The sequence below is a fragment of the Caloenas nicobarica genome, chromosome 6 (genome assembly GCF_036013445.1).
Source record: "Caloenas nicobarica isolate bCalNic1 chromosome 6, bCalNic1.hap1, whole genome shotgun sequence".
Lineage (NCBI taxonomy): Eukaryota > Metazoa > Chordata > Aves > Columbiformes > Columbidae > Caloenas > Caloenas nicobarica.
Window position 1 is genome coordinate 7427714 of NC_088250.1, and position 135536 is coordinate 7563249.

General features: G+C 43.2%; 2 protein-coding genes across 7 annotated transcripts; both read right to left on the reverse strand.

Annotated features, from left to right (window-relative positions):
- Positions 1 to 49180: 49180 nt before the first annotated feature.
- SPP2 (secreted phosphoprotein 2) lies at positions 49181 to 61241 on the reverse strand. Of its 4 annotated transcripts, none has more exons than XM_065638108.1 (7): positions 61167 to 61241; positions 60938 to 61062; positions 59457 to 59579; positions 57710 to 57820; positions 55989 to 56043; positions 55483 to 55593; positions 49181 to 49492 (listed from the first exon to the last, which is right to left on the reverse strand). In XM_065638108.1, exons 1-6 carry the CDS (start codon positions 61213 to 61215, stop codon positions 55493 to 55495), a joined length of 564 nt encoding a protein of 187 aa, XP_065494180.1. In that variant the 5' UTR covers positions 61216 to 61241; the 3' UTR covers positions 49181 to 49492; positions 55483 to 55492. The 4 variants fall into 4 exon arrangements, with proteins under 4 accessions (XP_065494180.1, XP_065494182.1, XP_065494181.1 ...); XM_065638109.1 differs by having other exon boundaries at positions 49473 to 49495; XM_065638110.1 differs by lacking the exon at positions 55989 to 56043.
- A 16442-nt stretch (positions 61242 to 77683) lies between these two features.
- Positions 77684 to 119871, reverse strand: TRPM8 (transient receptor potential cation channel subfamily M member 8). Of its 3 annotated transcripts, XM_065637647.1 has the most exons (25): positions 119830 to 119871; positions 115350 to 115454; positions 113649 to 113722; positions 111728 to 111884; positions 107198 to 107375; positions 106691 to 106863; positions 105276 to 105450; positions 104175 to 104242; positions 102806 to 103003; positions 100516 to 100618; positions 99582 to 99700; positions 98961 to 99251; positions 97745 to 97840; positions 96758 to 96887; positions 94872 to 95017; positions 94050 to 94162; positions 93372 to 93579; positions 89741 to 89832; positions 88640 to 88781; positions 86954 to 87125; positions 86539 to 86716; positions 83538 to 83728; positions 81171 to 81270; positions 79587 to 79620; positions 77684 to 77734 (listed from the first exon to the last, which is right to left on the reverse strand). In XM_065637647.1, exons 1-25 carry the CDS (start codon positions 119869 to 119871, stop codon positions 77684 to 77686), a joined length of 3336 nt encoding a protein of 1111 aa, XP_065493719.1. The 3 variants fall into 3 exon arrangements, with proteins under 3 accessions (XP_065493719.1, XP_065493720.1, XP_065493718.1); XM_065637648.1 differs by lacking the exon at positions 119830 to 119871 and having other exon boundaries at positions 93363 to 93579; positions 115350 to 115466; XM_065637646.1 differs by lacking the exon at positions 119830 to 119871 and having other exon boundaries at positions 93363 to 93579; positions 99582 to 99721; positions 115350 to 115466.
- Between the last annotated feature and the right edge of the window lie 15665 nt (positions 119872 to 135536).

Here is a 135536-nt window from a genome sequence, read left to right on the forward strand (position 1 = left end):
TCCCCCTACCTAGGAGGGATGTATGACCTACACACACTGAAGCACCAGCCCTGGAAATGGCTGTTCCTGCTTAATTCCTGCCCCTGAGGGTTACTGCTATAATACCTCTAAACGTCGCCACAGAAAAAAATTCTAAACAAGAGAAAAAGAGGAAAAAAAAAACCCAAAAGGATGCTTGAACAACACATGACTTTCTGCAAATCCACGGAGTTATTTTTAGTCTCTCCTTCAGGATGGTGTCACAACAGCCATTTTCAGTGCCCTGAGTTCTCTGTCTCTGTTGGGAACAGACCTGCACCACAGGCAAGGTAGGGGCATGTAAAAGTTTTGTGAGCTAAGACCTAATGAAACTTGGGCTCTGGTAGATGGTTTTTCATGGCTGCTTACAGCTGACAGCTTCTTGTGGATGGGGTGCTTCTGGTCTCTTCCCTGTATGGATTTTCAGGCGTGGAAAAGGTGTGAAGTCAGTAGGAAGTCAGGGAAGGATTTTTTTCAAGCATGGCTAAGACAAGCAGCATGTTTATGCTGCGCATGTTCATTCAGACTCCTTTAGCTATGAAGCGCTCTGTGGATGGTACTGGTTTTCGGCGGTCAGGATAGACACAGGTGGGATGAGACCCACAGCCTTGTCAGTCCTGCAGCCTGGTGCTGTTCCTGGATAGGATCTTCTCCATCCTCCCCTGTAGCCAAGCACCAGGGTGGGCACGAACAAGGTGGTATTCAACAGCTACCTGGCCCAGAGGGATGCTGCTCTTCCCATCTCCCCACACTCCTGGAACAGATCTGGAGCCAGCTGGAGATGACCTGCTCTGCTCCCCGCACTGCACAAGGGACTGCTCATACACCAAACACAAACGCACAACAGCGATAATGAGAGTAGAACGAGCAAAAGTAGCTACCGCAAATCTAAAACACAGCTCGGCAAATATTTGCCAGGCTTGAAAAAAGGTGACTTTCTCCAAGCAGCGAACCAGAATTAAAGCAGGGAGAAGAGAGGTACTGCAGTTGATTTTGTTAGCCTCTGCAGGCTGATCATTCTCCCAGGACTTCCAAACAGCACAAGCTGCTGCTGTCATCACAGGGAAGGAGCCTTGTTTTCCCAGGGACTGCACGGGAGAAAGGCAGGAGTGCTGTAGAATCAATGCTGAGCACGTCTCTTCCCAAAGCTATAAATGTGAATCATTTCTCTATTATCATGGTCTGAGGGAAGTAATTGCACCCGCTTGGAATTTACGTCCCCAGATCTCTGCACCAGAAAGGATCTGAGCGATTGCCAGAGCGCAAGCTGGGAAAAATAGTTTTTAAGGATACAGAAGGGGTTGCACTTGACTGGTTGCTTCTTCTCCAATTCCATCCTGTTCAGGCTGTGACAGCACTGGCACTAAGATTTGGAAAGGATCAGGGAGATCTCTATGGAAGCAGCAATGCAGCAGGATGTTGACTCCAGCCATGCGATGGACATTGAACCATAAAAGAAGGGCTCTGGGATGGGAACTGCAGACTTTTACTCTTTCCCACTGGTGAGACAGGTGATTGTGGAACATTTGGAGAAGGAAGTCTTAAAATTTGTGGTTCTGGTTCAAAAGAAATCAGTTCAGGAGGTATCTATATTTATTCACTGGAAATATGTGTCTGAAATTTACACCCAGATGTTGAGATCCCAGGGCAGCTGACAAGCCTTGTATTAGCTCAGGACTAATATGCACCATCTGTCAAAGTCAGAGAGGAAAAGAGCAAATTTTCTGCTTTGGGGTTGGATTGCCTCGCCACTGGTCTGGCTGAATTGGTTTGCAGAAGTAAAAATTATGCTTTCTTGAGGAAAGCCATGGTCTTGAATCAATAAGTACTTTTGACACCCACAATGAAAAAGCCAATCCATTCTTTGAGAGGTCTTCAAAGGCCTCATATCTCTTACATACGGCTGCTTTGAAAGGAAGGAACAGATGAGTGATTTGGCTGAGCAGACACCCAGACACAGAGCAGCGCTTACAGACACCTGACTTCAAGTTCTTGGAAGGAACAGGAGCAGATGTACCAGGCTTTTCCATGGTGTAGATGAACAGCCCTCTCTCTAGTGAAGTGAAGGACTGAAATTAGACACAGGACTGAACTCAAGACACAGTCTAAGAGACCTTGCATCCTTAGGGAGAAAGAGGGATGTCTGGAAGGCTTTCAGACCATAGGACATACATAACCAGCCCCATGTCCCTCCCCAATCAGTTTTCTACCAGAGATAACTAAATCCTAGACATCTTCCAGCACAGATAGCTCTAGGCAACGTGGGCCCAGAGAGAAAAGCAAGTGGAAGAAAAGGTCAGGTAGCAGCAAAAATGGTCTTTCTCTCCTGGCAAACATTACCACCACAAGAAAAACAGCAAAACCGAGCTGTCCCATATGGATTTTGAGATATTTCTCCCACTTCTGAGGGCTCTGGATCCATGACCTCCATAATGAGGTGTTGCTGTCAGTGTTTCCCTTCTTTCCCAGGCAGTGTTCAGACAAATCTACTCATTAAAAACAGCTATTTTTGGGCTCTTTCACCTTGGATTCACAAATGCTTCCACCTCCTTCTCTCACAAGTCTGTCCTTCCCTGAACTGCTCTGTCCGTGCTTCAGGATGTCATCCCGAAATGGAAACCAGCTATCTGCATCTCCCTGCCCATCACTGAGCTGTAACCACAGCGGGAGGCTGAAGACGTCCTTCAAGTATCAGTCAGCGGGTTACTCATCCCTGCGCTCAGACCTGCCCAGCATTCAAAGCAAGGCAGCCTCCGCCTGGGTTCTGCATCCCCTGGCTGAAGCAAGAGCTCCTATTTCTATGCTTGCCCTAGTTTCTGGTCATAATTCAGTGGTGCATTAAGATCAAGGCTGCTCTGACTACCTGTATGAATTTAGAAAGAGAGGATTTCTCCAGAGGAAGCTTTTAAAAGCAGCAGTTCACTTGGGTTAGAAAACAGCCCAGGTATTAAAAAGACCAAAAAAAAAAAAAAAAAAAAAAAAAAAAAAAATCTCAACCACTAAGTTACAAACAGCAAAATTAAAAAAGGAGAAAGTTGTGAAGAGTGACAGAAACACTTCTAGTATTGGCCAAGTTGAAGTTGTCCCAGAACCTAGTTGAAGATGTCCCTGTTCATTGCAGGGGGTTGGACTAAACGACCTTTAAAGGTCTCTTCCAACACAAGCCATCCTACAATTCTCTGATAAGTGCATACCAAAACCTAGTTGGAATTCTCAAAACAGCTTAAAATGCCAAAATCGGCATGGGGTACTGCGTCCCATGTGACAGCACCCTGCAAAATAATTTTAACAGGAGAAAAAAGAAGGAAGGTTCAAGGCAATCTGCTGGTAGCTTCTGCACAAAGGCATGAGGGTGTGGGGTTGTGGAGGATATGGGCTCCTCTAGGAGACTGTCAAGCTGCGTGAGGAAGGAAGATTTTTAAATAGCAAGAAGCAAGAAATAAAAGGAAAAAATGGGGAGGGTAAGAAAGAAGAGACAACAAATGACCATTTAGCACAAAGAAACTAAGATGTCAAGAACAACATTAATCAAATCACCAAAGGATGAGACAAAATTCTGTAATTGCCTCTACACCAATGCAAGAAGCCTGGGTAATAAACAAGAGAAATGGGAATTGCTCATTTACAGAGCATAAATTTTACCTAGTTGGTATCACTGAAACCTTCTGGGAGGCATTTGCATGATTGGAATATATAGAAGAAGCCACTACTCATAACCTGTTTGGGAAGAGGAGGAGTGCTGTGTGATGGCATTATCTGTGCAAGTCTCGGGTGGTTGGAGGGACGTTATCTCCAGCCCATTCTCCACCAGCACACACGGAGCACTGGCTGCTCCTGCACTGATGGAAGGATCATTAAGCTCCTTCTCTGCAAATCGCAAAGTAAACTCTTACAAGGACAGCAGTCGGAGTGATTCATCCTGACATTTCCAAAGCCTCCCCAGGACTTATCTAAAATTTTTTCAGAATTTACTAAAAGTGCCTCTGAAGCTGGCCCCCCTGCAGAGCCGTGCCGACACGGACCTTTGTCTGGGCAGAGAAATGCGGAAAGACAGCTGAACTGAAAGTCAGCCTTTGCTTCGGCGCAAGCAATCACACTAATCTCTTAATGCACAGACAAAGCAAATGCCAAACTAATGAAATACCGGCTTATGTGTTCAAAGGAGAAAATTTCAGACCGAACATAGTTGTTAAGGGAACATAGTTGCGAGAAGTTAACAAAAGTCAGAGTGAGGATATTTTTCCTCAAAAAAAAAAAGTGCTAGACAGCCACAAATATCATGATTCAAGGGAAACTGCTGTTTTAAAAAGCCTGAGGATGGAAGACCAGTATAAGTGATGTGAGACATGTAATCTTCATGAAGGGAAGGAAGACTAAGGAGGGATTTGATGCAAATCAGTTATTTAATTCCTAGTTTATATTCATTGGGAAAGGAGGGGCAGTCAAATAATTCAACGTCCAGACAACTTCACAAGAACTTAAAGAATCCTGGCAATAGCAACACTATTTCTGGTATGCCAAGAATAATGCAGAGATTAATTATTCGTTCTGCATTTGGGAACAGGCACAGGCATTGCCTTCTACCTTATCCTCTCGTGACTGACATCCCTGGGAACAGCCACTGTGCTCTATTTCTTTTGCTCCCTCCAAAGAACAGCCACGGGTTTTCCACTTTTCCTCCTCCTCCCAACACTGGCAGGTCTGGGGCATGTCTCAAGCCTTCACTAATCCTTTGCGTCCGAACCACATCTCCCAGCAGTTCCCTGCTATCTCCATCAGAAACTCCTAAAGGTCTTATCCACAAAGGTGTCTTCTCTGGCCACAGCAGCTCCCAGTTAAGAACCTCTGAATTTCTTTGGATTTCTTTAGTCTATTTCATGGTGAAAAAAAAAAGCTGGTAGCTTCTCCCAATCTCCTACCTTAGCCTTCGTTGTGTCTTACTAATCGGCAAGCCATCTCTTCTTCCCCTGCACTGTCTCAGGTCAACAGGCAAATCTGCTCCAGCTCCACGTTCCCCTGGAACTCTTGCAGCTCTTTGGTGATCTCTTATCTGCTGATAGAAATCTCCTTCTGCTCTCTCTCCTTGGCTTATTAAGAAACTAGTAGTGATGGATTTCATCCTCATGGTTGAACTCTCCAGAGGATTAAAGAAGGTCTCTGCCTAATGTCTCTCATGCTTGGAACATACCCAAAGCCAGCTCCTTTCTGCACAGGGAAGTGCACGTCAATGGTGAGCCCCACACCACAGTTCCCTCTGTGGATTATTTGATAAGGTTTTTCTCCTAACACAGAAGCCTATATTCACAAGACTGGAAGGCCATTCATGTCTTAGAGAAAAAGAGATTTCTAGCTCATTTTTACTCTACTTGATAATGGTTTTGAAAGCTATTGGCGTATAGGAAAAGAGTCAGCTTAACCATATATCTGATTTCCTTAGAAAAACAAGCTAAAGAAAGCATTCAGGTCACGTTGAAAACCTTTCTATACCAAGCAGTAATGCTGAATAGAGACTACTAATATCAGATAACTTCAGAATATTTTCAAAAAGAATCCTCTGGACTGTTCAAATTAGATCATGAAAAGCCTTTGAACAAAGGTAGTCCCAAGATAACTGAGAGACACTTTACACTTTTCATCCAGCCTTCAGTTCAATGTTTTATAGATGCTCCAAATCAATCCTGGACACACTGCGGTAGTCAGGATGAAACCAAGTAAAAATATTTAAAGTATTGTAATTTTTATTGACATTAATTAAGTTGGTTTTATTAGAATAACAGGATTTTTATAAGTTCATTAATAAATTTGATTGAGAGATGTCATGTTCTGAGCACCAAAGGTCTGGGAAGCATAACACAGAATCATGCATCACCATTTTGGTTACTATGATGTGACAATACTAATGCTAACGCAAGCCATAGAACAAACTTAAATTGGTTAATCAACAGGTCTCAAAGTTTAATTATCAATAGGGAATCATTATTTGGAGGTGATATGTCCAGGAATCTCACATGATCAACCTGTGTTATAACTGAAGCCAAGTTATGATTAAGTCTGCAGATAACGGCAACCATTGGAGAAGGCTAAATAGTGAAAAGAGTTTCAAAGAGATCAGACTGCTAGACAGAGGCATGTTCAAATAAAGCCAAACAAGGTCATATCTAGGGACTAGAAAAGCAGACCTTTCTCACAAAATGAGACTGTCTGAGCCACCATAACAAAAGAACAAGTAGGTGTAAAATTGCCAGCCAAAATCAAGTCCTGCATGAAACTCCCTAGCTTAAAAAGTCTTCAGTCATTTCACGCATAACCTCAGGACAATGAAGAGACAGTCTTCTTTTTTTTTATTGCTCAGGCATAACTGTTCCAAAGAAGCCATGCATAAGACCAGTGAGATTTGAAGAACTCTACAAGTTATTGAGATACCTGGAAAATGGGCTGGAGAGTAACGATGTTGAAGTGCATCATTGGCAATCAGAGCATGCATTGCTGGGCAGACAAGAAGAGTAGACAAAGGATTCTTTCATTACAAAGCAGAAGCAAAAGCCATCAGGGGGAAGCCTGACAGAGGAAAATGCAAAACTAGGAAAAATATGTATTGATGACATCTCAATAGAGATAAGAAAATCCAAATCAGAGCAAGTAATCTCAAAGCGATGCTTAATTTTCTATTGCTTGGTGTCTACAATATACTCTTAGCATAACTTCAAGACACAAGTTTGACAACAGCCAGTCAGGCTGAGCTGTCCAGGCTACGTAAAAGAGGCACCTGTGCTGGAAAATGGTAATTACAGATACTCCCAGAATACAGGGTGTGAATTATAAAAAAGAACTTGGACAGAAACCCTGAGCTAGACTCCATGCTCCAACAGCTGATTCCCTGCTGTGTGCAGCTAGCCTTCGCCAGAGCGAAAACAATTTTACATTTCAGCTACCCTTTAGGGAGGAAAAAAGCCACCAAGAAAAACAATTCATTGAAGAAAGGACTTGTATATTGATCACAAACTACCCGGAGTGTAATCTATCTGGCTTAAAATGTGTCTACACAGGGACAAGCTCTGCACAGTAAAGCACTTCCTACAAAGCCCAAATAAGCTGCACTCAGGTGGCTGCACCTGCCTCCTCTCCTGCTTTCCAGCCTTTCATTCAGAGCCAGGGTGACAGACCAGGGAAACCCATCACGTTCATGAGACTTCAGCTTGTGAGCTGAAGTCATGTGCAATAACATCTTCTTAACTATCAAACCGATCTCACTGTGACTCTGGTTTGCTTCCTCTGAAGTTTAAGACCAAGCCAAGCAAGATAACACTGTGTTGTAGTCAAATAATCCCACAGCGATCAGAAATCCTTTGATGCTTACATTAAACCAAGAATATTCTCAGAAAAATGCTGGCTTTAGCTAAAAAAAGAGCCCACACGATATACTCATAGTCAACGGATAGATCTTATCTCTAAATAACGCTGATCTGAAGAGAGACTACAACTTTATAAAAAGACTCTCACCAGTTGATTTAAAGATATAGAAGAGAACACAAGCAGAAATAGCTGCAGGAATGAAAGACTACTACATCAGCTCAAAGCACCAACATTTTAAGAAGAAAGCAAAAGCCCTGGATGTCAGAGAAAAAAAAAATTATCTAAGCGCCATAAATGAATCAAGCTCACATACTGCATCAGAGACGTGTGGGTTAAGGTTTTAGAGTGGTGTCCAAGTCTGGATCTTCCAGGATGCATAGTTCCTGTCTTGCAGATCACTTTTGAAGACCAAGTTGCCACAGGTTCTCAAAAAAATCAGCTGTAAAAGAGCATCCCCATGAAAACTGAGCCCAGGTCTTGGTAGCTGGACCACCAGGGTCCTCCAGCTGTAAAGGAGTAATTGAAAACATGCTCTGGAGAAGCGCCAGGGATGACAAGGGAACACTTGAAAACATATTCAGCCCCACATGCTGGACTTAGCACAACTGACATGACGCACGCAGCAACTAGAATGAAATGTCCAACTGATAACCAGGGTAACATCTGCAAGTAATTTAGGCATATCTACTGTGTCTCTGGAAGGCATTGGTTTCCAAAGCTTGCCCACATACTTGTGAGCTATGCAGCATGTTCACGGAGAGCATACCTTAAACCTACCTGAATTTTAGGGACGCACTGAGCTGGTCACTCCGGTCTCTTTATTTTGGAAGAGAACTGAAATGCTGCCCAGTCATAGGCTTATTGCAAAAACACGAACTCAAAGCCTTCCACATATCAGACGGTGACATTAAACATTCATCCCAAAATATCCTGTCTCACATTTAAGCATTTCCAGCAGGCATGACCATATTGTCCACATCATCCTACGACAGAGCTTGTCACAAGCAGAAGAAAATTAATTTGCCCAGCTCCCAAGAAGAGCAGATGCTAGAGCCTACTTTAAATCACTCACAGCCTCTGTACTCATGAGAAACCCTCGCTTCAATCATGCCCTGTCTTGCTGAAAAAGTTATTTGGTGAAAGGAGCTCTGCACCTTATATGTCCACATAGATTCCTTAAGACCTTCAGAACTGCAACTTAAACATCCTCCTGGCCTGAAAATCTTCACTGTAGAGTCAAGAAAGAGAGTGAAGAGAATGCGGCAAATACACTTTTTATTCCAGTTTTTTCTCATTACCCTGTTAAGGTGGCTATATGTTTGGTGCTTCATCGTTCATCTCCAGAAAGACTACCTAGTGTCTCTTCACATAAAGAGCCGACAAAATGAAGGAGGTCTATTACTTTAACAACTCGCAGAAAAAGGTTACTGCACATGCCCTTGACTACCCAATTTGTGTTATGCAAGCTGTCCATGAGCTTGATCATTTCTTTCATCTATAAGTTTGTTCAAAATGTTCTTATCTCTTCCACTCAAGCTTTTGTCTTTTTGGGTTTTTTGTTAAATTCTATTTCGGTATCATTGCCAAAGACGTCTACCCATAGAAAGCTTAGCAAGTGTTATTTCTACAAAGCCACAGAGTCTTCAGCCTCTTAATTATGTTCATTCATTTGAAGAAGAAACAGGGATGTGGTTACTCCTGGACATTATCTGTAATCTTGTTACGTACAAAGACAGAGCTTCTCTATTAACAGAGGACAGCACATCTTAAAATATTTGTCCCAAGTAATTATATGTCTGATTACCATAAATTTGTTACAAAGCAAAAGAAATGGAATTCACTTAAACACCTCAGCAAAATGCAGCTTTTTCTTTGCATGCAAACAAGGACAGTCACACTTTGGACACTGCCTGTCAGAGAGGAGCACTGACTCCGGGGTGAGGGGAGTAACTTCTCTTTTGGCTTCAGGAGACTCACTTGCCATCACCTGTTACTCTCAGACTGCACTCACACCCTCTGCTACTGCAAAAATGTCTTTCCTTGCAGGCTGGACTTCTCCCAGATGCGAAAGGCAGCCTTGCATCGCACTGAGGCTAGAGACTGTGCTAGAAGAATTAAACAGCAGAGCCACGTGTTGTGCATCCTTTCAGCAACACAGTACCCATCATCCCTGGGCAGAAGGCTGCAGGACAGTGAGATGACAACATGCTATTTCAAGTGGAAACACAGTCACTAGTAGCTGACTTGTGGCATACAAACCCAAAAGCCCAAGGCAGCTTATTTGGTGCACAGAGCTTTTCAAGTACATAATAACTATAATTAAAGATGTCAGCAATGCAACACTAAGCACTGTATCATAAGCACAAACAGCAGGGCAGCCAGGAGCAAAAGATAAACATGTACTTGTCATGATCTCTAAATTCAGGATATCTGCTTACTAACAAGTATGCATGCAGATTTTTTTTTTGTTTGCTTTTAAAGAAAAAAAAAAAAAAAAAGGCAGGCCAGGAAAAGGGTGGAAAGGAATAGGAAAACCAGAAATACGCAAGACACAGGGTGGCTTCAGGTAGATGACAGAGAGCTAACCCTACCTGGGTGCTGCTCTGCCAGGCTGGCTGTTAAGGAAACTGAGTATTGCCAGTCTGCCAGACGCAAAATGAAGACCATGGAAGTGCACAGCTGTACCCACTTCCGTTCCCTCCATAGAAAGGCCTGTCGCCTTCCCTAAAAAAAATATTTTCAATAGCATTTTGCAAAGAAAAAAGTCAGGGAAGAAGCAAGCACCTGGAACAGGAGGAACATAAACATGTGCTCTCAAGCTCAATTTTTATTTTGGACCTGTGAGTTCAGATGCAAAAATAAAAGCAGAGAACAGGCTTTTCTTTGACCATTATGCAGAGCCAGCAGTCTCATCTCATACCTGGAGGCAGGTTACAGATGTCCTGAAACCGAGGGGCACATCCGACACACCTCGGATGAGGCACCTGTCAGGAAGGATTCTGTTGATGAGTTTGAGATACTTGGTCTAATTATCTCATCATAATGACATTCACCATGTGATGCAATCGGCTTCTAGCTAATTGTAAAATATCCCAAATGACTCAGTAACAACATGGAAGCCACGTCAGAGAGAGTGTTTCCATTAAAGACCCTCAGGCAGTACAAGCCCACCCATCTTTGACCAGCCAGGGGGTGGCGAGGCAGGTCCTTGGGGAATGGGCAGAGGTTGGAAAGGTCCCTGGGAAGGGTAGAGCCTTGGCCAAGCCCAGTGGGTGCTGCAACACAGAGAAAAGGATGCAAGAGGGAGCCTTCCCAGGCACACACGCCTCCTCAGCATTTTGTTGGGGAGCTGGCGGGCTCTCCATTCACTGCACAACTCTTACAGTTCCTGCGCACAGACACTCAGCTCCATCCATGGTGGTGGCAGTTCCCCAAGACAGAGAAGAACAGCAGTTCAGAGGCAGCAGCAGCTTCGTGTGGAGATCTTATCAAAAAGACAGCAAAGAGAATGAAACCTGAATTACTGTCCCTGTTACCCTGCTTGTCCTGAGAATACAATCCTTACAGACTGCTAAGCCTTGCAGTTTATCAAAAGCATCATGGCTTCTTGGATCCTGACAAGTAAATACACAGTTACTCTGATGCTTTTGCCATTAATGCAGAAAGGACACAAGGACAAGGGGAGTTCTTTTATTACAGTCTTTATACAGTAAGTCAAATTCATCCGTGTGTCAGCACCTTTGCCTCCCCCCAGGATGGTTTTTGGCTGCATATTCATTTCTCCATCGAGGCATCTTAAAACCTCACTATTTCATTTGATATGTAATGCATGTTCAAGTTTCCCACTGAAATTCACTGCTCTCTATCCTCACCACCGTAGTGTTTTATGGAGCAATTGCTTTGAGATACAGCAGCACAGAAGAAATAAGTTCAGTAAGCACAGCAAGACACCAAAGTTTAGAAAGAATTAAGAAAAAAAACTCTCAACAAGAAAGCTCCTTAGAGCAATGGAATTGATTTTCCAGTCCTTCTACAAGTCTATCAGACTAAGTATTTTAATTAATATTTATCCTACCTACTTACAGGCAATGATCTGTGCAATGTTAAAAATGCAATATTCAATAACTGATGCTGTTAATTCTACCCACCATGGCATCTCCCTATTCCAGATGCAAAGTAAAGCATACAACAGAGAATAGATATATTTTGCAACCTTCCGCAAGTGCTGAAAAAGCAACAACAGCTGTAATAATGCGCTCAAGCAGATAAACAGTACAGCACAGGAAACCTTCTCAAGTACAACATTTCTTTAAAGCATCAGTTTTGTCTTCCCTTCATTTGCAAGTGCCTGCTGTCAGCCTAACAACAACTATTTAAGTCAATGCTTTGCAGAATGAACAGCTAATAGGCCACTGAAAAGAGCTCTTAGTAGATTCAGCTTGTGACTCTCCACAGCTTAAACGAAGCTGTATGGTTTCCCTGGAAATAAGGAGCTGGCATGATACGTCAAGCCAGCTGTCCTCAAAGAGCACTGGCAACTGTCTGGCCATGGTGTTCTGACCGCAAAAGACAGGAAAAAAAGTAGTTGCATTGCCACAGGAGAAGTTTCAGTGAAGAACCAGGTCGTTTGGGAGCTGTTAAGAACCAGAAACCATTGGCTCAGCTTCCACTGGCTGTGGCTGCAGGTCAAAACCGGGGAAGGAGACGGCTTTCCACATAGACCGAGCAGAACAGACACAGGACCATAATCACATTTTGCACGTCCTGGGAGACCAGACCCCCCTGGGCTCCCGCGACTGCTCACAGAGGACACCAAGACAGCCATTTGTGGCAGCAGCCCTCATCCCTGACAGCGTCTGCAAAGAAAAACGGTCAGCCCAGAGCACCAAGGGCCAACCCTCACATTTGATATACAATAGGAATCAGCCAGAAGTGGCCCTTCAGCTGTTCCTCTGAACTCCGTGGGGCAGCAGAAGAGAAACTAAAGAAGGAAGAGCCCTTTCAACACTGTGCTGTGGGGCTGCAGGCTCTCAGGCACAGGACCACTGCTCTGCCCTCCAAGATCCTATCCCTCACATAGAGCAAGCTCCAAGGGCCAGCAGCCCACAGCTCCAGGATGCATGGCCTCACGGGCTGCTGGTTAAGGAGAGGAGCTTCATCCCATGAGGAGGAAATCTGTTCTTCCATAACACGTCACAAAATACCAGCTTTCCATCTCAGCCAAGTCAGCAATCTGAGCAGTGCTCGTGCTCATGGCAACGAGCCATCTCCGCCACTGAGAAATAACATGGTTTCTGCCTCATAAAGACTTGGGGAGAACAAAGAGTTAAAACTCCCCCATTGCTGCACTGCTTTCAGTGGCACCTATATTTTTGCAGCAAGCCTATCTTCAGGAATGTCCTGTCTGACTCAAATTCGATTACCCTGCACCAAGAGGTGATCATCACTTGAGCGAAGAAAGAAAGAAAAAAAAAAAGAAAACACAAACAACAAATCTTTTTCAAGCTTCAAACTGCAGAGCACGAGAAATCGAAGAATCCTGGTATGTATCAGGGGGCCCTATTAAGATCATCATTTGCTGTCAGAAAGTCTTCAGGCAGCACGCAGCCTGTTCTAAATATAGAACCATTTAAAGCTTTTCTAGGAAAGAAAAAAAAAGGGGGTGGGGAGAAGGGGAGAACAACCCAAAGAAGTAACTTAGAATGAGGAACGGCATGAAAACAGACCCACAGCAGCAGAGAGAGACTCTAACAAAGTGATTTTTAAAAGCAAACCTTGGGCCCCACATGCACAAGACCTGCAGGGACACACTCCTTGAGGAAAAGATTTTCAGTAGAGAGCTATATCTCCAAAGCTCTGCTGCTTTTGGTGACTTACACCTCAAACAAAAGAGTTTCCTGGCTTTCGGCACCCCCTACCAAGGTCTCCGCAACACAGGAGTTCCCAAGGGCTGGCTGCCCACCTGTTGGAATTGAAGTCCACGGGACCATAAATCTCGTGAACTGCCCTTGCAAACGGTTGTTATAGGGAAAGGACAGCAAAGTGCTGGCAGGAAAGTTAGGAAGGGTATCAGCAAACATTGCCAGAAAGCCTCAGTCCCTGCTCTGAACTACTGTGCTTTTTCAGAGCTGTGGCATGGCCAAGGGCATTGCTGCACGTGCAGCAGATGCGCAGAAGGACTGAAGATGTGCAACACAGAGCAGCACCTTCCACTCACCGCAAACACCTTTCTCTCCTTGGGTAGCTGCAAGACCAACAAGTTTGGATCTCCAGAGCCCTGCCCTCCATTTTCTGGGGCAGAACCAGCCTAGTCCATCCAGCAAAACTCAGTGTCGCTGCTGAAAAGCATCAAGCCAGCTCTGACATGCTGAAGAACAAGCCTCACATTTCAGACAAAGAAGAGAGACTAGCCCATGGCTGATACACTGCAAAGCTGGGATGCCCCTGATTCCCTTCTGACCACAGTGCTCAGTCCTACCAGCAGCCACAGTCTGTCCCAGCCTTTCTCATTCAAAGAAGCTGGTGTCTGTGGGTGGAGATTTCCCATCGGTCGGCTTAAGCACGAGTAGTTAAAGGTGACAGAGCCCCAGATGTGAAGGTTTATATCCTTTTCAAAACCCCAGTTCACTTTAATATTTACTCTAAGGGATATTGTCGTTTGTGCGTATAATCCCCTTGGGAATTCTGAAGCCCTAGCTTGTCAGAGACTCTTAAGCAATAAATTCCTGCGGCTGGTTCTAAAATGCAGAACCACTTTTGATCATGGGGCAAACGCCAGCGTGCAATGGTGTGTTTTGCCTCTTTGTACTCCTGGTAGAAGGGAATACCAACAAGGGATTCTATTTTCCTTCTCTCTATGCTCTTGACAGTGCTGTAGCCCTTTTCCCCCACTCATTAAACTGAAGGTGTAGAGGAGATGACCCCTCAGTGTTGGGGTGCTGAGAACAACTCCTGCACTTCCATCACCTGCTGCAGAGGAAGGCGTCACTGCAGCATTAGCCTCTTACAGCACCCCAGGTGAAACCAAACCTGGAGGGCAGTTGTCTCTACTTCCATGGTATAATGTTGTCAACATAACTACTCTGTTCACAGGCAAGTCCAGGGGACAGATAGAGAAGGGTTTGTTCAGAGCGCATGCTTCCACAGACAGCATGGGTATGAACAACCTTTTGAAAACAGCCACTTAACTCTAAGCCAATTAAACTAAATTGAATAAAAAGCTACTCTGATTCTAAAGGAGTGACATTAATCATGTTTAGTTTCTCAAATTAATCCAGATTAATTTCCACTGCATACATAAGATACAGTATCCTTACGTCAATATATTGCCCCAGCTAGCAAAAATATCTTCATTAACATGTTCGTGGTAAAGCTCTTTCTTTTCTCTCATCTGCATAACTGTTTAAGCCTTTCCCGGGTGTCAGGAACTTGCAGACAGGCTGTAACTGGACTCCGACCTCCTCCATACCAAACGTCCGCCCAGGTCACAGAGACACTGGCTCCTTCCTCTGCATAACCACTTGCTGTTTATTTTCAGATCATATAAGCTCACCCAGTGCTCCAGAAACCACCCGTCTCTTGCAGGGGACTGCTTGTTTTGCCTTTAAAAACACATACATACTCTGAAATGAGCGGGAGTGCCCGCTGTCAGGCTAGCTGACCACCTTGTGTGAAGTTCACCTCGAGCTCTATCCCAAGTAGACATGCAAGAAAAAAAACCACACAACACACAACAACAACAACAACAACAACAAAAATCAATTTAACAATTTAACCCAATATGTAACAGAAGCTTAGCAGCAGAACAAGCCACCTTGCAGCCACCTATAAGGCTGGCTCCAGGGCAGGACAGACTTGTGGCAGGATTAGCGATGCTCCGGAGGGCTGCAGGAAAACAGGCCAAGTCAGCTCCTGATCCTTCTCAAAGGGACAAACAATTCTAATTTGGAAGCTGCTTTTTATTACAGTTGGTTTTTCTCCTGCTTTTCAGAAGTCTGTTTTGAGCCTAAATGAAAGCTTTGAAGTAGCACTGAATCTTAATGGGCCTCGCACGTGCACAGGCAGCTGCTCGCTGCCAGACTATAGCTGCTTTTGGGAGCTGCTCAGAAGCGTGTGTATACCCCTTTCCTACAAAAGATAGTAAAAACAGCCTTAAATGCCTTTGTTTTTTCTTTTTTTTCATTTGAAACAACCGACTCCACCAAAGAACATCCTCTCCATTGCAATCTATCTCCCTAAAGAAGAATAAAGCCACTGGATCAAAAATAAGGACAGACTAAAGCACTGGCAGCTTTGTGGCAGAGGCAAAACCGAAGTATGAATAATACAAAGCTCGGTCCTTGTTCTCTCCCTCCAGGAGACTTATAACCAACGGGATACCTTTGCCAGTCTTAGAAAAAACATGTTATAGCCATGTGTCCTGTACTCAATCCAAGGGACAGTGATGCTGCATCTCCCAGGTGAGAGTCAGTGTGAAAAAAATGCAGTTATTGAAGACCCTGGTTTTGGTCTGCCAGCAGCGGCAGAGGAGAGGTAGTACAAAGCTGCCGGGAGAGTAATCAAAGCTGCCTAGCACAGGATGAAACCTGTTCCCTCTTTAATGAGCTGCTCCATTTCCAAGAGCTGTCACACTTTATTTTTTTTTTTCCCCTGCATTAGCTTCACTAAGTAAAAACCAACTCCCAGAGGAAGCCAAGGTCTTTACAGAGCACAGGCATTGCAGAGGAGCTTGGACAGGCCACCAGCCTGCATTGTACCCTGCGAGAATCATCTTCAACCCATCCCCTGCCCTGTGCAAGTTCAGCCTTCACACTCCAGGCTTCCTAGGACAGCAGGGGCTACTTGTACCCCAGCAGCAATTTACAGGAGCACCACAAGAGCGGAAATTCAAAGAGACTCGAGCAACTTCCAAAGGCTTTTTCTGCTCTGTAATTCATGCAAGGGTATCCATGCTTTCCCCAGCACGCAGTGGGGCAGAAGGCAATTTGTTGATGCAGAGGCTGCGATGCTGTATGGGCACTTCCATGCACCAGCCATTTAAGGGCAGCGTTTGGGATGTAAAAATCACCCCAGAGTTTCAAAAAGGATGAAAGCACTGAAGGAGTGACCTCAAGCAGCCCTGTCCTGGTTTTGTTAAAAACAAGACCAGTTCTCTTTTAGTGAATTTTACTGCCAGCTAAGTTCTTCTAAGTAACTGCACTTGTCTGAATTTAGCTACATGTTTTTTTCAGACACTGTTTGCTCTGGGACTGATAAAATGACCAATGGAATGCAGAAGAAGCTCATGTTTAGATTTATTGCTATAACAACCAAGACGACTGATAAGATTTCACACGTTCCATCATGAGAAGGATGTATTTGCAAGGATAGGCGGACAGAACAGGTGACTAAAACTGACCAACTGAGTATTCCATCCCATACACATCACACACCCTGTAAAAGAGGGAGCTCACGAGGGTCTCGCTGTCTTTGACCATGGCCAGCACCTGAAGAGGACCCTGCCACCCGTGCCTGTGATCCAAGGCCTGAGACTCTGCATCCCTGAACCCAGTTTCTGGTTTGCTGTGAAGTCCCGCCCAGGACTTCTGGGTGCCTGCCCTGCAGCTGCTGGAGCCACGCCAGCTCCCAGCTCTGTCACTGTCACTTGCCACCGCTGGAGGCACGCCAACTCCACACGGGAGAGCTTAAACGCTGCTCTACCCCGGGACATTCAACATTAGTTTTGTATATTTGGTATAATTTTCTCTATTTATTAGTAGCATTACTAAAGCCTTTAAAACCTTTCCAACTTGAAGTCTCTCTTCCTTCCTCCTTATCGCTTTTTCCCTATCTAAGGGGAGGGTGAGTGACGGGGTAACAGAGAGCATCTGCTATGGTTTATTGTCCCCTCGCAATTAAACCTTGACAAGGCCCGAGAAGTATGAGACTCATATCAGCAGAGAGATTTATAGCAGAGCAGGAACACTTCATGCTACTCTACACCTGTCAGAAACCACTGACTTCTTTCACTTTTCAAAAGAAATAGAAACTTCAAAGTCTCAGGCAAAAATATTTGATTGCAAAGCAGATATTAGCTGAACTGAAGGGAGGAAGTCAAGTCAGGGCTCTGAGCCCAAGCAGCCCTTCTACAACGTATTGCAGAGTGAAGAGAAACTGCTCTGACAGACAAAGCAGAACAAAGAGGATTTCTCTTCAGATAACAGCTATGAGGAAGGCTGGGCTGCAGTCCACTGTTTTTCTGTCTCCATTTACTAAGCACATCACACTGTTCATCTAGCCAAAGCATTTCCAGTAACACTCTGGAGAGTCAGCATTCCTGGTAAGTGAGCATCCATCGCCGAGGCACCGCAGGCTGGAGACTCTGCAGTAAAGAGCAGAGCAATGAGAGCACTGCTCGGGACAGACAGCAACCAAGGGACTCGGCTGCTCCCCGAGATGGGTGCAAGAAACAAAACAAATGAGGAATATGTCCTGGGCTAATACTGGAAGGCTGGCTGTGTGGTTTGTGCTCAAACCAGAAGCAAGACTCAGTCTGTCACCTGGAAGTGGACAGTAGCAGCAAAGGGACCCTCGTCCAGCTGCATCATCCACAGCAGATAGGGCACTCAGCACTACAGCTTAGCAGGTGTTTCCCCATTTTGCAAAAGCAACCCTATGTCTCCATAGGTCTCCTGAAGGATCCTGGCACACAATTGCTCAAAGGAGCTGCTGGGAAGCCTTTTTTTTTAGCCCCAGCCCTCAGGAAACAGCTGTCAGCAAGTAAGACATCCAAGCGACACCATTTCTGTTAGGCTGAGGGTAAGCGTTCTTTCAGGCAGAAAGGTGCTGCTGGCTAAGCATCAGTTTTCTCTTGCCCATCTCTCAACATCCACAAAGCCAATCCATACACATGCCAAACTTTCCAGCAAACACAGTAGTTGTTTAAAGGAGCAACTAGGACAGATTTTTCTCCCAAAGAGCTCATACACCACCATAATTTCAGAACAGAAGTGCATCCAGCAGCTGCTGCTCAGTAACTGTTTGCAAAGTAACACACTCAGGGCCATCATACAAATACATATGATACACAGTGACCGACTCTTTTTCACGGTACAATCTCAATTGAAAAAGCCAATAGAGACACAGAGCAGTATAAGGTGCCTCTCCTTGTAAAGCAAAATGCTACCTGATTAGCTAGATGTAGGGAAGAGATCAGGTGATCTGAGAAAATGTAAGTACACTCTTCATGCTGAACACAAGCAGCAAGCTTTGAGAAGCAAGTGGCAGCCCAAGTTCGAAGCCCCCTGCATGTCATTTGTGACTTGAGCGTAAATGATACTAAGCTCTATTTCTGAGCCAAGTCCCAGAGCTAGTACTGATGACATTCAATTCATCCTCAGAGTAAGAGTCTAATGTCACATTTCAAAACCCCTAAAACACGAGATGACTGAATATTTTCTAATACTTGTACACAATAAAATTTATGAAACAGATAACAAAAGCCATCCATCTTCATTTATAAGTCACGGCTTTTGCCTTTTGTTAAATTTAATTGCTTCCCCTGTGGCTTTAAATCAAGGGCAGATTCTATTAAAAGTAATTACTTTACCATGCAGCTGGCATAGCAAAGTTGCTTGATAAAGGTTAATCTTCTAAGTGACAGCAGCTACTAAATGAGGGTGATGATTTCCATTAATAACTTCATGGTAAAGTTGATGCTAGAATTAACACATGCATTGATATGATAGCCACAGCTCCAGAGAATCTGGTTAGCTCTTGGATCCAGAAGTCACTACCCAAGCTAACCAGTGTGCCAGGACACACAAGATGCTGTTACCAGGGGGTCTTGCTGCAGATGCCAAGCTATGGGATGAGGACAGCCATGGACCAAGTACTGGCAGCTTGCTTGCTCCTTGCCCTCATGGTTGCCACTCACACTCAGCCTCAATGATGCGCAAACTGGTCTGCAGTCTGCTGGACTAAGGGCTAGCACCGTGCTGCTGGTCCAGCGCAGGAGCAGCATCCCCCACATGATGAGTTCAGTCTGAGGCATTTGCTTTTGGGGGGTTAATTTTTTCTTCAAGGGAATAAGGCAAGTTTCTGCTGAAAGGAAAGCTGGGGCAGGAGGCTTCTAACAGCCATGAGATCAAGTGGGACAAAATGCAAGAGAAAGGGGAGTTATGTTGCTTCAAAAAAACCATAAAAAAGCAGCTCATTTTTCTCTCAGTTCTTCCTCCCACCTCATCTCTTCTCCCCACAGAGCAGCAGCCCAGAAACGCAGCACATCCAAATGCTGTAGAATTCTGGGCAGAAAGCCACTTGTGTCACAAAAAATACTGGGAGAAAGACTAAAAGATAAAAAAACCCCACCACTACACTTCTTTTCCTCTAATGCCAACTTTCAGCAGTTTGACAGTCTGCTGGAGGATTTTGCCACTTCTACCTCTCATGACCTGAGTGTCCAATAATGCAGCAACAGCACTGCCATTTGCTCCAGACTAACTCTGTGCTCTTATATCCAGGGTTGAATGCTGGTACCTAGGTGTCCAGTGTCCACTCTGGCAGTTTTTGAATAAGCCAAGTCTTTCCATGTTTTTAACAATCTGCTTCTGAAAACACAGAGCCTGGCTTTAGAAGAAAGCTGCAGACATTTCATAGAAAGCTACACTAGCTCTCTAACTACAGAGAAGTTTTACGCTGTAAATCACAAATGATCCTGAAATCAGTAGCACAAGCAAAAAGGTGAGAATTAGAAGCTTAACACAGTAGCTATTTTTAATATAATACTGAGAGTAACACCCTGCAAGCGACACGTACACATGTTCTACGAATAAAGTAAAAATACAAGACTTCTGCAAACACCTGCCCCTCCGCAAACAGAGCTGCCATCTGCACATTGGAAGGATTGTTTTCCATGTGGGAGGCCAGAGAAAGAAAAAAAAAAAAAAATCTCAGAAACTTTCTAGCAAACGCAGTCAAAAGGGCAGGTTGTCTCCTGTTTCAACAAGCAGAGGTGGTCGGCACAGAATGGGTCTGGCAGAGGGAAGCGCTGACTTTCCAGCCTTTTACCATTAATTCCTCGTTCGACGGGCTGCGAGGGGCCAAGTGGGAGCAAGGCTTTTTAAGGACGTTTTAGGCAGGGGCAGGAGGAATCCAAGCGCAGGTTGCCACGCAGCTCCCACGGGCAGAGAAAACAAGCACATCTAAACTAGTAAACAGCTATTTCAGGATTAAGCACCTTCAGGATTAAGTACCTTCAGGACAAGGGTTGGGGCTGTGCAAACTGAAAGGTCTGGCTGCAGCTTTTTGAAGCCACTGGCCTCCTTGTGCCCATCGAGGTTTCCTTCGTCCTTGGTTTCTCTGCAGAAGCAAACCTCCCTGCCTTGCCCTTGTGCCCAAGATAAGAGATCAAATGGCACTTAGACACTGGGGGTTCCAGTTGCTCTTTGTAAGTTACTACTCCAGAGCAATAAAAAAAAAATATCCTCGGGTCAGATGTAAACAACACGTGGCTACAACTACTTCAAATTCTACTGAAAAGTCACGGGAAGCTGAAATATTCCTGGGATCAGAAAGAGAAAGCAGTTATTTATTCCTGCAGTTACACCAAGCAAGAGCTGAAAAGGTGTTACATTGCTGCCAGCTTAGCTACACATTCAAAAATAAATCTGTTTTCTTGGTGGTGGTGGGAGTGCGCAAGTCACCAGGGAAAGAAAATCAGAATGGAAAGCTGGTGAGGAAGAGATGTTTATTCAGACTATGGCTGTCAGAAGAGCAGCACTTGCCCACAGCCTCAGCAAAGGGCAAGGGCTGCGTCCAGGCTCCCGATGAGCACTTCGCTGTGTAATTACATGAGGGAACGAGCAGCAACTTCACCGGAGTCCTCTCGAGTTTAATCAAGACTTCAGTAGATAAATGAAGCGGTCGCAACCGCCCTGCCACATTGCTGCTCTTGAGGGAAACATCACGGAGGAGACAATTAATCACTCAGGGACATGACAGGAGGATGTTTCAAAGCGGGTGGGGGGGATCAGGTCTCAGCGCACTGGGCAGCAGCTGAAGCAATCCCTGGCGCAGAGTTGAAGTTTAAGACAAGGCAGAATAGGCAGGATGAATTTATAGGCTGACTCACTCAAATTGCAATCTCTGGAAATGGTGAAGAGGTATTTTAAACAAGTGTTTTATTGGACCAGTTGTATGGTAACAGTCGTATCATTAGAGTTAGGATATGAGTATATCCCACTTGCCTGCCCAAGGTTTGGTTTTGGATTTTTTTTTCCCTTTTTAAAAAAAAAATTTTATTTTACCAAAATGGAGAGAAAAGAGTGACCCATAAGAAACAGAAGGAAAGCAGGAGCTTAATTGTTCCTGGCAAATGCGAAGAGCAGGATTGAAGGCACAGAACAGTCTATCCTGTGCTTTTCAACTCACTGCAGCAACGTGCAGGAGATGAATATGTGGCCAGTGGAGGCCAATGGAGCAGAAGTGTTTATTTTCTGCAAGGCTGTAGCAGCCATATGAAGGAAATTAAAAAAAAAAAATAAAAAAAAATCAATGTCATCTTTTCAAGCTCAGCTGCACATTCGAGTCAAAAGGCAGATCTCAGGACAACAGGGGAGGAGGAGGAGGATCAGTCAATCCGCTGCTGGTGACTCCTGCAACATTGATGAAAGCTTCTCAGAGGATGGTGGGGGTTGCGCTTCGGTCTCTCCTCCTGCCCAGCTGGAAGCAGTAGTTTGAAAGATGCAGGCTGGGACCAAACTAAAAACAGCTGCAGAAGTAGCTGGGGTTCGGCAGAACCAAGGCAACCCTGCCATGAGCTCTCATACATTGCCTGTCTGATCTGGAATAGCCTTGGAAATAAGATGCCCACTCTGAGAGCCAGCCCAGCTGTACAACCACAAATACATTTGCTTGGCACGTGGCAGAAATTCACGATGCAGCACTAGGCTTTGTGTATGGTTCAGTAAAAAAAGCTGCCGCAAACAGGCTTCAGCCTCGGAGTGCGTGCCCTTCCACAATTTTGGGGTTAGCAATATGCAAGCTGCGTTGCAACTCGCTCTGCTGTAGTGCTGCCAAAACCAAGGCACCCTGGTCTTCTCCTCACAGTAATGGATATACAAAGAAGTGGTGTGTGCTGAGTCCTGCCCCAGCTTCATGAGTCAGAGAATTCACTGCCCTGGCGCATCCCAGACACCATTTGCCAAGAGAACGCCTTAAAATATTCTCACATTCCCTCAAACTCCAGTTTTCTGTCTGCATGTCCTCTAAAAGGTAAAAGATTTATGGAAACTATTGTATTCCTAGTGCCTCAAACCTAAAGAGATGTTACATTTTCGAAGGAATCTGATGTTAAGAGCTTTAACATAAAAAGGAAGAAGAGGAGCTAAAACTGGATGTTTTGTTTCTTATTTTTATGGCCACTTTAAAGCTCTTTGAAGGGCTATTAACAAGAGCAATCGTTAGTATATGAGTGGAATATGATTTCTTTGTACCAGTTCTGTGCCTTCAATCCTGCCCTTTGCATTTGTACCTTTGTGCTCTGCTCCCTGGTGCAGACGGGCTTGGAGAATTGCTGTGCCTGCACTGTAGCTGGTGAAGGGAAGGTAGGAACTAAAATGCGTTTACAGAACCCCAGTCACCAAGGGCTGTCTAGAAACCGGCTGCAGATGTCAGAGAAAGAGGAAAGGAGTTCAGAGAGGAAACAAGTGCAAATACTCAAAACAAAACAAACTACATAATTTCATGCAAAGAACAGGTTTTTTTGCTGACACAGGAATCCAGTTTAAAAAAGAAACACAAACAATCTCTCTGGAGAAAATGTAAGACTAATTGTAGCCCAGTATTTCAGTCTCTGGAACAGAGCCCTGAGGCTGGTCCTCATCAGGGAAGCATCAGGAAAAGATGATGCCTTAGCAGTGTCTACCATAGGAAGACAAAAAAAAGGCAAAAACACAGCTAAAAAAACCCCACGACACACAAAAAACACACAAAAGAAACCAAAAACACAACCACCCTTTAGATTTCAGATCTTCAGCTAGAAACAGAATATGAGATGGCAACAGAGCTCCCTCTTCTTCAGCCTCTCTAAAAATCAATATAAGAGTACATCCAACCTCATGGTAACCTGCAAAGTAGGATGCTCACAAACGTGAAGCCAAGATTTAGAGCTAACCCAAAAGCAGAACCTCTAATTTGTCAGAGTTTTAATTGGTTTCAGTCCCAAAAGAAATACTCAGTAAACGTGAACTGGACCTGGCAGCCGCACAGGGATACAAAAGATGCACACAGCAGTTCTAGAGAGAGATCTTTAAAGCACAAGACTAAGCCTTGGACACTTGAATTGGTTTCTGTGGAAAAGCAGTAATGAAATTTTATGGCTTCTTTACAGCCACAATAGGACTGGTTGAATTTGAGCAACCTTCAGTGAAAAACACACACATAAAACAAACCCTTTTTTCCCCCCCTTTTTAAAGGAAAAAGCTTTCTACTTTAAAAATGAGGCAGGGAGGAGAAGTTAAAGGGAAACTGGGGGGGGGGGGGGGGGGGGGGAAGAAAGCCCTCTTTTTTTTCTCTTTTTTTTAAATCAAAAGGTTTTTCCTCCCTTGAGGCACCAGAAATTAAAGATAATCATGAAAAAGCTGAATGAAGCAAAAGTTTTGTGGATGTTCACGTGTGGATTTGACCTAGATACTTTCTTGTGATTAATTCATAGGTTACCATTTTCTACTAGAGAGCTCAAACTTGAGCTTTAAAACAAATGGGACAGTGTCATATTATTCTCTCATACCCCTCGATAGATCACTAAATATCTGCGTATTTTAATTATTTGAAACAGACCAGGATTCATTATTTTCCCTTTGAGTCCTGCTATGGAGCTAGGTTTTCTTTCATGCCCTGCAAACTGCATTAGACTATAAAGGGACTGGGATACTAAAGAAATATTAAACCCTTAGCCAACATGTGAAAATCTGTGGGAGGCACCAGGTGCTCATACCCACACTGCGCACTCCACCTAAAAGATTGTTTAAAGCTAAAAAAGCAGGTGAATAGGGATTTTAAAAAAATATATATAATAATAAAGCAGTTGAATAGGAATAACGCTTCTTGAGAGCTTCAGACCCATGGGTTTTGTTGCCCTAAACAGGATGGGAAAGTCTCAAAAAAACAACCCCTCCGCCTCCACATGCACACCCCACACCTCTACATAATCTCACTGAATCCTGAATCAGTGTTGGTTTTCCACTTCTGTTCCCATCCAGAGCCGGATTTCTCATTTTCAATGGGCAGCTTCTGGTCTGTCACCCCTTTCCTGTGCCACCTCAGAAGCCCCCAGGACCCCCCATAACCCATGAGAAGGCAGCTCCTGGGGGTCTCTGTCCTGACCCCATCTCAGCCCACCGATGAATTGAAGTTATAGCATTTAAGTGACCACATATGTCTTATGACGTAGGTTGGCACGTGCACCCACACAGGACACGTCCCAGCACCTCAGTTTGTCTCCTAACACAGTTCCACAACATTGCATAGGAAGCTTCTCTTACCAACAGGATCAGCAGCAGACCACAGATAAACACTTGCAGCAGGTACAGTAGGGAAGAAGTGAAATAGTTTTTAGTGGAAAAAATTGAGCCACCTTAGACATGTATTAATTTCCTACCAGACGCAGTCTCTAAGATCTGAACACAGGGAAAATGCTCTTGCCTTCCCTGATAGGTCCCTGGGTGATATGTTCTTGCCACACTTAAGGCAACCATCTCACTCAATTAGATGAAAAATAATAAATGATAGCACCTCTGCCAGAGCAAAGCTAATCTGAAGGCTGGTTTGAAGATTAAAAATCCTGCTCTGGCTTGACAGATGTGAGCATCTGAACGCACTGTGATTCTTAACCCTACTTGAGCTGGCTGCAGAGGTTTCCTTCATTTTCACCAATCAAACATTCCCAGCTCACATTTCCTCAGCTTTGGTTGTTTCATGGAAATTCTCCTGGTTACCTGAGCAGCCAGGGCTAATTTATAACGTTCTGTAGATTTCTGCGAATAATCCATTGATGCCAGCCTGAACAATCCAGAGAGCCAAAGCCTGGACAGCCCTTTTTGTTATAGACTCAGAGAGTTCCCAGCAGCAAATAATCAGCTCAGCTGCTCATCCTCCAAATGCACTCAGATCACTGAGCACGCCTGCAAGGAAACCACCTCTACCAAAGCACTGTCTGCAAGAGGGGTTCACTTGTCACATCAGTTCTTCTAGCAGCCTTAAGTTCGATAAAGCTCAAGGTTTTCCTTGCTAGCCCTGTCATTTCAGCAAGCTGCACCACTTGCACTAGTACTAGCAGAAGAAAAAATAAACCCAACGAAACACCCCAAAACAACAGACTCTAGACTCAAAAGCATCTTTTGGTTTTTCCTCCCAGTGTCCTGCGAACACAGCCTCCAATTCTCCCACCGGTCAGAACAATACTCCTTCTGTACCATGAGAAATCGGGCAGGTGACTTCAACTTGCAGATACCTCTTGGTTCGTGAAGAGCAAGCAGCTGTAGACAGAGCTCATCCTTAATCTTTGAGTGAAGACAGGAGGGAGAAAGTCCTATAAATATTAATTTCACATTAATTACCTTAATGGCTCCAGTTACTATTAGTCTCACCCTCCAAGTTTGCACAGAACTGCCTGATCTCTGTGCAACCTCATATGGTCCTATTTGCTTTGCCAACATATACCCCAAGCCTTCCTCGTTGTCATTTCAAAGCCCAGGCATTTTTTTAATTTGCTCTACAAAGTATGAGCCAGACAAGGGAAAGCCAAAATTTACACGGTGAATCAGTAACACAGAGCTCTCCATGGACTCGTGAGCTTCACAGCAGTGTCCAAGTTTGCCTTTTGCAAGATGCTGAAGGGGTATCTGCTCAGAAAACACAGCACAAGGAGTTTAACAAAGTTTCTGGCAAAGGACTGCTAGCTGAGAGAATGCCATTCCAGCATGTCAGTCTGCCTGTAAAGAGACTCGAACAGCAGAGCATTCACAGATTCAATTTAAAATCCCTCTTTCCCAGTCCAACAGTTTTCTCATGGCTGTTGGTGTGGACAAAGTAAGGTTGCTTTGCAGAAGAAGCGGCAACACAGCATCATGGCAACAGGGAACGTACATGAACACACATATTTATATAATCTCCCAGGTACTTTGCAGGACCAGCTACTACTGCTTAAAAGCAAGACAACCACCACCTCCAGCCACTTCTTCAACTGTTGTCACTGACAAAACAAGACAGGGCTCATCGCTACCACTGTCTGAAACTTGTCAGTTTTTCTGTATTATGGCCTGATTATTTGGTCAACCTCAAACAGGAGTAGTTCCTGAGCTAGAAATGCCAAAGAAAGCCCATAAAACCAGGGAAGATTCTGTCCTTCGGTTATCAGCTTCAATTACCAAGGCACCCATTGCAAGACACAGCTGAAGGAGGACGAGCAATGTCCTCTGCTACTGACTCCACATTAAATAAGTGTTTCCTTCTCCGTGCTGTTTGTTGCACCGCTTGGCTTTCCCTCTTCACGTCAAGAGCCTGATATTTCTGTGGGTATCTCCCCAAGGCTCTTATGGTGAAGGTTTTTCAGAACTACACTCACCCTTTTCCGTGGGGAGCTCAAAACCTTTCTAACCCTCCCAGCCCACCACTTGCACTGCTGTCAGACTGGGGAGGAGATGCCTCCAGGCAAGCTACAGCAAAGGTCTGTAGATATTTCCTCCAGGAGAGAGGAAAACAACGGGAAGGAGATGCTGATATTGAAAAAGACAGCCAGCTCAGGTAGGCATCTCTGTCCATTTCATGCTTTAGGTATTCATCTGACATAAATTTGTTTTGCTCTACAGATAGCATTTTAAACAGCAGAGAAAGTTTTTCTTCTTACTACTTTATGCCCAGAAGGCCAAAAATCAACATATCCCTGAAAACAGACTGCTATAGGTACTAAACAGCTGAAGAATATGCTTTTCCCCTAGGCTATATACATCTAAATGACATTTGATTCTACTAATGGCAGATTCATTAGTATTTAGAAAAGAAAGTGTGGAACACAAGCTTATTTTGAACAGAATCAGCATTGTGGTAGCCAAAGTTCATTAATTATGAATTTTATCAGCTGCTCACTGAAAATTTGTTCTGCTAGCACAGTATAATTGCCTGCAAAAGTGATGCTTTTGAATGAAAAAATATCATGCTACAAAATAACCTTAGTTTTCCAGTAGATGCCACCTATTTGAACAACCACAATACGGGGGGAATCCTTGAGATTCCTCAACCATCCTATTGGAGTAATCATTGCAGCGACAAGTACTGAAGGGCGTAATTTGGTAAAAAGTGCATGTCTTCCCAGACTGGAAGCAGGAGGAATAGTTTCTGTTATTCTGCCGCAACTCAGCTTTGATATAAGGATTATATGCAATAGCACCCCATGCCTGGTGCTGGGCTATGGATAGTGAGTTAGCCACCATTCAAACACAATGTTATTCTCACTCTTAAGACTCCTGTTTAAGTGCTGACCTAAGAGAAAACATCAACCAGTAACTCTGCTAGGCACAAGCAGTATTTAACATTAGAGTTATTCATAGTCACTGATTTTAATCAGCAAACCCCCTCTGCTTAATTACATTTTACATGCATACACGCAGATTTACCTTTACAGAAGATCAGCATTTTGATAGTGAAGAAAAGGATCATCCTCAACAAAATAGGATCTTTACATCATGTACTTCGTGAACATGCAAGCACTGAGCTTACAAACACCCATAGTCCTCAGGTAATTGTATTTGAACAAGCTGCCATCTAGTTTAACCAGCACTTTTAAATCCTCCACTAAAACTATCTCACTAACAGCTAGTTCCTTATACAGACAGTGCTGTTAATAATACCAGCCTTTCAGACCAATAACTCTTCACTTTTTGTTCCTCACTCCTTACTGCTTTCTGGTGTGTTTGCCCTTGCTTAAATAGCATTTTCCCAGATGTGCCTCACCTGTGGCTGATGGGCTCAGCTGTGCCCCTGGTGGGTCCATTGGAGACAGCTGGGACCTTCACAGAGCCCCTGTTGCAGCCCCCACCAGCTCCTGGGCACCTGCACCCAGTACAAATCACTTATCACAGAGGAATCAATAAATTATTTATCCCTTTTCAAAGAGCAGCTGTTGGACTAAAACAAACTAGTTCCAACTCGGAAGTAATAAAGGGTATTGTTATGCCAACTATTGCTGGTGAATTAGAACTGGCCAGGATTACAATGATGTGGGAGTCCTGGAGGAGCTGGCTGAGATCTTCATTGTCCACTGAGAGTTCTAACATCGGCAGAGCTCTTGCTGATGTGATAGCACCATCTGGATTAGGCGACTGAGATGATGACCTTCACGGTTACATTTCTGTTCCACAGAGACGCTGAAAATGTGCTGCGAGATTTGACTTCCTTCCTTCGTTAACCTGATGAAAGCACTAACACAGCTGATTATTAGCAAGGCCTCAGTCAGGTATGTTAATGACTACGTAAAGAGTTTCTGTTAATCAATTGTCAATGAACAATGGTATTTATAGGATAATTTCCAGATGCAAAGCTGTTAAAGAATATTTTCGTCAACAATCTGCATTATATTTCCTCACAGTGATATTTTGATTGGGATGAAAGGAGATAAAGTAGTATTACTCAACCTGAGAGAGATCTATTTCTCTTCTTAAGCGGCGCCCTTTCAAATAAGACATTTAAATGGCATGAGATGCCAGACACAAGGACATACATCCTGCGCCAATATAGGAGAGAAGTGCAGTGGGGAATCAAATTTGAGCTGCCAGCTCAGTGTCACTGTAGAGGAGAACTACAGCATCCCTACCTGGCAAGAGGACAAGACATAAAATGTGCTAAAATGAGATAAATTCACAAAATACCACCAAGCTACAAATAATGGCAAGTTTGTTCTTGAAGGGAGCGGCTGCAAAATGGGCAGCCATCTGTGCTTGGCTTCAAATACCCAGCCTGCCAAAGCCTGTGATTAATGCTGTCCGGACAGATCTTCTCCTGTCTGCTGTCAGCAGCACTGTCTATTCCTGAGCCTGCCCATGGCACTAACAACAGATGTCCCTCACACTTCAGAAGCTTGCAACGAAGCTCCACGTTTGCATTTCGATTTCCACGGTGTAACCTGCATCACTAGAAGATACAGGAAAGGTGCCTTAAAAAAAAAAAAATCCTCTTCCTAGTGTTTTAATAAATAAGCTAAATATGTCCTTTTGGCAGCTTCTCTACACGGGAGGAAAGAAACCTCAGCAGAGTTACCGCCAGGTGGGACACTGAAGAAAGCAGCACAGAAAGGGGGACATTGATGGAGCTGAGCTGTCAACTTGCAGCAAAGAGCTGACATGCATTGGATCCTCTCTCACAGGCAGCTCTCAGCAATGCTCCCTATTGCTATTTTGGTAACATTACAAAGGTCACGCCTCTAACTTCCCATCTAGGATTTGTTGCAGTTATTTCTACAAGGTACCATACATCCCGTTGGCATCGCTGTTAAAATATAGGAAGCATCCTGAAAATCTCCCAGGATATACTTTTTTAATTACAGTGCTTGCAATTAGGGTTTCTCAATTTGTTGACGCAGCTTCAAATCCAGACAGGTTAGATGACTTGTTCAAGCCCATATATCAAGACAGCGAAGGGCAGAATTAAGATTTAGCTATGCTCTCCACTTGCACTTGTCCAGTGAGAATTTCATAACTCCCCAAATAAATAAAAAAGAGAACAAATGAAAAAAACCACCACCACAAAACAGACAGTTGAGTGGGAGATAAATAGTCCAGGAGTACAGCAATAGCTTATGTATATTTGAAATAGCCATGGGGTCTAAGCTGCATGAACCGTCTGGGTACGACCTTCGGGGAACACTCTCAGTTGTATTAGCTCAGAGAAGCAATCACCACAGAAGCGTGAAACAAACATTCATGAGAAAAAGCCTCTACAAAGCCACTGATAGCTGTCAAGTTTGAAAGAAAGCAGCAGGAAAGCCAGGGGCAAGCTAGAGCTGATTTAAAAGTTAAGGGTTCCTGGAAAGTATTTTGTTATTGGGTAAAATAATCATCTCACAATGCAATTGACTACTGCTGTTAATTAATACTTAAAAGGTAGTGTACTTAATATAAAGCTATAACTTGAGTAGCAAGTCAGAACATTAAACAATCATTTGGCAAGTGGAAAAACATCTCCAGCTACCTGCATTACAGAGGGGTCATTCTCGAGGTACACAGGTAGGTGGCCAGCTTAGTCTCATCCTACCTAGGTCCTCAGGAAACAATATCATTTTGGTGCTAAATTAATTTGAAAGGACACAAAGAGTGCCAGGGATGCTGAGTTGTGCTCCTCCCTTAGTGATGTCCCTCAGGAACCTGCTGCAAACTGTATAAAAACCCTGTTCGCCATCCGCCAAAACATCAAGACACACAAAACATCTTCCAACCATTTGCAAGATACCACACTAGATGACAACTGCAGGAGACAAAGGTCTCAATATTGAATGAAATGAAGGAAAGAATAAGGTTGTCCAAAAACCTTGCTGAAAACTGTGGTGAAGACTGAAGTTAGGCATGTAGTCCAGAGGTTTTTACTCAGTGAGTGCTTTTCCTAGATAAGAAAGGATCGTGGACCATGAGTTGACTTTGTATAATGCTCTTCAGGGATCTGTGCCTTAAGCACGAGACTTCCACTGACATTTGTTACCGCCTACATGAGGTGACAAGAGCATACAGCATCCTGCCTGCTTGCCAAGTTCTTCCTGCAAAAACTCCGCTGCCTTGAAGAAAGGCAAAGCAGCTTCGCAAACAGGCTTAATCTTAAAAAAAAAAAAAAAGAAGAGCTGATGTCTCTGGCAGATTTTACCACCTTTCATGTAGAAGGAGCCCTAGCATATCAAAGATGATTTCAAAATTCCTTGTAGGTTGCTTGGCATTTCGGTGCCACACAATCCAAGTTCCCATAATTACTGCTGAAAAGAAAGCTTTCGAAATCCCTGTCCAAGTGCATTTCATCACCTTGGCTGAAAAGTGACAGGCAGTAAAGCTGACCCTGATTTTGGAACTACCCGTCAAGCTTGAAGTGTAAAACTTTAGGGCAGCTTTTTATCTACTTTTCTGTGACTTACTGGAAAATCAGCCTGCAGTGACATAACCCAAAATAGAGAGTTTACATGGGACACGAAGTAGTTTGCTTTCAGAAAACTGAAGCGGACTGGGACTGCAAGCGTAACAGGATATTCAACAGTCACTCCTCAACAACATTTCCAGATAACAGTAATGATAGGTATTATAGCCTGCTGGAGCTTGGCTTGACTCATTTTTCACAGTCAGACACGAACCAACAATGTCAGCATGGGATGGTGTTGGGTTTGTTTGTCCATGGGAACCAGCATCTCTGCCGTCACAATGGCATTACTGACTTGCATGCAAAAGTCCTAGCATTTCTTGGTTGATATACAGGGAAACAAGTTTCGTTTTGCATAGGTAAATTTTAACTTGTACGTAACTAACTGGTGAAAACGCTTCTGGAAACTGAGCTAATTAAAGGGTGAAACAGGAATTACCAGAAACTTATGTATGCATGGTCACTCTCCATATGATCTCAACACTTTACAGAAACGCTCCTGCCCGGAGCATACGGAGCCCCGGCTGAGTAATTTCCCCTACCACCCAACGTAACTAATCTGAATAGGGCGGCTGGTAGATGCAAGAGATGTTTTGCCCCATTAGACAGCCACTCGTATTGGCCTCACCGAGAGATGACTGAAGTCAAAGAACAATGACTCAGATTTTGTGGGTTTGCTTGCTTTTTTAAAGACACAATTGATTCATACTACAAGATAAATTTTTATCTTGGGGCAGGAAAATCCTGAAGGTTGCTGAAGACAGACAACTTGTATACTTGACAGCTCTAGCAGTATTTCTGCAATGAGTCCAACTCTGTCCCAGCTATTTACTGAAGTCACACCATTTACAGCAGCCTCTATCATCTACTCCCAAAAATCTGAGATGTAACGACTGTTTAAATAGACTGTTAATGCTATGAAGGTTTTAGAGAAAATTAACTACCGCAAGAAACTTCTGGGGGGCTGTACTAGGTCAGACGCAAGATCATCCATCGCTGCACACATTTGGTGTGAAAAGGCTAGAAATAAGAGAAGCTATCACTGTGCAGTTGGAGACCAGCAACTGATGCTTACCGCTCTCTGCCACCGACTCTCACCAAGATGGTGAGTGGCAGTTTTCCACACACACGGCTTCCACAGCATCCCCAAAGCCACATCCCACACCCACATGCAACCAAGGTCAGCCAGTCCTGCTGAGGGGTAGAGACACCCTACTCATGGCCCAGCTCCTGTGAGCACAGCAAACCCTTTCTCGTGCCACAGCCTGGAAAGAACTAAATATCAGAGAAAGTGACTCCTAGCAGCTCTGGTTGGCAATGCAGTAGCAGACACTGATGTTCACACTGTCACAATTACAGCCTGTCATTGATAGTTAAGGAAGCATGAGGGGAAGAGAGGGTCTTTTTCTCCACTTCTGACTCAAGTAATCAACAAAACTTCTGCTTTGATGCGGAGAATGTTCAGCTTTTAACACTGAGGAATACAGAGAAAGTGAAAAATACACATTCAGGCTTGTCTACTTCTCAAGTTTCTGAGCCATGGGTTAAATTTTAACATCTACACAAGTCATTCTCAGGGTAATGAAACAGGAATCATCCTTGGATAGGCAGGAGTGACAGCACTGCAGCAGCGGTTGTTCCTGCTGTGGAACACTGATTGCTGCAGGGGACAGAATGGGGAAAGACGGAGGCAAGGATGTGGACAGCCTTGGACCTTCACATTTCCACCCCATGTCTTTGTATCAACATTCAGATCGAAGCGGTTTTAAGGAGCCACCACAGCTCTACCAGTCCTGTCCCTCTGCCTCCTTCCAAGCACGGGTCTTGCTCTCTAACAGGCTCCTTGCTTAACAAGCTGCTACTCCATTCAGCCTGAATAATTTAAAATCAGAGAACACAAACAGCAGCAAACACACACATGCAAGACAGGATACAGACTTCAAGCCTCTCTAATTCGGCAAAGGCTTAGCAAGCATGCTCAAAAGATAAGGTGGGAGCTGTTTCTGAAACTGTCACCTCACTTCACCTTTCACCTGCTTCCCACCCCTGCTCAGTGCCATTCTTGCATGCCACATTAATTTCAGCATCTCATTAGCTCATTCATTTCTTCTTTTCAGTTGGATGCCAGTGATACAGAGCATTCATTTACATCTGGCAAGACTGAAGGGTATCCTTCATTTGTTTTAATTCTCCACATTCCTCCAGCTGCTGCCTTCACCTTCTCTTGTCTCGCTCTGCCCTTGCTGTCTGAACCCCAGGAGCTGCCAAGGGCACTGCCAGTTCACAGCAGCTGTTACCACCCTCCTAACACATTAATAAGGGAGCATTTTCCTACAGAAATCCTAAGAAATCTCCTTCATCACAGTTGGTACAAAGTGGAAGTGTCAAGTTTCTATATGGGGGAAAAAAAAAAAAAAAAAGAAACTTGAAGAATATCGAAACTGATACTGGCTCAGTCAGATATTTTGAGGTCAAGATTAAGCTAAAGTGTCTCCAAAAATAGAACTGGTTTTAAAAGAGCTCTCCAAAAGATTTTTCAAAGGTGGGAAAATTGTCAAGAAAACAAGATTGCAAATGGGTTCTAGTGGTGGTGTTTTTCTGACTGGACACCTGCTGTACAAGAAAAGTACCTAGACATTCACACTGAGAGACCAAATTAAAATGCTTGCTGTGGATTTTAGAACAACCTAGATAACGCCAGATATATCAATAGCAATGCAGCATAACAGGGACAGGGTTATTTCAGCAGTACCACTGTCACACTGAGCACTCTACTGTCTCATCCAGACACCATCAAAAAGTAACTACAAACAATTTTTTTCTGCTACCTAATATGCCTTTGAAGCCTTTGTGCAATATGAGATGCTTGGAGTGTGCATCTTGTATTGCACACATTTGGTTTCTACTCTGTGCATTTTCTGATTTTAAATCAGGGCACTGTGGTTACTCTAGATGTTTACAAATCTTTTGGAAAAGGAATCTCGGTCAGTTCTGACTGGCATATCCAAAAAGTCCTTCCAAACAAAAAGCTAGGTACATATCCAAGATATTGCAGACTGTGTTCTTAAAACACATTTTCCTGAGAAAATATGGCTGATGGCTCATCAAGGAAAACAAAACCAGGAGGCGAGTAAAAAGGTTCTTTACACCAGATACCCAACTGAAGTACTGGCAAGTTCCAGAGGCTTAGAGTTTTTGTTCAATGAGCCATCCATACTTGGTATGATGTGATATGGGGGTTTTTAACACAGATGATTAATTTGGCCCAGATTTTTCTGTTCTGGAAAAAGACCTCAGCTCCCCAGACTGAAGCAGCAGCTCATACAGCTAGGGCCCGTAAGCATCTGTTACTCCTATAGTAGCTGCCAGGAAAGAAGAGAAGTAGGAGGACCGCAGACTTGAGTTTGCTTCAGCTGCACTAGCCTGGCTGAACTAAAAGCAGCCTATTTTTACCAGCATGGAGAACATTCCTGCCCACCCCACAGGCAAATCAACCCTTGCAATCTACCCCCAACCCTGCTTTCTGTTGCTGGGTGAGCCAAGAAGCTACGACTTCTGCTGCGGCTTCGGGTTAAGTGCCAAAATCATGAATGCAGTTATGCAAATGCTAAAACAACATAAACCTGAAGTGACAACCTATTAAACTGTCTTTAATTCTCAGTGTTGTAAAGGATTTGTTGAACACTACATTACAAGGCCTGAACGAGCAGAGAAGCAGGAATTTTAAATAACTTGGCAGTCTGACTACACTTTCAATTAGGACAGCTATCAACTGAACCCCAAATATTTTACAAGAGAAGGTCAACATTGTTGCCTGCATTAGATTTAGAAATGAAAGTCCCAAGGGCAAATTCATTTGCCCACAGTCTAGATTTCTCATGTCTCACACCTTTATTCTCTACCACCGTAGGTGCTCTACGGCCCCTGCCCACTACCCAGCAAGCGCTGGGTGCAGAGAATGAAATTATAGAAGCACATTGCCTGGATCAACAAAGCAACAGAGACTGATGTGCAAAAACATTGCAGTAAGGCCACCACTGATGCAGGTGCAAGGGGGAATCTTGCATCAAAGCTATTGTTGCAGATATGGTGCACTGGGTGCAAGCTGCAAGGCACTTCACCCACGGCGAGACACAGCTGAGCCCATTGGCAAAGCTGGTGGTGCTTCTGGGATAATATATTTAAGAATGGGCAAAAAGCATCAGAAAGGAGTGAGGGGAAAAAAAAAAAAAGTATGCGAACACCAGGGCCATAGAATAAGGAGGCGGAAGAGGTGCAGCCCATGGAGAAACCACAGAGAAGCTGGTATTTCTCTGCAGACCATGGTGGATAATATATCCACTGCAGCCCATGGAGGACCCCATGCTGGAGCAGTTGGATATTTCCTGGAAGAATTGAAGCCCATAGAAAGCCCATAGAGACAAGCTTATCGTGAAGGATGGCAGCCTGCGGGAAGGACTGACACTGGAGCAGTAAAAGAGTGTGAGGAGGAAGGAGTGGCAGAGAGCAGCTGTTATGGGTTGACCACAACCATCCCCAATCCCTTAGGGAACAGGGGAGGTAAAGAAGTCAGGAATGAAGGAGCAAAGTTGAGCTTGAGGAAAGGCGGGTGGGGAGAAGGTGGTGTTTTAATTTTTGCCTTAGTTTCTCACTATCCAAATCTATTTTAATTGGCAATAAATTAAATTCATTTCCCCCAAGGCAAGTCTATTTTGCTCATGACAGTAACTGGCAAATGATCTGCCTGTCTTTATCTTGACCCATGAGCTTTTCTGTCTTATTTTCTTCCTCTGTTCTGACGAGGACAAGTAGTGCAAGAGCATCTGGGAGGGTGTCTGGCAGTTGGCCAAGGTCAACCCATCACATGTGGAGAGAAAGTGACCTCTTTATCAGAACAATGCTTTCAGAGGTGGCCCTACTTTTGGCTTGGAATTCAGTTTTCGTCTGTCCTATCCTCTCCCTACCACCTGCATATTATTTCACTTCAAGGTGAAAGCAACAACAGCTGATTTTTCAAGTCTTAAGATACTCCCCTGACATTTGCACAATGTCTTTTACCTGGGAATCTGCAGGCAGCAGAACTGGCTTGTTCACTGCCACTTTCAGGGGAGCAGTCGTCACTGCCTTTCACTTAAACCAAGAGAAGACAAGGTGCGGCATGCTGCTCTGAAGATGCCTTTCGCTTGGAAAAGCTTTTATTTTTTTTGGATAAAAAAAGTATATGGTTATTGTGAGAACAAGCAGCTGATGAAACCACCCTGTTAGTCTCTTTCAACATGCCATTTTATTCTGTTCTGCGCCATTTTCTTCTTATATCCTAGCTTTTAAAAAAATATTTTTTCTTACATCCTTCACTTTACTCAAAGAAACCTCAAATTGCAAATACAGTCTGGCTTCTGAAACTGAATTCTGCAACTGTCAGGATTCCCATTGCTCCAAGATGTGCATGTCATATCCAGCAGAAGAAAAGGAGGACAGGACAGGGAAGGGCACAAAGAGCAGCTGAGCGTTGCCCTCTGTATTCCCAACATCCCCACTGGGTCTGCAAGATGTGACCTTGCAAAAGCCAGGGAATGGTTGCAGAAGAAACTGGGCTATGATATTTTTCCTAAGGCTTCTCAGCTCCCAAGACCTTACAGGAAAGCAGTCCTGTAGGAAGACAAGATGGCTTCCTTGTGTCACAAAATCTCTACCAGTACCATGCAGGAAGACACCAGTGCACTTGGCATCTGTACAGCTCTTTTTTCTCTTTCTCTCATGACAATAACACATCTTAGAGATCTTTGGTCTCAAGCGTTTTCCTGCCTACTCAGCAGCAATCCAAAATTAGATGGTTGGTCTTGATGACATGTCACTTGGTTGCTTTCCATGCCCTGGAGGTTTCAGTTGAAGGCAATTACCTGGTTAATTCAGCAAGGGACACCATTGCAGCAGAGGAAAGGCTGCAAGGTCTGTCTTTCCTGAGGACCACGGGAAGCCACGCAACTCCTGTGTGTCATCCAGCATCAAGGACAGCACAGAGTACATGGAGTGATCACATGGAGGTCTCATTTCTGCTTCCTTGTTTTAATCCCTTCATTTAAAAAAGATTTAGATTGTGTACATGGAAAAAAACTTGAAATTTGGATGCGTGCCTCTTGATGTTCTTGCCAAAAAGAGGCATAGCCACAGTGCCCCACTGGCATTTAACCATAACACAAACCAAGCTTGTGGCAGGAGTGAGAGAAAGTTTCCTCAGAGACAAACCATTACGGGTAATTGTTCACGAAAGTCCCACAAAGTTTTGTAAAGGTGCCACCCAAACAGCCTTGTTATCAGCAGGAGAAGAGAAGGCGACGGCTCCTGTGTAACCCCTCAACGGTTTCAGAAGAGGTCCTTACCTCCTGACATCAACGCCTTGCAGAAGGTCAGCCAAATTCACTGGCTCATGACTTCATGCTCACCAAACGAACAAGTACACGAAATCCACCTCAGCACTTAAACGGTGATGTCGCCCAGCCCAAAAGTCCTGTCCAAGCCTTTTTCAAAAAAGCGTGCACTCCCCAAAACACATTCTTGCTGTTAAGAAGAAGAAAAGAATGAGCAAAGGACAGACACACAGAAATACAGGGATTTTTCCTTAACCTTTCTCCAAGTTGGACCAGAGCTTACATCCAGCCTAGCAAGCAACCAAAACTATGAGCTCTTGACCCACACAGTTATCAAAGACTGAGCATATCCCACTTCTACAGCACAGCTACGCAGGACTACATTTGGGACTTCTTAAAAATCTAAGTTTCAGTCCTTTGACAATCCAGCCCATGTAATTTTATTGCCCTTGGGGAAATAAATGACCTTCATACAGAGCTGTTTTTTACTGTGAAGCTCTCGGAGACAATAGAGGGCTGCAAAGGCAGCTGCCTTTTTATTTAGCAGCAAAAGCAGGAATATAGCCCAGACCCATGCTGCTCAGAACACCACCTCAGGTACCAGGTCGTGCTGAAAAGTCACTCATATCAGAAAAGTTGAAGAAATCTGGCATTTCTCTACTGTATGGTTTCCAGCTCCTAATCAACAGCAGCTGAAGAACTACAGAGCAAAGGGGGCAAAGAAAATCTTCTAGATATTAGAGCCACATTTATATCTATGTACACATATATGTATGTATGTCCATGCACATGCATGTTTAGTCTCCAGCCATCCCAGCCAGTCAGCATTAAATAGCCAGAAGGTGCTGCAATTTCTGGGAGAAATGGCATCTTCCTGGTGCTGCTTTTCCTATAAGCTTGTACAGCAGGAGGTAGCCGCTTGTTAGGACTCGCTAGCCATGCATGTGTCTGCAGTTCTGGAAATAAAGAAGTCACCTGATGGGCCCAAAGAAACTGGTTCTTCAAGCTATCTCCCAGTGAACAAGAGTTTGACTGGCAGTATTTGCACTGTAAACATTTGGACCTGAGCAACAGTGATGTAATTCTTGTTTTTAACTGGAAATAAACAAATAACAACAACGCAACCACCCTGAAACAACAACAACCCAAACCAACAAAACCCCAACAAAACAAACAAAAAACCCTAACGAAACCAAAAACACCCTTGAGGGCATAGTTATGTCATTCCAAAGTCTGAATCTCTTAATCTAATGGCAGATGCAACGGGTTCCCATAAGCCAGTCTCCAAGCTCTAAAATCTTCCCTCTCCAAGAAGTCGGCAGGGGGTGTAAACACAGATCAATCTCTTGTTTAGACTACACTGACACTATTATCAGCATGACAGATTAGCTGTTATTTGAACAACTCACACCAGCATTCTGCTTTCCTGTAATAAGTATCTGCCAGGAAAGAACAGAACAAGATCTGAACCCCCAAGGTTACTATTGCCCCTATCCAGAAAGGGTTTGGAAGCTCAGGAGACCAAATATACACCAAAACACCTGCTCTGCTCAGGTGTTCAGTGGGTGGCAGCAAAGGGAAAAGCAAACACCAATGCATAAAATGGAAACACCTTCTTTCCGAACTACCTGAACAGAGAAAGAATAGCTGTGATGGTAAATCCTGACACCAAATGATGAGTACTACCTGAACAGGGTAGTAGCAGGGTGCATATTTTAGATCCTATGGGGTGGAACAAAGCAAACGTGAGGTTACTTTGAGGGATCTGCTTGCCTTCTGGAAGAAGCTACTCTTGCACTCTTTCCTCTACATCATTCACATCCACATGGCTCCTCTCAGTTTCTGTCTTTGGGATCCAAACAGTAATGCAATCCCGAGATAGGCTAATCACACCATTTCATTAATCATTTATTTCATCAATCATTTCGAACCATTTCCCTGGGGCCACCCAGCCTTGCCTACAGCTGTCAAATTTCAGGCTTGTTTCATTTCTAACCTAGTTTCAGAGCTGCCTTGTCTCCCCTCCTTTCATGTTTTCGACTCACATTTTTCTTGCACAGTTGAACTGTCCCTGATCAGTGAAGAGCAGGATGAGGGGGGAGGAAAGGGGGGAGTCAAACTTTTATTATTAGTTTTGCTAAACTCAGTGTCTTGGAACCAGATGGTGGTTGACTTGTTTAATTCTACTCTAAAAGCAGACTCAAAAGAGAAGTAAACTCAAACCGGGCAGTACTCCATGCTAGCAAGTATCTACAGGTCTCTAACAATCGCAAAGCATTTGTTCACTATATCTTCATGCACCAGCATGTCCTCTTGGTTACGTTATACGGGATGAGTGCAAAGGAAACTGGCAACGAGTATTGCCCCACACCGGGCTCAGCCATTCTCAACATCATTTACCAGCTCTATGAGTAGCTGCAATACTTTAACATGTTAGGAGCTGGAGAGGTGTATTTTCAGGACACCAGCAGCACAGCAGTCACATCATGCACTCACAGGGACAGCAGGTAAGAGAGAAGACATTAGGAGAAGGAGAAGAGAAAGTGCTTACAAGACTTCCAGCTTTGCATTTACTGAGCTCTGTCATATGCCATGGGCTGCTAAAGAGTAAATTTCCCACTCTAGGCAAACCGCACATTTGGACAAAGAAAGCCTTCATGCCTCCCTTTAGTTGTGAACAGAAAAGCAGCTCTTCCATGCAAACATGGATCTCTTCTGTTTCTCGTTCTCTCTGGAAGGAGAGAGGAGGTACAAGTAGAAGGAACCTGCTCCTGTGCCAAATAGGCTCTTGGCTCTGACAGCTCCTGGATGGAACAAGCCCATTTCCCTCCACCGCTGCACATACCAGAGCTGCATAAATGGTCACAGATCCGAGAATGCTCAAGGTTGGAAGAAAAACACTAACACCAGGTCTCACAGATGCCTTATCCTTAAATTAATAGCAGAACTTGACCCACTGGTATCAAATACCCTAGACAAAGAGTCTAGGCCTGAGTCTTGCAATTTCTAGGCTAGACTCTAGTCTACCCTAGACTTGAGTCCTGCAGTGTCTTTTGCTGCTCAGGTCACACTCCAATCCTACAAGCCACGCTCTTGGGCACATTGGCCTATGAAGCCCCTGCAAGGCCAAAGCATCATCAGAGCATGGGTACAAATACAAAACAGATGGAGTGTCCTGCATCACCAGCAGCATTCGCATTCAAACCCTGGCAGACTCCAGCCTACCAGCATGTCCCTGTGGAACTACAACCCTCTGCTCCAAGTTGCTCTTCTCCAGCAGAGCCAACACCACAGATGTCAATGACAGGCACGAGCACCACACTGAGTATCTGTGCTTTTGTTCACAGTGGGACCATGCAACATTTTCAATAAAGAGTAAGTTTTCCTAAAAATAGGATTTTCAGCAAAACTACATTATTGGCAACTTTTCACAGAGTTGTTTCAGCCAGAGATGGACAACAAATTCAGAAGCATTGGAACGTAGCCTGTTGTGCAACAGCAGATAGCAATGAAATAGTCATTTAATTATGAAATAGTTGTGATGAATACTCATTTTAAAGAAGATGCAGTCATGTACTTGGGGCAGAAAGCCAAGGCTTAATATTTCACCTTCAGACTTTTGTTCCGTCCACTTTCAGTGAAAGAACTAAATCTGTGACATTCTTTAAACCAAGGAAGACCAGCAACAGCACCTAACCATTCACTTCTGGTCTTTCTCCAGACATCCTCACTTCAATAGGTATATGTGCGGGCTTCAGCACATAAGTTTTCCAGAGAAAAAGCTGTGTTCTGGTTCACTGAACACACTGCAGATGCACAGATCTGCTGCTCCAACACTTTGAAAGAGGCAGGTTTTGATTGCTGCTTCTGTTTTTGTGATAGTTGTTCTTGATGCAATAACCTCATCTATATGGAACATTTTATTTCTGCTAGGAAAGATGGTGTGGGGCCTGGGTTATCTTTTGATACTGCCTGTCCCAGAAAATTGTCCCAGAAAATTCACCACCAGGACCCGCAAATCCTTCAAAACCATTTAGGAGCTCAAGAAGCTGAAATGATTCCATGGACAAGTATTTACTCCAGTTTCTTCCAATATGATAAAATGTTTGCATAAAATTTTAAGAAAAACACCCAGTTTTTAACTAGCTTAGAAAACCAAACAAGTCAAAGGCTCTTGCAATCATTTTTAGCATTGCCTATAGTCAGTGCTTTGTCCCCTCAAAATACTCTGCAAGACCATTCTACTAAGCAGAAAAAGTATAAAAAAAATATTCCTTAGTAGCCCCAACATCAGAGACTGTCCCAGGGTTTTCTGTGGTTTGGTTTTGTTTGGTGTGGGTTTGTTTGTTTTAGTTTTCCTCCCCTCTAGATTGCACAAAGTACCTGGCAAACCTGCCTCATGGAGATTTCTCACTGTTGAACAAGACTGCCTTCAGTACTTAAATATTATATGAAAGAGAATTATATATCTTTAAAACACACACAGAAAGAAATAGTTGGGCTTTTGCTGTCCCATCCCAGTAACCCACAGGTGTCACGTAGCCGTTTTCTAGAAGCACAATGCTTGTAAGGGCATCGACAAAACTATTCACCGCAGTCTCAGGGGTTGCCTGCTACAACCAGCCCTGCTCCAGCTGCACTTGCCAAGTGTCACCCACTTACACCGTAATTTTGTTTTTGAGTTGTGACACTTCTTCGCCTTCTATCATACCTATTTCATTACTTCAGTATTCTCTTTAAGAAGACCTGTCGAAAGACATTTGGTAAGTCTAGATCAGGCCTTACCTTCCTCATGCATCCCAAACACTTCTGAGCTTTGCTCTGCAGAAACAGCACTGGCAGGACTCCACCACACCGCTATACTCCAGGGATGCTTTCAAGATCATTTCAATTTACATGCTTGGTATGGACACAAGGCTTACTGCTTTAATTTCCAGGTTTAAATGTTTCTGGCCCCCAATCCTCTACATAGTACCTATTTTTGATGAGATTATGGGGTGGTTTTTTTCCCCCATTTAAATCAACAGTCTTCAATTTCAGAAGCTGTTATTTTTTAGTTCATTATTCATTCCAGATCAGGAGGCTCAGCCAGCACCAGCATATCCCCACTGCTCAGAAAAAGATTCAGCCTCCAAAAGCACATAAGATTCTTTTTAAGTTCTCATTAATCATGGCCTGTAATCCCTGGGATCCTGCCAGGCCCTGTGGTTTTCCTGGTGGTCTCCATCTTCAAATCCAAGTCTCGCAGATAGCTAAAGCCCTAAACCAATTTAGTCTCTGGAGGCCAATGAGAAATCCCAGTTTCCTTCTTACTCCCTGTTTGTTCCAGCTTCACCTTCCTCCAACTTAACCTGCAATGAACATCTAGATCACTTCTAGTAGCCTGACTTCCTTGAAAGAGTTAAGACCCGTGTTTGAATCTTCCCTTTCTAGCACCGGTCTAACACCGGTTTTCTAGCACAGACAACAAGCAGTCCGCATAGACACGTCACCGCCACCTTGTCAGAAGCACGTGCCATGCGGAGGATTGCCAAGTGCACTACCAGCCATCTAATGCTACCTGGATTGAAGCTGCAGAAGAAATCTCCTGCTGGTCTTTGCCACAGGTACCACATATGCTGACAATCAAGGCAGATATGCACAGACGGATCTGACTTCAGTACCAAACTCTAAAAAACAAGCAGTATTTGGAAGATGGAGAGAGGCATATGTCTAGGTACTCCATGATCAATGAATCTGATAGGCCCCCAAGCATTTTAGTGCTTGAGGAATCAAAGAGGACTAGATCAACAACCTGAGAAAAAAAAATTATATAAAAGTGTTCTCCTAACACTGTTAGCATCACAGCCTCTCAGTAAAGGATTGACTCCTGTTTTGCTTCATCCTCATGCTAGGAAAAGCATTTCATTTGGCTGCAGCTGCTAAAGATTCCAACTTATAGCTCAGTCAGAAGTAGTAACAAAGTCAGGACTAGATTCTTAAGTACAGCATAAGTTGTTGTTTCACCAAGAAAGGAAGACAGCGACAGTATGAAGAAAATCTAAAAGTAAGTGGAAAAGAAATATATTCTGGGAAGAGAAGAACCAGCTAAGGCAGGGACAAGCACATTCAACAAGTCACTCAACGTAGTGCTTCCTTCCCTGGCAGATGTTTTGAGCCACCCTTGACTAAGCAAGGCATGCGAGAACATCATAAAGGAGAATGAGCTTTCCTCACCAATGTCACAGGAAGAAAACTACAAGAACATGTCTCCTTGGCCAAGAGCCAGTTGGGAAACCTTCTTGGGTCTTCACAGGAACCACCAAATCCCACCAGGAGTACGCACGGACACTCACTCAAGAAAACTGGTCTGAGGCTCCAGCAACCTGCTGGTGCTGTTTCCTGCATAGTCCCCACTGCACCCTGAGACTGAGGCAACAATTTGCCCTGGGAAAAGGAAAAGAAGAGAATTTTAAAGCCACCAGAAGATCCGAAAGAAAATGCAGTGGCAGCTGCGAAGTGTCAGAGCAGCAAATTTCTTGCTGGTTGCGCAGGCATTAATTAGTGCACTTAATCTTTAGAGCCATTATAATACCCTTCCTAACATTGATCAGCTGCAGTGAATAAGCTGAGCTCTTGAATAAGAGGCAAGACAGAAGCTAGAAGCAGGGGTGAGAGGAACAGGTAGAAAACTTCAACTACAAAAATCAAACCCTCTCTGCAACCAGTATTTCTCCAGCTTTCCTTTTACCAAAGGCACGTTGCAGCCTGTATTCCAAGGCAAAGGATGGCTAGGAAATTTGATTAAAAGCCATTTTATCAAAAAGGATAAGTTTGTCATGCAGGACAGAAAAAAATCTACTGTCCTCAGACTTAAAAAGCAAAATTTTTGTGCCCAGAGCAGAATTTAGGCTCTGGGCTCCCACATGCAAAACAAGCACTCTAACCGTGTCAGGACTTTTTGTCTCAGTCATTTCTCCTCAACCTCCCCTGTTCTCTTCACCATTTAAACAGATCCTCCTTCCCCAAAAGTCATTTTATCACACAGCAAGCCAGATATCAGCCAGGAAAAAACAAAACAAAACACACAAACCACCAACCCAGAATTATTTGAAAACTGGGATCCTGTCTCCCCAGTGGCAGCCTTTGCATTTATTCAATTCTGACACCTAGTGGGCATCACCACCAGTGGGAAGCAGGAGCAGAAGCAGGCAGACATGCTCACACACTTAGCAGAAATGCTGATGCTCAGCATTAGCTACAGGCCAATTTCTGCCATGAGGGATGTGCTCCATCCGTAGCACAGCTGCATCTCCTTAAACCATACCAAGCCTCCATGCCAAACTTGCACTTGCAGATAAACTGACGACTGCACTTTCTACAGTAAAATCAAGACTGGAAAATGCTCAGGTCCTGATCCCAGCATCTCACTGCTCTGAATCAGGACATAGGTTTGGCAATTAAGGTCTATCCTTCATTTCAGAGAGATCATCCAGGGGTCAGTCCAGTTAGTCACCCACCTGAGATTAGGTTGCTGACAGTACAGTGTACGCCAAGAAATCTCAACATTCCTTCAGGATGAGCAATAACCTTCTTTCTAACATGGGTGAGGCTCCATCCTGCTTTCACTCGAGATGATCTCTGCCCTTCGAGAAATTTCTTAGACAAGTTTCATGTATCACTGAACCTCTCTTAGTATCTAGTAATTCTACCCATTCCTAGCTAGCCCTTATGAGCTCTGGGGCTACCAACACACTTCCAATAGAAGCACAAACCATACCAGTGTCATGCACCATACACAGCAATTATCTCTGAGCAGAGAGGGTCTGGGAAATGAAATGCTCCTACTCATTCCCCAAATTATTGTGTGATTCTCAGACCAAAAGATAAGACTTCTCATGACTTCAAGTTTAGCATTCCAAGCAAATTAAGCAAAACTACTTTGAATGTATTTGGGAGGATAAAAAAAGTCCAAGTCAATGTAAGTCCTCACTTCTTTCCCCATCCTACAACTACTGCAGATGGTCTGTGCTGAAGGAGTGACTATGTTTTTACTTTCTGGTGAGGCAAGGCTCAAACAAACTGCCACAAATTCCCATTGTGAAGTGAACCCCAGTCTAATATCTCATGGTTTTGCTGCCTCCCGTCAGACCCTTTTCTGCTATCTCAGAGATTCTGAACAACCTCAAAGTCTACAAGAAGAGAATTTCTGCTCTGCATATCACTTCTACTGCAAGTAGTGTCTTTAGGCAGTGCACGGAAAGCTCCCCCCAACCCAGTTGCTGCATAAAACCTCACTCTCCAAGCAAAATCCAACAAAAAAAACTAGTGGTCCACTTACACAGAGCCTGCCTCCTTGGTGTACTTTGCATCTTGCTATTTGCAACATTCCTCCTTTCTGTGCTAAACGCAGAATGCCAACATCCCTTCTACAACAAAGAAGAAAGGTGGTATCTCACCTTACTTAACCTGTGGTTCTCACTTTGCAAAGCTACTGTAACTCATGGCTTGGGGAGGGTGGCCATGGAGAACAGAACACGCAAACAGACGAGTCAAAATATTTCTTGTTGCAGGAGCACAAAAAGGGGTTGATATTCCCCACTTGAGCTTGCTCCCTCCAAGCAAGGCAGTTCTGGAGCCTACCACTGTCCTTGGGGGCTGGGAGTCCACAAGTGTGAGGACGTGGCTGAATACAAACAGACTTAGGACTCTGGTAGGATTTCAGGCTTCAGTTCCAGCGAGGAGAGCTTTGCTGTTGGATGTGGTTGTGGAATTTCAAGCCAAACTTTCAGACATGGGAGTTGGAAGGGAACATCCATAACAACTATCATTGGTATGCTGGAGCAACAAGTGCTTGAGTCAGCAGTTTGAGACTATGAAAGACTTGAGTAACATGGACAAAGAAAATACTACTCCCCAGTGCCAGATAAACATCTGCACAGCAGATGCCACATCAGCTTCTAGGTGTGAAGGCATTTCCATACACGCAGCAAGGAGCTTAAAGGACCTGTAATCCATTTTGCTGGGAAGAAAGTGGGAAGGGAAGCATTTGCTTGGTTTTCTTGTAGAGAAATGTAGATATGATTAGCATATAGGTGTCCCACCTATGCTGGAAAGGGCTGGCCTTTCATTCCTTTTATTACGCCTATCAAAAGGAGATGTTGCAGCCCATACACGTTACAATGGTGCTTGCCTGCAGACAACAAGCTCCTGCCCTCTTTCCCAAGGGACATCACTGCAAAGTCCAGCCTTCTGAGAAGTTCTTGCTCTTCAGACATCCGTGTTAGCAATGCTAAGATAAAAGATGACATTTTCTACACAAGGGTCATATCCAGAGATCAAAGGCAACCCCAGCTTTCATTCTTTAACAGTAGTAAGACTTTTTTTTTTTAGCTCAGACAATAACAGTGAATATATAACAATCTAAATGTCCACATGTTGCCAGTATTGACAGCGTATCCCATAAGTGATGGAAATCACTGCAGGGACAGATCCTTGTCACTGAACTTGTGTCCACAGAGGGCAGATAAAGTAATCATGCTGAAAGTAGCTTCCTGAAGTAGTGTTCTGCTCTTGTTTGCTTACAGATGGTTATTTCCCCAAACACATGGCACCTGGCAGAGCAAGAGACAGGCTTTGTTCATCATTCCAGCAGCAGCTGGCAAGCCCTTAGCTCAAAGACAAGTTTTCTAACTCCAGGTCTTGAAAGATCCACTGTCAAACTCAATGGATTCTTCTGTCTCTTTTGCTGGACATACAGAGCCACAATACAAAGGTTTTGTAGCAAACATGCTCCCTTCCTGTTCCACCAGTGCAGAGGCCTGCCACTGTTCTCAACCAGCAAAATACAGTTGTGGGCCAACAGAACCGTCTGTTGGGAACTGGGAAAAGCGAGAGTGTCATAGTAAGACTACAAGCACAACTGGAGCTGGCTCAAGTGTCAATCCACCTCATCCCTTCCAGTCCAGGAGACAAAGTATAATCTTAGAGGAGCAGCCCAGGAAGCTCTTCTGCTCACCCATGCCTTTATCTAGGACAGGAAAACATAAGTATCTACACAAGAAGACAAAATCCACAATCAGTCGAGCTCAGGAGTTTCAGGAAGCAGCTAAACTGTTTCTTTCCACCAGAGTCACGGCTCAGGCTAAAATAAGCACAAAGGTGTGAGGTCACCCCTTTTACAAAGAAGATGCTCAGTAAAAATGGCTCTACTGCAGCAGAGAAACATTCTGCAAGTACACTGGGTTCCAAGAGCTGTACATACGCAATTAAGGAAGGTGCGATGTTCCCAATCCTGTTGGCACAGGCAGAGGAAAATGATCATGAGAAAGGAAAGCAGCTCTTCCTCTGCTGGACCTCTACTCTATACCTTACCAGCACCTTCTGCTCCTTTCTACTCCCTGCTGCTCCTAAGGGTAGTCATCGAGGGGACTGGGGAGTTGCTTTAGAGAGAAAAATCAGTTGATTTGGAAAGGAGGGACAGTAGCATAACTGACAGAGCACCAACAATTCTGCAGCTCCCATGACTGCCACTTACTGAGAAAGACAGTTGAGTACTATGGAGGGCAGCGGCAGAACTGCAAACCAAGCCAGTGCACTGTGCGATGAGGGTGAACAGGGATGGAAGTAGATCTTAAAACCCAGCTGATGCTTTTTCCTAAAGGAGACAAGTCTGCAAGTTTTAAAGATTTCTTCAGCACCAAATAGCATTATTGTGTTCCACCAGATATCTAACTAATGTGACTGTTTCTATCTCAGAAAACTAGCCTGTTATTTTGATCCAGTTTGACACAAATCCATCCTGAGCACGATGGAAAGCACCCATCTGGATCGCAACTGCTCAGGCAACAGGCACCTCCCCTACAGGCCTCTTCCCTCCCATCCCAGAGAAATGGAGCTTGAAACAGGGAAGGAAATACATAAAGATGGGGAGAAAATACATTTTGTCCCAGAAGTGTGAACTCCTCACTTGCTTTCTTCCCTTGCAGTCACGAGTCATGGAAAGACTTCTTTCCCAGGAGAAGAACACAAAGGTCTTTTCTAACGTGGGACTTATTCCATAAGCTGTCAGTACCTGACAACCACTGTCATTAGCTTCCCTCAGCCCCCCACATTAGTGGTCAAGCACCCATTAAATCCAGATTGCCCGTGGGCTAAAACTCACACCCTTGGGTTTGTAGCAAGACACCTTGCCCACAGCCGCTGCACCCCAGAGAAAAAGGAATTAAGTGCCTTTATTACTTTGAATGAATCGATAATTAGCTACAAGCATTACAGAAAATTACAAGCAACCAGAGAGCAACTGCAGAACAAACAGATGGAATAATGATCCTTTAATAGCATCATGATGCGATGGTACAACACATACTGGACACAGTTAAGGCTGGATGTCTGAGCCCTCCCAGTGAGCTCTAACCCATCAGAAGGCAGCTATCGACTGCCAAGTGCATGCAGTTGGCATCTCATGAGCTCATCCAATGACCATTTGATGTTACAGGAGAAAGTTTAGGGAAAGACTGTCACTTCAATACAGAATAGTTTTTCCATGGAAAAGAAAAGAAAAGGAAATGGCATCAGGTTCGTTCTTCGCCTGCTGGATCTTTGAATCTTGATTCTTCTCATTCTCCAATCTACTTCAAAAAAAAAGGGAGGGGGGAGAAATGTCATAGCTCAAAATTTGTCTCATGCTTCACAGAACTAACCAAACATCCATGGCCTCAGAAAAAATGTATTCATCTTCACTGAGCTGCTTATTAATTTATTTAGCGTCAGAATTGCACCATGAATCTGTGAAAAGAAACCTGCCTATGCAAAACACTTCACATGTGCACAAATGTCATGTCAATTACTAATTAGTGTAAAACAACAAAAAAAAGAATCAGACTGCTAGAAAAACTAACGGTGAAATAAGTAACACTGGCCACAAATCAACGCATACTATAAAGTTTGAAAAGCAGAGATGGTTGACACTATTAGCTGGTGTATGGTCTTCAGAGAAATGTATCTGAATTAAGAGCTAAAATATGCAGAAGAAATTTGAGATATGTTTTTTCTAAAAGAACATGTGACTGCTTCTACAGCAGTCTATAGCCTACACTGTATCCTCAGCAAGTTTGTCACCATGGCAACCTGAAATTTTTCTGTAAGACAATTTTATTAGTAAAATTTCAGGGATAGATTCGTGCCAAAAAGAAGTGTCCACACACGTGGTAGTGATAGACACAGCGACCCTCTGAGAGGGGCTTTCCCAGGACCACTTGGGTCCTTGCCCAGCCCTGGAGATGGGGGATGCAGACCAAAGAACCAGGAGCAGCTGCTACACTCATCTCTGGGGACCAAGTGACAAAAGAAACAGGAGCAAGTGGGAACGTGGGAAATTCCAGTTCAGTTTAAGGAAAAACCTTCCTCCAAGGGCGCTCCAGCACTGAACCTGGAGCCTGTAGAGGATGAGGGTTTTATGTCCCGGGATATTCAAACCTCAGCTATAGAGCCTCATGAACGAGGTCCCATTCTGAACAGGGGTTGGGCTTCCAGAGGTCTCTCCCAATCTGCGTGCTCTGACAAGCTGATTTCCAGTGTTTGCAAAATGCAACATGGAGTAGTAAGCTGGAAGAGACAGTTGAGAGACCTTTCTGTTTCTCCAGCCAAGTCCTGTGATTTTTCTCCAGCAATTATATTAAGGGGTTTGCAATCAGGCCTTGAAGACATAGTTAAGCCTAAGGAATCATCCAAGCTCCGCATCCTTCAGAAGCAGGAACAATTTCCTCAGTGCAGCAGTCAGTCTAATCCTTCAGAACAGAACTAGAATAGGTAGACAAAGGGTAAGGCAAAAATCACTGCCATCCAGAATAGCAACAAGAGATTGTCACAGTGATTCCCCTCTCTGCTGTAACACCTTTGCTTCATCCCTGCACCCCGATCTGACCTGAGCATCAAGAATGGTTCTGCCTGGGTCTGTCTCAGTTTCAGTCCTTCACCTCTGAACAGATGAAAGCATGCTGCTGTCTTTCCTGCTACAGCATATCACAGGTGCCAGGTGACACCAAGGACTTAGCCATCACAGACAGACTCCAAGGCGAGAGGAATACAAGTGTAGCCTGTCATTTCCCCCACACTGCCTAAGTGATAAATTGCTCTCGCTCTCAAAGCTGATCCAATACAGAGCTCATGCACTATGCAACAGATTCCATTCTGCAGGGATTTTCCTTCCCTCTGATGCTTCACTTTTTTTCTTTTCCCCCAGGAAGCAATAAGCTGCTTTCTGAGAACCAGAGAAAGCAGAGTGGGTGAATGGAGAGGAATAAAAAAACCCCACAAAGACAGAATACATGAAGCCATAAGAATACAAAACTGGAACTAAAATCAAGCAGCTTCTTAATGAGGTCACTGGGGATTAAAAGCTCTTCTCTCCATGCCCCAGGAGGGTTATGCACCCAGCTCCATTATTATTTTTCTAGAAGACAGACAAACAAGCATCCATTTCTCTCTGAAGGTTGGATCCTGGATTTCTTGGGCATGAGGGGTATGAGAAGAGACCCTACGTAGACAGTTATTCCCTCGTTAAAAAAAAAAATAAATAAAAACCACACCAAACCTCAATATTCAAGGATGCTAGTCTATTAATTTCTATTAATTTCTGCTTCTGCAAGGCTGTTAATCAGCTGTTAACACCACATTCCTGTCAGCAGTGAGCTATGCCAGGCGAGAGCTCTGCCAGAGAGTCAATTTAATAAAATGCAGAAAACTAAGGGAGGAAATTATAGCCCTATTGGCTTGAGGCAGAAGGAATCAGATTTTCTGTTAAAAAAAGACTTTCCTCATGTGATTAACGACAGTAAGAGAAAAATCAGTATTCACAATCTACACGTATATTGCAAGCAAAGACAGGAACTTTCTTCCTAATTTTCCTGTTCAAGGAAATGAAGCACTGCTGGTGAGACTCCAGACATAAGTCATAGGTCAGACTCCACCCTGCACAAAAGACAGCTGCCCTAGGCAGTTGATTTGGGAAGAACAGAGTGCTGGGGCCCTTTTCTTTTGCTTTCTGGGATTCAGGGCGTTAGGTGAGTTAGGGCCAATTTTAGGCTTCTCTTTGCAATTCAGAGCCACGAACACCATTAAGCAGATTCCAGCCTAAGGGAACCCATAATTCTACATACCTGTGCACACTCAAAAAGCCTTTCCTATTGTGTGTGTATGCCAAACTGCATCCATTCACAGCAGGAGTCTCTCCTCCCCAAGACTTTCAACAGGGGACTGACTGCATCACTGTTATGCCCTTTGCCAACACTGTGGCAAACCGATGCAGCTCCAACAAGATTTGCACATCCCTGGGAGGTCAAGCTAACTGGTGACCTTAACACTTGTTGCATAGTAAGGTTGTTAACGGGTGAGTAGCTGTTGTACAGCAGCTGGCTGTCCTGCTGTCACTCCCTCCTGTGCATGAGCTATTTGTTGGAAAAGCTGGTCCACAGCATGCCACGGCAATTTTACAGCCTCTCCAGTCCCAGAGATGCACTAGGAAATATATCCAGTAGATCTGATTAGGACTTGTCACTGAAGCAAGCTCATTAATCATTGATGTGGTTCTTTCATATGCAGTTTGCCAGCTCCTGCAGGCATCAAGCAGACGGGTAAGTCTGAAGACTGCAGCGTTGAAAAAGTTCTTCCTTATATAACAATTACACTTTTTTTCTTCTTGAATATTAGGTTGTTTAACAAATAAGAACAGCCAGAAAGCACCGGTGAGATAATTTGACCTAGCTTCTTACACAGAGTCAGGCACAGAATTCTCCTAAAATAATTCCTCTAGCCCAAAAGATAAGGTCTAGTTCAGAAAACACAAAATCCAGCATGAAAAACCCATCAGCCATGTTAGTAATTTTTGCAGCCAGTTACCCATACTGTTGCGTAAAAACAACACCAAAAAAAAACCCAACCAAACAAAAAAAACCCCTAACCACAACAGCACGTTTCATTTCTCACTTGAACTTGTCTAGCTTTGTCTGTCAACAGCAGGATCTTTGAGTAAGAGATGAAAATCTTCTGTTATTAAATCGCTGTTTCCCCAGACTCCCCCAACATATTCTCAGCTAAACTAAGCCATCTGAGCTACTGCCATCTCAAAACACAGCAGATATTTCTAATGCATCACAGTATGGCTTGTAATAGTGCCAGCCATGATCACATAGGTCCCAAAACACCAGGATAAAGAGTCATGAATAACCTTCCCTGGCCTCAAACATATGAAATAATTTGGATACATGTGGCTCCAAATTAAACCAACAGATGAAACCCTCTAATTCTAGATATAAGTGAAATTAAGAAGACTTCTCTCCAGACTTTGCAGCTAATAATAAGTCAAATCAATAAAATCAGGAAAAACAAGGAGTTTTGAAAAATCTACCTTAATCTCCTGATGTATCTGCCTCTGAGATATCTAAAACCTAGGACGCTGGTTTGAAACACACCTCTGCAAATGACACTTGCAATCTAACTTCCGTAGCAAGCACAAAGTATTAAAATTCAAACTGCACAGAATTTCCATAACCATAAATTTATTCCCATTTGTTTCATATTAGCTTTCAGAAGATTTTACAGCTTGCAGATTGAGATGTGTTAGGCATTAGATCCAGGAACGCAAAACGTTTGATTACTGCTTAATGGGGACAGCTCCTTTTGAGAAACAAATTATTAATTTCATATACTTGGTATTCTCCAAATGCAAAGAAAAGGATGTCTGCTCATTTCAAACTCATAGACCTCCTTCCCCACAACTTTTCTGGAAGACAGGCTGAAGAAGGTTCAGCTCATATCCACCCAGCCAAAAACAGTCTGGTTTTCAGAAGCCAACCAAAGTTACAAAATTTGTCCCTCTGTTCTGTAGAACAGAAAGTCAACCTTATGCTACTCTTCTGTAAGCCTCAGCCTTTCCACACTATCTCCTTGGATGAAAGCTACCCAGAAGGACACAGAGCGTACATGAGAATGCCACTGCAACATGCACAAGGAAGTTCAAAGACATGTAGAAAATTTAGAGAGTCCTATAATAGGAAAGGCTGGCTCATGGATAAACTAAAATAGCATATGAATTTAATGAAATAATTTTTCCAATGACAGACCTGACCTAGCAGAACAACTGGCTTTTCCTTTCATATCTAGTTTCTAGGCGAGTAGGGGACATGACTCCTTCAGCACAGGCAGATTTACCACAGATCCGCTTATGAGTAACATGTGTTAGTTTCTGGTGAGTCATCGGTGCTAAATGACATCTAAAACTGTCCTGTTTCCAATGCAGCAGGCCTCCTCTGAGCTCCACACATGGAGCATTCAGTTCTGGCACTTACGGGGACTGAGACCTGCTAACAATACGCACCCAAGTGATTGCACGAAGCCTTTTCAATCACATAGTGCTAAGTCATTTCCTCTTCCTTTCCCAACTACTTTAAAAATGTTAAGCATGCCAAAGACTGATCACTGTTCTGCATTGCTACAACTCTTTCAAAAATACTTCCCTTTAGATTAACTCCATAAGATAGCAGGTAAAACAGCAGCAGCAGTTACAGCTGCTGCCACATGGAGCCTCAGAAGCAAGTGAGCAAAGTTGGAGTCTGTAGGACAGGCCTTATCAGCTCCAATGAATCTTGAGCACCTTTCGTGATCGTTCCCATTAACTGAGCTCCAAACTTCTCTTTCACAGCTTCTCTGCAAAAAACACTTGCCCTGAGTACTGCATCTTGGTTTTCCCAGATACATCTCTACCACATTCATTTTTTTTTTTTGTTTGATGAACCGTGCAGCCTTAGTTGCATTAGATTCAGCACAAAGACATGACAATTCCTCCAAGAGTTTGCAGTATAAATAGACACAACAAGCTGTAGGTGCAAGGAGAGCACCGGTGCAAAAATGGCAGGTGAGTTGCTGTAGGACTGGGGCAGAATTGGGTACCCAACAACTCATCTGTGTCTTCACCAATACACAGCCAGGGCATGTTCCAGATGCCACAGCCAAGTGAGACACCCCTGCTAAGGGCAACCAGTTTGGGTAAGGCCTGAAGTACCCATGAAACCTTAGAAACATGGGTCCCCTTGCCAAGAACAATTGAGGCAAAAAGGCAGAACTGTAGCTAAAGGCTTGAGCTGTTTGCCAAACTCAGCACAGCAAATTCATTTTCTTGCACACTATTCATACTACCTGCACACCAAGACACTGGTGTTTGCATGAGCACATGGGACAGACTACCCAAGAGCGAGTGAAAGCTGTGAGCTCTGTAGTTGGGGTGTCTTTCGAGGAGTGAAGCAACAAGAGGAAAATCAAAAATGTCTTCTGCTGCCCTGACAACTGGTCAGACCCTTGTTCTGTGAGCCCTCCTGTAGGCATCAGAGATTGCCACCCCATCGACATTTGTTGAGGGCGCTGATAGTGCTGTTTGTATTCTGTGTCACTGAAACTCACCGTAAGCAAGTCCTACAAATGTCTGGAGTAAAATGGCTTTTAACATGCTCACAGCCAAGAAGCACATTCCCAAAGAGGCTCTTCATCCTGATTAGTCACTTTCTCACTCTGCCACAAAACCTGCAGACCTAGGATGCATAAAAGCCACACTTTGAATTGTACTCACCCAAACTGTATTATTCTATCTTGTCAGACCTGAAATAGCTGGGTTTATGCCAGCCTCCACGGCTGCTGCCTCTTCTACTTGAAGGGAAGGCTTCAGGAGGGAATACATCTTCTAAAAAAAAAAAAAAAAAAGAACACTGAGATACACATGAATGTTATAGGCTTTCAAGCACGTGTTCATTCGGCATCCTGCACAACATCAGGACAAACTCAAGGATGCACGTAAGTACTGGTTATGAAAGCAAAAATCTCTCAATCCAGAAGGTGCATACACAGAGTATTCAAACCTCAGCACTGCCCTAACTTTGCAGCCCAATGCCCTCAGTGCTTCCTCAATGGGACATCCCCTCTGCACAGGAAAAAGCAGCCGGCTGTGACCTGAGCAAACTGCTGGTCTGCCATATTTTGTTCTCCCTCAGACAGGTGATCTTCAGATGGCCCAAACAGATGATCCAAAAGGCAAACCAACATGTGACAGGACAGTCCAGCATGGCAGAAATTTCTTACCTTCTCTGTGACCACTGCCTCGCCTGTTGGGGTTCATTATCGGCATACGCATCATCTGCAAATTAAACGTGTTTCTTTAAGAAGCTCATCTGTCAAGAAGCTGGCTGCTCCTTCATTTCCTCAGGTACTATGTGATCATTGAAGTAATTCCAAGCTTCATTTTTAATTTATCTGAAAACAAGATTGCTGATACCATTGCAAAGCAGTGACATTGCTAAGGAAATTCTGCAGTTGCAGGTAGGCTCTTAAGTGAACATCCTTCGTACTTCCTACCTTACCTGACCTCCCTGTAGTGCAGATACAGTCAGGAAAACAGAGCCTGTTGCTGTCATACAGGGTACCTCTTAGACTCATTTATCCCAAATTACTATTTTAAAAGCTCTCTATACTCTTTTGTTGGTGTCTATCCCAGTAAGATGATCCTAGCCTTATCCAATCACAATTCCTTCTCCTATCTAAATGCCACCAGCATGACAGGAGCTACACCAACACCATCCATCACAGGTCCACCACACCATCTCAGCCAGGCTGATGTGCCTCAAACTGAGTTACAGCTCTAGAGCAAGAGCTACAGTGCACTTGCTGCAGCCCTCTGCAGAAAGAAATACTTTCCTTTCCATGTGCAATTATGGCACATAAAATTCCCTTTGGCATTTATTCCTTCTTACCATTGCAGGAAATACATTCCCCAGCAGGAATATTGGCACCAATACTGAATTTTAAGTGATGGTTAAAGACAACTTGCAGGAAGATCGCTGCTTGTAAAAGCAAGTGTTTATACTGAGTACCCTATTAAACAAGAGTTATGCTTCACCCACAGAGGACAGACTGAATGTCCAAGACTACCTTACATATTTCAGTACTTCACATGGAGACTTTCTGCTCTGCAAATCAAGAATTCCTGTGGTGCATTCACTAGCTAGCTCTGAATAGAGATTCTGAACAGCAAAATAATACTAATTACAAGCTAATTTGGCAATTCAAATCAAGAGAAGGTGACACAATCCTATTTGTTTCAAGCTATTCATTTATTCCATTGCATCTTCCAAAAATAAAAGCTGTCCATATCCTCCGGCACCTTGCTTGTGAAATTACCTTTGTTCCCTGCGTACAATCCTCAAGCACAACATCCACCACAGATCTGTGCTCTAAGTGCAGGCACCCAGGTTCAAGTGTCAGTTCATGGAAAAAGCAGACACTGGCATGATTTGAAAACAGCAGGAATTCACAGGTTGGGTCAGTATTTAATCACACCTTAATAACCAAGTAAGAGCTCAAAAAAGGGAACACAAATCTCAGTAGAGCAAATGTTCTTCAGCTATCCTGTGATGATGTGCTCAGCTGAGGGCTGGGTTTGGCAACAGAGAGAAAAGCCATCGGTATTTGTTTCTGTCTATAGATCTGCCAAGTCACTGTTCTCCAAGCACATAGTCTATACATTAACAAAGAAAGACTGTTGGAGTTGGTGGATGTGCCAGACTGCTGCAGAGATTCACACTCTCCCCAGGAATCCATCGAGCAAAGTCAAACCTCTCAGCTGATGGAAAGCTAAGGCATTACAGGAGATAGCTGGATTTTAAACCACATACAGTTTTTTGATCAAAACCTCCAACTGCAACAGGAGTTGTAGTTTACACATATACACCTGACTTCTCCTTACAAGAGGATGAGCAGAATTTTCACTCCTCCAGGCAGCAGCAATCAGTTTTCCTCTTCCTTACCTCCTCACTGCTCATTGATTCGGAGCTAGACGTGCCACGATGGCACTGCACGATAACGTTCGAGATCAGTTCACCGGAAACATCCACAATACTTCTGCAGAAAGCAGTTGTCTGTAACAGATCAAAATAGAGCAAATCTTATAGGACAAAGCTACGGCACAAACCATCTCATGCGAGTTTCACCAGGGGAAGGAAACCTGTACAGGGATTTTAAAAATCAATTCCAAAAGGAAGAAACTCAATCAAGACTATCATCCAACAAATTATTGGAGCAGGATACAGCCAGACCAATATATTCTGGCAGCATACAACTACACACAAGTTATTGCTCCGCAATTTCATATGAGCTGTATGAAGTCTCAAGCTTGCTTTGCTTGAGGCAGAAGAAAATCTCCAAATCCTTCTCATGGCTCTGGCATCAACAATCACAAACAGAAGAGCTGTGTGAGGCTGTGCTGATGGCATCTCCAGCTCTAAAGGTTAAACTACCTTTAAAGAAGTTGTCTCCAAAATTCAACAGAAGCTCCAGCAAAACCTGCCACCCAAGTTTGGAAAACAGAGATCCCCACACTATCTTTCATACTGTATCGCCCCAAGAAGAAAAGAGGAGGAATGGTGTCTGGTTAGGACCCAGTGATAACTTCACAGTAGCCAAGACTTGTGTCTTCAAAGAAAAAAGAGCAACCACCATCAATTCTATGTTGCCCCATCTACACACTCACACATGCTGCTTAGCTCAAGAGTAGTGATACTCAAAGATACATTTAACCCCCCTCTTCATGGGATAAACTACCTCCTGAGGCATTCGCATCACTCACAAGCTATGAGGAAAGCCTTTGCCCGACCTGTTCAGCACCTTCCCAGAATCACTCCTTTTCCCTAAAGACTGTGTCTGGGAAGGACAGACAAGTTTGGCAGCCATTCACATAGGAAAAAAGATGTGAGAAGAGCTCAGCTTGGAGCAGCATAAAGACGCAGCAATAATCTCTGCAGAAGTATGACACACAGTATGGCGTCATTGCACACAGGGACTCAAAGAGTTCTTCCGTACACTTTGTAAGATTCGTGCAAACAGGACACAACCACTCAGAAGCTTGCAATAGGAGCCAGGTTTTGGCAAAAATAACTGTGAACAGAAAAGTCCAGATTCAAAGGTGATGTATTTTCATGAAGGCTGGTCATCAGAGTGCAGCAAGAGCTGTATCAAGAGCCCAATCTGTGTTATCTCAGGCTGAAGAGAGACCTGAGAAACCTGAAGATCAGCACTGTCAGCACAGAGTGGGAATCTGCACTACATATAGCCTCTATATAGTGTCTAGATGCACAATGAGCAAAAGCATGTAAAAGGTCCATTTTTCTACCCTTTTATCTTAGAAATAGCCTCTATATAGTGTCTAGATTCATAATAAGCAAAAGCATGTAAAAGGTCCATTTTTCTACCCTTTTATCTTAGAAAAGAAGGTATACTTTCCTCCCAAGATTTGGTCCTAAAGCACATAGACGTTTTCACTACATGCTGCTCCAAGACACGTGTCTCCTTTCCAGCTCAGAGCAGCTCCTGTGTCCCTCAGTGACCAGGGAGAAGAGTTTCCCAGCACTGAACCTTCCCACCCAACAACCACTCCATGCTGCAGCTTATATTTGTTTGGGTTTGGTTTTGTTTTTTTAGAAAGCTAGTCATTCTCCAGTACCAGTAGTGTTTCAACACATCCTGCAAGGAGCAGGGGGTTCACATTCACACACTTACCACAAAAGGCCCAATTTTAAAGTCACATGTGAATGGGTCTCTCCCTGAAGCTTTCGTGCATACAGTTTCGCGAATGCTGAATTGCAGCTCTAGTTTATAGACATCGCTGTTCCACATGTCAACCTGGTAGAAGGAAGGTCGACACAACAGGTAATTAGTCTCTATCACTTCTACACCTGCTACATAACAACCTTGCTTCTTTGTCAAGCAGAAGGAAGACATAAGGGCATTATGGGTCAGTGCCCAATTTTGAGCAGATTACTTCATGTGAGAAAGACTATTTTATTGTGCTCAGGAGTCACTCTTAGGCCAATTTGGTAACAGCAGCACAGTTTTCCACAGGGGTTTCACTTGACACCCCACAGCCATTGTGGGATCCTGCTACTGCTCAGAGTCAGCTGGGGGCACGACAGCTGTCAAAGGTAGATAAGCATGGCATTACCCTTGCATGCTACCCCCCCTTCTGTGGGAACCGTGGTGCTAACAGCTCAGCTTTGCATATCTAGACTGCTGGGAAGTCTATTGCAAATACATGACTTGGCAAGTAAATCACACGACTGCAAGCAATTAATGTGGTTTATAGAGTTGCTCCTTGTCAGCTCAGGTGCTTCAATGGGCAGCATGCATGCAACGCTGCAAGCTTCAGAGAGTTCGGTGGCTTTTGTTGACACATTAGGATTTTCTTTTCTCATTCTAACAGCTTAATCAATGTTTTAGCTTGAGATGGGAGACTCAAAAAAACCCCAAAACAAATAAAATAAAAAACAACAAAAATACCCAAACAAAACCCCCAGTGCTTTTGACCTTTTTTTTTTTTTCCTAAACTAGATGAATCCAAAAGTCATATTGTCATTCCTTCTTGCAGAAGATTCAATACATGCTATCTATAGAAACAGAATGGCTCTGAGGATGTTCAGGAACATGCTAACCTTAAATTAGGAAGCTTCAACTCCTTAAATGGGGTATCCAATTTAATACTTAGCAACACTAATTATAGCAGGTAAGGCTTTCCTGCCTGTATTTAGACACTAGTAGATTTATAATCAGAATTGCTGTGTAGAGACAGATGATGTAAAAAGAGGTTTGAGAAATGTGTGTGTGTGGTGGCATTTAATTACCAGTGCAAATGTTCAGCTGAGACCTTCAAAAGAACCAGGTTACTTTATGCCCAAAGCAAAGCAGTTAGCTGGAAGTATTTAAAACCACTAGTTTTGACCAAAAGCTTACAAGACATCCCTCAAAGCTTTCTGTTCTAAGGGTGGAAAATTTAAACTCCTAAAGTATTTTCAGGTACAAAACAACATACAAAGAATATTTAGGTTCCTAAAGCCATAGCTTCAGATCATACCTCAAAGCCACCCTCTTCCAAGCAGTATCGGAAAACTCCAACTAAACCTGGGTGTCCAGGGCTGGGAGGAAAGAGATTCCCACCACAGCAAAGCACATATCAGGCAAAGGATCTCCGTTATCTGCGCACTTACTCTTGTGACATGGCTCCTGACAACACCGTACAGGTTTGTCCCCCAGGACTGAGAATTGATCCTTGCAATGGAAGCATTGAGCGCCTCTTCTGTGACAGGGAGTTCATAGTCATACACTGGAAACCCTGAGACAGACACATAGTTCCATTAGAAGTTCATTGCCGTGTTGGACTTTTCCTCCCTCAACCACCGTAAGGAAGAGGACGTGGTTCCATTCTGAGCAACTTACCCGAACACGAGAAAACGCTCAGTGTGAGGACAAAAATTAAGATCCTCATAGCGTGACTTAAAAATTCCTCTGGTCTTTTCCTTTTCTAAGCAAGGGTTTCCAGTGCATATTCCTCTGTCTTTATATAAATGCAGCCTTGATCCTACAACTGACCTTTCTGTGCCCAAGCTCTGCTACAGACACCGCACTTTAAACAGAATTGATCTGAGAGTAAATATTTGCTGTCAGCTCTTCTCCATTTAGCAGTAGTGTTCTGATAAGAGATGGAACACAGTGCCTTTTTCCCAGGACTGCATCTACGAGTAAGCACCGAATTCCTGATATCTCCATAGCCAAAGGCAGAATCTAGTTACTTCGTTCGCTTTTAGCCATTAGTTACCCACTTAAGGCTGCTGAGACAACTCTTTCCAAAGCACCAGACCCAATGCCTTTGTGTCTCGGCGGCAAGTGGAAGCATTTACAAGCTGGTGTTCTCTGACAAGTAGAGAATTCCCCAGCACAAAATGGGAAGCCGACCCACACAGAACTGTGTGACACCACCACCCTGCAAGCCAAAGCACCCAGCAGAAGCCTCCCAGGTAGAAGACACACAGCAGACCCTTGGGACACCCCAGGTCTGTTGGTTTTGCACGCTCCTGGGAGCTCCCGCATTGCTTTGACTCTTGCCAAGCCTGAGCCCAGTTAACCAAGCAAGAAAGCAGCGTGGACATTTGATTTCCCCATCAGATCCCCTTGATGCTCAGGCTCCAGTGTCAGCACAGAAATTACTGGGCTTCTTGAAAAATTACGGCCTGACTTCAGCATGGAAAACACCATAAGGAATTACAGGGATGAGTTAGACCCGACACCTCAGCACTCAACTAACTGGAGCCAGGCTGCAACAGGGCTAGGTGTCCTCCATGCCCCCTCCAACACACAGCACTTGGCACTTGCTACTCTTGGTTTCCAGGTAGAGGCAACGTATCTTATCACTCTACCACAACTACCCCACAACAGAACCACTAAAACACTTCTAGTAACATGGGTTCTAGCACCTGGCTTTTAAGTGCATAAAGGATGTTCATGGGAGTTGGGAGATAAACTGCTGCCTTCAAACAAGTTCACCCATTGCTGACTGCTCACAAGGCAGAGGTGTGTCTGACCACGTTCATTTTTAAGATTCCATGTGTAAAATTCCTCCATTAACCTTCAAATCGCAGCTCCACTTGAATTATGTGGCACAGGGTCATTTTTAAAACTTCCCAAGTGACAAGCACTCAAAGACAGACAGGGAAGCATGTAAAATACCAGGGCTAAGATTTGATAAGGAAGAGAATAAAGTTGCTTTTGGTTGTTAGGTTGTCAGAGTGCAGAACAGCAGCTGATCACACATCAGGAGTATCTGAGCCCTTGGGTGACAGATGGAGCTGGATAAGTATCACTCACACTGAAAGGACTTTAAGGCAAAACCCCATCAAGGCAATGCAGTTCTAAGACACAACAGAAACAATGGCCCAAGTACGGACCTTAATGGTCAGTGGATGAATTCCCTGTTGTTACTGCAAGATCCTAGAACAGGAACCTGTTGAGCCATGGTACTCCTCAGGAAAGAGTTTGTATGCAAGTCGGTAGAACTGCACATGAGCAGAGAGGCTGTGCCAGGAACAACCCACGCTGGTGGGGACAAGCGGACACAGCACCAAGGAGGAGTGTCGCCAGGGCCACGTTACTGGCTAGCGCGACACCATGTGTGCGCTATCCCGCCCAACAGCTGCTCAGAGAGGTGGATGTGGGTGCATATTCCAAAAAGGGGTGGGCATGTTTTTACCAGCCAACTTGGATTTCAGCATTGGGAACACGATCAAAAACTCCAGTTGAAGCTTTGCCCAGCCAAAAGCCAGAGCTTCTTCTGTACATCCATTCTGCTTGTTCACTGCAGCTGAAGACACTCTCTCCTGGCTCTTGGACACACTCATCCGCAGCAGGGTCTGCCATTCTTTCTTCCCAGTTCTCCTTAACTGCTGTCTGCACCAAGGGAAGGCGGGTAATATTCTTCTGTGCCTACAACCACAGCAGAGCACCACAATGCAGAGGATTTAAACTGAGCTAGAGATTCTCAAGAACAGCATCTGTTGTGCTGCGACCAACTTTTCTGCAACCAGAGATGGGACCATGCTGCCTCAGACGAAGGATGAAATCTCCAGACACACTGTTTGACCTGCTCCTACAGTGGTTTCTCTGCAATCAATCGTGCCGCTGCTGCGGTAATGAAACACAAGAAACAAGACCGCTGAAGACACATGAATAGGAAGAACTTGGCATTCGGAGCTCCAAGGTCCTTACTGTTTGCCAGCACACTTCACCACCAACTTGCTGCAGTAGTTCAGACAACATTTAGCTTTCGACTTCATTCTTAGAAAAGGAACCATCTGCTTCCTGTATGCCGGGACCTGTTAATATTCCACTGGAACCTAAACTTGTAAAAGTGCTTCCTAATTGCCGAGCCACATCATTGTGGCCAGTACAACACTAACTTTAACTATTGAACCAATTGCAGCATTTAAAGACTTCCCTCTTAGAGTAGCTACTAGGAAAGTCTGACAGCAGGATTGTATTAATAGTAATGCCGAGAGGGGCTCAAAAATAAATTTATTAAACGAATGAAATAAATTAATGATATGAATATTCCTCTCTGGAGCTCTGGTTTTGTTTTGCAGCATCCAGAGAATGGTAATGTTTGCTATTTCACCTCTCTGAATCCTGGCTCATTAAGTCTGTAATTAACTTGGTAAATATTTCTTCTGTCTCTCCACAGATAAATTATACACACCAGTAGACCCATGTTACAGCAAAATTGGTTTCATTCACTGTCCGTGTCAAAGGCGTGTTTGGGTTGAGGATGCTCAATCCAAACAAATACAGGAGCTGAGGAAGAAGTGGAAACTGGGGATGGACAGGATGGGAAAAGAGAGAGTTTGTGGAGAAAACAGCCTCGGGCATGTGCTGGTGGGAGAAAATGCAGGTCCAAGCACGGCGCGGCATTGTCCCCACTCACAGGTGATGCACCTCCACAGGTACCACCTGCCTAGTGCTAACAGGCCAGGTGTAACCAACAAGAGAAGGACAGTTTACTTCTTTTTGGGGCAGGGGGTTGAAAAAAGCATTCTTGGGAAATCTCTGCTTTCAGTAGATTTAAGCAAGTGGAACCAATACTACATTTTCAGACTCAAAGTGTCCTGAATTCTGGGTTTCTACAGATTTTTGAGGTTTTCAGCAGTGTCAGGTTAGGAAACACCACTAGATTTGTAAAGAGCAACTGGAATTCAACCTGAAATTCAATAGTTTGCAAAAGACCTCTGAGGCCAAATTTTTGAACCCAAGAGACTGCTCAGTCATTGAAACATTCAGAATGGAAAGTTGTTTCATCTATGCTGAGGGAACAACAGGCACGGCCACACAAACCAAGGACAACACGCTCTTGAATGAGCAAAGCCTCCTTCCCCTCCTCTAGAGACCAGCTCCTGGCATTTACCAATAAGGACCCTGCCATGAATTACTTGGTGCTACAAGCCCTTTTGGTGAACAGTGCCATGGCACCTGGAGAAGTGACAAAAGGTGAAACCTTTGCCTCAAACAAAAAACTGGGCAGAACAAAATGGAGAAAGTGTGAAAAATGAGACAATAAGTGTTTCTGACCCATTGCCGGCTGCCCTAGCGTTGCTGCCTTCCACATCCCAGGGAATAATATGGGCTTTCAGGGGAATACAACCGAGACACCAGGCAGCACTGGGGAGAAGCCACAAATTTCATCTGCAGCTTTATGAAGGCTTCTGGCTGCAGTGGCAGCAATGAAGCTCACAGTGTCTCTGATCAGGATAACACTGATGAACCAGACTGAAGAAGCCGAGAAAGCTTTTAGAGTGGGCTTGCAGAGCAGACAGGAAAAGCATAAGAACACACACATGCATCACTTTAAAATGGACAAATGTTATAGTTAAATCCCCCAAAACACAAAACTTCTTGAAACTCGAGAGGCAGTGAGATGGAGAAAGACTCTCTTGATTTAAGGAATTTAAGGGCTAAACTTTGACTCTACTATAATCAAGTTCCAGCTGCCAAGCACCTTGGAGCAGAGGGAATCCAATTCAACCTACACAGCAAACAGATATGTGCTATTTAAGAAAGGGGGAAATTAAGGAGCTTCTGTTAGATGACTATTTTCAGACCACTTTCACTCCCCGCAATCAAGTCAGCTCTGTTCCCAGACAACTGAGAGAACAATAATCTCTCTTTGTGAGTGAAATTTTGATAATTACAAGATGTGTTTTCATTGCAAATGTAAATCATCCAGCATCATCACATGTCTGCACTCTGTAAAACAGTCTGAACAGCATCCCAGGCACTGAGGAGCTACTCCTGATCCCCTGTTTCCTGGACATTCAGATGACAGATGAAAGTTAATGATGTCCCTTCAGATAAAAGAAAACCCAACTCAATTCAAAACAACATGGGCATTTTTGGTGGGGTTTGTGTGTGTGTGTGTGTAGTTTATGTTTTTTCCTCCTTGGTCTCACAGCATGGCATTGGCAAAGCCAAAATGCTCCCTAGAAGTTCTTCTCCATGGGTAACTTATTCACACAGGCAGAAAACTAACTCTTGTCTTGACATCAGCTGAGAGAGGCAGGAGAACAACTTCTAGATTTTGCTTAGACTAACAGAGGCTTTGAGACCTGATCTACAGTTCATAGGCATCACTCAGCATTGATGCCTTCAGATCTTGTCTGAATATCCCTTGAAAAAACAGAGGACAATCGTACAGCCAGTACAGACACTGCCCATGGGCTGCTGAACATTCTCCAGTCCTTGACCACCTTGGATGCAAAATAAGTCTTTGTTTTTCCCACTTATCTGCTCTCACAAGACGGTACCCTGCACAGAGTCTTCTGCTGTAAAGCACTTGAAGATCTGGTGGTCAAAAGGAGAGTAAAGCAAAGACAAGTGAATATAGTGACAACTCTGCTTCCCACACGTCCAGTAGTAAGGTTGAAACCAGATGCATCTCTTAGGCCTGGAGTTCACACCACGGAAGTTCCATGCTCTGCAAGGTTTGCCGTCAACTCACCAAGTTGTTCTATGTCAAGACTAAAAGCCATTTGAACTGATGTCTTAAGTCATTTTACAAGGATTAAAGGAACTGTTTCGGGAAGCACAGAGGCAATGCCTGACCCCTTTTGCACCCCACCCTTAAGGTGCACCAGACACACCGCTCTACTGAACGCAGCCTAAACCTACCGAGTTCCTGCTGCTGGAAGTGGACTTTGGGAGTGACGCAACAAAAAGCACACATTACAGCAAACAAAACTTCAATAACACAGACTGTTCTCAAACATCACAGGCTGCAGTAGAATCTCAGAGGTCTCACTTCATTACTTTGAGCCTTTGAATCTTTAAATATTTATATTTCCTGTACCTGCCAGGTCAGCAGTAATAGCTCTTACGGGGTCACTGGCACAACTTTGTAGCTGATGCAAGGCAAGCATTACCTCCAGACCAAAATATTGTTACCTGAAAAACAAAAGGGCTATGTGTGTGTATATATTTTTTTTTTTTTTTTTTTTTTTTTTAAGTTTGCTGACCATACTGATAACTTTCAAGATTTTCTCCCTGGCTCTAGGGCACGTTCTCAGTTTTGCTGTTATACCCTTTTGCATTCTTACAGAAAGTTACTTGCAACTACCGGTCAAACCAAACCCTGGTAGAACTTGAAATCTTAAGCGAAACCAGGCAAAATATTCATCTCCCACTTCTAAATCCATCGCCTGCCAAGAACAGCCACCAGTGTCACACTCTGTCCCTTGTGAGCTTCATGCTGCCATTTATTGGAAGCAGCTTGCACTGCTAAAATAGGCTCAGACTTTCTGGCATTCAGTCACAATACCAGCATTTCCTTTTAATGCTATTTCTACCTCAGCCCTCAGCATCCCTGTAATTCAACACACAAAGGGTTGTTCTGGCTCAAGTCATGAGAAGGTGCGCATTCAGAAGAATGTGAGTAATGAATTTTTAGCATTAATTTTTTAAAAAGTTATTCCTTGAAGCTACAATCTTTTAATAAAAAAAAATTATAACATTTTTTAATTTCCCAGAGGCATTAAGATCCATAACCAGAAAAATGAGAAGTCCAACTGAATTTCAAGGATTCTTAAATACTAAAGCTGTCATTTTCATCTGTCTCTGAGCAGTTACACAAGGTTTTAGACATTAGATACAAAGCCACTGGTGATGAGCTCAAGCTTTAAATCAGCCTATATTTTAGATAATTACTTTAGCTGGGAGCAGCAAAACCAAGAATTAGCAAAACAGGCAATTCCAGGCACTGTTTTGTCTCATGTCAGAGCCTTATCATAATCACCCCTTTCTCCAGCACTGAGAACAACACAGACTCTGCTCTCCCATATTAGACATGGCATGAGCACCTGTGTCCTCTCTGTTGAAAAGATGCAGCAAAGTGGTATGTCTTTATTAAGTAAGACTCAATTACTTGGAGCAATTAGTTTTATCAGTTCATTCAAGGGCTGTGCTTGGGCATCTGAGAAACGCTTAAATGAAACAGCCCAAAACAGACTTGTCTTGCACATCTGCTGACAGTTTTCACTGGGAATTGCTGATGGTCATGCAGGTGAATCAACTCTGACTCCAAGCACACTGCTCTCAGAAGAGCGCAATCTTACCATTAAATCCAGTCTACCTAAACTCACACTTCACAACCAACTGAATTGAAGCCCAAAGCTAGGATAAAGCCTCTCCTCTCTGACACACCCCAAACCCAGACTCTTCAGGGGACCATCCACAGCTCGTCATGTTCTCCTTACAAAAGTGAACACCAAGCAGCCTAAAACTTACTGTTCATTTTTACATTAAGTTTTCCCCACCGGGAGCACGCCTCAGCTCTGGGAAGTCTTGTTCAATAAGCAATACCATATTGGCATGAATATACTCCGGTCCCAGCTGCCATTTTCTACCTGTGCTGCCACCTCCTCCTGCCCACCCATTACTGACATAGTTATCCCCAGCAAGAAGCAAGTGTCCTGGCTGCCAGCTGAAACACAGAGCACTAATCCTGTGCAAAAGTGACAAGATACAGAGCATGGTGTGATGCAGACAGACCACAAGACTGGCCAGCTGCTCCCCACAGCTCACATCCTCCTTTTTGATAGACGCCCTGGACCACCTGGCCCCAGCGGGTGTTGGTCCTTCCTGCAACAAGGATAACTCTGCTTCTCAGTCCAGCAGTGATTACCTGCACACACGTAAAAGAAAGAACCGGTATGAAGAATCGCTGCTGAAACTCTTATGTGCATGGCATTGTAGGTTCGTAGAACAAGTCAGCTCCAGGATTGAACCACAGCAGAAAAGACCTGATCAGTGAAGCCACCGAGCACCTGCCACAGCCCTCTACATTATCTGTCAGTATAACACAAGCAAAAACCATCCAAGCCAGACATAGGCTCATGTCCTGCGGAGGGCCACAGAACAGGCTCACCGTAAACCCAGACAGCAAGTTTACAGCAAGCGGGATGACTGCTGATAAACACCTGTACCCCATGGCCCACCTGGGGACCCAGAGGAGGTCCTGGTTGATCATTGTCAGCAGGCACTTTGCTCAATCACCTCTCTTCTGAGACAGAGACTGCAGCACTACCTTAACTTCTTGCAGTTCTACTTTTTTCATCAACCCCTCTCGTACATGCACGTACATAAAGCTTAAAACCCCACCTCCTGGCACAGCACCACAAGAACAGGGATTGAATCTGGGTTCCCTATCATGCACCACAGCTTTTGCAGCCAGTCTGCAAAGCAAGGCTAACTGATCCTGACTGATTCACAGAGCTACTGCAATACCACTTCCTTCATTTACACTTGCAGCAAACCCGTGAAATCCTTGATTTGATTTCACAATAACCTCGCGAAAGTTAACCTGCAAGCATCTGTCAGCATCTTCAAGCATCATTCACCACCCTCTTCAACTCTGCTTCCAGACAAACTGAGCAACCATTTCCAAATTAATTCTTTTTCACCACCTACAGCCTCTTCCTAGGTATTTAACTATTTTGCCAAGTTTATTTAAATGCGCAGCTTGCTGTTCCAAATCATAACTTGCTGTACTGGGTCTGACTGGGATGGAGTTGGTGTTCTTCACAGCAGCCGGCACAGTACTGTGTTTCAGATTAGCAGCTAACAGAGTGTTGGGAACACATGGATGTTTCAGCTATTGCTGAGCAGCGGTTGCACAGCATCAAGGACTTCTCTGCTTTTCATCCTGACCCCCCGCAGCAAGTGGGCTGGGGGTGCAAAAGAGACTGGGGACACAGCCAGGACAGCTGACGCAAAGTGACCAAAGGGATGTCCCACGCCATCTGATACCACGCTCCACAATAAAAATGGAAGAGTTTTTCCAAAGTAGCCATTGCTCAGGGACTGACTGGGCTGGTTGTGACTGCTTCTGCATCACTCTTTCTCTTTCTTGAGGATATTTTTCTGGCTTTTGCCCTTTCCCATTCCCTCCCTCCTCCCACTGGGGACAGGGTGATCAAGTAACTGGATAAGAGCTTAGCTGCCAGCTGGGGTCATTTGGCCACACTGGCATTCATTGTAATCTACCACCACCTGCGTGATATCACCTCTGTTTCCTGAGTGGCTACATTTAGCAGAAAAAACTGATTGCAATGGCCAGCTCTAAGAAAAAACACAATTACTTTCCTGTACTGAGCACAAGAACAAATATCCTGAGGGCATTCACGCTAACAAAATGCAATCACATAGCACTGGCAGAAAGTGCAAGAATATACATTAACATGGATAAACCAACTCTAAAAGTGACATGAGCAGTGGTCCTGAAGCATTAAGTACTCCCTGATTCAACAGTCTAGTAGCGTTGGAGTTCCTCCACCTCTTGAGGGTTCAGTGCCTGGAATGGCAAAGTCATCACCAACACCAGCAGTTCTTGGCATTCAAGTATCTGTGCATCAAACCCCAGAAAGCCAAAAGACTGTAGAAAATTATAGAATGGGTAAAGATCATTGTCTTTAGATTTGTGGATTTTATACTTGATGTCTCGCTGACTATTTTAAGGGCTTGAAGCAAGCTTTTGGGATTTTTCTTGCTTTTAGGTGGAGATTCCTAAACAGCAAGGCGGCCTTTCAGGTAATATGCTGCCACGGGTCTCAAAGCAAAAGTTATCCTAAGCAGCTACTTCTATACAAGTACAGTTCCAGCAAGGCAGGAACACTTCATTTCCTCAAAGACAACGTTTGTGGGAATCACCTATCAAGTGTTCCCAATCTAAGCCCACCAGCAAATATTTAGAGACGAAGTTCTACAGTTATGCTCCAGCACAAGCACTAGGACCCCACTGGCACACAAATACAAGCCAAGTACAAACACTGAACAAACACCCTGAATGCTTAGTAGTTCAAATTCTACACTGATACCAGCCACAAAGGAAAAAATATTTCTAATATCCAAACAAAAGCTCTTAGAAACAGCAACTATTTGCTCACTATTTTGTGAGCAAAAAAGGAAAGATTCATGAAGTTTATGAATAAATTATTCATTATAAATCAGCCCTTTATTTTAGCAACTCGGTGCACTCCAGACAAATGAGGCACGCTGTAGAAACCAAGAAACACTTCACCTCTAGCAGTTCTGCTGCAGTCAATACTGTGCTTACAAAAATGTATAAGCTGTCAAATGTGTAAATGTCAAACATGCTTACAACCTCTTCCTGCATTTTTGCTCCTGCTGAAATCATCCTGTATTTATGAATCCACGATTTCACAGCAAGCAAGTTTATTGCAATCAAGGTTTAATTATGGTCCATGATTTATTTCTAAATGACATAAATCCTTTTTCACAATACCTGCATACCAGGCACCAGCCTAGGCAAGCAGAATGCTTTCAACCTCCACTTACTCATATATCCTTGCTTGAGCCAATTATTTTTTACTGTATGTCATTTTAGTGTCTCCCAGACCAAGCCCACATTGTAGATAACACACAATGTTTTTCAGCTATTTACCATCAAGAGCAAATCTACATCTTTTCAATAAAGTAAATTCTTCTTAAAAAAAAGGCATTTTATATGATCTCATTAATATTCCTTTTCACAAGAAAGATTTCCTGATAGCAGAAAGCTCATAAATCAACAGGGAGATTATTAGATTTGCATGTTTCTTAGATGACAGTTTTACAATGTTGTTATTGGAAATACATTAATACCCTACATAAAACAAATAACAGGAATGGCATAAAGCAAGAACTACTACCCACTTATATTGGGGATGCAGGAAAATAACTCAACATAAAGTTGCCTTGAGACAGTATCATACCAATGTTTAAAAGCAAATTCATAATGGAAACGGAGACAGCCAGGGGCAAAAACACATTAGCCACCTCCTTCGTAAGAAAATGCAGACGGGCTTATTTACAACAGCCAGGCACTGCTTTCGTGCCAGGATTCCTGCAGCAGAGTCCAGCAGTGCACGTGTCCCTCCTGACCACAAGGTGCAATCTGATCCATCGCCCGCTCCTCCAGAAGGCTTGAATATCACCAGTGGGCCACGATGCATCCTCCTGGCCCTGCGGTTCTCCATCCCATGCCAGGGTCCCCACCTCTGGAGACAGATGTAGGATGTTTCCACAAGAAAACAACTTGTACCACAAGATATGTAAGGCATCCCTCAGGCTGGGGAGACCTGGCAGGACAGGTATATCCTGAAAGGTATCTGAAGGAACATCTTTGTACCTAACATGTAGGCACCCATACAAGTTCAAAATCAGCTGCCACAGTTTCCAGGACAGCCCAGGCTTGACCAGTATCCCCATGTGCATAAGGAACTGCTAGGAGGGTTTGCTGGGACCCAGAGTGACAGGACTGGCTGTCTAAAGGCCAACTTGTGTACATGTAGTACCCCCTCTCCCATACCCACAACAGTATCATGTCATTCTGAAACCAGACAAACCCTCACAGCTCAACAGAGAAGAGCAAACAGCTCCTTTCAGGATGTCCAAGATGTGCTTGTTCAAGAAGATGCCCCGATTTTAAAGTCTGCTAATGCCCAGCAGCAACAGCTGCCTAAAATCATAGAATGCCCTCAGTTGGAAAGGAACCACAAGGATCATCAAGTCCAACTCCTGTCCCTGCATATGACAGCCCTCCAGTTCACACCATGTGTCTGAGAGTGTTGGCCAATTGCTCCTTGAACCCTGTTCAGGCTTGGGGCTGTGACACCTCCCTGGGGAGCCCGTTCCAGTGCTCCAGCACCCTCTGGTTGAGGAACCTTCTCTTAATGTCCAATCTAAACCTGTAGACCACTATGACGTCTCCTCTCAGTCTCCTCTTCTCCAAGTTGAACAAACCAATGCCTACCTCATTCTCACCAAGATGCACAGAAAGGGCCAGTTAGCAAGAAGCTTTGGGAGCCAAACCTTTCAACCCTTCCCTGCGGCCAGGGACACATCAAGATCAGATGGTGCCATACAGAGAAGGACTTTCCAAAGTGCATGGCCCGTTAGCTCAGTTCTGTGCCAGCTCTGGGCCAGAGCAGCTTCCACCAAGACACTGCAACTAACTCCATCTGTCTGCAACCATCTCCATCTGCACAGAAGCACCATCACAGGCCTAGAGAGATGAGGCACTAGACTATCATGACACGAAATACATGCATCCCAAGCTTATATTAGTGTATAAAGGAAATAAAAGGCAGGATAGATCCATCTCCTCCTGGGACACAGCAACAAAAATCAGGTAAATGCATATTGCCGTGGATTAAAAAAGCCTAAACTCACAAGATGTGTGTGTGGGCAGGTGGGCAAAGGCCATTTAATTCACAGCTCTCACTGCTGCACTGAACTGACCACGTCCCAGGAGCTGGCCAGCCACCACGACAGTGTATTTTGTGTTGAATAATTCACTGAGAGCAAAGAAGTCATTTCACCCAGCAAGATTTCTTCTGTGGTGACAGGGATTGTGTGCTCCCCTTGGTCTGGGGCTCTCAGCTGGAGAGAGACCTCAGCTGAAAGGTGGGTGTCAGACCCTGCTGGCAGGTGCTTGGGATGGACCGTGTTCAGAGTTGGGCTGTGCAGCTGCAGGGAAAACCCCACCTGCTTTTCACAGCAACAACTGCAAAAAGCCTTCTCCCTTCCCCTGCCCCTATTGAAAGCCAATGGGCCAGGAGGAGTGGAAGAACCATCATGAGATCCAAGAGATACATCTATACCTAACCCACTGGAAACTTTTCGGGAAGCACTTCCCTTGGGAAAACAGCCCCTTTCCTCCAAAGGCATTTACCCAAAAGTAGTTTGCTTGGGGAAAACAAACACACACTTAAACCCTGGCAAGAGTGAATTACTCATGGTCCTTTCAGAACAGGCATTTGAGCTCTTCTCCAAGTGTGTTTCCAGGTGTAGGTCCAGACTTAAAGCCCCAGGCCCTCTGCAAATACAAGCTGCTGTTTTCTTCACAGCTCTGAACTCCTACCTTCAGTCAAGAGAGAAAAAACAGTCCCAGGTCACTCTCAGCAAGGCTGCTCCCCAGCCACACAGACCCCAGCCTGTACTGGGCTCTTTGGTTATGTCATTCCAGGTACAGGATTTTGCACTTGTCTTTGTTGAAGTTCGTACTGTTCTTGCTAGCCCTGCTCTTCCAGCCTGCCCAGGCTCTCTCTTCTGACATGTTCACTTCACCATCCAGTTTGGTGGCATCAGCAGATACATCATCAATGACATAGGAAGAAATAACTTCTAGAACAGAAATTTGTCTCAATAAGTTATGATTCAAGCTGCCACAGAAGTCAATGAAAGTCTGAGTCCTTTATAAACTTTTTAATGGGAAAACACATATTTCCACACGCTGTATCCCCCAGGATTCTGTAAAAGCATGGCATACAGCTAAGTTATGTCATGTGAAGCAGCAAAAAAAGAGCAGTGACCCTTCTGATAAGCCCTCACAGTTTTCCTTGTAAAACTATTCAATTTTCAGCTACAAAAACAAGAGCAGCAGCACCTCTAGTAAATGATGCATGCATGTGCTGGCCTCCTCAGTCAGTAAGCTACACCTCAATCAGCTGCACCCTAAAGTACAAACATTCCCCACGAACAACAGCACTTCATATCCCTGTACTGCAGCAAACACCAAAACGCACAGAATGGTCTTGTTGTCTTCATCTCGGACCAAAAACTTTTTCACAGCAGACATGGATTGGAACATGCTCTTGTGCACACAGGCAGGCCCACACACCAGCTTTGGTTTGTAGCCAGGCAGCAGATGGCGGTATTTGCACTGGGCAAGGTGATTCACCTGGGGAGTGTTGTGCTTCAGCAGAAATTCCCTCTCCACCTACCTAACTACTCACCTGGGGACCTCATGTGGCACCCCATTTATTCTGCCTGGCAGCTCTCAGACTGGCTGCAAGTCATAATAAAGTGTATGGATTTGACAGCCATTGCCAGCAAAAGGAAACAATACCTAGACCTTCAAAAATCAAACATCTTGGAAACTTTTTCCTAGACACTGGGGATGAAGATGTATACAATGCTTTGCAAGATAAATAAATGCCATTTGTAGTGCTTTCTCTTCAGCTGGTAATGCATCCAGTTATATCACACAAATTGCCACAAAATTCAGCTGCTATTTGGGACAGAAAGCAGAAAAGAGCAACAACCTCACCGTAGCAAGCATCACAATATTGAAAGCTGACCAACAATCTCTTCATTTCAAAATGCAAACATCTGCAAACAGATGTTTGAGAAAGTTAAACAAATTGCAGTGTTCCAAGTATACAAATTACCACTAAAGAAACAAGCAAGGACTGCACACAAGGCCTTTGGAAACACTTTCTGGATGAATTAAGTCTCTCCCATGTGGGGCTGTAACAGCTGAAGCATCTGCATTGCTGCACAGTTCCAGGTAGGGTGGGAAGAAGTCCGCACTGTCCATGTAGAGCCCGAGATGTGGGTGCATGGTAGGACCAAAGGCTATCCTTCTTCCTGGGGATGATGCTGCAATACATCGCATTCTGGCACACCAACATTACAGACCTCAGCAGGCCTGACAGACAGACCATGCAAGTAATAAGCTAGATCTGGCTACTACACGAAGGAGAGGGAAGAGAGATTGATTTATTAAGACAAGCAATTAGTGGCTAAAGGAAACTCATGAACAGGTCCCTTTGAGTGAAATTGAAAAGCAAAGTGATTTTGGCAGCAGCAGCAGAACTCCTGGAATTAAGAGTGCTATTTAACAGCAAATGACAAGTACTAATCGCTGCCATTGAACATCAGGGGAGATGAGGAAAAAGGAGAGCGTGGGTAATGTGGGAGTCCTGCCAGGAGATAAACAGTCATCTTAATGCTTTACCATCATCTTGCAACAAGGAAAAAGAGCTGTTTTATTTAAAAAAAAAAAATCCTGGAAATTCCTGCTGAGACACTGAGACTCTTGTGGATCAGTTATCATGTGCTTGGTGGTTACTGCCAGCTCAGAGAAATTATTCTTGATGAATCAGTACCTGTGTGAGCAAAAGAAAAAAATTTAGAGTAGAGATCCCAGCCCACCTCAACATTTTGCTTTCATCCTCATGACATCAGCTCAGCAAACTGGATGTCTCGTGCAACACTTGGGACCAAGGAACTCTTTGCAGCACCCGTGCAGAACACAGTGTCTTAGCAGAGTAGCAGAGATACTCATCAGGAAGCAAAAGCAAAAGAAACACCTGCATGCAAAGTACCTGGAATGGCCAGTCGAGCATCTCCTATTGAAGAAGGTCAGCAGAAATACAAGTACTCCCTTTCAGATGAAGCAGCACAATATACACATCTGCTTCCTGTGAGACACTAACCTCTCTATTCACACCAGGACGTTAGTAGCGTGGACTGCCAAGGCTCAGCTTCAGAATCAGGACAGCTCACATGCAAACCAGTTTGATCACAACTGAGATGCCATCTAGATAGTTTACCAGGCGTAAACTGGAAAGGGACTCCATCCTTTCAAGACACTGATTATATATACAAGAGGTCGTTTCCATGAGCTCCATCATATACATGTATCTTCCTTCCCAGGTTAGCTAACTAATTCATTCACTCCTTTTTTTTTTTGTTAAGACTTTCAGTTCCTCTTGTCACAGTTCCAAACACTCTCCAGCCACTCCATCTTCCTCGAAGGTTAATACTAACACTGGATGTTGTACCCTACAGAGGATTCACTGTACTACAAGCAGCAGGAAGACTCACAAATCTCAGAGACAACAAAACACCAGCTATTTAAATATTTCATTTCAGACACTTTTCTGCAGAGCTGCTGCCTCATCAGATTTTCCAGTATTTCGTGCCTGTGTAGCCAGTAATTCCCAGGTAACTGTAAAATTTGCATCTGTTCTTATTGAACTGCAACCTATTTTTCAGCCAAACGGCAGCTACCTTTGATCTGAGCCAGCACTGTTTTGAGCAAGGTTGGACTAGATGGCCTGCAGAGTTCCATTATTCTCCAGCACTAGGTGACCTGGAGTTTACTGCATCCAAGAAAAAACCCCAGTAACTGGCGAGCCCTGTAGATTTTACTAGGTGGCTGCGAGTCATTCGTAACTACACTAAACTTCAGGTCAAGTGAATATGAAGCTATCTGTGCAAAATCGTGAGAAAGTTGATTCAGGAATGTTTGATACACAAATGAGTTGTCTCGCAGAGAATTTCTCTATGGGAGAAGGAGCCAGGCTGTAACATTCAGGCTGATCAACTCATTCCAGATTATCCTTGTCAACAGCTGCACTTCTTAACCTGCTGTTTTTAATGAAGACAGGAGTTCTGTGTCCACCAATATTATGCCTGGCTTTCACATCCCACCTGAACCTGTGGCTCCAATCCAGTTTTTCCACAGAACTTGATGAAGAAGGAAAATGAAGCTCATGACTAAACACTGAGCTGCAGTTCTGGAGCCTTCAGGTAAACGCTTCACTCTGCGCATTATCATACAGGACACAGGAAGGCCATAGCAATCCACCATAATGCCCTATTTTGACAACAGAAAAATAAATCTTATTCCTACCCACAATTCTTTCTTTTCTATTTGGTTTTTACGTTATTCAGAGTTAAAATGAACCAACTGTAAAGGATCCAGCACAGCAGCTCCTAATTTTCTAGGGGGCCTCCAGCACAAAGACAACAAAAATAACCTTGGGTTATTCGCAGTTTTTCAAAGGCAAAGGAGCAAACCAAGATATTTTAAGCCATGCCTAAAATTGTTAGAAACATCAGATGGAAAATTCTACATTTCAGAAAACAAAAGAAATGAGGAATGTAATTTAGCTCTTCTTTCTTTTCCAATATAAGACAACACCAAAAGAAGCATCAATAGTTAATACTAACTTTGCTTCCAGAGGTATATCGAGTTAAGATCACAAATTCTGATAACTTATTCAAGTCAGAAAATGGATTTAAATAGAGCTTACCCTGCTCAGCTAGCTGCTCTTGGATTTCAGCTGCATTCATTTGATTTTGCTGGAAATCTCTTTCAGAAGGCCTTTCAAATCAGAGAGCTTAAAAATAAAAAATAAATTAAAAAAAACCCAGCTTTGTTTATGCAAAGTCAATCTAATTTCAACAGATGATCATAGCTTAGAATGAAGGGAAAAGAATAAAACAAGCAAGCAGTAGTAAATACTTTAAAATACCCTATAAAATACTATACAACATCAGCAACAACAGGCATTAAATCCCTTATCTGAACTCCTGCCTCCCTGGTTACCCTGTGGACACCAGCCACTACTTTGAAAGCAATAACTGACTGGTTTTTGTATCCAGTAGTCACACTGCAGTGGCAAATGAAGCAGCGTTAACATTGCTTTTCACAGGAAAGAAATGCTATTATGAGTAACAAGTAATTGCCTCTCCAAATACTATATCAAATGCAATAGTGCTTGAAAGGACACTCCCGATTACAGTTCGTTAATGCAATTAATGCATTGAGCCCTACTGCATGTGTATTTCACCTAGTTAACAAGCAGATATCACGGCAGCTACAAGTTCCCATCTATACTCCATCTCCTCATGCTCCTTCAAAGCAAAGACTGCAGATCAGTCGAGTTTTGTGGAGTGTTCATCCTGACACACCGCTGCCTTCAAACCCTCCCTGTGCCCTAACTGAAGTCCACTATTCCTTGGGACATCCTTATTAAGTTTAAAGAAAAGTTTACTCCATGATCAGGGCTCACACCTAGGACTTGGGTACATCCTTAGACTTGTTTTTAGGACAAGTGAAAGCCCACGAGATACCCCTGGGGCATTGCTCTTCTAAGCACTGGCCTCAGTACATTTCTGCCACCAAAGCTGACGGTATAAATACACAAAACAGCCTGCTGTAAGGTATTCCCTCACAGAACAAGAGGTACAATTTGGGTCTTAGTTTTCAGTAGAGAATTAAAGCTACCGTATTTACTTTCAGTTTCAAAAGAAGCATCACTAGACACATACTTGGGCACTCACCATTTCCATTTCGGTATTGAAAACAAGCTATTATTTTGCAATCTAAACTATAAATACTACTTTTGATTGCTGTCAAATAGGTATATATGGGCCTTTTCACCCTTGGACTTCCGAAAAGTCTGTTCTTCATACCAAAGCAACTTCCTACTTCAAAGCAAAATACATAATTCAATCAAGCCTCAAAAAATAGCCATCGCAAAGGTCTTTTCGGTATCAGTCATAAAAAGTATACTTGTATGACTATTCTGATAACCATATGCTCTCTAGTAGCTTGCTAGCTTTATATTGCTTTGACACAGGATGTTTCTGTGACTCAGATGAGAACCGGTGATTTCAATCATAATTAAAGGTCTTCCCACCCTGCACTATGCACGGAGCACCCTTTGTTAACCCAGCAGGTGTTGCCTGGGCTATATGAAGCACCATCAGGCTTGTCACAATATAGCTGAACTGCCACTTAATTTTATATGCAGAGGTTAAACAACAAAAAAAAAAGTAGGATTAACTACCTCATGCCTTCAGCACTAGAAGCTAAACTCAGAGCATACCCTTCTCAAGCATGTTCTAAGTGTGCAATGCCCCTTCTTCCCATCAGTGTTTCATTGGCCTGTTACACATAATATTGCAGTTTTATATGACAAGTTATTTTTGCTTTTATTCCATCCAGTAAAAAATACTGAGAAACACTTCAATGCTAAGCAACTTTCTACTTCATTTTCCAGCACAATATAAAGCTACATATAGAATTAAAGGTGCAAAAGAGCACATTAAAAAAGCCCAATTAAAATGGGATCTTGGTGACAGCAACAAAGACTGCACATGACCCCGTGATGCTTTTTTTCCTGTGGACCTCTACCTGCTTTACCAGATAGCAGCACATCCCCCAGAGCGGTCAAACACAAGTACCTTTGCATCCAGTTGTCTAAATCGATGCACCATCCTGAAAACAGAAAGAGGACACAGAAGAACGAGCTGAGTGCAGGTATTAGAAAAAGCATTGGCTAACTTCCCTCCCTTCTTTGCAAAACTGCTTTGCAGAAGTTTATCCGGAGCTAAGAGATCTGGTCCTCATCTTTGGCCAAACACTAGGGCTAATGCAGTTAGAGTGTGAAGTTGCCAGAGGACTGGCCCTCTGCGTGTAGCCAGATCGTCTGCAGACACCCCTGCTTGGGAACACCAACGTTTCATCCTCCCAAGAAGGCAGGGCTGCATGTCGTTTGGCACTTTTATTATTACTATTATATGAACTAACATACGAATTACCAGTAGTGCTGTGCTATTCTATTTTCCTTGTCAAGGCACTTCTGCTTTCAGGATAAAAGCTTTTTTTTAAAATGTTTTGTTTGTTTGGCTTCTTGTCCAACACTGAGTCCCTCCAGGTAGTCTTAACATAACCACTAACTTGTGGACAGCAATGTGCACAGTGGGAGCAGAGGGGCATGGAAGTCTGGTCTTTCCTGCCCATTCTTATCAGCTCTTCCTTTTGATTTAGGGAAATACTCAAGCTGCGGAAAGCTAGCTACAGAATTAAGCCATCACACAGCAGGTTACCGTTGCTGCTTTTAAGCTTTCTTTATATTTCTCTTCTTATGCTATTACTATGTAAACACTGAGACAGATCCCTAAGACAAATTATCTTGAGCTGGCAGTCAAAGAAGAGCAGTATAAGTCAAACTCCAAATACCATCATTCCAAATAGCATCTTACCCTCCCCCAAAGGTCTTTCCTACTTGGACTAGTAAGTACAGACCTCCATACAGACCGATGCTGAGGGAATACTTGATAATCCAGGTTTAACACCAAATATTCTCTACTAACTATACAATCATAGAATCATTTAGGAGGGGAAAAGCCTTTAAGATCACAGAGTCCAACCATGAATCTAGCACTGCCAAGTCCACCACTAAGCCACATCCCTAAGCATGTCTGCATGTCTTAAATACCTCCACCAAACACCACCAGGGATGGTGACTCAATCACTTTGCTGGGCAGCCTGTTCCAATGCCTGACAACTTTTCCTGGGAAGAATTTTTTCCTAATATCCAATCTAAACCTCTAATGTTGCAAAACTAGTCAGCTATAGCATCGCTTTCACGACGAGATCTCAAAACAAGATAGGAAGACAACGTTTTCTCCTCTGGTGGAAAAATAGAAAGATTCAAGTATGGCAAAGTACAATCATTTGAGAAATACTGTGACAGGCATTTGGAACAAGTGTGTTTAATATATCTACCCAGCTGTGTGCATAATATACCATTACAACATTGCAATATTGTCATCAGCATTTTATTAGCCCAATCAACTACTTCTGAAGACAGTCTGCAACTGCTGACAAAGAAGCCACCTTTTTACTCAAAAAATAAAAGGCATGTTTATGCTGAGTTTGTTTATCTACTCACTAGTTTGTAAACACTTAAGAGCTGCTGAAAACTTGGCTAAAAATATCCAACAAAAAGTTACTAGAGCAAAGACAAAGAAGGGCAGACGTACTCTTCTGATGAATCGTTTGCTTTGGTATTGACTTTAACAAGGTAATTTTCCTTCATGACAGCTTCCCATGCCAGAATTTCATTGTCCTCATTTTTTGAGCCTGGAAAATATGTGTGAAGACAACCAACAACACTAGATTCAGTGAATGTGTCTTTCCAATGCTAAGATACAGAAAGAGTAGATTAGTGCTTGCATTCAGAGGTTAATGATTCCCTTTGCTGCAACCAGAGCACTTGCAGTCCCACTTTTCACCTGTGGCACTACTCTGACAAACATGGCATTAATGCATTTTACTGTGTGCTCCTGGCAACCAGAGTTGGTTAAAAAAACCAAAATATTAACAAAAAAACCCCCAACAAGCTCCAAAAGTCTTTCTGGAATGTTTTGAGTCTTGGTTAATGTGCTTTGTGAAATGGCAGCCACTTTGACAGGTTAGGACATTGCAGAGAGCTCCTACCTGGGTTTGAGCTTTCCTTTTATTTCTACATCATCCCATTTTGGATCATTAAGAGTAACATGTGTTAAGAACCACGTTGTACGACTCATCACTAAAAGATTTCAAAACGACGAAGCATTGTTTTCTCTAAACAGCATCTCCTGTTGATGCTGTAAATTCAAGAGTGACACAGAGCAAATGACTCGGAGGCAAAGTCCTCCAAGACAACACTTCTGCATTTTTTCCTATTCCAACAGGACATCATAAACCACATGGATTTTAATTTTAAAAGAGAGTTAGCCAAGACAAAAGCAGCCCACAGCTGGCAAATGACTGAAGTCCCATTTCGTCCACCCAGTGCTCCTCTGACCTCCCAGAGCCTCAGTTGTTCTCCCAGATACCATCAGGCATTTAAGCACCCACATCCCAACCATTTCTATGAGTTAAGTGGGGAAGCCAGGATTTTGCAAAGGTCAACACATTAGTGTGCTTTCCCCGTGCAGTTCTCAGTTCCTGTCACCAGCTCAACCACGATGATATTCCGGCTCTAATGAATTCTTTCATTTGCTTTTAGAACTGCAACATCAACTGTGCATCGCTTGGGCAGAAATATCTGCAGTTAAACAACCTCCCCAGCAAGGAAATCAAACAGCCATTTGGACAGCTAGGATGATTTAGTCAGCGGTAGGGAATTTTATACCCCAAAGCAGGCATCTTTTTCCTGAACTAATAACAACTCCAACCTGTGCTGCAGGGCAACAGTCAGGTTGCTGATGGATGGGAATAAATCTGTCAATTAACTCAATTTATCCTCTCTCATCTGCTTCTGGATGGCACTTAAAAAAAAAAAGAAAAGAAAAGAAAAAACACGCCCCACTTCTTTGGTGGAAAAAGCTTGTTAAAACAATTCACACCTGTGCCCTCTGACAGAGTAAATAAGGTGGAAATAGGTAGAGGACTGACTGAGCCACTCCTGCATTTTTGAGGCAGGTTGCCTACCTGACCATGCCCAGAGGGCCTGGAGACTGTGCTGTCTTTCAGTCACTCACCAGAACAACCTCTGAAGACAACTGTGCTCTGCTGGGTTGCCCTAGCATCTACTAGCTGTATTAGCTGGGAGACTGTAATGGAAGGACAAAAAGAAATGCAATTCCAGAAGGTAAAGCAGCAAGCAGAGACTAAGGCAACCTCTTGTATGCTTTACCAAACCATTCAGAGCAGGCAAGATGAGGGATCTCTGCCACCTGGGGGTAGTGCAGAAGAAAAGCACTGTCAGATGCTAATGACAAATGGGATGGTTAACATTTTTTATGCAGATCATCAAGATGACTTTCAGTTGCTGCAGGCTCTGGATGTGTTTATTCAGTACTCCAACACAAAAATCCCCTTTCAAAGCTAGAAAGCAGCACAGAAAGCCCTAAACCAAGAAGATTAATTTGAAGGCTTAACTGATGTACATACATGAGGTAATTCTGCCTCAAAATGGCTTGGACAAGAAAACACTGGATAACCACACAATACTCAAGCAGAGCAGGTCTCATGGTAGAACACAAAAGCTCTCTAGCTAGACTAAAACTGAAGCTGTTCAAGGGTGGGGATCACCACAATGCTCAACAGGACTTTTAGCACAAGGAGTTAGGAATACAATTCCCCATATCTCAGAGAACATGCTCCTTGAGTACTGAAGGAAGATGACGGCTGAGAGGCAGCCAGTGGCTGTGATTTGAATCTTATCGAAGAGACTTCCAGCAACAGAGTGGGTTTCCATTTGATGGAGAACACGAATGAGCTGCTCCTTATTTCCAGTACAGCCACCTCCTTCCAAGGTCTACGCTGCCCTTGAAAATTTCCCAAAACACAAACTGCCTGAGACTTAAGCACACCACATGACATGGAAGATTTGCAATGCCACAGAGAATAATCCTACTCACAACAAATAGATGGCTCTCTACTTTCTTTCTTACAGCAGCATTTCAAACATTTCCTCATCACCATGAAGATGTAGGCAAAGATGACGAAAGGGAAGGGAATAGTCAAACGACTGCAGTATTCTTGGACCAAGAAGTAACGCTGGAACTTCCACACCTGGTCATTGTTCTCTTGTACTGATCCAACCGTGTAACTAACAGGCAAAGAGAAAGAAAATACATACAGCATTAGTTATTCACCAAAGAACTTCATCAGAGCCAAGTAGTACAGAGTTTCTCTGTATTGTACCAGGATATGTTTTCACAAAGTCATTCTGAAGCTGGTAATTTTTACTGGTTTTACTCTCTATTTTATAAAGACCTTTGAAAACAGTAGGAACTAAGACCAGAGGAAAAAAAAAAAAAAACAAACCACAAACACAAAACAAAACCAAAACCACACACACAAAAAAACCACCAACACACCCCCGCACACACACACCCTGAAGTTACAAGTAACTGGAAAAAATAGGAACAGGGAGAAAATATTCCACATACTTTCACTACCTTACCTCTAGGCAACGTTCTTCCAGCTTAGACACATGAGAACAGGATGCTGCTTTGCCAGATACTGTCTCTCATTAATTCACCAGCTAACTTCTAAGCAAAAAAAACCAAAACACCCAAAACCAAACCAAACCCCACAACCCTAAAAATAGAAAATTTACAAAAAAATGAAAAGCCCCTGAGATTTCAAACCTACTGTACTAAGCACTATGCAAACCCAGCAAAGTAACAACCACAAGAGCAAACAGCTCATAGTCTGCCTGACTTTTCGTTGCTATGTTAAATGGCAGATGGATGTTTCCAAAATGTCTGTATTGAGATCCTAACAGATCCTCGCATGAGATAAGCCAAAACCTTCACCTGGTAGAAATTATCTTTTGTTTTAGAACAAATATAGTCCTGAATTTCAGAAGTATCTAAAATACAATATTCATCCTTCTCAGCTACTGCATACTGGATACAAAGAAAAAGTTGGATTCTCCCTTTTAAAAATTTATATATAACTGTAATTACAACAAAGAGAGACTGATTGGACTAGTGTCTAACAGACATAGTATATGTCAATGTTTCATAATGCCTATGTATACACTGGCTTTAGGAGAAGCCATCACAGGTTCACACATTTCTACCTGCACCAAGAAAAAAACATCTGGGATTGCTGTTTGCCCACTGGGCTTCCCGAGTGCAGTACAGTATAGTGCTCCTGCTTGATCAAATAATTCAGTCTGTTGTTAAAATGACCAATGCAAAGCTCCAAGGGTGTCAATAGAGAATTCATGCCAGGTCCTTCTACAAAATAAGCTGAACTGGCACTAAACAGGTTTTTACTGGCATAGCAGTATAAAGCAGGGCATTAACTATTAAGTGCTTTTAAAATAAGTGTTCTAACAAATATAAAATGCTTCTGGGGTAGAACTGGCTTGCTGCTATATTTTGCTTTACTAATGTGAATTGTTTTCACCCTTTCTAGGGAATGTCAGCATTGTCTTCTGTCCCCAGGTCCCACGCAAGTTAGGAAAACTCAGGTACAATAGATGCTTTGCCAAAAAAAAAAAAAAAAAAAAACCACAAAAACACAAACCCCAACCAAAACCACCCAAAAACCCGCCACATTTCTGACTGTCCAGCACTGCATAGGAAGAAAGGTTCAGAGCAGATACCAAAGCTGAGGCATTTCCAACTCATCACACTAACACACTTCAGGCCAGTAAAAATTGGCACTAGCATTTGGAAGAGAGATCCTCTTGATGCAAACCAAGAGTCCTCAGCAGTCCCTGTAAATATTCTTGTTGCCAAAGCAAATTCCTGCCAAGTTTGTCAGTGCCAAAGTACCATCTAAACACACAAAAGCAAATGTAGTGGACCTCAAGAATTATGCCCAGGGCTTGTAAGTATTTTTATTAGGCTGCCAGGGAGTATAAAGCAGAAAAGCAGCAGGATTGGGAAGGAGAACAGAGCCACAGCACCAATCCAACTCTGTTCACAAGTTGGATGTGAGACAGAACAGCAATACACTCCAGAAATCTGATTTAAGGACTTCCCATTGTTAACTCAACTCTGTGTCAGAGCTTGCAGTGTAAACACCAGGCATGTCTGGAAGAAACGGAGGAAACTTACCCCTGAGGACCAGTTATGGTTTGCTCTGGTTGGTCCCAATGCAGTGAATATATCTTTGGTAATGTGCACAACAGCAACTATTGTTATTTTGCAAATGAGTGCTGGCTATGCGATACAGTCAGCAGTTACTAGCACCATGTTGCAGATGTCTGATCCATCTGCATGGTGTAACACCTTACAAGATGCCAGAATAGACCTCTTGACTGGTAGACCCACCAACAGATAAATTACCATATAAAACCAGAGGTGATGGCATTTTTCAAGTCAAAGTCCTTTTGTATGTCCCAAGGAGATGCAGCCCATTGCCTGTGGTATAACTCAAAACAATAAACAGCAGGTCCACCAGAGCAGTAACACACCCATCATCACCACATGGCAGTTCTGGTTAATAAAAGCCAGTGTGTTGTGAGAAGACTGTGATAACAACTCTTTTATTCAGTCTAGCTAAGTGTGTTGTGCAGCAACTCACACTTGTAAAGCACTGACCCAGCTCCCGCCCCGTGTGAGCCACAGGCATTCATACTGAGCCCAGTGTGCAAAGGATGATCAGAAAAACAGTAAAAGGACAGGCAGCAATCCATCGCCAGGACATCGTACTAGTTTTGAGCAGTCTGCTGTGAGAAATGCTGAATAATCTGGCCTTTGTTCACCTTTGCCCACCACTTGAGAGGTCTTTTTCAAGCTGGGGACCCTGTTTGGACTACTCCCAGCAAATCCTCTGCAAAACACACAGGCAGAATCCAAGGGCTGGCTTCCCATTGTTTTCCAGGACTTCATTCCCTTTCGCAGAGGGAAATCGATACGGAGATCACAAGCAAGTGATCGCTCCTCAATTACGTACCCAAACATAGCCACGAGTAGGTTCACAAGAAGGATGTTAGTTGAGAGCATGTAAATGCAGACAAGGGGAATGGTAATCCACTCAGGAAAGCGCGGTTGGTTGTTGGCATCCAGCTCCACGCACAAGGGCTTGGACTCATTCCCAGAAAAGGTGCAGCGGTCAAAGTTGTAGGTGGTACCTCAGAAAGCAGGAGAGGAGAGCAAACAGTGAGCCCTCTCCCCCTCTTTTTGTTGTGTCCAGCCCCAGGTGCTACCACTGACCACAATACATGTGGTCCCCTCCTTCCCCACCTCCCCATCAGACAAAAATTGGCCTCATCACTGCTTGGAGGAAAGAGTTCAATACGGGACTGGACAACCACGGACAAGATAGAGCCTTCACCCACCCAGGAGAGCTTCCCACAGAAAATAGATACCGTCAACATCATCAGGGTACTGGCCAAACATAGCCAGGTATGGCTCATAGATAACAGATCGAAATATCCACTCCCAGCGGTGCTCGTTCTTCCTCAGGATGCCTTGCCTGGCCACACCAAAAGCCACCATCCACACAGCAAAGAGGAAGAGGAAGAAGAAGACATCTATCATCTGAAACAGGACAACAACCAAACGTGTCAGTGCTCCCTCTACACACCTTTTTTTTTTCTCTCTGATTTGATATTTGAGTAAGAACAAAGATTAGAAAAGCCTACACAGTTCATATCATTTCAATGCATGTTTTCAGATCATTGCTTCATAACTTTACAGTCACCAACACACCTAAACAAGTAACTGACCATTCTCACTCAGGGAACTTCAAAGATATTTACGCAACCAGAAAACCAAGGCATATTTCAGAATACAGGATTTCCCCTGGCACCAGACAGGGTCCACCCGCAAAGCCAGATCCACATGTAAAGACTATTCATGCAACGACTGTAGCTGCAGACCTTACAGTCAAATGTCAGATGAAAGCAGCCACCGCTTCGGAAAAATACCACCCTTGGTGGCTTCAAACCAGTGTTTATAAGTCCAGACACTCTGGCCAACAGTTTCATTAATTTCTGGCTCTAAACAGTATACAGATAACTGAAGACTGGCATACTCATAAGTTCATCCCTTTTGAAATAGGCTAAACAAGAGAAAGATGTGCAGGAAACAATCCTGTGTTGTTGCTTCCATATCATAAGGCACTCTAGGACCAGGTAATCTCTAGACTTCAGCTTTGCAGCAGTGGTACAAAACAAAATAAAGGTTTTCTGGATAAGCTGCAGACCACACTGTTACTCCTATTGCCACCACACAGCTGGTTTTTAAATTCCACATATGCCATTCCTTTGCAAAGGCACAATACAAGCCAACTCCTGCAGAAATGCAGGGAAAACTTCTAAGAGCACCTAGCATATTCACTTCACATATACTTTGAGTGCCATTCCCCAAATGCTCCCTGTGTCGAGTGCACTTCAAATCTCTTTTCTTCGGAGTATATATGTGCATGGATGTGCACAGAGTTATCACTGGAAGGAAGATTGAAGCAGACATACTCCAGCTCTCCAATGCTCCTCATTCCCATATCTACAGCAAGCCACACCTGTATTATCCATATATGTATTATATGGAATCCCAGTCTCCTCCAGTTACATTTCCCAGTCTGCCAGCAAAAAACCCTTCCAGCTACAAAGGACAGAACCAGCCAGGCCACTCCACAAGAGGCTCCTCGCCACCCACTTCTCCAGTTACTCGTGTGATGGATGCAGTAGAAGACAGAAATCCTCCTCCTATAGCATTTATCATCACTGTCTTGTTTGGGGAATGTTCATGTGAGCAACAGAAGCAATGGACTATACCACTGAAATATTTGAGACATGCAAGATAAAAGCTACCAGGAAACAAATTTCCTCTTCTGTTCTTCAGCCTGATCTTCATTCTCTCCCTGTGTAGATGGAGAGAAAGAAGCCTTGCTCTTACTTAGGTCCTATTTAAATCTTAATTAATCCTGTTTAGCAGATTTAAGGAGAGAACTTGCTGCCATCATCAGAGTCGTGGCGATTTTCACTCTTGAGGAAAAAGCAAAGCATCACATCATTTATTTAGACTCTCTTGAATAGCTACCAGAATCTTACCATCCTCTGCAGCATAATAATTTTGGGTCCTAGATTCCTGCTAACTGTGAAAATATGGATCAGCCTCAGAGTAAAAACTATGTAGTCCAAACAGAAAATGACTCTCCCAGAATACCAAGAGCTTTCATCAGATGAGTTAAGCCTGATGGAGACAGTAAAAGAAAATAAAGACAAGTGTTGGGTAAAGCACGCAGAAATCATGTAAAAATACACTGAAACACTGAAATGAGGAGTGGAAAGTGAGTAACTGGAAAATAGATCACAGCTACCCAGAGCCCCATGCCCTCTCCCACCTGATGACAGGTGGTAAAAATGGTTAATGCACACCTGTTTACACTCTTCCCATCTTAGCCACACCATCACTGTGTCTCCTCTCCTCCACAAAACTATTAACAGCAAGGAAATCTTGTCCCTTTGGGTATCACCACAGCCCTCCAAAAACATCAGTGCAATGACCGCTCTGCTGCACCGAGGCAACAAGGACTAAGTTACAGTTGACTGAACAATTACACTGTAAAACGTGTTTCCATCATTTCTTTGTCACGCCTGTTGACTCACTCATTCACATAAAACAGCTTATGTGAGCTAATGACATTCTGTTAGACTGTTGTAGGTACAATTATGGTCCTCTTAAGTACAACACACTGAACCTTCAAGACTCCAGATGACCATTCTAAATAGTCAATAATAGGAACCAGGGAAAATCCCAAATAATTTCTGACTCTAAGATATTAGCTATCTTGCAGCTTTGGCTGATATGCTCTATACAGTCAATCTTGAAGGCACTGTCATGAAACCTAAGGCTATTTCAACCATATTCTTGTAAACATGCTCATGCAAACATAAGTATTAAGAAGGGCTGTCCTGCCAGTCCAGAACTATCTGAGTTTAGTAAAGCCACCTCTGATTCTAGGGATAGGCTCAACTTCTTTATTTGCTTATAAAGATTTAGAGTCAAGACTTGGCAGTATCTGGGGCCTTCATAAATAACAGGGAATATCACAAACATGTAATTTCCCAAAAATCCAGTTACATGTTGTAGTCAAAACCCAGAAAGGAAGCAAAGCCATAACATGGCCAGAAGAAAAAAATATGACTCACCTGAACACAATCCCTGCTACGAAGTAGAAGATTGCTAGTGTATCCATAACATTCCATAGATCTGAGAAATACTTACTGCCATTCATGTACCACTGGAAAGGAGAAAGAGCAGAAAGTAACCACCTCACAGCACTGGCCAGTGACACAGGAGCTCATCCATCCTCCCCTCATCTCTTCCCACTGGATGTCCTCACAGGTAAATATTCCACCCAATGCAACAGTAAGGATTGTTTCCTTACCCAATTAAATTTTTTGTCACACATAATAAGTACACCAGAGTTCAGATTTATTTTAATTTCCCCCAAAAAAGCAGGTTTAATATATCCAGCAATACCAGAAATCACTGACGACATATTTTTACTGCTAACTTCTAATAGCACTATGGGTCAAGATTTTCTGTGTTTAGAGCTCCTTAACACATTTTCTCCTGCAGTCCAGATGTTCTACACTAATGCTCTTGCACTGGGACCAGTTAAGCACACTGGTGACACAAACATGGCACCACAGCGTGGGTTACTGTGCTCAAAGGACATAACCCAACCGTACAGGGGCTTGTGCATGGGGAGAGGAAGAAACATCCCTGACAAGAGCCAAGGGGACCTCAGGGTAGATCATGGTAAGCTCCAGCAGAACTGTTGCCAAATGGGTCAAAGTAGTCTTGATTTGATCTACTAAGAGCACATGAAACACTAGAAGGAGGCAGGAGGGTCACTGTTCTGGGGCAGCTGAAGAATTCTGGCTCCTCTTTCTTTACAGAGCTCATTTGGTAATCTGTCCCTGGCTACACACACGTGGTTTTGATCAAAGATGCAGATTTGATTTATTCTTTTAATTATCTGTCTACTTCTGAATTGCAAGTCTAGTCAGAATCTTTCCTTTCCCCAAACTGTATGACTGGTAACATGCTTGGATCCAAACTTTGTGCAAGAACCAACTTCTGGATCCAAGTCAGAGGTGACTCATTAGGACAAGTAGCTTAACCAGGAGAAACCTCTGCCAGGCCTGAAGAAATAGATTGCGTCCCCGATCATAGTTCTTTTTAATTATGATTGAAATAATCAAAACTTCATACAGTAATCAGTGAATCTCTCTATAACTGACGTATCCAAGGAAGGCAATTCTGCTTTCATATTTTAAAGGGAAACAGAGGTTGAGAGGAATTTTGGCCTAAATGCAGAAGGACCTGTGAACAGAGAGTCTCACTTTGCTATTCTAAATACGCAATTGTTGTACTTGCTTCACATGATGAGATACATTGCTAAAGATGGACAGGTGAGTATGCAGCAGCTACAAGGGTGTCAGGCTCAAGACATTACCAGACACTATTGCAGGATCTTGGGACCCACACATTCTTATTATTTAAGGTACCAAAGGCTGAGCACTGAGTGAGGACAGGATGTCCTGACACCCATGACATTGGGTTGCTTCTGCCTAATAACTCCCTACATCAGATATAAGTTGTCTACATGACAGTGAATTAGCATTTTACGAGAACAACTGGATGCATACGGTCCAAATGCCTTTCACAAAGCAATAAGCATATCACTGCACTACAGCTGTATTAAATGCAGCAAGTTTAAGCCTGGTGCCTCTTCTATTAAGGGCACATTTGCAAATGGAGGGAAGGAAACAGATTTTGGTCTAAAGCAGAAAGGGAGAAAACAGGCAGATGCATGTAAACAGGTGGGAACAACTGAAATTGCAGTGCAGTTCAGTCCTTGAAATATCAAATAGGTCCCATGGCTAAGACAATGTGCATGGAAGTTAAGTCCAGATTACTTCTCTGAGAAAAGGGGGCTTTCCTGTACACCCCACAAGTCCACCCACTCACCTGGCTAGAGGCTACATCCATGCGGCTAAGAAGATAGCAGGAAAAAGACATGTCCAATTTCACTATTGCCATGACAGCTCTAAACGGGATATCAGAAAGTAGCTCCGGATAGTTAAAAATCCCTAGGACCATCAGAAGTTAGAAGATGCTTAAGCCAGTGCCTTATGGCTCAGATACAGTTCAGTTCTCCTGTGCAGAGAAACATTCTGCTTTAAATTTGGAACAAGTTTTTGTAGCTGTCATCTCCACAAACACACCACGCTAATCAGAGGGCTGATTTATCCCCAAAACTAGTTATCATCTGACTGCAGCAGTTACAGTGGGACCTCAGGCAATGTTATTCTTTCTTTTCCTTTGAAATAAAAACAACCTGAGACATCCCCCTTTTTTTAATATTAAGGACACAGATACTATTCTGACTGCAGAGTTAGACCAATGCACACCCAGTTTCTCTTAGAGGAAGCCAAGGAAAAAGTTTCTTGAGAAGCTTAGAAGACTGGGACACTGCTCTGTGTTCTCCTTAGCAAAAGAGGTTTGAAGCCAGGACAGTGGCTTAAGATAACTTTAAATCTTATAATAAAGTCTCAGTTTTAGCTGCCTCCACTCCCACAGTCAAACTGGTACAGTCTGACCACCAGCTGTTAATGGGATTACTGGGATCTGATGCTGTTCCACCTGCTCAGGGTAGTGAAAAATAGAGACATCGGTAGGAAAAAAGGTTTCAATCCCTACGGCTTTTACCAGGACTTTTGCTGGGTAGACACAGAAAGTGCAACAACAGGTCCAGAGACAACAGAACCTAAATCAGCAGAAACAAACACTCCATTAGTGTTTTTATTGCAATGGAGTCTTTTACAATTCCCCCATTTTGCTTAGCAAGTAAAGTTGCCTTAAAGAGGGTAACCAGCTCGACTATTAGAAAGGAAAAAGACGACACAGCAAGTTAAGCACAGTAACAGCAACACTTGGCCATGTCATTTGAGCTCATTTAAGACATGTCGTTGCAGGGTGGTCTGATCCAGCACATCACCCACACACACCATGTGGAGACCAACGCCTGACAGGACACTCAGGATCCAACACCGTGCTGAAACCACATGCTCATTTCTCTTAAAATTTCCTCAGCATCTTCCCACTGCTCTGAACACTGACTGGTAGAAACCAGCTTGCCTGAAAGCCAACATATTTCGTATGTCCCCAACATACAAAGTGAGAAGAATATCGACTATGCGGCTGGCTGTAAAGACAGTCCCACACCAGCACAAGCAATGCAGGCAGTCCAAAGCTGCTCTTTGAGACTATGTGAAACTAGCAAAACCTGTATTTATGATGGAAAAATAAACAGAAATGCATAACGGTATGTTGCTCATTGGTAAAGGAAATAAGGGTGGGATGCGGAGAATAGAGGCAGGAATCACTTGATCTAGAGATATGTGTCCAGATAAATGTGTTTAATCTAACCCATTCTCAACTGCTTGGGCAACCCCAAGGCAACCGTTCCTGAGAAATATCTCCACTGGCATCATCTTATCTACACAGCCTCAAAGTCAATACACATTCCTGTTAGTGCATGGACACTGCAGGTATCGGGGTATAAGTAGGAATGAAACACCAGGGAAAAAAACCACCACCAAATATCCATTGTGCCTTGATTTGCCTGAACATATCTACCGAGATGGCGTTTTGCTGTAACACAGAAGCAGCCTGCATTGCCTTGCACTACTAGGAGGGGAAAAACCACAAGGCTTTTAACCTAGCACTAAACGTTTTTGGCTTGCAAGCGCTGCCTACTTGTCTCACTTCATCACAAAGTAGAATGAAGACCAGCACGTAAAGGATTATCTCCAGGACCGTAGGTTCCTTCTGGAAATCCATAAGCAACACGTAGGCGAAGAGCAACAGGAAAGCGATGTAGAAGATGACATTCCAGGAGAAGACCACAAAGGGTGAGGTGAAGAAAGACACATAATACAAGAAGAGTTTCTTAGTTTTCTCCACAGGCTTTTTCCTGAGGAATTAAGAGAAGGATAAGGTCTCAAAGCACAGTTGTTATACCTGGAAATGTTCGTGCTATTTGTCAAAGTGAAAATTTGAGAGGTACAAAGTCTAGCACAGGACATTACTTCAAAGGTAATGCCCTCCTGCATCCACTGACTTCAGGCACACATGTTAATCAGCACGTTAACTCCAGATCAGTGAGGACAGGATCTATCAAAAGCTCATTTAGCCACTAAATATCTGTATTAGAAAGTGATTGAACACTGGAACATGTTTCCAGAGTGGCTGTGGAGCTTCTGTCCTTGGAAACACTCAAACACCACTGGGACAGTCCTTGGCAATCTGCTCCAGCTGACCCAGCTTTAAGAGCAGGGGGTTGGACTGGATGATCTCCAGAGGTCCCTTCCAGCCTGAATTGCCCTATGATTCTATGAGTAATTGACTTGCTATACTTCTACTAATGAGAAACTAGTTGATTACCTGAATGAGATGAAACCACAGCCAATTAAAGGGAAAAAGAATAGACACAGTATAATCTTCCAGTTCTTAGTATCTCTTGAAATCTCTCCATACCACTGCTTGGAAAGGAAATTCTGCAGGGAAGAACAACATAACCTCATTTGTTCTAGCAGCAGCAAAATAACCTAGGAATGCTATTAGAGAACATTTGATTTAGGGGGAGAAAAAAAAAAAAAAGACAACACAACAACAAACACTTTGATATTTCAATCCAAATAACTGAGATAGCCATTTCAACAATACAGAACACTTTCTGCATCAGTAACAGTGTGCTGGTTCCTTAGACCAGTCATCCTCCAATCTACATGACAAGGAGTTAGAAGTGAGGCTGAGCAGGACTTGACCAGATCTATAAGGCACTTTAGGCTGGGCCATACATCCATACGTACACAGGAGTCGTGCCAAGGGAGAAGTCACTTCAGGCAGTCTTTATCATCTCGTTCATTTACAATTTACAGCTCTAAATCTAGTCCGCCCCTCCTGCCTTAGGAGGTGGCTGATTTGCTGTTTTGTCCCCCACCAGCCACAGCCAGTGCTCTCTGGGATGCATTTCCCAGCGCTGCAGACGCTGGTTCTGTGAGTGAGCTGCAGGACGCAGCCACGCTGCTGCCGTGCAAAGCTCAGTGCTCACAGAGCTGGGAAACCTTGCCCGAGGACAGCGTCTGAGGCTGTTCACGTGGATGTAGCATTTCCACAGCAAGAATATTCACTCTTTTTTTTCTTTTAAAGCTGCCCAGATCACGAGAGTTACAGTAATCTTTGCACCGTCTTCACCGACATTACCTGCACCCCTGGCTGTGCAATGAACTGCTGGTCTTTGGCTTCCACTGCCAGCTCCAGACAGTTGCTCCCTCCCCAGGCTTCACAAGAATAAGTCAGCAGCTGCTCAGCCAGATCTTCATCATTGCTGTAGCACTCGGTGAACAGCTCTGGAGGAAAGAGGCAGCCCCACACTGAGCTCCAACCTCAAACTCCATTTCCCACCAACTTGGATGCCATTGTCTTCAGTGATTTCCAAAGTATAACATTTACAATATCAAAGCATGCAGATCCAAGGACTCTTTCCACATTTTCAGCACGGTAAAGCAACATGTGCATTGCTTTACAACACCACTTGCATGTATTACAAACCCACTTGGGTGTATTAAATTTTCGTACAGAATTCATGTCTAGATGGAAAACTAATATTGAATCAGCTCACACAGACACAGCAGTGAGTTCTGCACTAAAAAACTGGGTAAAAAAGAATACTAACTCCTCCTACTCAAATGACTCAGTATATCTGCTTGTTTTAACTTTTCTCACTCATGTAGCACTAATCTAATGACTTAATGACAGTAGTCCTAACACTAGAGTTGAACAACAAGGGCAGAACCTCATGCTTTTTCACTGGGACATGCATAGTGAACATAGCTGTTTTAGAAGAGCTACAAGCATCTTATTCTGCCCACAGTTTTTTGCCAATACCAATGCACATAGAGTGAAAAATTATTTCTATTTCCGGCTCTGGATGTTTCCCATTTGAAGGCAGTTCTGTTGGTGTATCTGTGATACCAAGTCCTGCTCCACAGAGTGCACCATGGATAAACTCAACTTTGTAAGTTGTGGATGCTGCAAATGAATGCCTGTTCTGCTATCTGTCAACCATGCTGGCTTTCATTTGCATGTTTCTCTGAATAATTTGCAGGATAACTAGACACTGAGGAAACGCCATCATTATTGCTCCAGAAAATGGAAGTCCCAAAAAAAACCAACCACGCACCACACACACACCACCTCAACATCCCTTTGCTCTCCTGGCACCAATTACCTTGATGAAATAAGAAACTATTGGTTACTCTAGCCCATGAGATGCAGAGCTCAAATCTGAATTACTGACAATCCTTGCAGTAGAAGAAACTGAAGGTCATACAAAGGAAGAAGAAAAACTTGAGCTATATCTGCATTCTCAATGAGCAACAGTATTGCTTGCCATCTTACTATAAGGAAGGTATATGATTTTGCAGTTCAGAATTTACTAATTCAATCCATTTTTTTACCTGCAATTTATCCTCGGTCCCCAAAAGCACACCTGCAAATTTGAAGGATGGCTCTTTTCAACCTGAATATTACCAGCACTCATGTAGAAAGCTTCTCTTATTCTCTATTCTTATTATTTCTGGGCACCCTTCTCCAGCCTTGCTATTAAAGCTGGGTAGCTTTTCTTCCCAATGGAAGAAATTCTCTACCAATCTCCACCCCCATTTTTTGAGGCAAACTGTTCAGACAGGACACACAGTTTCTACCAGGAACAGATGGTGTGGAAGAGATTTCCAAGTAGTAAAACCACATTTTGACATTAAAGGGAAGCATTCAATGTTGGATATCCAGTTTTCTAAATAAAGCTTGCTTTCTACTTCCTTTAGAGATGCCATTTCTCTTTCTTTATAAATCATACTGAATTTCTGAACAGCAATTCAGGCGAACTGAATGAATTATCTGGCCTTGCATTTTGCTGAACAAAAACAGGGTTATCAGTTTGTTTTTGTGCACAAAATAAAAACATCCCTATTGCAATCATTGCTACATATCGGACCTGGAGATCATTAAAACAATTAACGTTCCAAGAAAGGAAACAATTTCCTGACCCCTTCTATTAGATTTCTGAAGGACTTAAAGAAGGCACTTACCTACCGCTCTTGTCTCATACTCATTAGCGAGTTCCTCAGACTCACCAGCAGCATTTATATCATTCTTCACCTTTGCCATGCTTTTCAGGAGCTTACTGGCCCCGAGAGCTGCCAAAGTGCAACCTCTGGTCTATGGAGAGAGAGTTAAGTCACGCGAAAACCTCTGCAAAGGGAATGTGACATATTCTTCAAAAGTTATTCCTTTTTTTTTTTTTTGCAACTGCTCAGTTCCCAGTCAAGACTTGCAAATTAAGATGCAATTCCACAAAAAAGGAGAGAAAAAAAAAAAAAAAAAAGAGAGAAGCATCAGTGTACTGGTGTGATAACTTTGAGATCAATCTGAAAAGTTCTTGTGTTTAATAGTTGTATCTCAGCTTTTATTCTCTGGCTGAAGATTCATAAAAGGGCCTGCTCTGCCACAGGCTACACTATCATTTTCTATGTCCACCAGTCTGGACCAGTTGGGTATATCCAGAACTGCCGAGATTGTTAGTCCCTTCCATTCAAAACATTTACATGCGCAGGGAATAAACACTCAGTTTTGGACACCAAGACAAATGTGGCCAGGAGCATCCATTAGCTTTGCCTGCATTAGCCTCACACAGCCCGTGGTTTATCTATTTGATACAATTATCACTAAATGTCCATTTCTAATTTTGATTAGACAGGATTTCAATCAAGGACCTTGGATCGGGACACATCCATATTGCGGAATGGGTGGGAACTCAGCATCCAAGCTTGAGGACAGATGAACGTAGTGCTACAGGCAAATGCCAGCTGGACTGCTGACTCACATGACATTAGGAAAGTATGAAATCCACACCCAAACATAACATGGGTAATACCAAACCTACTTACAGAGCCATCTAAGCAATTATCTCTTGCAGTTTTGAGTTTGTAAATGGCTCCAGAGCCTTCAAAAGCCTACAAACCAAAGGAACATCAGTCCGCTGTTTGCAAAGAGGAATAAAGGAGAATTCAACTTACTTGCTCCCAAATGACTTTAGACAACTCTTTCTTGTTCTGAAGGACTGACCAAATAAACAGAGCTTGCAACGGGTGCCTCGTGATGGGACACTCGTCCTGAAAGAAAGAGCAACAACTCCTCAGACCTAAGTTCAAACTCTTTCCAACTGGAAATCCTAGCCTGCGACTCCTGTTTTTATCTTTTCTGTCTTTTACAGCCATCTCAGCCATCCTACCTTCTCAGCCATCTGCCACTTGTAATACACTAATGTGAGTTTAAATTTTATATTTATATTAAAGCCTTCTATTTTTCTCTTGTGTGGAAGAATCAGCCTCTGTGTTTTTCCTGAAGTGGGCATTAAAGGATATTTGTTTCAAAGTCACTTTCTGCTTTAACATATGCAGTTCACATAGCCTCATTCACAGTTTGACTTTGTGTTCAGGTAACACAGATTAACATCCTCTAAAAGGAATATTAACTTTATATCAATATGCCTTTTGTGTTTAAGCAAGACCCTGAACTTCACGAAAACTTAAATGGAGAGGAATTTCTATACCACTATCTTCTTTGCATTAGAGCAGTTAGCACCCAGGGATGGCAAAGTCATCGCAAAATCACTCCGGAGCAACAAAAATTTTAAGAACCAGAAGACTTAGGTGAAACTCTCAAAGCTAACCAGCATTTTTAAACCAAGCTTCCCCTGAAAGTCACATGTGTTGCATTGCATCTCTGAAGTCCAAAAATGATTTCCAAAGTTTCTTATGTGATGGCCTGAGCTCCCGTTTTTGAAACTCAGATCTGGATCTGATGTTTGGACCTACTCTGCTGTGATAACTAAGAATTCTGGTTGCACCTGGCAAAGAAATGAAGTCCAGAAGGTGCCTGACACCCTTGCAGCAAACAAGGTTTAAGATACAAGAGCCTGTACCAAAATATGAGTCAAAATTCCTCACATTCAGCTGGGAACTTTGTACCAGACTCTCGATTTATATTTGTAGAAGTTACAAGCATAACTAAAGCATTGATTGCTCTAATAGAAAATACTTTAACTCAACACTCAAACTCACCCATTTTTCTTGTAGTTAGATGACCCTTACATGCATTTGTAAAATGGAGCGATATGTTAAATGTGAAATACAAACCAGACTAGTTAAGTAAATCCTGTTATACCAGAAGCAATATTTTTTTTTTTCCTTTCAGTGGACACACAGTGGAATCAAACTGTCCATCACTTACTGAAAGACGTATCTCCGTCTCATCCTTGCTATTTTTGTCATCTCTTTTGAGACCTCTTCGGAAGTCTTCAACCATATTCCAAACAAACGTGAGGGGCGCATCATTATAGGAGTTCTTTGCTATCTGCAGGTTCTTGAACACCAGGCTGCTGAAGTTGTTGGTGTACAGCTGTCTGAGGACCTCTGTGGTAAGGAATTTCCTCAAATTCAAGCCATTTTCCAGGAAGAGACGGACAAATTTGGGCCTGTCTTTCACTAGGGCTGTGAACATGACGTCCTGCAGGTCAGCAGACTGGGAAGAAATGGAAATGCAAGTATTAGGGAGTACATGAGACACATAAAGCTTACCTAGGGGCCTGACACATGTGGCTAACAGCCACATTTTCCTTCATGCTGCCACATTTTCATCAGAATAAGATTCTTCTGTGTGCAATTGACTTTGTTGGATAGCCTAGAGTACTTCTGGCATGGGCAGATAACCTTTGCAATCAGCACAAGGAGAAAAAGACATTCTTATTTATCACAGAGGTTGGGGTGCTGAGACAGTGGCTGCTGTTATGATGTCTCTCTAGCCACTGCTCCCCATCCCATGTCACTATACTCAGAGAGAAGTGGTCTGTACCTCCCAGTTTCGGTCATTGGTGAAGATCTCATCACTGGCCAGGTCCAACTGGTTCCACTCCAGCAGCAGCTTCAGCTGCCCATTCCAGTTATCTCTGTCATGTTCATTGGTGCTGAAAGCTGCAGAGAAGGAACAATCCTCTAGGTAAAAGACCAGGAACAGAAGAGTTTCCTGGCATACTTATTCATCTTTGCTTTTCACACTACCTGACAAGACCTCTATCAAGTGTCTTTCCCCAGACTCATGTATATCTTCCTGCTTGGATCTTAGAGGATGCTAGAGGCTTAGAGACACGTTTATGGTCCAAATACAGGCCACAAATGAACTGCTAGGAGCACTCCATCAACCAAAATCTGCAGAACATTTCTTTCAAGCTCCTCAATGTCCTGCATCCTCTACGCAAAAGAAATTCTGCAGAATTCACAGTGGGGTCCCACACAAATCCATGCCATGAGAAGCTGTAATGTTCAGGAGCTTTCTCCATGCACAGACAGGAAGATGAGGTCTGTCCAACCACCTCCACTGAGTACCAGTTCTGCTACGCTGGAGTAATAGAGCGCCCAGAACCCGAATTATTCACGTTCGTAAGTAACTGGGATTGCTTGGCTTCCTGACTGACTCCCAGTTGTGTTGCATACTTGCATGCTTCTCTCAGAGATGCCCAAAGCTCTGCTGAACAGTTTACCTTCCCAATTATCTGGACCGAGTTTTGATCTCACCCACACTAACAGACCCCGTAATGCTGCTGTGGGCTGTCCACACCACTGCAGATGAAGATAAGCTCCACACTGTGGCAGGAGCTTAACTCTGGAGAGATGGCACTGCTCTAGGGAAGGCTGTTCTAGAATACAGACATATTTTCCACCTCTTAAAAAAAAAAAAACCACACCACACCCACACACAAAAAAAACCAAACAGGAAAACAATTACTTGCCTTTGTACAGAGCAAAAGAAATGGCATTGCTCACAATTTCATCTCCAGCTTCTTCTATTTTGATAACTGTCAGTAAATGAGGGTTCTCAAGGACTTCTTTGATCTATGAAAAGAAAAAGTTCAATTTCAAAGCAATCTAGGCTATTTAGTAGTTGATCTCCTCCTAGAGCACCTTTAAAAGAAATTTCCCATAAAATTGTAGCAAAGCTGCTTCTCAGTCCTATTTCCATGTACAGCTAAAATTTAATCAAGCCCACATAGAAGCAGATAATGAGATTTGTTTTAAAGTCCAAGTACAAGATTAATTATCTTCTGAACATCCAGCAAATAACTGTGATTCCCTCTATGCAGAACATCATAACCAAAAAGACAATCTCAATAATTAGAAACTACTCTTGAAATAAAAACAGATTGTGACAGCGCAAGTTTCGAACGCCTAGAGAACTGTTTCCAGCTCCTCATGCTTCGTCAAAACTAGATAATTTCTCACATAACCAAACCTTATAAAGTTACTTCTATTCTAGCACACTGAAAACAATCTCAGGGTCTGCTCAGAAGACAGTTCTTCCTCTCCAGGTTTGGATGCTGCAGCCCCCAAGCTCAGAGTGCAAGTTCAGACTAGGTTTCTGCAGGACTGTTTCCGCAGAAGGCCATGTCCTATTCCCTGTGAGCTTAATACAGAAGCAGAAAATTGTTGAGATGGTAAGATTGCTCTGGATAGCCTGCTGCTCAAAACAGGGTCAAGCGGAGCAGGTTGCCCAGGAGAACTCGTAAGTTGCCCCATGGACTCACTCTGCCAAGCTCTGACTAAAAGTTTGGACTCAGGCCTTATCAGTAAACAACTCCTTCAAATTCAATAGCAGCAGCTTTGTTTGGTTCACGTCAAAGAAAATACGCACAGAAGTTGAAGTGTCTGAATGCCTCTCCAGGGCCTGCAAACAACTTGCACTGATACATTCATTTAAAAAAATTGAAGAGTGAGGGGGCAGAAAGCTGAGAGAAGAAGCCTTAAGTGTACATAAAGCAATATAACATTTTCCATCCCCCGTTATGTACTTCAACTGAGGTTTGAATATGCAGCCACCACCCACTCCTCACTGTGAGCGTGGATAGGAGATAATTAACCAAGAGAGGAAAAACAGAATCGGACCCCAGGATAAAGCACTGGGCAGTTACTTGAGAAAATCAATTAGCTCAAGGTAATGGATTGTCCAAGTGAGCTGAAGTGTTGTTGGAACTAAGACTGCTTAAAAAAATAACAGAACGTTAAGACTTTTCTGGAGCGCCATTTTCTTCTGTCACTGTTAATAACAAAAGTATATCTAAAAACAGGTCCATCCAAAGGTCAGGTAACCAGAGAGTTACAAGAGTTTCCTGAGGCTGGCCCATGCAACTTGAGATAGCAGATGCTCTCCTTACTCCCTCAGTTCTCCCACTCTCCAAAAACGCACACTACTCCTGTAACAAACAGTTACATATGGGATCACAACGGTGACTACATCCTGAAGGCTCTACTTCTGGTCAAAGCAGCAAAGAAAAGCAAAAGCAGCATTTCCTAGTATATGTAATGTTGTACCTTCAGCTGTATCCCATGTATACAATACTCGTAAGTCAATGCTAACAGAGTCCCAATGGAGATGGGGCAGGGATGATGCTGTGGCAAAATGTTGACTAAGTAAGCCTCTAGTCCTAAACATACCCCTCCTAGTCCATAAGAGAAATCTGTCCTGCCCAATACTTAAGGGATGCAGGAAGAAATACAAGAACTTTCGGAAGAAGTGGGAGAATCCTGAAGTAGAATCGCTACAATTCCAAAATCTGTGGGGTAACAACAATAACCCTTTGCCCCGAGTGATTCAACAGGATTTGGCAGTGTGAGGCCCGATTCAGCAAATATCCAGTTTATCCACCTTCACAGAGCACGCAAAGGAATTGCAACAGCGACCAGCACATCAGCCACAAGACACATCCACCAGCCAGTGCTTCAGAGGAATCACAAAGCATCCAGGGAACAGACAGCAACAAAACCTTAGCTCTCCTGTGCCTAGACATGTGCTGCCTTTCCAAAAGGCTGCAGCCCCCTCGCTCCTTTTTTCCAATCCCTGTAAGTCAAAAGAGTTTGGAATTTCTTTCAAATACCCATAGACATGTCATGGCAAGGATCCCTGCACATCCTCATAGGTCTCACTAGGCAGCAGCATCCCTCATTTGGAAGACACCAGACCTCCTGTTTCCTCTACCCTTCTCCTGCTTCCAGCCTTGCCAGCTCCCCATGGTAGCACACACTTACCCACTTGATCCAGCTTTCGGTCTCCTCTTCCGAGAGCCTTGAAATGGTGCGAGGCAGATACCTGAGCAAGCTCTCCTTGACACATGAAGATGTAAGAGTGCCTTCTACCTCCACCAAGCTAGCGATAACATCGGCAATCCGGCCAGAGCCCTCCACCACAACACAGGGAATCTTACTCTTGATGGCCACGTTGATAGACTAGGGAGCCAAAGAGGGAAAGGTGATCACTTGAAGCATGACTGTGGTATTAGAACCTACTATTGAGTAAGAAAGCCAAGAGACTGTAGGTTTGACTTAGGTGAGAAAAACAAAAACTACTACACACTGATACCTTTAGCAATGACGACTCTTTAAAACTGCATTCATCTAATAACAGAGAGCTGTGAAGAACCCCACATTAACTGAGGAACAGAAATCACCATCTGCCATACTTTAGAGTTGATCAGCAGATCAGGAATATTGCCAAGTGGAAACGGCATTCAGGACACACCACAACACTGTTTTATGTGCTGGTTTATGGCACAACATTGCTCAGGTACCACCACAGCTGAGAACAGGGGCTCTGGCTTTATGTGCTGCAGGTACAAGCAGCAATCTTCTCCACTGAGATCACTTCTGTAGCATCATGAGAATAGTGAACTCCAGTGCTACTGTACGTCTCCAAGTAGTTACTTATGTAATTTCTCATACAACAATGTTGTACATGGCTTATGGGCAAGAAATAAAAGGTGCTGAAGTAATGATGGAAGAGTCATTAGCTATCCTGTTGCAAAGACCACAATAGCAGACATTTATTTCATTTGCATCTCCACCATTGAGAACACAGTCAACAGAACATAAACTGTCTGCCAGCAAATCGCACAGAAGGAGACAAGGCAAGTTATGATTAATCAGAAGAAAAACAGAACATCAGCTACCTGAACAGACAGTTTCATGAGAACTAAAAAAAACACCTTTGAGTCAAAACTGTGAGCATATTAATCCTGTAAATTGGACAATGGGTCCATGACAAAAGCAAGACATTCTTTTTTGCTAACTAGATCAAAGTGGTTTTCTTAAGGGCCCCGCTAAAGTGTATGCTTTACATAACAAAGTTTAAAACGAAGCGAGACAACTGAACAGTCCCAGTCAAAAATTTTCTAGGATGTCAGCCTGAGGCAGAAACTTTGCACAGAAAATTTTAACTGAAACAAACTTGATAAGTTTAAATACAATTGCAAAAAGGTCTCTCTGTAGCAAGTGCTGATCAAGTTTCAATAAGTAATAGGACTGGCTACTTTATCACATTGCTTGTGGAGAAGTCTCTCTTAAATGCTAGAGCTATGTCCCGACTATCACTCCTGGAAATAAGTAAAAGAAATAAACTTACTTTCAAAGTCTCCTTCCCTCCACCTTGGGCAAAACACACAATTGGAATCTTCCCACCATAGTTAGATTCTGTAAAACATGCCAAAAGAAAAAAAAAAAAAAAAAAAAGGAAAGTTTCAACCCATTAATGCAGTTTGAACAACTCATTTTTCTTGAGTACAATAAAAGAATTTCCAAGCAGCTCAAGCAAACGACAATACTAGTTTACTGTTGACTTTGCCCAATTTATTAACAGCTTTTCCTTTTTGTAAAGAAAACTCAGTTTTGCCTGACATTCTGCACAGCTGGCTTCAGACACCCTTCTCCTCCACCAGATGCTTTTTTTTCTTCTCCAAACAATCATAATTTTTATTAGCTCCAAAGTCCCCAAAACACTGCATTTCTTGCATTTCTTGCTTTGACCATTTTGAGTCTAGGTGCAAGGTTCTTATCACAAGTTAAGATTCAGAACCTCTTCACATTTTAAATTGTAAAGGAATGCTAAAAATCCTATAGCTCTAGGAGCCAATGTTTAAGAGAAACACCAAGTTTCATGATGATTCTGGGTGCTTTGTCATAACTAACAGCATGTATGCTTCAGCTGAGGTACACAGTAAAAATCTTTAACTAAGAATTTCCTCTCAAGGTTTTTTGATTTTTTTCCATTTTGGCAAAGAAGGGTCGGAAAGAGAAATTATTTAGGAGTAGGTTTCAGATGGATCAATTGCACTCAAAAATGAGTATTTTAGGAAAAGTCTACTTTCAGCTGCTGTATAGCTGTGCTTCAGCTACCTGGAAATCAGTGCCAGGTAGGAAATATGTAGAAGGGTCAGCTTCCAGCAGGAAGTGAGGGAAGGGGTGTATAGCCAGAACAGATCATTTCCCATGTCCCACAAAGGACTACTATCACATACAGAAAGGAAGACGAGGGCAGGAGTACTGGTCTGAAGAAGTTTGGTTATTCCTGAAAGTGCTGAAGATGCAAGGCAGTTAACACCATCCTTTCCAGCTCGGCATCCATGGGATGCTATCAGTACTCTCTTGTTACCAGAAAATTGCTGGGAATCAGCCCCAAAGCACGGACTAAGGAGTAGGACATGTGCAGCCTGATGCCCACACCTACCTGGGATAACCTGCTCCGAAATGTACTTTTCTAACTGAGTTCGTACTTTCGCCTCTATCGTTGGGTGCCCATGGGTGCCATTATCGACCAGCAAGAGATGAGTGTGATTATTATCCAGGCAATAGAGAGGGTCTCTCTTGAGATCGTCCATTATGTAGTGGGCCAAGTAGTACCCCTAGAAGAACAAGCACAGCATTTAATGGATATCCAAGGGCAAAGCATGCACAATCCTTCAGGGACAAGCTGGTGACAGCTGAACCCCTTAGCCATCAACTATCCTCCTTAGTCAGGAGTCTGGATTTCCTGACTCAAGACACTGCTCACTGGCAGTCCCAAGAGCAGCAGAAGACAGTGAGATAAACCCCAAACAAAAGCGCAGCATAAGTATCTGCAGAGAAAGTTTTTCTTTACAAGAGTGGCCTGATTTGAGATGATCCTCTTGTAACTTCACCTCAGCCAACTGAACGGTGGAAGTTATTTGCAACAGTTTGGTCTTTTCAAAAATCCTGTTAAGTAATGCATGCTTCCTCAGTCACTAGAAAATTAAATCTGTGGCAAATTTTCAATGCCTCAGAGAATCACAGATTTTTTTAGGTTGGAAGGGACCTCTTGAGATCATCTAGTTTGACCCTCATACCTCCTTAGAGCCCTCAGCAAACCGAGCTGGTTTTATTTATCTAGCAGGGTGGGGTTTAGACATTTTCTGTAACATCTAGAAGACAAAAAACAAGGATATCTGACAGATAAGACAATAGTATTGATGACCTGTCATTGGACTCTATGATCTTCATGTTATCTTCCAACCAAAATGATTCTATGACCAAGATCCGCAACAGCAGCAGCAGGTACAAAGTGTCTTCGCCCATGCGAATCCCCACTATCGGCTACTGTGCGGGAATTTCACAGCAGCCATTAATAGAATATCTATGGAAGAGGTTATTCCCTAATGCTCTGCCAGACATGAAATTAGAGCAGCTGAATTTCCACACAGACACACTAAGCCCACAGCTGAAATCCTTCCCACCAGGCCTGATGTGTGCAACCATCTTGGACATGAGAACACTTTCATTTCCTCCTGTTCTGGGAAGAGCACCTGATATTTTATCTCACTGCTACATGCACTGAAGAAAAGCTGGCCCCAGGTTGAATTGTTTCCGACACAGTAGCTCGGGCTAAGTAGACAGATGTGCTTCTACACAAACACCACACAGAAAAGCATCCTGCTGAGGTTTGCTTTACCAGACACACAAGCAAGAGCTTGACTGGCCCCTCAGTTCATCATTACATGGCTGATAGCACCAGCCTAGCACAGATACTGTTATTGCTGAGAACAGCAGTCAGTCAGGGACACCATCTGTACAACTGACAGCTGAGCCTCCTATTTGCTTCCCCACCAACCCGTACACGTTTCTTACATCATTATCACCATTGCGAATCAGACTTTCTCGGTTGGAAATCATGCCCCAGGCTGCTATGCCAATAGCCACCACGTTCTCCTCCGAGCTCCGACTGATGGTATTGTCTCTGACCACTTCCCCGATGTACTTCATCAGCCCGTAGTGCGTGCCTCCTGTGAAAATCCAGGCCCCTGGGGACAACATGCAATAACCTGGGAGAACGTAGTGGAATACCCATCCTCCTAATGCATTATCTTTAAGGTACCACAACCCAGTCCCCTCAGAAGATACATTTATTCTTCAGTTAAACACAAACAACATGCTACACAACTTATGTTATCGTGGGCATCCTGATGACTAGCTCACAGCCCTGTTACTTCCAAACTTCCAGGTCACATTTGCCCCAAGTGCACCAACCAAGCAGAACCCAACCGAATGCTCTGCTTCCCCGCTGACCCTTTGAGCTACTGCTCCAAGAGCATTATGCAGCAATAAAATAACACAGACACACACGCGGTTCTTTACCTTTGGACTGGGCAATGTAGATCAGCCTGCTGAATATCTTGCGCATACGGGGCTTGAGCGCAAAGTTCTTCGCGCCCCCAGTGACAGAGATGACAAGGTTTGGGGTTTTCAGGTGCCAGTGTTGGGTCATGAGATCGTAGAGTGTTTCGGAGTCCGTGTCGCATGACAAACGGATGTACTTGGGTTAGGAAAAATAAGAGAAACAAATATAGCAAGGGATAAATAGTGATAGCTGAGAAGAGACCAGGAATTGCATTTTATTCTCTAATGTACACTCTCACTCCAAACACCAGCAGGCAAAGGTTGAAGGTATGAAGAATCAGAGCTTAAATTTTTATTTCTTCTTATAAAGCCTCTTCATCCTCTCCTTACAACCAGACACCCATCACTAAGACTTGCAAGGTACGTTCCTCTCTTGACCGATCGCTGCTCAGATCTGGAGACAAAGTACAGTCTTACTGTGAGCAGAACAGAAGCAGCAGCGTCAGATCGGCAGCATAGCAAGGAACAGAACTGCCGGCCTGAAGACCTCCCAGCTTCACTGTTTCCAAGTCCAGCTCCAAAACTGCAGCCTGCACCTCTAACACCCTGGTCAGTGGGTAGTGCAGTGCTCAGGCTGCACTGCCAACTTGTGCTGCATACATCCTTAATTTGGAAGAAGTTAAATTGTGTGGCCCCAGAAATACGAATTTTGCTATTACTAGTAAAATTCTACGGGGTTTGCACTGAACTGAGAGCGCAGACTCTCAGGATCTCTTTGACCTGAGCTAAGTATAGTTGTGACAGCAGTTGTCTAGCAGTGCAATAAATATTGTCTACACTTGATTTGCTTTACGTCGTAACAGTAACAAACAGTTATTCTGTGGGTATTGAACAATTTATGACCCAAATAAAAGGTGGCATGGAAGAATGCGGGCACCAAAAGACAGAGGTCCCAGTGTGTAAGAAGAAATCACATTGACCATCAATGGTCATTATTTGAATGTAGCCTTGTAAATCAAGTAAAACTGGTTTTAGAAGTAACAAATAGGACCAAAAGAACTGTGTAATTTGGAACCACTGAAAAAGTATAAACAGACTGTCTTGAGAGAAATCTGTAAAAATAATTCCAAGAACACCAAGGAGGATGGGATCAGTACCAAAAGCTTAAGCAACCACCAGGGTCAGCATAAAGCCTCTGAACCCTCCTTCCACCTGAGGCAGGCAAGAGCACTGACCTCGGGATTCAGAGGAACACTGGAAGGATGAACACAACACCGAGGAAGTTCACAGTATAAAAGTTTTAACTGTAACAAAGCCATTTATAGCTTAGATTATGGATTAGTGGTAGCGTTATAAGTGAACTACTATATAATTAGTCTTATTTTGATGACACTATTAAAGCTTTAGTTTGACTAGCTATGAATTCCAGGCTCCATGAGCATGGTGCCCCATCATAACATATACCCATAACAGTATTTTAAGTATAACACATAACAACTTTATCAAACTTCTGGTAAATCTTGAACACTGTAGAAGCATGCCAAAAAGCACACTAGATAGATAAACTGGCTTCAGATGGACCTACTATCTCTCCCCTTCTGTAAAAGGGCTCTCCGGCTTTTTTGCTATGCTACTTAAGATCTCTTTTACAATTTCATCACTGTTAGTAGTTTAAACATGGAATTTTGGAAGCCAGTCACAGCTATGCAACCCATACTAGGGGACAAAAACGAGTAACTTAGACCTGAATCACAGCGGACCTTGTATAGGTTGCACAGTACTTGCAGGAGAACAAAGCCAAGGGACTAGTTCCAAGAAGAAATGTCTTATCTTCAGGGGCATTTAACTTAAATGAAACAACATATTCATCTGTTCCTGGATGAGTTCAGAGAAGCAGTTAAGGCACCTGGCTCAGAACAGCACATCCCAGAGGAAGCCCAGCAGGTTCCAGCACCCACACAGGAGGGCTAAGGGACCCCCCCAGCTTCTGCACTAAGAATCATCACCCACATGAAGCCTTGGGTGTTTTCCAGGAGAGGATCCCCCACAGGACAGGGAAGCCTACCAGAAGCACGAACTGCTCCACCGCAAACCTTGTTAGCTCTGTAGTTGGAAGGCATTTCTCCTAAACCCCACCAGTACACCAAGTACCTTGTATCCGTACGATAACCTCTGCTCCATCGACAATTAAGCTTCCCGGTTGAATGACTTGTTTTCACCTATACATTCAATGTTCCAGCAGCTATTTATCTGGCACTTGCCACCTCCAGAGTCCTTTGCAGGCTCTTACTCAAGCGGGGGAAACCCTCAGCTGAGCCACTTTCTTTCTCCGAGGTACAACGGTGCCATCTCCTGGTGCATTCGGCTGGTGCACCTCAACAACGACCGATCCAACACCCAAATACAGGCGATCCCAAGTGTTTTTCAGCAGCTGAACTCAGAAAGGCATTCAGGAGAAGCTTTTTTTTTTTTTTTTCCCAAATTGAGAGCTACCAGAACATAAAATAGAGCAACTGCAATGTCCTTGGATGTTACAGGACCTAAGCAATGCTGCAAAAAATGAGAGTGCAAGCAGGACTTTAACTAAACATAGAAATTTTATTGGTCTGTTCGCATCTAATATTTCTGCTCAGGGCTTTTTAGGACTCATCCACTCTAAAAGGTATAATGCAGGGTATAAAACTTCCCATCCCTCATGGATAATAGTCTGCAACTCCCAGGTTACCTTGAGTTTTAAGTTCTCCCCACTGTACACAAAATCAAGAGAAAACATTTTGCAGTGCTGGAGACCAGCAGGTGCCTTGCAATATAGGGAATGAGAACGTGGAATAGAGACGTAACCACAGGAAACGTGCTGATGGGATAGATTAGCAGGCTGATATACAGCATCTGAACAAGGTATGTTCTGAAACATGCACAGTGACCTTGAGAATCCTCATGAAACAACTGTGGGCACACAAACCAATTTCCAAGGTAGGAAGGGGGACACAACATGAGGAAAGAACGTTTAAGTTCTGAAAACTCAGAAATTTTGCAACAGAGCAAGTAATTTCTTTTTTCAGTAAAGATACACAGCAGCTTACACCACAGTGGTATGAAGCTAAAATATGCATTTCAACAAATATGTGAAGTACTTGGGTCTCTTCAAGTGTGATTCAAAACCTTCAGTCTTACTTCCCACCCAACTGCCTCCTGTTTCTGCTACTTTGCATAAAACAAACCCAATAAATTTACATAGCATGCTCTGATTTTCCTCATTTATTTTGATTGTCTCAATCTGCACTGTTGGTAAGTATCAGTCATTTAGAGGAGGCAGATGAGCTCAGCCACATGCCACTCCTCACACAGTACCAGTGTAAGTCACCAGAAACAGCAACATTATTTTCTTCTTTCCACCCCTGCACCGTCCCCTAGCAAAGAAAACCAGGAAATAATAATAATAATTTAAAAAAAAAAAATCTCCACACGCAAAAAAACCACACACCACAAAAACAAACAAAAAAAACAAACCACGCACCATACGACACAAACACCACAACACACCAAACGGAACAAAAACTGTTAAGTTCGACTGATACCTTACAACCCCATTGAATTTACAGTGATTGTAGCTTCCCCATCCTGGGAAATACTCAAAGTTCAGTTGGTCACGTGCCTGAGCAATCTGCTCTACATAGACACGCTTTGAGCAGGAGCTTTGCCCAGAAAATTCCAGAGAGCCCTTCCAATCAAACTTGGTTATCATCTCTGGATCCTGCTGCACCTCCAAAGACAAAGCACACCACACATGCTCCCATCCCAAGAGTTGCACTGGTGTGCACCCTCACACCATTTTCTTTCTAAAGCATAAGTTAGTCCACACTGGAAAGGTGCACTGCTCCAAAAAAACAGCTTTATCTTGGTGTTGAAGTCAGATGGACAGGCACAATGCACCTTCATCAAGTGCTTGATCATTCTTGCACTTCAGCTTATCATGCTTGGTTCACCACTAAGACTGGTAAAATGGTGCTAAGTTGCTGTTCAACACCATGACTTTTCAGTGTAGACAGGGACCACCAAATGGCCACTGTAACTGCCAAGTCTCACAGTCAGGGTACAGAGTCTCTGTGAGAGACATCACAGATCTAGTGTAAATTTCTTCCTCCTTGCCCAGGACATTCCGAATTGTATTACAGGGCAATTCAGTAACACTGGCTACATGAAAAAAAGAAAAGTAATAATTGAGCATCACCCTCATTCACCCATTCTTCTGTCATGTCTGGAAACAGATAACCTCTTTTCACTCCCATCATCAGCCCGTGAAACAAACAACATAGAAGGAATTATTCTTTGTTACCTATTTTCAAGGTTGGAGAAATCAGCTTGTCTCCGTCATAGTCAAACTCCTTGTCCTGATTTCAGCTGTGGAAGCCCCTTCCCATTAGAATAAAATCAACTTTAGCTTCACTTTCCCTGCTTTTCAGGGGTTTCCACAGGTGTTGGATTCAGTACTCTGAATACAGTTCACCCAACAAGGGCCTCACACATACCCTTGATACAATCACTTACCTTTCCTCTTTTTCCCATGTTTTCAAACTGAATGTCCCCAAAGGCATCAGTAGGAAGTTCCTTAGTGTGCTTCTTGTAGTTCCATTTTTCATTGTTATTAATCTGAGTGCCCTCTATGTGTTGATTTTCAGGGTATCCACACTTACATAAGTTGCCCCTGAAAGAAGAGTGAATAGGCATGAAACTCCACAGTTACCACTCTTAGCAGAGATAAATAATCTCTGGTAAGTTCATTAACAAGAAACAGAAATTTTTCACAACTGAAACCACCTTCAAAGCTTCTGCTCAACTAGGACATTTCTAAGAAGTGTTATTCTGCAGCAAACCTGGAGCTGGTAGCTAATTTTGTGATAACAACACAAAAACAAAGATGGGGAGACAAGGCAAGAGGAACACTATTAAGAGCATTGTGCAATTTGGCAACATTCAGGGGAAAACAAACAAAATGAACAATGCCTTGGCTAAAATGATTAAGATGAGGACATCAATTTGTGTGCTTACAGTGACCTTAACAGTTCACTTGCAGACCGCACATGAGATTGAGTAATGCCCTCCTGCAAAGGTAAGCCACTGCACATCTCTTTGAAGGAGAGAAAACTTATATGGTTTCTTCTACTCTACTGTAGCTTGAAAATAAAACCACTTTACCTTAAAAATAGGTAGACAAAAGAAATAACTCAGCAAGTATCAAGTATGACTTGTAGGAAGTATGACTCTTGTAGGAAGAGAAGCTGATAAGAACCAGCTCTCCCATCCTGGTTGGTCCTTTACCAGACATCCTATTGTAGACAGCAGAAGAGGACCTTAAGACTTTCTGAAATTAGACTAATTTCCCTCCCCCTCTCTCTCCAAAGCATTTTTCCTCACAGCTTCAGAGGAGAATGGAGTTAGTTGCTGAGAAGCCCTCAGAGCTCTATATTAGGACTTGTGCAGCTGCATTAGTTTGATCACTTTTCTCCTGAGATTACAGGAAAAAAAAAAAAAGCAGCAATGTTATAGTCCTCAAACTTCGCCTAAGTACTTGTGCCTGAAAATGGAGCAAGTATAATATATCTTAACAGAACGTCAACCTTCAGCAAAACCTAGCAACCACCTGTCTCTGCTGTAAAGGCTTGTGCATAGAATTTGTGATTGGGTTTAAAAAGAAAATTTAAGTTCTGCAAACCTTTGATACATACATACGTTATATACCAATGCTAGTGCTGCTACTGCATCCCTAAAAGCACCTATATATTGCCACAATTATGCTTCAAGTATGGAATTTGATATGAAAGCCCTTTAACAGAGCTGCTGGAAGGCATGCTGACAGCATGAAGGTCAGGCCCCTAGTTTTGCATCAAGTTCCTTGTGGAATAACTCAAACTGATATATTTCTAGTGTTTTCACCAACTCCAAACAGCCTAGGCCATTGGTCTCCAAAGTGGGGGACATATTAAATGAACTTTAAAAAAATATATGAAATAGGTTTATTTTATCTTTATCTCATCATTTTTTGTTATTTTTATGTGTGTTTCATAGCATTCAAAATGTCAGCACAATAGTAGACGCATATAGTTTACAAATAAACATATGCTGGAGGTACGCTCACAACATTTTTAATGACGGGGTGTGCAATCAAAACAGTTTGAAAAACGCTGGTCTAGAGCTGGGAGAAGCACTCCAGGGTGCCTGTCTGACCATCAGACTTTCAGCTTTTTTGACCATGCCTGCAGAATATACCAGGTGTCTGCAAACAAGCAGTGACAATGAAAGGAGTTGTACAAGTAAGCGAGACTGAGGTGAGGTTGCACTGCTGGATTCAAACTCTCCAGAAAAAAAGTTTGCTTTCCCCCAAGCACTGCCACATGGCTTTGCAGGCAGAAATACCCGCAGCTCCCAGCCCCCCATACCTCTTGAGCAAGAAAAAAAGAAGCCTGCTTACATTGACTTGGTGTCTTTTGTAAAATAGACACATTCTCTCTTCTTAAAGTTTTCTTGAATGAAGTTGACCAAATCCTTCGAAAAGAAAAAAAAAAATTACTTTTGGTAACTCGTTAAACAGGAGAAACCTCAGAAACAGCATAGTCAGTTTAAACACAAAGTAAATCATTCAAATTCATAAGTCTCCTTTCTCGAAGTGGATGATGGAAGGCAACTGGAAAGTATTGATGGGAGTCAAAAGGACACAAAAGACTGAAAAAAAAAACCCCACCCACAAATAGGCATTCCAAAAAAAATCTGCTATCGGTATTTTCGTACCTATGATGCACAACATCTATTCAAGAAGTAGAAGATAAGGCTTCCCCCTCCAAAAAGAAAAAAATCTTGAAGAGTAAACAAGATTTGGTATCTTAAGAGTTACTGGAGAGCCTATTTTAATTTTAGTTTTTAATCCAGAAGACCAACATAGAAAACACCTTTCACAAATGCAGCGGCACAATAGGGTTAGCTGTAGACTATTTCTAGCAATAGAACATTTCTATTTGCATGCGTTGCCATGTTTTCTAATAACTTGCAGCACTGACAATATTTTTCAACCAGCAGTTAACTCTCGTCTAGATAATGCTTAAAAGAATATCGTAAACACTCTTTCTTCCCAAGAAAAAAAAAAAAAAAAAAGAAAAAAAAAGGACATTTATGTCTTCTTCGGTAGGGGCTAACACAAAAAGGCCCCAGCAGGAGACCTGAACAACTGAAGTCATGCTTTATGTGAGCTCAGTGGAATGCAAAGCCTCTCCAGTTTGTTTAACCATTAACTCTCATATTAACCATGAAACTCCACAAGTGCACAGGAAGCTTTCAAATCTGGGGGATGCAAATTCACCCCGATCTGCCTCTGCAGGCTAGCAAAGCAGAACAAGAAGTTTCTCACTTGCTGATAAAGATATAGAGGTTTGGGGGGGTTTGTTTGTTTTTAAGCGCAGCTTGGATTTGTAAGCCAGGATTTAGTTTGAGATGAAAAAGGAAGACATACAGCCATAGCTTAGTTTACCATTTTGACAGAACATTTATAGTTAAACAGCAGTTCGAGTCACTCCAAGTAGAAAAGCAGAAACAGTATAATATCCAAAACGCGGAAAATGAAAGAACATAATTAGCCAGTAAAAGCCACAATGATTCAAGACCAAAAAAATAAAAGGGAGAGGGAAGCACTTGCTAAAGCCCTAAAAGCGAGTCATTAGGGCTCTTGCAAGCCCATCAGCAGCAAGAAATCTGCCAGACAATCGCTGTGATCAGCAAATGATTGAGGCTTTTCAAAGGATGTTTAACATAATTATATGTTGTCTGCCTTTGCCATCAAGAAACGTGAAGAGGCGCGGGTTCCTCTTTACAGCGACAGAGGATTTGTCTCCAACTGAATTGTGTAAAAGGATTTTAAACCAGAAGTGACTGAGGAAGCACAATAAAGAGTTACAGGGATCAAAAGAAATGCAACACCTCCTCCTAGGCTTCCTCCATGTCAACAAAGCTGCTACTGCTGGAAGTGTCCCTGGCTGGGAAAACTTCTCCAGAAATTTAAAAAAAAAAAATGGAGAGAAAAAAAAAAAAAATCGTCCTTCTTCCTGACACGACCTTATTAATAACCTCTGGGGCCACTCTCAAGACAACACCCGAGCTTACCAGAGATTTACCAGATACTCACAGCATCACTGCAGGACACGTCTGTGCTGCGAGACATGCTGGAATAAAGGAGTCTGGAGCTCTCAAAATTGCCATTTCTTCGGTGCCGCATGGTGCCCATAGAAATCTGAAAGGGCATGGTGGAAGGGGAGAATGAGGAGCAACCGTCATTTGTTTCACTAGATAAAAACCAGCAAGGACACTTAGTGCTCTTGGAAGGGAGAGGTTATTCAAATCCAGTATAAGTAATTAGGAAGAGTGTATTGATTCCCAAAATGTGCAAATAACATTCAGAGGAAATATTTTCTCTTATTTGATACCACAAAGAGACTTTCCTCTCTCTTTTCCCACTCAAGATAGAACTCCAAGTCAACGTGCCTTGAGAAAGAAACATACGTTATATGCCATTCTGTTGAGTTCAATTCCCCTCTCCCATCTCCGATGGGTGGGCTGAGGAATTTCTGCTATTCTGTGTTTATATACAATGAGCAATGCCAAACCCAGCGTGTTTACAAATTAAGTGGGGATATTAAGAAAAAACATTTCAATCACAGAGAACACCAACTGCAGTGTAGAAAGAAGTTGGTCTGGCAGCACACCAGAAGCTCAGAGTAGATGCAGCACCCAAACACTGATCTCTCAGGTCTCTGGTCCCCTCTGTAACAAGGACAGTCAACATTTGCAACCTGAAAAGTGGATTTAATGTTTATAGGATCCAAAAGTTATCAAGTCACCCTTGGAAACAAACACACTTGAGTTGCCCTCTAAATACCTGTACTGACCTCACTGTCTTTGAAGGAGCATCATGTCATTTGCACCAAAGCACAGAACAAAGTTTCATTTATGCTAACAGCAAGTACTTCAATTCCCTTTATGTTACTTCGCAAAATAATATTAGAAAAGATCTTTTCCTGAAAGGAATGCTGGCAACCAGCTAATGTGGTGAGCTCAAACTCTACCCACTTCCAACACTTTTCTCTCCAGCTTTTTCCTCTTGCTGTGTACACCAGGCTTGCCTCCCAGGGGATACTGCCATGGTATGGCAAAAAGCATCCCTTCCCAGGCACAGGAACACACTGAACTAAGATTGCATGGCCTGAGAGAATCATGTAGTACCGCAATTCAGGCACAAACCTGAAAACCGGTACATAATCCAGCTGTTTGGTTACATTTCAGGTGGACTCCACATGCACCTGAGCTTCCAAGCACCACACCACCTTCCACAGACCCCCACCGCAAAGATTCGGAATTCTCAGCCCAGAGGAATAACAAAAAAACCTCTTTTCCTTCGAAACCCAATGGTGTGCAATCTCTTCATCTCCCATCATCATCTCTCACTAATTTCAACTCTGAAATACTGATCCAAAGGTGATTTCTCAAAATACATTGAGAAGTTGGGAGCTACAGCTGTGCTGGCCTAAGTCTTCCACATGGGAACTCTTTTTGGCTGCAGATAAACATCAGGCCATACACACTTGCTCAAGATTTCAGAGAGTGGATCTGCCTCAGACCAATTTATTCCCCCTCTCAGCACTGCAGAAAGGTGTTAGAGCTGCAGAAGAAAATAAAGCTCAGTCCTGCTTTGAAGTTTGTAACCTCCTTTACGTTAATAACTCCGGGACTCTCCATCTTCGGAGCAAGGGTAGAAATCCGGAAAACTTTGTGCCAGATTTAGGAAAAGACTTTGTGGTAAACTTAATAAAATGGCTCATCACAACCAGAGACTAGAACAAACTGACTTCCAAAGAGGCCACTGGTCTGGTCATGCCCTGCTTCAGATCTCCAGAAGAAAGTTATGGCTTTGCCCAGGAACTGTAAGGGTCTGTGGATGGAGAAAGCATCCATTTCTTTAAATGTTGTGCTCGAGGACTTCTTCTATGCAAAAAGGGATAAGCAAAGGAGGAAGCCATAAACAAGAACAAACATAAAGGAAAACCTGACTGACAGGCAGTAACAGAGGGAGTGACGAGACCTAAATCTGGTCAACCATACTAATTGATAAGAGTATGGTGAATGTGGGAATGTTTATTCCCAAGACATTATCTGATGGGGCAGGTTTGTCAAATGGGATACTAAGGAAAAAGGGGAAGCCATACAAAAATTATACAGAGGCTCAAACCTGGCAGTCAAATGTAATGGAAACAACGACAAGAAAAAACACCTTGTCAGTCATAGTAATTGGTGGGTTAGCAAGGCACTTCATACAAACTGGCACTTTGCGGCTGATAAAGGTGCAAACCCGATTCAAGGATGTTGCATAGGGCTGGTGGAACCCTGTCAGCTGAGAAGGGGAAGGCAGACAAGGAGGAACAGAGAAGGAATAGGCAGAAGAGGGTATAAAAAGGGGCCCTTGGCATGTGAAATGAGGCCACTGGGCTCATCTGGCTGAGCCCTGCACCTGATCACTGCAGTCTCTGTTTTCTTAATATATTATTTTTTAATGCTCCAGGCAGGGGTGCTGGGCAGGCAGAGGGACTGAGCCAGTGCTCAGTGGTTCTGCAAATATCTGTGTGCCTATGGACCCCAAGAGTGTTGCGAGTGCCTGCACTAGTGATCTCTTGGTCCAAAGGGAACGGCTCCATTCAAGGCAGGGGAAGCACTTGATGAAGCCAAGAACAATCAAGCTACCATTTCTGCTCATGACTTTGCCAAGACCATTTCGGGGCCAGTCAAGCCTCGTGCTGGGCACCCATGAAGTGAGGTCCAAGGAACAACCTGCAAATCAATTCAGGACTTGGCTACTACTCATTTACTAAGAGATACAAGACCAAACACAGTGGTTCTTGCTTTATAGTTTGGCTATACAGTCCGGTCAAATACCGTCTGGCTTTACCTTCCTTAAGTACAAAACAATCTGTTATCCACCTATAGGCCTGCCTGGGTTTTCACAAACCATCTAAACACCAAACAAGTCCAGGGTCCTCCGGGCAACATCCCCCTTCCCTGCATGACCCTGACTTCAGAGCAGATCAAGAAGAGCCTGGCAAACAAGAAGTCCACCGAGACAAGACCAGTAGCTCCCATACCACTTTTCCAAATGGTGCAAGCTACTACAAGACAGCTGAGCTTAGTGTTGGGGTTATGATGGGTTTCACTCAGCACCTCGAACATTTTAGAATTAGTCCTTCCCTCTCCAGGCAGCACACAAGCTTTGCACATTTTACCTAGTGCAAGGATGGTTCCCAAGCATAGGCAGAGCAGCAGCTATTGAAGCTCTTGCAGCTCCTCTTCTACAAAGACAAGCCGCCAGCGGAACTTAAATGGCTACAGCCACAAAGCAATGATCCTGTCCTTGTCAAGTGCTAGCTTTGGTAACAACCAAGACGAAGATAGCTGAGAGTATCGTTCCTAAAAACATTATGTTATTTAAAATAAACACACCCCCCCCACCACCACACATCACTTAAATGGAGTAAGATTGTCAACTGTGAATCGGGAGAGGTATTTCCTAATAACCCAGTACACAATTCTAATCATTTCATACAACAGATGTTTGGTATAAAGATGCTTTTAAAGCTGTAATTCAAAGATAAAAGTTACACAGGAAGAAATACATTTTGGTCTGGATCTATGCAAGATGCTCATTGGCAAAGTTTTACTTGACTTGTTGATTTGTTTAGTAAGTTAACACCAGAAAAGTGACTATGGATGTAACTGTACAGAGAAAAGATTAAAAGGAAATAAGGACATTAAATTATTCATTCAAAACACTAAAGTACTTCGAGTTTGTCTCACTACATTTGTAAATAATTGATAAGAATGAACGTGCTGCAAACTGAAAAAAAGCAAGTGCAAAGGAACCCTGAAAACCTTGGACTTATCTGTAAATTTAAGTTTTGAAGAGCGGCATTGATACCACAGTGTTCAGCTGATATTTGCGAGCAAAGCTTAACTCCATGACTGTTAGAAATAACACAGCAACCGTACATACTTTAAAAGATGTGACACAGCTGCAGTCAGTGTAACGGGCAAATGCAGTTCAGTTTCTATCACATTTCCGATCCATGAAATAAATAGCAAAACAGTTTTAAAGCACTGATCCGTGCATTAAAGCATAACATTCTTAAACTAACACATTTGAGCGTAATAACCATTAGATAAACACCAGAATAATCCTCCAAAGTATAAGACTATTACTCTGACTTGCACAGCACTTGAAGGAGCAGATTCCAAAGAAATCTTCAGCCTGGAAGTAGCTAATAAAAAAGAAAGTGATAAAAATTACTACTTCTAAAGAGACTTAAATCAATAGGCTTTTAAAAATTTGTCTGCTACTGAATAAGCAAGACCAGCTTCCATTCACAGAAAGGCTTCAGATAAATCTAACCACTATTTGCATAACATAATTCTAGCAACTAACATTTTAGGTGAAAGCTTCCAAAAAGAAAAGGATGTTGCCAAACTTCAAATGCACAGCCACCTCAGTTTCAGTGTATTAAGAGTATACACTCTTCAGTACAGAAAAACCAACGTCTAATCACCTACCGCTGTGGAGCACTTACCAAAGTCTCCAGGATACGCCCCAGCAATCCTACTGAAATCATTACTCAAAGAGGAACGTTTTGATATACTTCAGCTTGCAAAGCCCCACCTTTTTCATCTGTGTCATGCTTTCCTTTGAAGGGAGGGCACGGAGGAAGAGAGAATGCACAGGAGCAAGCAATGGCAGGTTTATTCACCAGTAATTAAGGCAGGCACAGCTTCAGCAGGACACGGGAAACAAGAGTTGCAGGTCATTTGGAAGAGAACAGCAACGCTTGTGCCCCATCTGCTGCCAATGTACTGCAGAAACCGGCAACAACACTGAAGCCGTAGTTATGCAATCAACAGCGCTACCACAAAGCCAGAAACAGAAGAAAATGTTGGTGGGAATAATTAGATTTAAAGGTACCAAAAGATAATGAAACGGGATTTTACAACTGATATTTTGATTCAACAAATATCTTACCCTTAATTCCTTAATTTTTTGTCTGACACTCATTGGCATAAAGTAATCTGGTTTCCTTCTACCTTTAACTTAAAGCTACTGACTCTGGCAAGAGTCATTGCTATTGCTGTGATATTCAAAGTGACTCCTTGGAGATCCAGATCAACTCCAGCCCACTCTCCAGGCAGAAAGTGGAGCCATCTGGTGTGCTGCTGGAAAACCTTCTACATCCTTCTAATCACCCATTCTGGGCAGATGTCGCCACCTCACCAGCTCAAGCACTCCACCCCACAATTCCATTTGACTTTGCACTGAAGTGGATGAGTATGCAAGGAGAAAATACTTCCAGCTCTAGAGGGCAGAAGCTTCTTAGCCTTAAGCAATCCCAGAACAGTAGAGGGAAAGAATAAAGTCAATGCTGCTCAAAAGGCCCAAGACAAAACAAGTATGTGCTGTAATTAAAGATCTGCTGTTGAAAACACAACAATTAAAAGCTAGCCAAGGCGTTTTGAGTCTGTTGATGGTCAGAAGCTCACAGTGTTATTTCTGGCTAATCAGGGGCATCTCCAAACTGTGCAAGCATGTGCTCTGAACTGTGATCCCCGAGCATCCAGACCAAAGAACCTGCTGCCATGCACTTGGCTCCCTCCACTCACCCAGCTCCAGGCTCTTCTCCCCTCAAAAGCCCAATACGGGGAATGATGCACACAGCAATCTATTCCCAGCAGGCAGTCAGTGAGCTAGGATATATGACTGAACAGCCACCAAAGCTCAGCAAAAGTACTGCTGTAGCTTTTCCAAGAGCAGGAGTGAGAAATCTCAGATGCACTTTTCTCTCCAGCCATGGTGAGGCAGGTACTGCTGCTCTGCAAGGACCCGCAGCTCCAGGAGCCCAACCAACTCGGTCGAGTCGTTCTGCCAAGAGCCACTGGCAGAAGAAGGAACCGAGCTGGATTTTTTCCAGCCAACAGCCTGACCTCCGAGCAATCTTTCCTTCTGTCATGGAGACAGCTTTACTTACCTTAAATCTCACATTACCTTAGCATATACACATCTGAATTTGCATGAGTTTTCACTTGGGGGCTTAACTTCACACTGCAGCATCTAACAGTGTCTGCCATACAACACACAGCACGCACCAGCAATTAATGATGTAGGAACAAGCAGGTGCCATACACTTCATTGCTCCAATTGATCTTTCCTTCCTGGCTTGGTTATAGAATTGGCTCAACTATGAAATAAGTAGCAAATGGACTGAAGAAGCTTAGACATTAGATGTTACTGGGAACACAAGATAACCACGCAAAACTAATTCTTAACCGAAGCCATAATGCCTGTAATTTCAAACGCATCTCTTCACTTCCCTTGTCCTGTCAGACCTATTCTCACATGAAGCCTACTTTCAGCTGATAGCAAAAAACAGTTGAGTTTAAAATATTGGAGGCTATTGTGGAGTCTGCATTTTGTTTGCTATGTGCTGCCAAACAGATATAAGAAGTTTTATTTCATTTCCTCACTCAACCTGGACCAAACAATGTAGGATACATGTTCACCAACCATGAGAGAAACTCTTCTCAAAACAATGTAAGCCTGGGACCTTTTATTTAAGTCAGGAGGGACCACCATCCTGCCCACCTCTACCATTCAGCCCAAAACATAACTCATCCAAGTTATCCACTGCTCCTAAGAAACATGCAGAAACATATTCAAGACTTGCAGTTAATCCTGAGAGGGACCTAAATCACTTCTGTACATATTCTGTCACACTTCACAAGAAAAGATTTTTCAGGGACACACAGTAGCAATTTGGTCATGCATCAACATTTCTGAAGTACTGAACATGAATCTTTATTGTGGTTTATAGCTGCAGTAAGTACCTCAGTCACTGCTCTTTGAAACCAGTCTGGCTGATAATGCTCAAGAAGACAAACTAATGAGTACATAAATGAGGAGCTCAATCATCCATTTTAAAAAGCACCTGCAGAGTTGGGGAACAAACCCTTCTATCTGGTTCTATTACACATTTTAAAATAGGAGCTCAGGCAGATTTTTGGGGCCACTTCACGGTTCTCAAGAGCAGCAAATCCCTCCCTGCCTCCAGTAAGAGAGTGGGCACCACCAGCATAAGGCAGATCTGCTCTCTGAATGCATCAGGAAGTTTTTAATCTACCTGGGCAAAGACGATCAACATCTTCTACAGACAAGAGCTCCTCCATGGGCAATAATTCACATTTTCCAGCGTTCCTGATCTGAGAAGACACATGCAGGTATTCCAAACCTGCAGTAATGATACCAAGTGATAGCAAATAGACTAATATTTACTGTATTCCAGCAAAAGCAGGTTTGTCTCCAGAGAGATCTCAGTGAGAATATGCTAAACTGCACAGTATTTGCTGTCTTTTCTAATTCACAGAAGGTATATAACTCTAGTTTTGGAGTAAAGAGGGGTGATTTGTGAGCAACAGAAAAAGCGTTACTACAGATCCTGCCCAAACAGCTATATTTCTAAGATCAATTGATTAAGAGCCCTCTTATGCTCGGGATCAGCGTTCAGACCACCAGTGTCATTACCTATGCAAAAATCAAAATATAGCAAGCGCTTGTGTCACTAAGAAATGGAAATTCACATAGACGTGAAAACATTTTCCATCGTGCCAAGAACAGAGAAAAGACTGCAAGGAAGAAAAATGCTTCTGCACACCAATGAACCTAATGATCCTTTCAAAAAAACCTATAAACCAAGAGAGCAGATTTAAAGCAAATAGTGCCTGAAGAGCTACAGGAATTTCTGAATCCTGCAACCCCAGCTTTCCAGAAAATCAGGTACTATGGGGTTCGATGTCAGTGGCTAGCACTAAATCACCTTCTATACTAGGACCTACGAGAGCTTAAGAGTGGCTTTTTATTGGTAAAAGCAGAATTGACAAGTGTACCTGTTAGGGTAACCAATTTACTAATTCTCTTGTGAAGTTTGTTTTGTGGGTTTTTTTCGTTTATTTTGTTGGGAGGGCTTAGTATGGTTTTTGTTACGTTTCTTTTATTATTATTATGTTAGTCTCACTTAATCACACCAAGAGAGATTTTTAACATCCAGGAGACTGCCATGGGCTGACGGCATTAAAATCACCACTACTGGTAATGAAATCCTTTATTAGGAACAAGTTTTTTTTGGCTGACCTTCCAGCCACACATGATTAGCCCATTGCTTAAAGACAATGCCTTACCAGTGGTTCATACATGGGATTTTGCAGCATAACCGCCACAGAATTCAATGGCTGAAAGTATTCTTGGGTCACCTGTTCCCACCTGAAACTCAGAGAAGAGCTCAAGCAAAAATAAAGATGGGTTTTGCAGCACTATCGAGGCATGCTGGATTAAATGGGCAAAAAGGCAAAATGCTTATTCTGCTGAGTGCTAATCACTGTCCTCCCCTAGTCTAAATTTTCCCCATGAATAATTAGAGAGAACAAAATGCCAAATACCACTGTAGAACTGTCAGGGTACTCACTAATTACAGAAGCTATAACAAAGTGCTACACAAAGACTCATGAAGAATACTTCTTTCACAGAAATTCCTCCGGATTTATTTTGCTTTGGCTACAAGCTGTTAACACCATTCCTGCTTCTGAGCAGGAACCAGATGCTGATGCCGTTGCACATAGAAGCTTGTTTACTGTATATGACCTGCCTTTTGTACCCCCTTTTATTGCTTACGATAACCACCCACTTTTCCCCTTTTTATCTAAACTGCAGAAACTCACCTTGAGCTGGGGTAACAGCCCCTTACCCTTTTTATGTTGTGATTTTTGGATTCATAACCACTGGGGAGAACAAAACTGTTTAATTGTGTTTCCAGCTCAGGTACTGCATTTCTCAACAGTGTTAGAAAACGAGGGGGCAAAAGTGATGAAAACTACTAAATGTGACCTATGAGATAATATTTTACCACTCATCAACAAAAGCACCTTGAACAGAATTAGCACAAGCACAACAAACCTGGGGAGAAATAAGGATAATTATCTGCTATTTCAACTCCACGTTCTTTTTTTCTCTACCTCACCTGGCTCCCTAAATGCCCAGCTGTTATCAGCAAAGGTGAGAAGTTCCCTGTTTGTGTCTTTTACCATTTCCAGCTCTGGCTAAGGAGAACACCTGAAGCTACTACACGGATGGCAGGTCAATATTCTAGCAACAGGCATGCCACAAAAGCATTGAGATAAAGCAGAGGAAACTCTTTAAATCAAGCAAAGAGATGAGGAAAGACTTTCCCTTCCACTTTTCCAGCAAAGAAAGAGATCCGATTCCTATTTCTGTGTGTGTGGACCACTGAGATGCACCTACCAGCCGCTACAATAACCCTCATTCTTTTCAGATAATATAGGAAATTTGTTGGTTTGACTTCTGGGTTACATTAAAGCTCAGTAAAATGAGCATTGGCAGAAGGTATTCTTCTTTCCAAGAAGGATCAACAAAACCATTCAAACCATACCAAAATTCTACCTGAAGCATAGGTGTGATGAGTCCCATTACAGTACAACTTGGGCAGCAAAAACTCAGATAGCAGAGCTGGCTTGGGTTTTTAAGGATCTTAAGAAAGCTTCAAGAGCACTTCTCTGTGGAGACAACTGCTCAAGAGACATGGTTCTGTGAACAGGCTGGTTACTCATTTCTTCCTGTATTTAGGAAGGCAAGTGCACTGCTGGAGATAAACACAGTCTCATGAAAGACAGCCACCATTAGTGATTCTTACTCATTTTGAATGGAAAATCTAGTAGAATGGCATACTTCCATCTGGCTGCTCAAGTCACAAGCATTTAATTACTAAAAGCAATTTTTTTTCCCTTTTTTTTTAGCCATTTGCCTTTCCAAAGTGCGTAACTGAATATTCTATTTATGCACACTAAAGAGAACATAACCTAGTGCAAAATGGCAATATTTTGGCCATTACAGATATCTGAACTGTTCAAAAAGGGATTATTGGCAGAGCCCAAAAGTCTAGTAGAATTACCTCTTACTCACCCGAGTGTCCTATTAGCCTCACTTAGGACAGTCTCCTAGACAAATATATATGTGACCTTGCAAAGATGCAGAGCCCTGGTATTATGAGACCCTGAAAGCTGGGTTATGGCAGAGCAGAAAGCTGTCGTCCTGCCCTGTCTTATTACCTACCCTGCTGTTCACAACCATTTAAAATCTTTTTTAACAATTTAGATTCCTAAATGCAGACACTTGTACTTCAAATGCAAGAATGAACTGCATTTGGAGAACAATGGGTGAAATCATCCTGATACTCATGTTAGCCCAGAAAGCTTTAAAAGTGCATTTTGGTGTGAAATATTAATAGGTATGAACAGAACACTTTCAGATCCTTTCTGTAAAAGCCTCAAAAATAAAATACATCCAAAATAATTATGTAATTTTCAGCTTATGAATGTTCAAAGTGAGTAGCCATTGTGCACCTCAGGCCTTTATGCACTTAATTCGATGGAAATGTTCTGAGAAAGTGTTCATCAAGCTTCAAAAATAAGAGAGCAGAGAGACGAGAAAAAGCCTAAGACACTTCAGTTAAAAACAACCAACCCAAACGACCCCCTAACTTCAAACACACCAAACTGAAGGCTCATTCCCACCAGTTTCGATGCACTACGCTCACACGCTTTGCTACAGCTACATGGATTTCTTTCAGTTTAGCTAGGATCAAAATAAAACTGGGCATTAATCCAGAATAATCCAGTTGATGACAACCACAGGGAAGTCTGCTGCATTTACACAGCAGTTCTTTGAGATACAGACTCTGCAATGAAAGCTTTCAAAACTAAAAACCAAAAACCTGGGAGTAGTAAAATTCTTTTCACATCTGCATTAAAACTAAACTTACTTAAAACAACTTCCTTTATAAGGAAGTATATTCTTGAATAGTAAAGCGTATTTGAATATACCCAGAATGTTTACGAAAAATATAAAGTTCATTAATTTTTTTAAAGCTCATTGTAACATTGTTGCAAGATTCAGGAAATTATCCTTGGTAATCAGTGGTAGCACTCACTGTTGTAAAATTCATAACCAAGACATATTAAACAATATAGTTTTCAGTTTTGAGGGGGTTTCACGCATATTATTTGGAGCTTTTTGCATGCGCTGAAATCATACCATAAATCAAAGCTGTATGGCACAAGGACAAACAGTAACACCAAAGAAAAAGCTTCCACAAATTTTAATTTAATCAAAATAAACTGCTCCAGTAGAGAAGCACATCTGTTTTTACAGAGATGTATTACTGAGATATGCTGTCAAAGTCATCTAAACATATTGAGTTGAAATTAACACATGCTTGTGACTATTTCAGTCTCTGCTTTCTGGAACCTGGCTGTCATGTGCAAACCTTGTGCATCTATTCAAATTTCACACCACCATGCAGATAATAGTATAGTAATAGGCATTTGATTAACCTGCTCATAAAAGGTACACTTAACCAAATATCCAAATACATTATCTTGAGTAAAATGCCTTTAATCCATGGAAATCATAGCATCCAATTCATATAGGTGGGAAGGTACCTCTAGAGGTCCAGGTAAATCAGAATGGACCTACAAGTGGCTCAATATCTCAAAGAACATAACCCCCCAGCCTCTCAAGACCTTTTTCCTTGCATTTGACCACTCTCAGACCAATGCCTTTTTTTTTTCTACTATCTGCTTGCTATTTCCTTTGTTCCAGCTTGTGTCCATCACCCTATTCCTGCACACCTCTGAGAAGTCTGGGTTCCATTTTGTCTAAACCCAACAGCACAGAAGAGAGGCAGGCACAGGCTAAATTCACTCACCAGTCTGCAGTGCCTGTTGGAAAGAGCACTGGTGCAAATGCAGCAGTTGTGAGAGACCAACTGGGACTGTCAGAGACCCCCTGGTGTTTCTTTTTCATCTTTCTTCAATTCAGCCACTGTCTGGAGGAACCCTAACTTGCATCCGTCTCAAGCCCTTCTGTATAATAATGTAATTGCATAATAAATTTTGTGGGAAGCTGTAACCTGTCCCAGGATGCTCTAGGATTCCAACAGCTGGAGACACAACACAAGCAAGAAGCTGGATTTACAGTTAACCTGAGGCTGATATGCACAGGAGAGAAAGAGAACAACATTAAGCTCTCTAAGGCAAAGAAACCCATTTCTTAGATGCCGGCAGACACCCATTAAGGTTTCCCATGCAACCACAGACGTGAGCCACCTCTGTACTGCAGCGGCCTTACCACAGCATCGCACGCTCCGCCTGTGACAAGAGGACATTGCACACTGACACCTCACTTGCCAGTAGCTCTAGTTACAATAGAGTGACTCTTGAGCAGACCCTGATAAATGGCAAAATTTAAAAAAAAAAAAAAATCAGATGGACTCCCTGTTCAGCAGGCTGAGCCCTGCACGTTTCACAAGTCAAACCAGGAAAGGCATGAAAGGGATGACTTGACAAACTGCTCTTCACACTTGCTTTGGGTTAGTGAGCTCCTGTTTTAGGAGGCACCATACCTTGTAACTACAGTGGTCTTTTGCTTAAGGAATTGGACTTCAGAGCTACAAGAATCTCAAATCAGCTGTGCCACTCGCCCCGGATCGCTCTGAACAACTTATTTTCTAAAAATAACATAGTGATGAGATGCCAATTACACCTCTGTTTTGCAATAAAAAAGCCGGATTCAACAAACTTGCTGAAATAGGAAGCCACAGGAATAAAAAAGGTGGCAGGGAATGCAGAGAAGACAAAACAGGATGCAAGAACTCTTGCCAAGACCACAGGAAAAAAAGAATAGCCACACTCCAGGTTTGAGGTGGGAAAACCTGACTGAATTGCCCCATTTGAGTGGTGTTCACACAGAAGACCTGACCCCTCGAGCCCCCTAAAATGCTTTGCATCACTCAGTATTTTATTCTCAGCACAGCTGCTGCTGGAAAGTCAGTTTGAGAAAAGTAGGAGGATGGTAGGAAACTGCTTCCATGAAAACATAGCTCAGGTCAAAGTCAGCAAGAACTGCCCACCAAGATGGCAATGTTAAGAAAAGTTTTGAGCTAAGAAGAGTCTTAAAATAAGAAGCACTAAAGGAAACCTTAACAGATAGAGTTGGCAGCTCTGACAAGAATTTCAGCACACAGGGAGAGGTGAAGAGGAAGAGATACGGTCAATGGAAAAATATCCCCTGAGGTCAGTCTGATTAAGATGCTGTTTCAGTCAATATCCGCTAAAAACCACAGTTGAAACCAAGTAAACACTAAATATACTTTCTGAGTCCTACAAGGAAAAGACTCATGGAAAATGTATGAAGAAGCTTCCAAGTACTAATAGATTAGCAAAGGTATATTTCTTTCTTTGACCATTATTTTAATTCATTATTAATCAGCTGCTGCTGTCAAGCTTATGTACTTAAAAACACTAAGCCATCAGTGCTTTATAGCTGTAGTTTATAAATTTCATTTTATGTCCATCATGCAGCATTATAATGAAAAACAAGCAATTTAGAGTAAACTTATACATTTCATTGTTTTCCCAAGACCATAAGGGTCTTGGTGTCTGGGGAGGTGGGCGGCTTTGACATACTTTAAGGGGAAGAACAGCATAAGTCTAAGGTCAAGCACAAAGTACACAAACCTGTCTGTATTTATGCTTCTGGAGAGCTTCTACAAACATTGCTGCTTCTGAGACATCCCCTGGACTTCACATGCAGGAGTGGAGAAGAATGCAAAGCATCACTTTCACCAAAACCAGCACCTCTAGCTGCAGTCACAACCAGCAAAAAAAGGGAACCAGAAACATCCCTCTTACTCTCCCTGGTCTGAACAATAATAAATGCCTCCCTAGAATGCACTGGTATTGCATACAGAGTAGACGTTTCTGTTTGGGTTTGTGTTTTCTCCCAGTCCCGTCACAGTTGCCTTTCTTCCAGCACATCTTTAGCAAGTCACCAGTACAAAGCATTCACTCATTCTTTCTCCAACACACTGTATTTACAAGGTGAAAGATGACTCAAAGTCCCAGGACCAGAAGTTTCCTCCTAACAGCAAGTGGGTTTAAGCCTGATATATTTATTCTGTGCTGCACCCATCCCAGTCCATCTTAAACCCACAGTGAAGCTGGGAGCAGCTCTCTGGGTTCTGTGCTGCTGTCAACCTTGGTCCCAGCTGCAAGCATTCCCTGAAGAAAGCAGTTTCAAAATACAGCCACAATACTGAAGAAAGCATCATCTCAGGGCAACCAAGAGGGCTGAGAGAAGGTAGATATACTCACAGTTAAAACAAAACAAATAAAAAACCTAAACAAAACACTTGTCAGCTATGTTCTCATAGGCAATGCATTTCACTTTGTTGCTCTCCTGATGTTTCTTATCATTGCAGTTACTTCTACATCTAGAAGAGACTTTAACGGAGAAGGTTCACCACCCTCAGAGTTGAAGAGGAGCCAAATGTGCCTTCAAGCCACAGATCTGGGCCACATGATGGACTGACAAGAGAGCTCCAATACACAGGTCAACAACCGGTTGCTGAACTGGTGTTGCTTTTGGTATCTATGACCACGGGACACTATTTGCACATGAGCTTCTGTGTGGGAGAGACAGGATCCACCACTGAGGCAAAGGTATTTTTGCAGTAGAGTGGAGGAACTGGTAAAGGCAGCTTTAACCTAGGAATGACAAGGGAGGGAGAGAATTAGCAGCAGCACTGTGAAAGAGTGATAGACAGGGCCAATTGGTGTGGGCATGTCAGAGCGTGAGAATGTTTAATCCAGCCAGATTATCTGACTGGGGACTCTGTCAGTTGGGAAACCAAGGGAAAAAAGGGGAAACCAGAAACAAAACATGCAGATACAGACCTGACAAAACCACCATGGAGACAGCAACAAGGAACAAGCCTCACCAGCCCCACTAACCGACAGGCTGGCCAGAAACCACAGGCACCACTTCCAGCAAGATCAGCACAAGGCAGAAATGGCACCTGTCCCAAAAAAACAGCTGCTGGGGGAGACCAGCATGAGTGAGACTGGTCAGAAGACTGTTGGAGAAAAACAGACTAGAAATAAAACCACAAAATATGGGGGAAAGAAGTTTCCTGGTACTAACCTTCCTGCTTGCAACACCAAGCATTAAGACCTTTAGGCTTGGTCTGCCTGAGGGCAGACTTGGCCTGTAGGTATCTAAGTCATCTGATTTAAATTTACTGTATGGTTTAATGCCTGGAAGGTAAGTCTGTGAACTCAAACTTTAAAACGTAGACAGGGCAAGGCTGAAGTTCTCTGGGCTCTTAAGCCAAAGAGAGATTTTAAATGGGTATTTACTGAATTCTGCAGAAATTTCTGTGCTTCCTAACACATAGCAAAGATCAAGAATGGAGAAATCTGGACTAATTTTAGACAACTATTCCTGAATAAGAGTAAGGCTATCAGAAGGGGCCCTTCTTTACAATTGCCTTTCAAAGAAAGCCAAATTTTCCATGGCTCAATGGATTCCTGCCATTTCTCCAAGGTGTCTCACCCTCACTGCCCTGCAGACATGTACAGCCAAATCTATTCTGTGGCTGTTTCACCACGGTTACGAAACACCCCAGCTCTACAATTCTCACCGCCACTACACAAAGTTTGAACGCCCAGTTCTACATTGCTTGCAGTGCAAGGTCCTCAAAGTGGTAGTGGAGTCTTTATCTTTCTTTTTCTGGCTCATGCCAAGAGCCTTGTACTGTAAAAACTTTAAGATAAAGCATAAAATTGGGCACTAGAGATAATTTGCGAAAGCCTAGACCAGGTAGTGATTCCAAACAGAGTTTATAGCAACCCTTCACAAAATGCTGAATATTAAGGACGAAACATCCTGATAAGTTGCACAGATGAAAATAATCTAAGCACATAAAATGGCAGGATAGCTCCATTTATTCAACCTCCAAAGGTAACTGAGGGCATTGCAAAATCTGTTAGCTGTATCAATGTGTAGCATCCTGATCCACCAAGGCACCAAAAAGCTTAGCAATCCCTAGTGAAACTTTTTTCTACCTGGTACAAAATAAAGGTGATCATAAAGAAGCAAAACCTCTTATCCAGTCTCATAATGGAGAATCTCCAAAGGAGTGAAGGACCACCCAGCTGCAACAGAACTGTCTATCACCTTTATTCCCTTCTTCCCTCCATTTGCCTACTTGCTTGCTACTGATGCTGTGGACTCCACAGGGAAAGGATTAATTGTCCTAGTTCCTCCCTGTTTGCGAAGTGGAAACTGCATTGGATGTTAAGATGGAGTCAAATCAAACATATCCCTGAATCAACCCTTGAACATAGGAACACTTGTACTTCTCTAAGCAGTGCTAAGCCATGGAGCAAGAAATAATAGCAGTAATTCTTCAAAGATTTGCAAGTCTTCAAGCTATTAGCACTGGTAACACTTTTTGGTCTCAGACTCTCACCAGAACACACACCCCCTAAAGACATGGCCCTGAATTTGATGAACAACTGCAATTATTGGTAACTAATAGGCCTTCAGGAATCACGGAAAAAGGCTGTGACACACTAGGACCATTGAGACACTCTACACAGAGCTGCGGAAGGAAATAAGAAAGGTATAAATATTGTTAAAGTATAAAAAGGATGTTAAAGACTACTTCAAATACATAGATTACAAAGGTGTATGCTGCCTGCTAGAAATTCTTTGCATCTCAAAAAGAGTCTCAATCAAGTCAGCATCACTCAGCTTTTTGCGGGGCAAGTGGCAGTATCGGAAATATCTGTTCTAAACTTTAACATCATCTTCAGCTTTCCAGCTTCTCCAGTCTACCAGATAGCTGAAACCACAAAAATAAAGCATGTGCTTGGAGCTGCCACTCCCTCATTCGTGAGAGAATACATTCTTGATCAATTGAAAAAATAATGAAAACATTTATGATTTCCAGCTTCTCTGAAACTGCAGAGAGAGGTTTTCACACTAACAACTTGTATTAGCTAGCCTGAAATCTGCAGCCAGTAACATTTAAAAAGTAATTTGAAACTGGAAAAGTACTTCTGCGGAAAGTGTCTCAAATGTCAGACAGATCTATTAAAACAGCTCGACAGACTAATCTATAAGCCTTGCTTTTTTAGTGTGATATTTGTATCGATTTTTAAAATAGCAATCCCATTACTACACATTAACAGCATGGATAAGCATCTCTCTTGGAGTATTTAGTATTACAACAGGACAAAAAGTACATGAGGGCAGTAATTTTCCATCACATGGACAGTGAGGTTAAATAGTGAAAGGACCCATTTAACACTTGGTTTCTGAAAAAATCAAGCCCATCTCTAAAGCAAGTTTTCAGCACCACGGCAGCTGGGCTGACCTTTTTTGTTACCCAGCTCCTCTCCATGCACACCGCTCTGCTCCCTTCCCAGCAGTCAGCTCCATCACCCCTCGTGCTTGCTAAACTGCCTCTCCTGCTGTCAGTCACAGAAATTCCCTTTCCAGTTCCAGATTCCCAGCAGCACTGCTGTTGCAGCCAAAAATAAATGTATGCTGTTGCATGAAATCCTGCTGTTCTCTAGCCCAGAGGTTTCCCGAGCTCAGCAGGCTTGTGCACACAACAGCCTCACAGTACATACACCACTTATCTCCACCAGTTGCAAGAGTTGTGTAAGGACAAGTCACCTTACCCTGCATTCCAGATGGTTTTGTGTGATATCCTGTCACATGGACAACTGGCAAAACCAGCCCAATTAATACGACAAAACTGAAGAACTCAGCCTTTGAGGTTCTAGTTCAGAAACATTCTCTTAAATTTTGCAGTAGAAACCATCCAAGTCATCTCAGTTACCACTCTCACCCAAGGAGGTCACTTCAGTTATCGATTATTCTTCTCTAATCAAGTAACAAAATACGCAATGTGCCTGCTGCAGCCTCCATCTCATTGCTTTCTCCTCCCTGGATCTTTACAGTCTTGCACAAACGTAAGGCACAAGCAAATCAGCTGCATAAATGACAGTGACACACTAGCAACATAAGGTGTCATGAGACCAGACACCCTTTTTGAAGAAGATTCAGTAGACCAAACAGGAGCTATTAGAACTGCCGCCACGAGGCATCAGCCACTCCTGCTCCTGCAAGCCATCGTCTCCCAGGCACGACACCTCTGTCCTACACGCAGTTCCTTCCCTTTCCCCTCAGACAACCTCAGCTCAGCTCCTGTAACAGAAACTGAATTAATTGTCCCTCCAACTTCTCTTGGGTAGAAAATACCCTTGAACATCAAGCTGGAGACAGCCAGCCTCACACATGGACGTCGTGCCTCACACAGCTCCAGCACTTCCCACCTCGTTCCTGCACAGCTTAGCAACCAGTAAGCCCAGTTCTGCTGAACTGGAGTGGCTGGATCACTTTGGAGCTTGCACCGGGCCTGACTGGGACAGAGTTCATTTTCTCCACAGTACCCCGTATGCTGCTGTCTTCAGAATTTGTGACTACACCAGTGTTTTGGGTGTTGCTTGCACAGCATCAAGGCGTTCTCTTCTTCCAGCTCTGCTCCCCCAGTAAACAGTGCACACGCACAAGAAACTGGGAGGAGACACAACCAAGACAACTGGCCCAAACGATATTCCATGCCACATAGCAACATGCTCAGCAATAAAATGCAAGGGGAATATCTCGCTCTTCCTATTTTGTTCCCCATCCTGCTGGGGTAAGAAGGACTGAGTGTGTGGTGCTCAGACGCCTACTGGAGCCAAGCCAGAAAACAGCTTCATCGGGCTCCCAGGTCTTCCATCTTCTCTGAAGAGGCTGCCCAGCATCTAAGTGCACATCAGACCACGTTCTGTAGTGTTACGTGGCATATGCTCTTTGCAAGGGGAAGAGCCATGACCTTCTTCAGAATTTGAAATGTAGAAACGTACTGATAAAGCGCAGAAATGCCCCGAGAATTTTCAGCTCATCTTTCCATTAGGACCCTGTTACATAAACCCCCAAAACTTAGGGTCAGAGGGATATCAATTTACTTTCTAAATGGATTCTGTGCACTGAAAGCTACACAGCATAATGGAAAAAAAGAAAAACCCTCAAACAGGCAATGTACTAGAAAGGTGATAAAAACCACACCATTAAAGCAGAGATTTAAAGGCAGCTACGTTGTTCTGCAGATCTGATTATGCTATGAAATATCTGATGCTGTTATGGAAGGTCAGATTAGCCCTTCCAGCTTCAAAGAAGATGGTTTGCACGGGCTTCACCAAGAAGAGTAAAGAGGTGTCTTAGTAAAAAAAAAAAAAAGGGGGGGGGGGGGATGGCAGGAAGAAGAACATTCTACTGTTTCCACAATTATTCTAACGGAGTCACAGGAAAGAAGTGGATCAGCCAAATGATGCCCAAGAAACATCTTGCTGTGCAAGCTCATTGCACTGCCATGCAGAACCCAGGGCTGCTGTCTTTTATAATAGAAGGCACCTGTTGGATCCCTTATTTGGACTGCACTACACCTCTCCCTGGCGTGGAGAAAGGGTATGGGAAGAGAAAAGGGAGCTGTACCATCCCATGTCATGCCGGTGACAAGCCTGAGCTTCTTTCTGCAAAGCATTTCCAGCAGAGGCTATCCCGGCAATACACTTGAGTATTCTGCAGGTATAGCAAGACTTGTGAACAGAAGAGCTTTCTGTGCCCCTGCTTTGCTGCTCACCTGCATTCCCACAATGCTTACGGCCAGGCTGAAGTCTGCTCCAGCTGTTGAGGGGCGCCACATCTGCTCTTAGACCCTTATGGCCAACAGTAGGATTTACCAGAGAGAGAAACACTACCAATGTAAAATAAAAGCTAAAACCAGCTTCTGGAAGGAGCAATTGGGTGTCATAAATGAGACTGAGCTAAGCAGGAGCTGAGAACAATCTTATTCAGGTAAAACTGATTCAGCAAGCCTTGAAGCTATTTCTCAAAAGTGTCAACAAAAGCAAGTTGCAGTTTGTCCTTGCTGCTTCCACAGGAACTGCTCTTGTGACTTAGACCCAGAAGTGTTTTCAAATGTCTGTACTTAAAACCCATGCAGTTCTTCTAACCTTGTAAACTAACATGCAGGAAAAAAAAAGTTGTTTATTTCTTTTTTTTTTTTTTTAAACAGGAATAACTTTTCTAAATGCCATTTCGATTTGTAAGATCCAGTCTCCTTTTTGCCACTAGATGTCCCACAAGTAAGAAGAGAAGCCAGACACTGATACTCAACTGATACCTACCACAACCACCACCATTCAGGGAAAGCCGCTGCTGTGTTTACATGACCTGAATAATTAGTAGCTCAGACACTGCAGTTAC

Bases quoted from the DNA above. Each gene is read 5' to 3' on its own strand.
- SPP2 (XM_065638108.1), bottom strand. From the start codon at position 61,215: ATGAGGATCTTAATTTTTGTCCTCACACTGAGCGTTTTCTCGTGTTCG. The intron at 57,821-59,456 runs GTAAGTGTGTGA...GATCTGTTACAG, and splicing joins TTAAAATTGGGCCTTTTGTG to ACAACTGCTTTCTGCAGAAG. The intron at 55,594-55,988 runs GTAAGAAATTTC...TTTTTTTTTTAG, and splicing joins AGGCAGTGGTCACAGAGAAG to AAGATGTATTCCCTCCTGAA.
- TRPM8 (XM_065637647.1), bottom strand. From the start codon at position 119,871: ATGATTTCAGTAGGATTGCTGGGGCGTATCCTGGAGACTTTG. The intron at 99,701-100,515 runs GCAAGTAATTGT...CCTTCTCTGCAG, and splicing joins TTCTTTTGCTCTGTACAAAG to CTTTCAGCACCAATGAACAT. The intron at 93,580-94,049 runs GTAATCAACTAG...TTAATTCCTCAG, and splicing joins TGTGGTTTCATCTCATTCAG to GAAAAAGCCTGTGGAGAAAA.